Source organism: Canis lupus, chromosome 36 (genome assembly GCF_003254725.2).
Source record: "Canis lupus dingo isolate Sandy chromosome 36, ASM325472v2, whole genome shotgun sequence".
NCBI classification, from domain to species: Eukaryota; Metazoa; Chordata; class Mammalia; order Carnivora; family Canidae; genus Canis; species Canis lupus.
In genome coordinates this window covers 10449070-10570965 of record NC_064278.1, presented here as the reverse complement: position 1 = coordinate 10570965, position 121896 = coordinate 10449070, and the positions used below count along the sequence as shown (strand labels likewise).

The 121896-nt window shown below is 34.3% G+C and overlaps 1 protein-coding gene and 2 long non-coding RNA genes across 10 annotated transcripts; 1 reads left to right on the top strand and 2 right to left on the bottom strand.

The window, feature by feature from the left end:
- Positions 1-6677: 6677 nt before the first annotated feature.
- On the top strand, positions 6678-111808 carry SCN3A (sodium voltage-gated channel alpha subunit 3). 6 transcript variants are annotated; one of them, XM_025471012.3, is made up of 28 exons: positions 6678-6920; positions 24137-24313; positions 33993-34303; positions 39552-39670; positions 42630-42719; positions 47126-47254; positions 47958-48049; positions 48893-49165; positions 49373-49436; positions 54249-54390; positions 55497-55703; positions 62259-62549; positions 68174-68521; positions 69558-69690; positions 70843-71081; positions 78351-78524; positions 79755-80111; positions 81561-82031; positions 92974-93094; positions 94495-94649; positions 95416-95589; positions 100363-100485; positions 102753-103025; positions 103907-103960; positions 104779-104916; positions 106039-106143; positions 107722-107992; positions 108508-111808. In XM_025471012.3, the coding sequence occupies exons 3-28, from the start codon at positions 34043-34045 to the stop codon at positions 109701-109703; spliced, it is 6000 nt and encodes a 1999-aa protein (XP_025326797.1). In that variant the 5' UTR covers positions 6678-6920; positions 24137-24313; positions 33993-34042; the 3' UTR covers positions 109704-111808. The 6 variants fall into 6 exon arrangements, with proteins under 6 accessions (XP_025326797.1, XP_025326802.1, XP_025326800.1 ...); XM_025471017.3 differs by having other exon boundaries at positions 24137-24327; positions 68174-68374; XM_025471015.3 differs by having other exon boundaries at positions 24137-24327; positions 68174-68470.
- Positions 12458-16135, bottom strand: LOC112674656 (uncharacterized). 2 transcript variants are annotated; one of them, XR_007408635.1, is made up of 4 exons: positions 15958-16135; positions 15013-15066; positions 13522-13662; positions 12458-12631 (listed from the first exon to the last, which is right to left on the bottom strand). It is a non-coding gene; the product is annotated as an uncharacterized LOC112674656 (long non-coding RNA). The 2 variants fall into 2 exon arrangements; XR_003145453.3 differs by having other exon boundaries at positions 12458-13662.
- Positions 40360-79975, bottom strand: LOC125754435 (uncharacterized). 2 transcript variants are annotated; one of them, XR_007408636.1, is made up of 3 exons: positions 79847-79975; positions 45222-45318; positions 40360-43684 (listed from the first exon to the last, which is right to left on the bottom strand). It is a non-coding gene; the product is annotated as an uncharacterized LOC125754435 (long non-coding RNA). The 2 variants fall into 2 exon arrangements; XR_007408637.1 differs by lacking the exon at positions 79847-79975 and adding an exon at positions 51069-51192.
- Positions 111809-121896: the final 10088 nt, after the last annotated feature.

Here is a 121896-nt window from a genome sequence, read left to right as displayed (position 1 = left end):
ATATCAGTGAGGGAGACAGAACATGAGAGGCTCCTAATTCTGGGAAATGAACAAGGGATAAGGGGAAGGGAGGTGGGCAGGGGATGGGGGTGACTGGGCACTGAGGAGGGCACTTGACGGGAAGAGCACTGGGTGTTATGCTATATGTTGGCAATTGAACTCCAGTAAAAATATACAAAAAAAAAGAATATATCATAATTCTTTTATTTATTCTCCTGTTGGTGAATGTATGGATTCTTACTCCCTTGAACGTTCTTAATAATGCTGTACTCTTGTACTGTACATTCTTATATACACGCACGCATTATTGTCAAGTATATTCCTAAGAGTAAAAGAGTAAAAGTCATTGGCTCACAGGCTACATTTAGATTCAGCTTTAGCTGATAATACCAAACTGTTTTTCAAAGTGATTGTACTAATTCACATTCCTATGAGCAGTATATGAGTTTCTGTAGCTTCAGATCTTCACCAATACTTAGAAGAATTAGCCCTTTAAAATCTTATCCACTTTGGTAGTCAAATAATGGTACCCCACTGGTCCAACAGGATAATTCCTTTAAACATTGTTTTGGAATTCACAGTCTAGGAAACAGGAAAATGTGGTCTGCGAATTGTATCATAAAGTTTTTGATGTTATGAAAAAGCATTATTTGGCTATGAAAGCTTATGAAATTGACACAGAGCCACCAGAGTTAGAGCTCTATCCACAAAGTTTTTGAAGATCCTGAGGAACCATAGGATAAAGGAAGAAAGAGACCAATTTAAAAGTCCTAATCAAAGGTTATTAGCTCTATTCTATTGTGAATTTCTATGATTTATGCAGGATATGTTTAAAAAGTGTTGCCAAATACCACTAACGTTCCAGAGGCCAGATACTTGTAACCAGTAAGATCTGAAAATCATCTGACATTCCATCTGCAGAAGGAAAGCATAAAAACCACAATCAAGCTAGGATCATATTAAATCATATCATCCTTCTGGGCACTTCTTTTTCTCTTTTGTATTTAAAATGATGAATTCCACCCACATAAAATGAACTTCTTTAACAACAACAAAAAAAGAGTAAAGATCTCTTTACTGACATTTATTTTTCTTTTTATAAGGTATACTGACACAATATTTATCACTTTTCTTGTCTTGTTTAAACTAGTTATTAAAATGGGGCCTAGATCAGTTCAAAATTCAAAAATGAATTAATGCAGGGTGCCTGGGTGGTTAGGCATCTGACTCTTGGTTTGGCTCGGTCATGATCTCAGTACGGAGTAAGCTTGAGTTTCTCTCCCTCTCCCTCTTCCTGTCCTGCTCTCTCTCTCAAATAAATAAATTGTTAAAAAACAAAACAAAAAAAAAACTAAAAATGAATTAATGCAATCCATCACATCAATAGGCAACAAAAAGGAATTAATCATCCCATTTATGTTTGATACATGTATCAGATTTCCTTTGTGAATATCCTTTGTTTCCATCTTATAATGTGGACTGATTGTATTTTCAGCCTCCACAAAAATTCAATTCTGGGATAGGATGTTACTCCTCACTAGAAAGATTCACAAATGAATTTGAATGTCTTCTGGATGTCATGCCTTTGTCTTCCTCGATTTTCTTTCCTTCTTTCCTTCCTTCCATTTCCTTTCCTTTTTTTTCCAGAGGGAGGGGTGGAGAGTGGGATGGGATGGCTGGAGTATATGCTCAAATGACTTTTTTTTTTTTTTAGATTTTATTTATTTGACTTTTTTTTTTTTTAAGATTTTATTTATTTACTCATAAAGACACAGAGAGAGAATGAAAGGCCGAGACACAGGCAGAGGGAGAAGCAGGCTCCACTCAGAGCCTGACGTGGGACTCCATCCAGGATCTCCAGGATCATGCGCTGGGCTGCAGGCGGCACTAAACTGCTGCGCCACTGGGGCTGCCCTCAAATGACTTTTTTAAAGATTTTTTTTTAATTTTTATTTATTCATGATAGTCACACAGAGAGAGGGAGAGGCAGAGACATAGGCAGAGGGAGAAACAGGCTCCACGCACCGGGAGCCCGACATGGGATTCGATCCCGGGTCTCCAGGATCGCGCCCTGGGCCAAAGGCAAGCGCCAAACCGCTGCGCCACCCAGGGATCCCTCAAGTGACTTTTTTAAAAAAGGATATAGAGAAGGGACGCCTGGGTGGCTCAGTGGTTGAACATCTGCCTTTGGCTCGGGGCATGATCCCAAGGTCCAAGATTTGAGTCCACATCAGGGCTCCCCACAGGGAGCCTGCTTCTCCCTCTGCCTATGTCTCTGCCTCTCTGTCTCTGTCTCTCATGAATAAATAAATAAAAACTTTTTTAAAAAAAGGATATAGAGAAGCTAAAATTGTAGTGGTTAGATGATCCGAAATATCTTTATTTGGTTCTCATACAAGATTTGATTTTCCAGCTTGGCTGGGAACAAAACTATAATATTCTCTACACTTTTTGACATATTTCCTTCTTTGTTTCCTACTATCACTTATTGTTGCTAGTATCAGTTATTGTTGCTGATGGTGAGTTGATCCTTGTTTGTTTCTTATCTTTTATGTCCTGAATTTTTTTTTAAAGATTTATTTAATTGAGAGAGAGAGAGAGAGAGAGCACAAGCAGGGGGAGCTGCAGAAGTAAAGAGAGAAGCAGGATGCCTGCTGAGCAGAAAGCCTGATGTGGGGCTCAATACAGGGCTTGATCCCAGGACCCAGAGCCAAAGGCAGATGCTTAATATGCCGAGCCACCCAGGCATCCCACTGTTTGCAATTTTATAATGCATCTCAAGGTGTGTTTCTTTACAACAAGTGAATACTTGGTGAGTCTTTTCAGTTCTGAAAATTTTTCTTGTAATATTTCTACTTTCTTTTTTCTTTTCTTTTTTTCTTTTTTTTTTTTTTTACTTTGGAGACTGATACTCTTTTTTTCTTACTATATTTTCATATCCTTGTGTTTAGTCTAACTTTCTAAAAGATGTCTTTAATTTTTACTTTCTAACTACTGATTTTTCCTCTTCTTTACATATGGCATATATAACTTATGAGCATTTCTTATTTTATTTTATTATTCCCCCCAAGATTTCCCATCCCCACTTCACAGATACAATATACTTTTATTTCTTCGGGATATTAGTTATAGTATCTATTTATTTACTTTAGTCCCATACATTGTCTTGATTCTTTATGTTTACATTTCTACTGTTTTTGCATTTGGACTAGACCTAGGGGACTGCCATTCCAAATTTAAGGTAAGGATGGAAATGAGAGGGAGCTATCTAGAAAAACTTTAAAGGGAATTCCAAATTAGGTTTGGACATTGGAATAATAATTGTTACTCATTGGCAGATTTAGTGAAGCAATTAAAAATATTAACAATGAATATGTAAATGGAACTAATATTATCTGTGAATTCTATTAAACTAGACATTATTTGTATTTTTAATTTATATTAATGTTTATTAGAGTTATATGATTCTATTAGATTTACAATAATTCTATTAAATTTTTATAGTTCTATTTGTTATAGAACTCCACTGTTTTTCCTCAAAAACATTATCCTCCCTGTGATAATTCCATCTTATTGTCCTTAGAAAACACACACACACACACACATACATACACCCCTTCAAAAATCAGTTGCCCAGAAAACACTATCAGGAAAACCTTCTGAGTATATGGATATGTTCTTTTGAGTATATGCCCCAAATTGGGCATCAGAATTAATATACTTCTAAGTATTATTATTGGTAGAGAAATCAGTATGGGGTGCTAGAGATTGGCACAGTTAATGAACATTTAGTAAAGTAGTGGTGAGCAAGGATAATTTGGCTGTGACTAGAGAAAAAAGGTAAAAGTCCCCAGAAAATACAAATATTTCATGACAGAAAACTTATGTAATACAATAGTAAAATGCCATGAATTTTCATTAATTGTGTGAGTTAGCAGTGGTCTAAATTAATAAAAGCTCATTTCCTCTATGCTTCTCCAAGTCTTGGTGCATACTGGTGTCATCTGTGTGATGATATATGAAGTACTAATCAATGTGATTTTACTCCCTCTATATTTGTTTAATCTGTAAAATGTGTATAATTCTTCTTATTGGTGAGGGTTAAGTGAATATACTCAAAGTGCTTAGAAGAGCATCTGACACATAATACTGAATAAATGTTGGGTTTTGTTATTGTTGTTATTATTCAGGAGTTTCTTCACTATTACCTGAAGATCTTCCCCCCACCCACTCCTACCAAATTCTGGCCATATACCAAAGCTATTATTTCCTAAATGGAATTGTCATGGGAAACAGATAAAAGAATCATCAGATTCTTGCATTTTAAAAGGTTTCAGTCTTAAGTGTTATAAGTTGAATTGTGTCTACCCTCCTCCAAAAAAGGGGTATACTGGAGTCCTAATCCCCAGTGCCTCAGAAAATACCCTTACTTGGAAATAGGATTTTACAGAAATAATCAAGTTAACATAAAATCACTAGCGTGGACTCTAATTCAAAATGACTGGTGTCCTTATAAAAAGAGGAAATTTGGACACAGAGACAGAAGTGCACAGAGGAAAGGCATCCAAGTGATGCAGGGAAAACAGCATGGAAAGATGGAAACAGGGACAGTAGTTAGGCTGCCACAAGCCCAAGAATGTCTGAGCTACCAGAAGCTGGAAGAGATAAGGAAGTATCCTTCCTCTACAGGTTTCAGAAAGAGCATGGCTCTGCTGACACCTTGATTTAGGACTTCCAACCTCCAGAATTGTGAGACAATAAATTTCTGTAAGTGTGAGCCACTCTGTGTGGTATTTTGTTACAGTAGCCCTATAAAACTAATATAGTAGGTATAAGATAGAAAGATTTGGGAGGAAAACTTGTGGATCAAGTTTACTACTGGTACAGAAGGATGAGAGGTCCAAGCAAAACTTTTGGGAGCTGGAAAGGAAGTCTGGGAAGAAGCAGGGGGCCCAACCTAAGGGGGTCTTTGATAGGACCCCCATGTAGCTTGCTCGCCCAGGATTAGCTAGAAAGGTAGAGTAGACAGATGAGAAGTTGGAATGGTCCAATGTAGCAGAGATTGTGCCTCACTTGTCTGAAACCCACAGAGAAGCTATGGTCTATGAGACAGAAACAGCAGAACATAGATCTTGCTGTGAAGTGCCTTGGATGTGGGAATTTCATCAGCCAATTATAGCCCAGAGTGACCCTCGAAAGCTGCTAATTGTGTTTCTTCTTTCCTTCCCCAAGGACAGGAACAAAAGTTACCTGAGAGGAAGAGCTGACAAACCTGAGGTAACTGAGTTGAGAGGATGCTGCCATAAAAACTAGAGGATGGTGTTTCTGGGACCAAAGAGGAATGCGGACACATTGGTAGATGTCCGTGTGGAGGGATTTTGGTGTCTAAGGATCGTACAGGATTCTACTGCTCATTGGATGCTCACGTAGAAAGACAGGAGCCTGGGAACCAACCATACTCTGCTTTCTCCACATATGTAAGCATTCCTGGACTTAAATCAATCCCTGTATGAGAAGATGGAAGAGAAAAACTGTACATTGGCTTCATCTAAACTTGAAATCATTGGTAAAAGCCTCAAGTGACTCAGTCTACCCCTAACTGACTAGATTCATTTTCTGCCATTAGGCAAAATGGGGGCTAGAATTAAAAACTAAGTAAATAACACTCCTTGAGCACATAGCTTGAAAATATGGTACCTGATATATTTGTCTCTCCTCATTATATATAAACTCCTTGATGGGAGGTACTGTATGTTTTTCTCTTTGTCTTTTCAAAGCCAATATAGCACTTAGCAAATATTAAGGTGGTCCATCAATATGAATATATATTAGTTAATTAATGATAAACTAACAAAATTATAGTTGTGCTAGAGTAAATATAAAAAGTCTAATAAAATGAATAGCAATTTGATTAGCTGAGAAATCTCTTTTAATAAACTGGTAAAAGTCATTTTAATTTTGCTTATATATTGCCTGCTTCAATGTTCTTATAAACAATGTTTTCTCAAGTATTTTAAAGATATAGAGATAATAATACATAACCACTGGTTTGAATTATCTCATGTGAGATTAATTTAACTGTTCCTTTTGTCATATATATATATATATATATATATATATACACCAAAGTAATCCACAGATCTAAATTAGCTAAACCTCACTAAAGTTTAGACTAGTTTTCCATATTCAGATATTGTTTCTTGCAAATGTTTTACCAAAAGCAACACAAAAGACTATCAGGAAAGTGTATTACACTGTTCTTTAAGGAGTTAAATAACTCACTTGGAAAATAATCCATCCCATGAGAAGAAAAAAATTTCAGAAGACCAGCACAGACTACAAGAGACATTTTTGCAAAACTCTGCATGTAGGATATAAATAATCTAAAAACCGAATTTTCAAAATATTTGTAGGTTTTATGTTAATTGTGGTAGGTTATATGTTGATAAACTTTGTAAATTTATGAAATTTAGAAAAATAGGTGAGGTGCAAATAAGTGAGTAGGAAAGGGTCTCTTTTGTACATACTTATATGCAAGGAGATATTACATTGTACCTTAGGATAAAGAATAATGAGCATGTTTTTCCTTTCGTTCAATTTGCATGTCTGCCAGTAGATGGCGGTACCATGTTGAGTGCTGTCAGCCTTCCCCCCCACCCCCCCAAAGCTGTTTTCTGATATATGTTGGGTACCATAGAGTGAATCTCAGAACAGGAAGCGGAGGCATAAGCAGAGAGGATTCTGGAAAGGTCTCTTTGTTTTCTTGTCCACAGAGAAAGCAAAGGAAAACCTATTCTAATTAATTTGTAAATCTCTGTGGCCAAAAATCTGAACAACTGCAGAGGAAGCCACCTTATACTCTAACCATCTTGGATGCGGGGCTTTGTTACGCTGTGATCTGTAAAGCTCTGTTTTATCAGGTAAGCTGGCAAAACATTTAATTATCTGCACCATAGAATCTAGCCACTAGATCATTTTTCTTATTTTAAAATCATCTTCATGCTGCTATTTTTAACCTAATGCTGTTTTAATGTAGATTACAGGAACCAAAGTCATCATTTGATGTGTAAACTGCTTACTATTCTTTTATCTCTCAAAGGAAACAGAGCCTCTGTCTAGAAATGGTGACTTATGGTTGAGACTAGGCATTAGTGATCTCATGTTTTTGAGACATGTAGATGGTTATGATTCATTGTATTCAAAGAAAATATTTTTTATTGCACAAAGCTAACTTAATGGATTTTGTGGCTGTATATCATCTATTTAAATGTCCAGTGTGCCCAGAAATTTTTTTAACATAAATGTATGGTGAATTTGGAACTACCATTCTTGTGCTTTAGTCTTTTATTTAACAGCTTTAGAGGGGCCATGTGTATAGGGAATGATAACAATATAGAGGTGTAATAATCTATGTTCATGGAGGGAAGAAGATAACCAATACTAACCAATAAAAAGAGATTTAACCTTTTAACAATAAAATGATCCCTATATGTTCCATAATGTGTTATTTCTTTTATATTTTAATATGTTCATTTTTATATTAAAATATTTTTAAATTTATTGACTTAAAATATATTTTCTTGATGAATTATCTCATAAGCTTGATATATTTCTGTTTATTTTTTCTGTGTAGATTTAATAACTGTTATTATTACTAATTACCAGGGGGAGCCACTTGAGCCAAAAAACACTTATCTATAATATATATTTTCTGTAATTTTCTTTAAAATATTTGATAGCCACAAATGCTGTATTCAGTTAGCAATCATATACTTAGAATAAGAAATTATTGGCAGAAAATCTGTAAGTATTAATTGAAAGAAGGGTTTCAAATATCATAAAGTAGGATTTTTAAAAATACAACAGGTGGTGTATGAGGACAAAGATAAAGGCATCAGTGCTTGTAGGAATTTGCATGGAAAAATTTCAACACAACCACTCCAAGTAGTGTGTGCCCTATGTGAAATAAAGACCTCTGATTTTAACCTGGGTTTCCAGTCAGTACTGGTCAAAATGACCTAAAAATGGAACTTGAGTATTTAAAAGCAATTGTAATTTCTAATGATATGGCAAAGTATTGATTTCTCACTATTTTACACTGAGTAGCAATAACACTCCCCCTAAAAAAAAAATAAAATAGTGGTTGCCTCAGAGAAAAGCCTTGAGTCTCATGTATTTCAGAAGAACTCCTACCATAGGATATGAAGAAAACTGTTTCTTTGATAAGGGTTCTCAGAAATGGATGTTAATTGGCTTCAGTGTATTGCATACACTGTGCTTCTCTACAGGGGAGTGAATTTGAGTAACTTTGTTCTATGTAAACACAGAGCTGATCTTGAGTGAACTGTTTTACATTTATGAATGGATGCTTATATTTCAGCCCTCAATATCAACATTTTTTTTCAGTATAGTTGCAATAATCTGTTATTTGTTTATATATGTAGTCACGATGTGAAGAGCATATGTACATAGAGTTCTTCACAAAACTTGCTCTTTGAAAGTTTTTGGAAATCAAACCTACTTTGATTAAATGATATGTCAAATAAGTTTGAGTATCTTACTCTTAAGAAAAATCTAATAGTCACTTCATTTGTAAGGTCAAGAAAAACTGTAATTTTTTAAAAGATTTATTTGTTTATTTTAGAGAGAGAGAGAACACAAGTGGGAGGGGCAGAAGGAAAAGGAAAGAGAATCTCAAGCAGACTCTGCTCTGAGCACAAAGCCCAATATGGGGTTCAGTCTCAAGACCCTGAGATCATGACTTGATGCCTAACTGTCTGAGCCACCCAGGCGCCCCTAATAGTACTGTAATCTAATGGGGGTGGCTCAGTCGGTTATGGGTCTGCTTTTGGCAGGAGGCCCCAGGTTGGGCTCCCTGCTTAGCAGAGAGCCTGCTTCTCCCTCTTTCCCTGCTTGTGCTTGTTCTCTCTGTCAAATAAATAAATAAAATCTTTTTAAAAATATACTGTATTTTAATAGTGTAGTAGAGAGAGACTGAGCAGTGAGCTGGAAGTCTTAGTTTCTGATTCAAGTTCTGCTACTAATGATCCTGATCACCTCAGAAAAGACACTATGTATTTTTCCTGAAGTACATTTTCCTTGCCAGTATGGTTATTAGAATCAAAAACATATAAGGACACTTCATTTTTCAACTTTCATGATTCTAATTTATCTGGATTTTCACCAACTGATTTCTTAGCTTAACTGTAATATGATACATCTTTAACTCTCACTGAGTTGTATATTAACTACTAATGGTGTACTAAACCTGAAAGCAGAAAAAGATGTTTTAACGATCCTCGGCCAGTTCCTTCTGTGGTGGAAACAACAAGGAAGCAATATGGAGAAATGGAGAAGAGTAGGGTTGGCAGACTGAATCCTAGCTCTACTATTAAATGACAAAGTATTTAAACTTTTAAGACCCTATTACATCATGTATAAAATAGGAATGATAACACCTATGTTGCATAATTGTGTAAATAATGTTTCTTCAGTGTTTTTTATACATCCTGGGACATGACTGAATGCTCTCCCTCCCCTCTTCCTCTATCCCCCATAATTAGTGATAGTGATATAATATCTTCCACCACAACAGGAAGGACAGAATGAAACTGCCAAGAAGTTCTGTAGTTGGGAATGTTCATTCTTGTCTTGAAAGAGGGCACTTGCTGAAACAACAACGGTGCTCCCTATAACAATATTGATTAGTGCTAATATCCTTGGCATTTCCTGGGAGTTTAAAGAACTCTTATAATACCTTCCAAAAGACCATTCTTTTGCCCAAGGATGTATTATCATGGGCTCTACTTCAAAGGCTTTCTTCTTTTTAACAATTAGGGACAAAGGGCTTCATTTCACTTGTGCCTTAACAGATACTTAACAGACGAAAGACATCTGTGAAGATTCACAAAGAAAATATAGGTTTCACCAAGATCATTTAAATATCCCCAAATTTCTACTATGGCCATCAAAGTACAGAGCCTAAATCCCAGAAATGACCGCATGTGTTGGCTATATGATCAGCTCACAAACTCTCTACTGCTTAAATCCTATTAATGATCCTAAAAAGTGGAAAGGCAAATTGTGCTTGATGAAATTGTGGACAGACTGTAAAATCCCTCCTTCCCTCCAAAGGTTTTCTTTATATGCAGTTTTGTGCTCTTGACAGCTCTATGCTACTGGGATCTTTGGGAGCTACAGCTGGGATGGCCATTCAGCATCCCAGGCCTCCTAATCCTGCCCTTCAACCACCCTGGGCCTCTTTACACTGACTCAAGTGCCTGCACTGTCATTTTCATCTTCATGGCAGCCAAGATGACTTAATGGGCTCAGGACCAGACAGATGTGAGAAGGCTGAGAGTTTGGGAGGCTTAAAGATATGAGGGCAAGATCTCTCAATTACATCGTACACTGCCTGAAATTTGTTGGTTAGTCCATCTTCCTTGATTCTAGGTAACTCCGGCTTTTGTGATTCCTTATTTTTAGGGTTGAAATTAACTGAAAACACTCATAAATATAAGAATATGAAGACAAATGCCCTTTTTTCCCCCACTAAAGAATGAACATGTGACTAGATAGTGAATTTCCTTGCATGAGTGGCTGTACAGATTACTTTTTCTCGTTATCATTCATGTATAGGAACATTGTGAACTCACTGAAAGTTGGGAATTAGTGTTTTGTTTGTCATCTAAAAATATATTATTCGTTCTACCTTAATACTGATGATTGTTTTACAAATTTTCCAAAGCTATGAAGATTAATTACCTGCCTGCCCCTGAAATATAATTTATTAACAGTTCACTTCTTCACTTTTAGGATCTATTTTAAAATTTTGATTAATTTCAATTCAAAATTATCTTTGCTTCCACTTGAATTTTACCCCAGAAACAATTTTAATGGCAATTCAATATAGAATCTGGTATCTGAACTATTACTTTGTGAAGCAGATTGTTGTTTGACGTAGTTATAAAATTTGAGAAGGGCAAAAGCCAATTGTATTGTTACTTGTGTTATAAGGTCACACATTTATCTTTGATTAGGAAGCTACTTTTTAATTCAGTTTTACCTGTTGACATTTTTCAAGCTGGGGTAAAATCAATATATTCTTCAGATACATTTTAATGGGACATAGTAAGTGTGGATACCTATTTCAGAGCAGAATAGTGTTTATTTTCTTTTACTTGATAATATGGTAATAAAGAAAATCTAGTTCTCCTATTATGCAAAGATATGCTTTGTTATATGAACTGCCTGCCAAGTATCAACTCTTTGGGTACCTAAAATTTGAATCTACACCCAGACACATAATTAGCCACAGTAAAGAATTCTTTAAAATTTATATGAATGCCTACTGGATACCACAAGTTTTAATGTGCCTTATTTATTGATTGATTTTTTTTATACTCTACTTCTTTTCTTCAGAATTTGAAATGATAAAGGACCTTATAGAGAGAATTTTAGAGATGTTTCTTCCCAAGATATATGAGTAGATAACAGCTGCAAAGTAACTTATAAGCAGGTTTACAATATTAAATATATATATATATATATACATATTACTGACAAATACAGTGCATATAAACATATCTTAGGTGGTGGTCTGGATAAGGAAATTCTCAGGAGTTGTTTCAGTTCAGAGAAACCTTTTAAAAGTCTGGAGTTATTTCTGTAATAACTGAATTAGGTTTTCATCCTTTTGGAAACTGCATATAGGGAGCCCTTCATGTGATTAAACTCTGTGCTGGAGCAAAGTGAAAGAAATGATGGTCTTAAATTATTAAATGGTGGTTGAATATTGTTTTATTCAATGGGTGAATTCAAAGATGGGAAGTCACTCTTTAAATAACTTTGGCCATTTTCTGCCAAGAAGCTCACTTTGGGGAATTTTAATCTCCTAATATTCAGGATATTCTTACTTGGGCTGTACAGAACATCGTGTTCTTTTCCTTTCCCAAGAGCTTGGCCTGCAATAAGTCACTAAATCCCAGTTATTACTGCTAAGTGACATTGTACTTCTGATCTAGAACCCAAAATATTCTTGCATAGGGTTTAACAGGACACATTTTAACGGCTTAAGTCTCTAGTTGAGAATCAGTCATCTGTTTGTTAGTTTCTCTGTCTTCTCAGTGTTTTTGCTTGTAACATTTATTTTTCCCTTTGTAAATTATTTTTGTTGTACCTAAACAAAGTATTGAGCACTTTCTTTTCATGCAACTTATATCATGGTTGGAAATAACCCCACAAATAGATTCTTGAGGAAATAACCCCAAATTTCTACATGGCCAAAGTAGGTAAGAAAAGAATGAAGCTAGCCAGGTTGAGACTAAAGAACTGGACAGCCATAACCAACCATGCCCTTTCCAAGGAGGAGAAGCTCCATGTTAGGGCTGGGAGACTGATGAATCAAACGATTTCTCCAAAGAAGCTAAAAATCCAAATTTTTATTAGAAATCTCCATCTTGTTAAATGTTGTCATCCATTTCAATTCATTTACAATACTGGATAAATCCAACAAAACATACCTATAGGCAGGACGCAGTCAAGGGGGTTTGGCCAGGTTTTTTCTTTCTTTCTTTTTTTTTTTTCCTTTTGCCAATCCAACCAGTATTTTTACCAGTGAGGAAAAATAAACCTGATGGAGAGGAAATGGCTTGACTGCATTTCAAGGCACAGCCACAATAACATTCATATTTCTTATCTACTGCTCCAGGCCTCAGTCAACTGCCTGCGATTTTCCTATTACATTCATTTCAAAACTTTGAATATTCTATGCATTACCTCCCATATTTCTGTTTTTCCTGCTGATATTTAAATCATCAAATTTTAATTATCATCATAGATCCTTTTGTTGCTCTCAGTGTTTCTCTTGCTATTATTATCATGTTACTGATATGATAGTTGATATGGCATGTAATATTCCTACTCCTGCCCTGTTTGGAAACTACTGAAATTTGTCTTTAGATTAAAATTCAAAAATTGACCCTTCAGCTGTGAAATGGTAAAAATATTATTAATAGGATATTTGCATGTCCTTGAGTCCCATATAGCCTCAAAGTTCTAAAATTGTATTAAATTATCTTTAATTGTAGCCAATAATGATTACAGTTCAAGTAAATCCACTCTTAATGTTGGTTTTCAACGATGGTTTTGCGCTTCACTATCAATCTTATATATTTATACCGAAAATTAAAGTATATTATTATATCAGCGCTGGAAGGACAGACAAAAGTATAATTCACAATCATATTGCATTCTCTCTCATTAACATAAAAATCTAGTAGTATTAGATAAGAATACAAATCAGATACATGTGCCTGGAATGAGAACTTCTTGGCCAGTAAGTGGAAAATCAGAAGGAAAAAAAAAAGCAAAATGAGAAATGACAAAAATTAGATTTTTAAAACCTCACTAATGAAAATGATAGAAGAAAAGAATAGTTGAAGGGAAATAGATATGCAAACATTCTGAGAGAAAATAGAAAGACGTACAACATGATAAGCTTTGGCTGCACACTGGATTCACCTGAGAAGCTTAAAAAAGAGCAATGCTGGCTCCACTTTAGTCCAATTCAGTTCTATTCTCTGGGGCTGAGCCTGATATCTGTTTGTTCAAAAGCTCTGCAAGTATAGTTCAAATATGTGGCCAGGTTTGAAAACCAGCTGACTGAAGGAAGGCAGAGAAAAATAAGAGAAGTTAATGAAAGGTTGGTTAATGAAGTAAAAGCTGAGAAACGACTTCCAAAATAATTTCAAAATTCTAGTAAGTGGGCATGTGTTAAGTAAAGAGACTATGCCTATACTTATGAAGAAATACATTGGAGTCCATTTTTTCCTTGTTAGAAAGGCTGGTATTTATTCTATATGTTTAAGCAGTTTTATATTTCAAATTGCTAATTTCCTACCCTTACCTCTCTGTTGGAAAGTTGACCCAGCTGCTGACTACGGTATATTTTGCAAACTAACAATACGAACAATCGTGCATGCTCTCAGAAATCAGCACCCGTGAACTGCAATTTGTACAACCAGAGATTTGCTCTTTTTGTTCTGTACGTCATAAATTGCTCCTTTGAAAATTAAGTCTTAAATAATCAAATAAGAGTTTCTATTGAAAGGTACTCTTTGAATGTCCAGGTCATCCAACTGGAAACAAAGCATTGATTTCTGATTTCTGAAACTGCAACTGTGGCAGACTGAAAGGAAAGGCGGATCTGTAAACCAACAAATTTCTTAAGGCCAAAACGCACTTAAAAGTGGATTTTCAGAAAGTGATATTTATAAAAAGGAAATGAATTAACCTAATAGCTAAGTGGAATTAATAATGAATTGCATTTCTTAAAAGGAATTCCATTACCAAGGTGAGTCAGCTTTTTCAGCTCCTTATGAAGACATCTGCAGAGTTAACACCCCAGTTGCTTTTTTATGTTGGCTTCTTGCAGTCCTTTCCACAGCTGGGAGGAGACTGCGGTAGCCTTTAATAAAACAATCTTCTACGTCCTCCAGGGTTTTTATATCTTAAGGTCTTTTTTCTAGATAAACATCATTTAATATTACTACTTAACGCTGCTTTCTTCACAACCTCTACCATTCTGTCAACCTGGTCAGTAAAATTATCACCATAAAGAAAAGAGCTGTTAAATCTCAAAATGAGAATACCCATATTTTAAGGCAGGAGGCTAGTGCTTCAATGGTAAACAAAAGGAATACAATACCATGTTTGAGGCTGGATTTATGATGGATGTCTGTGAAACAGTGCCTGGGTTCTTAAACTGGGATTGGATCATTTTCTTAAAAATAATTGACGTCCTATGTTTATATACAAAGTACTTGGGTAGTAAACAATGAAAATATAAAAAACAAACCATTGAAATGTTAATGGAAATTAAATCCTGAGCCAGAGAAGAAATGTTTTTTGAAGAAGAGTCATTTAAATTATTCAGTGAGAATAGAAAGTAAAAAATCTATTGTTGATATAAACATTCCCTCCACCAACATGGTGACAACTGTGATAACTAACCTGATTCTTTGGGGGAAAGCATTTCAACTTGTCATTCAAAAGCATTTAGTAGAACTGAAAAGGGAAAGAGTAATGATTAGGAGTAAATAAAAAGTGGCAGAGCACATCCAAATCATGATGTTCAAATATGTGGCCAGGTTTATGCAAATTAACACAAAAGAGTTAAGCTACACCACCAAAGCCACAAAAGTGAGCTCTCTCTAATACCATTATTAGATATGTTGTTTACTAGGTGTCTTAAAATCTGAGTCACTGTGAGGCACATTTCTTTTAAACATCCATTAAATGCACACGATGATACATCTCAGACAACCCTCTGAGATCAATTTAATCATAAAGTAATACACATTTTTTTCAACAATCCATATTGTTGAATCCATATTCCCAAATTTAGGGAATTTTATGTGTGAGAAAATACTTTCTATTTATTCTCTTAAGTTCTTCCTGAATAAAATGTTTCAGAACTAAATACTTAAAGCATACAAAGGCACACTTAATGTGGGAACTCTTGGTAATTTCCCAGCCAGTTTTTTGGTAAACATAGAACTGCGCTAAAAAAAAAAAAAAAAAGTCTATTAATTTTTTTAAAAAGAGGGTCACTTTCACTTGAAGAGTTAGTGAATTCAATGCCCAATACTGCAGACACAATTTATCAGAATCTTGAATGCCCCATGTCCTTGCGAAGACAGTTCAGGGGGGCACACATGGAACACTGCAGGAACACCACATGTTCCAGTTCTGGCTTTCTAGCATCTTCTCCCTTTAGCTTTTACATTTCCCCTGACGATTGTTGCCCTCTCTAGCCAGGGTCTTACTTGCAGTTCTTCTTCCACCCTGGGTAGAACCAGGATAGACAGACTACCAGTCTTGGCTCTCCTTAGCAGTTCGGCTGCTGCAAATCCTTGCCTGGAATACAAGTTTGCATCGTATGTGATTTTCTCTTACCTGTGGCATTCTGGTTGTCTTCAGCCTCAAAAGAATTGAGCATTGAACAGCATCCTTTCTGCTTTTACATGCAGAGACCTTCCACTGTATGTTTCTGCTGCAGTAAGTGGCATCAGTGACACCTAAATCAGGGCAGTGCACTCAGGCCCTCGCTCTAATTTTGGTGCCAATGTGCTCAGTGGCTGCAGAAAAAAACATCAACATTTTGGGTCCTGAATTCAGATCCTAGAAAAATATTTTCAGCTTCTCTTTATTTCAAAAGCCCCTATTTTGATGGTGGTGGGGAATTTAACCAAGTGATTCATCACATTCACTGAAAACTAGACAAAATTTTGTGAATTTTTTTTAAAAACTGCTATTTGTATAGAATTTCTCCTCTAGGAATAAATTACATGTATAAGAATTACATGAAGAAAATACAAGAAGAAATAATGTATACAGAATTGAATATCTAGAATTAAAGGATATGAGAGAGAGTTCTTTTCAGCAATCAACCTTACAGCTCTGCTGTACTCAAGGCATTCATAGCATTTGTTCATCAAAAAACATGGTTAAATCTGAGCAAGCCCATAGTTCGTGAAAGTGTTCTGAAGCTAAAGATAGCCTCTAATAGGTATAGCACAGCCTAGCTCAGTTACATGATTAGCCCAGTATTCAATAATCCTTGTTCAGAGTATAGGACTATTGTTGTATGCCTCATTCTCTCCCAGAAGTAATGGATGCTGGAGTGTATCTGGTACAGAGTCTCAGAGTCTGAACACTGGAACTAGCGTTTTAGAGACAAAAGAGGCACTACAAACGAGGTAGTCAATTTTCCTCTTCTCCCTCCCTCTCTTTTGTAGGTGTGGACAATGAACACCTAAGATGTTGAGTGTTCAATGTGTCACAGCAAGTGAGGACACACACAAGTCTAGAAATCAGGTTATCTGAATTACAGCTTCCATCCCCCTCCTGTCTTTCTCTCTCTCTTCCTTATCTTTTCATTAAATCTTGTTTCTAAAAAGATGGAGTAGGACAGTCTTTTCCATTATGTTGTACTGTCTTCTGTGGCACCATCTCAGCATGATAGAAGGACATGGCATTGATAATCATCTATTTGTGGGGCATGCTTAATAGTCACTCAGATGGCTAGGTTCTGACTGGTAAAGAATCACGTGACAGTCAAACCTCAGCCCCACCTAAATCAACCTATGCTCCAGTGGAGTTTACCACTAGAAGTGTTCTGAAGACAGTGATTACAACCTCTCTGCTCCACGCTAGATAAATCTCAATCCTCTATATTTTAAACCTCAAAGGAATGCAGGTAACTTGTGGGAAAGCAAGCACCACCATCCTGAATTTACGCAAATCGTACCTCAAGATCCTAGTTCTAAAGTTCCCTCAGGTTGCCAAGTGAAAAAGGCAATCAACTCTTAACACTCGGTTGTGAAAACAGTGTGCTGTCATTTTGATTACAGTCAGTAAACAGTCTGGTTGCCTGGAAAGAAACTGCCTAAAGCACACGGCACCAGCAAGCAGTAGGCGAAACGTGACTGAGGGCAACTCAGAGGGCTCTGTGTTATGGCTGAAACAGCACTGATGTTACACTGATGTTATGGATCAAGGATTTATTATTGGTCTGAGAATGCTGTTTGCATTTTATTTGCCACAATGCCAATTTACTTCAAAATAGAAAGCTTTCTTTAATTCTCTTATATTCAGATTTAAATGTGGTTTCCTTTCCAGAAACACATGTGCTACAGGCACACACCCACACAAAATGTTTGTTTACCAACAAAGTAACTTTCTCTATAGTGTTTCTTGGTCCCAAATCCTATGACTTAAGGATAAAAACAACAATCTGACTAAGTAAAATAGAAAAATTATCCATACATAGAGAGCCCCTCCACACCCTTTCTGAGCATCAAAATACAGGATTGGTCTGCTTTTTAACTCATGTGTTTGTTTATAGGTTTGATCACTACAAGGTGACTGAGGGGTAGGAGAAAGGGATATATCAGACCAGTACTATTTAATAAAAATATAATGAGACCCATATATGTACTTGGAAGTTTTCTGGGTGCTGAAAAAAAGCAAAAACAAACAAGTGAAATTAAGGTTATTGATGCTATGTTTTATTTAAGCCAACATTCCCTAAATATCATTTCAAGATTTGGCACTAACCACATTTCAAGTACTCAACTCTTGTATCTGGCCAGTGGCTACCACATTTGGACAGGCCACATGTAAAATTTGTAACTTCCTGCTTACTGTAGTAACTAGTCCATAAAATCCTTATTCTCCAGGAATTTAACATTCAGTGTAGAAGCAGTAAGGCACATCCTTAAGAACAACAGAAGATAGAATATTATAATTATTATATGAATTTTAAAGACAATATGTGTGTGCTATGGGAGTTCAGAGGAATGCAAAAATCACTTCTGACTTCGGAGTGTAGGGAAGATTTTAACAGGCTATGACTGACGGTGAATGATATTTCAGGCAGAAGGAATGTTTTTCAAAGCCTGAGGCCAGAGACTGGGAACTTTCAGGGAATGGCAAATAGATCAGTTTGACTAGAGAAGAGCATATATGTAGGAAAGTATGTAAGATAAAACTGCAAAAACAGATGGTAAAATATTTTTAGAGACAGGGAGACTTTGATTATTTTTTTCTAAAGAAAAATAACACTAGATTTGGTAGCCATGTAATCTTAGCCAAGTTACTTACTCTCTCTGGACCTTATAGTTCTTTATCTCCAAAACAAGGACAATAATCACATTTATCTTATCAGGTTATTGTGAAGATTAAATGAGCTAATCAGTGCCTACTGCATAGCAAGTGCTTAGTGTCCTTATCATTATTATTACTTCTCAAAGATACTTTGAGAATGGGAAATTCTTTGAGTAAAGCATTCAGTCTTCATTTTGCTTTGTTCTAAGAGTTTAGTAAACTTAGCCTATTTATACAATTACCTTTGAGATAATCAAGATTTCAATGCATGCATTTTGATCTAAATTAAATAGGACTGCATAATTAGGAAATATAGTATCCATAGAGAATTTGGCTTCCATGGCTTTTTTTTCTGGTTTTATCACATTAATGACCATGTGATACAAAACTAAGTTACTTTATTTACTCAACCAATCCCGTTGGTGGATATTTGTTTTTTCTAGATTTTATTATTATAAAATGTGCTGCCATAAATAGAATACAAGCCTTTCTAAAGAGTACTTGTAAGTTGAATTTCTATATAGTAAGTAAGTTGAAATAAAAATTACTAAATTTGGGGGGGAAACCAAAATTAAAAATCCATTTATTCAAAAAATGTCTGCTGAGCACCTACAATGTGTCACACACTGTTCTAAGCACTTGGGATTCATTGATGAAAAAAATAGACCAAAAAAGGCAAATATTCTGGCCCCTGCAAGGCTTGTGTTCTACTCAGGGGAGACAGAAAATGAATAATAAGCATTACAAATAAGTAAGCTATGTAGTATATAATAAGGTCATAGCGCTTTAGAAATAGGATGCAGTTAAAAGCTGGAAGGGGAGGCACTGCAGGTCTCTTTTTGAGAAGGTAAACATTTGGCTAAGACCTGAAAGAGATGAGTGAGGGAGGGATTCAACTACCTAGAGAAGTACATTCCTGAGAGAGGCAACAGTATATATGTGCCTGGCAGGTGCAGAGGACAGACAGAAGCCAATCTGGCTGAAAAGCAGTGAGGGAAGCTGAGAGCAGAATGAGATGAGTTCAACTAGTAACTGCAAGGCCATATCATAAGGCCTTATAGGCAACTGTAAGGAGTTAGGCCTTTTCTCTGGGTAACTCCTGAAGGCTTCTGGTCAGAGGAATGACATGATTTGATTTCCATTTTTCCCAAATCTCTCTGACTGCTGGTGAAAATAGGCTGGGAGCAGGGAGACAGGAAGCTACTGCAGGCTTTTGTGAAATACTGCCATAAATCATTCCAGGGTTCTGGGTTCAGAGGAATTTTACCACAAGACATTAATGAATGAACAAATGAGCCTGAAGAAGCTATGACTGTCATCTTTGAGAGATCCTAAAAATGAGAGCAATGTTAATGGCACATATGTCTCTAACTTCAAAAAAAAAATTAATACAATTATGGTGTCTGTTAGCCACTCATTGCCAAAGTGGGCCAGAAGCACCAGCATCACCTGCGTACTTGTTAGAAATGCAGAAATTGGGGCCTCACCCATATCTATAGAATCAGCTACTCTGGGATGAGGCCTGGCAAGTTGTGTTTTAACAAAAAGCCTTCTAGATGACTCTGAAGCTAAATATGAAGAACCACTACTATAAACTTAAATGGTGAAAATAGATGGGCTGAGAGATCTTTTTCAATTTTAGGATACTGGGTTTCCAAGTTCAATTTTTAGCATTTATTTTCATAATAAAGGTATATGCCTTGAGAAAATCAATTTATTCATAAGAAGCATGGATTCATGCTTATGAACAAATAAATCTTTTAAATCATGTAGAAAAATTTGACATCATATCCCATCTCCTTATAAAAATATAACAGCAGTATATTATTTTTTAAATCCATGTGCAATAGAAAGTTGAAGATAAAGAAAATGGACAAAATGGAGGCGATAAACCTGTGAAGATTGTGGGTTAATGAAGTTACTCTTTTGGAATATACATTTAGCTCTGAGCCTCCTGGGCTCAACATTTTTAGAGTGAAGGCAGGAATAAATTTTATACAACTCAGAGAAACAAATCTCAGATTTTAGGTTAATGTGAATAACCATGAAGCCTTCTGATGGTCAGATCTGATCCAGGAGAAACTCTGGAGCACCCAGGGGAGTGGAGATATGGTTTACTTTCCAGACAAACTTTCTGTGTTTCATGTCATAATATCTTGGTGATCTGGCCATTTGGAAATGTCCCCTTGATGAGGGCCTCAAGTCTTAAAAACCAAATGAGCAGCTGGTAGGGTAGGATGATTACAGACATTGGAGAGCCAACCAGCTTTCCCACCCAGATGGAAGGCTGCCCCTTTCCTGTGGGGAAATGCTGCCAGAGACTGGCTGGCAAAGTCTGTGAGTTCCCCAGTAAGAGGTTTTGGATCTGCTTCAGCCTTTGCACAAAGAGCTAACTAAGTCCCCAGAGTTTTACAGCTAATGCATGACAGAGGTGGTATTGATCTGGAAAATTCTAAAGCAGGTACATCGTATTGTGAGTATATAGGAAGACAGGCTTTCCCAAAAGAAACAAAAATAGCATAAATGGCCAAAAGCAGTGATAAGATAAACTAACGTGGAGAAATTATGGCTAAAAGCAATCAACTCGGAATAAGACAAAGATTCTTTAAAAACACTGAGACTCAGTGTTAAAGAATAAATAGTCAGGATAAACTAAAGTACCATAGAAAGGAATACAAACAATTAAACTTAGCTCTATAAAATTAAATTGTTGGCATTAGTCTTACAATTAATAACACTAATATAAATGGATTAAGAAAATTAAAATTAAAGCAACTTTGTCTAAGGTTCCTCAGCTGGAGACACCCACCCTTTTCAGAGTAAAGCCTTATCATATTCTCTGAGCTACCACTTCCTCATTTGTGTCATGAAGACTTTCCCCTTAATTTCCAAAATGCTGAAATTATATGAAAGTCATTTCAAAATTTGTGTTTGTGTGTGTGTGGGTGGGGGGGGGGGGATCTCCAGTTCCAATACTTGTAGTAGATAATCTGAGAGTAAAGTTTCTTAAGCATCTTATTTCATCACCTTCTTAATGGAATTCACTGAGTTTAACTAATTTTAGCCATAAATAGAAGACTTACTTGATTTAATCTGGTATGGGTCTTTTGTGTAATTACATTCAGGACTTCCAGTAAGCACGTTACCTAGTGTCCTTTATGTTATGTCCTAAGCAAAATTTCTTTTCTTGCTTAGTTCTCAGAGAAAGTTGTCTTTTTATGCACAATTGTGTATTTGCTTTTTCCTAAATTGAGTGTGCTTCCACTTTTTCTTATCTATTGGGAACATTAGAGCCGAATTCCAGCCTTGAATGTGTGAAGCACCCATCTCAAATTTCTAGTAACCTCTATTCATTTCCTTCTCAAATTGTAATCCATGTGTTACCTGCACCAAATTCATTTAGGGAACTTGTTTAAAATGCAGATCTCTGGGCCATGTCCCAAACCAATTTTTTCTGCATTTCCAGAGATTGAACCCAGAAATCTGTATCTTTGGCAAGTAGTCCAAATGATTCCTATGCCACTGAAGTTCAGAACTACTTTAAAGAATCCTCATTCTCTAAATAACTCAATTAGGCCAATTTTATATTAGTTCATCTGTGAGCCATAGTCTGCTTTTTTTTTTTTTCATAGTCTGCTTTTAAAAATGACTGAGACAGAGATCTTAATAAGACACAATGCAACTTGAAGTATGAGGCCTAAATTGCAGCATGAGGCCATATACAGAAATCACTACCTTTTCCCATGTATATTTGGGGTTGGCAGATCCTTCCCATTTAGAGCCCAGGCCATAGGATATCATTTTCTCTGATCCATGAATCAGTGATTTTTCACAAGAGTAGGGAGAGGAGAGAGAACCAAAGCAAAGCAGAACTTTTGGGGATCTTTCTCAAACTACTTTCCTTCTCCTCCTTAACTTCTTAGTGTCCTTGGATATTCACCCTTCCTACCTTATCCCCCTCCTTGTTTCCAGAGTAAAGATGACAAGCATTTTGGAAATATATCTAAATTGACATTTTGGTTTTTTAACATCAGCCTCATTATATGTCAGGCTGGAAATGAAGATATTTAAACTCAGTTACTTGTGTTCTGGGGAAGGGAAATAGCTTGCGACTCTAAAGTAAAGGGAACATATATTGAAGGGTTATACATTTGTTTAACAAATTAATATCTCAAGCTCTGATGCATGGGTCTGTCTGGTTATTATTAATACCAATAAGACTATTACTACTATTATCGCTACTTCTAATACTACTAAAACCTCCAGCTTTTACAAAAACCTACTTTATGCCAGCTCTTATATGAGTGACTTACAGGGGTATATGTGTGTGTGTGTGTGTATGAAATATATATCTCATTTCATTCTAACAAGAGCCCTGTTTCTCTAGGGATTGTAATCCCCATTATGTAATGAGAAACTAAAAATTGGATTGGTTAGGAAACATGTTCAATGTGACGTAGCTAGTGAATGACAGAGATAGATCTGTGCTATTACCAAATGAAGGTAAGGGAGGAGAGGCAGGGGGAAGGTCATAAAGGTGCCTGCATATTTTGCTAATGTAACTATAAGTCATTGAAGGTCATTGACAATTTTTAATAAGGGCAGGATATGTGCTTTAGAAAGAATCACTTCAATGACAGTTAAGAGAATGTTGACGGCTTAAGAGTGAGTTTTCATCTGGAGAGAAAGGTTTTAAAATGTATAAAATAGAAAGGTGAGATTTAATGGTTTTGTCACAGTAAATTGAAAAGGGAGATTTAAAAAAAATAAAAAAAAAAGAAAAGGGAGATTTATTGGTGAGGATCAATTACCAGTTTGGCTTATGAGCACTGAATAAGTGAACTGATGTAAGCATTGTTTTAAATATTAATTGCTGATTTTAAAATTACATTTATTGCCCTTTAAAATAATTACTGGTTTATCTGGGCTAAGTTATTGCTAACAGTTATAGCTGAAAGGAATAGGACATCAGATTGTCATACTTAGGTTAATATTATGCCTTCATTTAGCATGCTAGTTTTTCATCTCCGCTTGTCTAAAATTTAGTCTTAGAAGCCACTGAATAAGGCTTATTGGTCTTATCTTAGCCAATCAGATGGGGTTTTAGGTGGAAAGGAAAAGGAGCTAAAAATGAACTAGAATAATGACCCACAAGAACAATGCAGACCACATGCTCCACTGATCTACTTCTTTGGTCTTTTGAAGAGACCAAAAGAGAAGAGAAGACACAAAGGGGGAGTAAAGTGCAGAGAAGGAGGAAAGGAAGTAGGAAGTGAAGAACAAGAAGATGCTCTGGAGCTCTGGCTGCCGAAGAAAGAAATGTCCCACCCCAGGATACTAGCAGTGTTTTTTTTGCCCCATCCTCCTTGGAGCATGTCAGGGCACCCAGACCCAGACCCAGAGCACCAATTTCAATCCAAATGCCAAAGATGCTGAACTAACTTCACCTGTTTCCCTCTCTACACAGATTATGGAGCAAGAAAGCTGACACCAAGCCACATCAGAGTTCATCAGGGATGAGATATCTGTCAAGGATTTGTGGCAGAGTGGCTTACGGGAATAAAAATACAGAATCTCTTCTAGGGATAGTATAAGAACAAATGAGATAATTCCCAGAAGTGGCCTGAAGCTTTTCCAGAAACAGGTGCTGTAACTAAGGTATCTGAACTACCAGGGGGTATAAATTTGTGTTTGTGGAAGGTAAACTAAATTCTCTATTAGCTAACAAGGGCAGCTGTTATCAGGTCAAAAAAGAAAAGAGGGGCAGCACAAGGGTGATTAACTCCCTCCTTGCTAGTTGGTCCCTCCAAAGAGGCAAACACTTGAGACATGGCAGAGATTACCTCAGGGAGTGAAATGATGCCAAAGGTATTGATGTAAGAAGGAGAAACTAACCCAGCTTTTCATTTATTTTTTTAAAAGACATTCATCCTGTGTGTTTAGTAAAACACCCAGAATTGTGTTTACTTGCATTTTATTGTATTTATTTGGTAATTGGCTGCATAGCTCACCTGTTTGCATGGGGTAAAGGACATCCAATTATGTGGCATTTGGTTGTAAGTTGGCTTCTGAACTGGCCAAGTTTTTGAACCGGCTGAGGAGTATTTACTTGTTTGGTGTATCAGCTGCAACTAACTAGAAATACTGTCTAAAACTGTCTTAGCCAAGAAAGATGTTTATTGACTATAACAAGCAGTGCAGAGGTTGTTTGGGTCCAAGAGCTGAGCGATCCATCAAGAGCCCAGGGGTAGATCTGTCCCTGTGATCTTCCACCCTCCGTGTATCAGCTTTGCCCTCAGAATGGCATCCTTGCTGGTTGTAAGTCGACTGAAGTAGTGCCATGTATCAGAACCCAAGGCAATAAGGTCCAAGGGACAGAGAAGTCTGTCTCCTCCTTGGTCTCTTTCTTCGGAGTGAGAAAACCTTTTATAGACACTCACTTGGCAGGCTTCCCCCCACCTTCTGTTGGCCAGAACTGGACTGCAAGCCTACTCCTGAACCAATGATCAGCACGGGGCTTGGAGAAGGTGTCTGGAATAGAATGGATGTTGGGAGGGACACCTGGTGGCTCAGCGGTTGAGCGTCTGCCTTCGGCTCAGGGCGTGATCGTGGGGTCCTGGGATTGAGTCTCACATCAGGCTCCTAGCAAGGAGCCGGTTACTCCCTCTTCCTATGTCTCTGCATCTCTCTCTCTCTGTGTCTCTCATTTCTAAATAAATAAAATCTTAAAAAAAAAAAAAAAAAGAATGGACGTTGGGAATTGACCACACAATTATCTTCAGTTTTCAAACATGCAGTAGAAAAATTCAGGAGCTAATAAAACCAACACTTTGTCTATTACAATGTTGGCTTAATTGTTATTAGTTAGCAGTTGTCTCTCTGAGCTTATAGCTGTCTGATAAGAACAAAATCACTGGGACTCCTAGAAACTAATTATTATCCATGAAAAAAATTGTTCTGATGACAGAAATAAGCTCATGCTTTCATACTCAGTTATTCTTTCTTCCAGAAGAATGCCACTGAGTCCAGGTAGAGAAAGGCAGAAATAGATTCTCTTATTATCCTCTTATTAAAGTTCGCAAATCAACATATAACATTTATGTGTGGACAATCATGAGTTTAGCTAGTGGGAAGGGAACAGTGATAAAGAAAGTCTAAGTTTCATTTGTATTTGGCCATATCATAGTGATATCCTTGCTATAGAGTTACTTTCTTGATAGGTTAATTCAGACCAATAGTATTCCATAATCCCTTAACACTACAATGAAAGCAAGAGATAATGATGTATAAGAAGCTAGCCTGGGCTTTTAATTTATCTTCAAATATCTCTAAAGTTCTTAAAATATATGTCAGTATATTTCCATCAGATGTGGGTTGTATATCTGTTATTAATTCATTCCTATTTACCTTCTACATTAAAAACAAAGGTGAGGACCATATTGTTCCATTTCTTAGACTGCACCACTCCATTCTTAACATGGGGCTAAATACATAGTAACCTCCCTGGGAGATTCCATTTCTGAACACATGACCTAAAAATCTCATTTCATAGGCTTGGAGCTATGAAATGAATAGCTATTCCTTAACTACATGGGTTTAAATCCTGTCTTCTTCACATACTACTTTTGTAACCTGTACCAGTTATCCAATCTACCTGTACCTAGGTTTTTTTAATCTCTAAAATGGAAATAATGAAGTTAAATAAGATTAAATGATTAAACCTCTTAAGATTAAGTGAGTTAATGTATATAAGTTACTTGACAGAGTATCTAAGACAAAGCAACAATTTAACAGAGGTTTATCTATTACTATTTAATTCTCAAAGCCATCTAGTTAGGTAAGCACACCAATCAGATGTTATTTCAAAAATCTTCTGAAATAATGAAAATAATGTTTAACCCTGCCTTAGAGAGTGTCCAGTAGTTATCACTATAATGTGCCAAATGCTCTGTATATGCCTTTAATAAATTATTATTCTCTTTGTCACATATGCTACCTGAAAATATAATAAATGCCAGATAATCATTAGCCCAAAATAAAAACCCCTTTAGAAAATGTTAGTAACTTTATTCAAAGGAAGGGTAGTTAGTCCATTTTGTCTTTTAGATTATGTACTTCCTATAATAGTCTTTCATTGATACCAAGAAAACACAGCATTGGACCCAGTCTTTCCCCAACAAATTGCTCTCTCATTATCAAGGACATGAAAATATATTGTGGGTTTTGTTTTTTCTGATCTCTCAAGTTGTATGACACAGAACAGCTTTCCACCCTTGAAGATGACAAATTTATAGCCTCTGACATAATTTTGTCGCCATGGGAACAGACTAGAATTCATTGATTTTGGTTGTAACATAATCATAAAGATTCTTACAAAGGGAGAGAGAAACTATTGATATTAACAGGTTGTAAAACAATGCGATTTTCCAAACTGTCTGCTATTTTCAAAATTAGGCAAGATGAGAACTCACAGGCCATATGAGTAATGGGGAAAAATACTTTGTCCTTGCCTCACTGATGCCTTGGCATATCCCAAATATTTACCATGCCCCTTTTTTTTTTCAGATTCTGGTTCATTAACAAATATTAGCTTTGTATTAATATCTGCTGGTTTCATATAGTTTTAAAAGCTTATGTTAATATCATAGCATAGAGATAATGTGAGCCTGGAAAACAGAATTGAACTATATATACCTATTTTTCTGTAGTTATTTATCTACAGCTTAGATCTTTAAAATCAAATCACACAATAGTAAGATTCAAGATAAAAATGTCAACTGTAATAGGAAAAGTCAGTCAAGAATAGAATGTGTGGAAAATGTTTTGCCTCAGAGCAACAATTTGTGTTGTCAGTAGACGTCTCAGTGAAGGTTACTTAGCTTCTCTGTGCCTGTTCTTCATTTATTTTAAATGCAGGGAGTTGACTAATTGTCAAATCCAATATATGCCTTTTAATTAGCATCTTCAAAATCCCTCTTTTGGCATCTATGTAACTGTTCTGACTTCATTGTCTAATTTTCCTCTCCTTAAAAACTGGTAGTCACAGGAGTCCTGTCTTTCTATCTTTTCATTTTTTCCTAGACAGTGTAATGCATATTCTTATCTTCAGTTTCAACCAGTGACTCTTTAATCAACATTTTCCCAGCCCAGACGGCTTTCCTGATTCTCAGACTCATATTTTAATTACATACCCAGCTGTCTCACAGGCATCTCAAACTAAATAAATCCCAAACAGAATTTATTATCATGCCCTACAAACCCTCCACTTCTCTGTTGGGTTAATAACAACCTGCGGTTTAAGCCAATCTGGGATTGAGCTTGACCTCATATCTCTTCATCAAGCCACATATCAGGATCGTAAAATCTCATTGATTTTCTCTCTCCTAATTTTGCATTGAATACAATCCTCTGTGTTTTTTTTTTTTCCTCTGAATTATTCACAGCCTACTATCTTCCAGGCACTATGCTCACCTTCTAGGAGGATGTTCTCATTTAATGTCACATTAACTCTGTGAAGTATGTGCTACCACTGCTGTCATTATCTTTATCGTGCAGATAGGGAAACTGAAGATTATGAAGGATTAAAAAAAATGCTCAAGGTCACACTACTAGAAAGTAGCAGAGCTAGGGCTTGAATATGGTTCTGATTGTCATGTCTAGGCTCTTAAATAGTACAGCTCTAGTCACATTCACTTGCCCTCTCCTTTAGACTCCTGCTGTCCATCTTGTTTCCTTCTAGGGCAGTTCTCAAAGGGTGGTTTGGTGGACAACTGGAGGTTCCTGAGTCCCTTCCGGGTGGGACGCAATGAGGTCTAACCTATTTTCCTCATACTAATACCAAGATGACCTTTGCCCTTTTTTACTGATAGTGCAAGTCATGGAGTGAAACTGCTAATGCCTTAGCAGGAAGCAAGGCAGCAACATCAAACTGTAGAAGGGATCCTTGTTTTCTTCACCATCTCACCCCTTCAGTAAGAGAAAAGTTCATATGAGAATATCTTTAATGAAGAAGTAAATATTAATTTTATTCAATCTTAACCTAAGGAATATGTGTTTTTAATATCATGTGCAATGAAATTGGAAAAATTTCATTGAAAAATTGAAAGCATTTGTGCTGCATCTTGCAGTTCCATGGCTATTCTCAAGGAAAAGCACTTGTGTGATTGTGTCAGTCAGGAGTTGAATAAGCCACCTTTTCTTTTTTCATGGAACACCATTTTCACTTGAAAAAAGAACTGACAAACTATGGTTATTCAGACTCAGATATTTAGCAGATATTTTCTAAAAAATGAACAAAGGAAAAGCCTGTCACTTCAGGAAAAGCAAATGACAGCATTCGTTGTCAATGTTAAAATTTGAGCTTTCAAGTGGAAATTGGAATTTTGGAAAACTTTTACCTGCTGCTGCGAACTAGACAGCCTCCCAATATATTGTGACTTTCTCATGAGAATAATGGTGATATTAACAAATGTGATTTTTGAATGTTAATGAAATTTGTCAAATTTGGGGAAATCTGCCTAACACTGTGCCAATATTTTCCAAATGATCCATGCATGAAGGTACAAAATCCATCCAAAAAGTAAAATCAGTAAAAAGGTCATGATACAGTTTCAGATTCCACATTGAAACTAATTCAAGAAACTCATTTGTAGAGAGTTTTGGTGTGTATCAAAGAAGAATATTCACAAGTGCCTGAAAAGAGAGGTAAAATACTTCTTCCTTTTCCAGCTACATATATATATATATATATATATATATATATATATATATATATATAGAGAGAGAGAGAGAGAGAGAGAGAGAGAGGATTTTCTTCATGTACTTCAATCAAAACAACATATCTCAACAGACTGAACTTGGAAGCAGATAGGAGACTCTGGCTGTATTCCACAAGCCAGACAGTAAAAAGATTTGCCCAAATTTAAAATAAATTCCTTTTTCTTACATCATTTTTTTAAATTTGTGATAATATAGTTATTTTTGTTAAAAACATGCTTTTGATGTAAACATACCAGGGTTTATTATTATTAACTATATAAAATTTATAAAATTTTTTAATTTTAATATGGTAGATATGAATAGATAATTCCCCTATAAACAAAAGCTCTTTGACACTGTCAATAACTTTAGGAGTATAAAAGTATTCTGAAACCAAAATATTTGAAAACCATTTGCTCTAGGATCACCCCACCTATCTACCCTTCATACTGCCACCATTTTTTCTAAACTCCAAATTGATCCCGCACTCCCCGTCCATGGCTTACTAATCGTGCTGTACAAGATCTTTGGTGATCTATATTCTATCAGTGTTTCAGTCCTTGCTTTTAACACTCCCTTTTGAGCAGTTTGGTCTCAACCCATAATGAACTTCTTAGCCCCTTCCAAGCTCTCCCTGCCCTTTCTTATTTTGGGCCCATGCATATACTGTCTTCCAGCCTAGCATGTCTCTACTGTTATGTCTTCCTACCAACTTTTTCCCAACTGCCACCAACTCACTGGTTGGTCAAATCCCAATTAGTCTATAAAACTTCCTCAGGGAAACTTCCCTCATCTTCCCTTCCCATCTTTACATGGGCAGAATAAATTGCTCCCATTTATCGAGCTCAGACAACAATCAGTTTTATATAATTATATTATAATTATTTGTATAAACATCTCACACCAGATTGTCAGCTCCTTAGTGGCAGGGACCATGGATGCCTAGTCCAAATAGTGCTGATACACAGTAGTCCCTCAATAAATATATCTTGAATAAACGTTCCTAATCCTTCCAGGTTTAAAATTATGTGGTCCATCCCTATTATAGGATTAATTGAACTATACTATTTTTATTGATTAACAGAGGGATGCACTTCCTTTACTCACACACATGCACACACACACTTTGGTTTTTAATCAAAGAGATCATCTCCTCAGATCTTTTTTTTTTAATCTTTTTTTTGTCCTTGTAAGGACAGCTCTGGAAAAAATTTGGCATATTAAATTTGATGTATTTTAATAAATTATAATGCATATAGATTCATTAATAATATATATCCCACACCAAGGCATCAGTAGGAATTAAATTTTAAAAGTCTGCTCTAATAGGAATAAAATTATGTAAGAGGTCTATATAACAGGCTCACAAAGAACAAGAAAGAAGAGGAAAACATTAAAATAGGACTGCCATGGAACTATGAGATGTTTCTAAACAGCAAAGCTGCAGGAGAAGCCATGAGACGCTCCCCTCACTGTGATTTTTAATGTCTTAGCCTATCCAAATATTGGGCAAATCTTAGTTCACCTTAGAGGAAAGGCCAAGTGAATGGAACTGGCCTATCTTCTCAGGATTTAGAGACAACCATATGCAGTTTCAAAAAGACTTCTTTACTTCTTTTTGACCAAGACTCAAATTCTTTGTTCTAGTCCTTGATAAGTGAACAGAAAGGTATAAAATTATTTGTTTAAATATATTTTTGTGATTCTGTGATGGTTCCTTGTTCCATGTCATCTTAGACAAATCAAAGTAATCTATACAGATTATTAAAATATCTCCACATTATTTTTAACCTAATTTCATTTTAAAACTTAGGAACCAGGGAACTCCAATTAAATGAGTATAATTGGTTATTTCTTTGTGGCAAAGTGTTGCTACATATATGGTAAGGTATTTCATTTCAATGACACTAAGGTTGAGGAAAGTTAAATGTCCAAACCGTTAGTGACAGTCTCAGTATGAACCCAAAACTCAGATTCTGATTGCTGCATGTTTTTCATACCATTTTAAATAAAGAAACAAAAATTAGTTAAATTAAATGCTCAAATATAAAAGTAACCTTTCTTGTCCCCTAAGAAACCAGCGGTGTTCCATAGAAATGTCTTAAGATAAAAAAAAAAAAAAGAAAAAGAAAGATATCTTCATCATGCTATTTAATTTTCATTTAGCATTTAGTAAGAACCTTACCCATTCAGTTCATGAAAGGTGATGAGAGACGGGTGGATTACACATCTCTCTGGGTATTTAAGGCTTGCAGTTAATGTGCAAACTCCTTCCACATTCAAGGGTATAATGTGATTATTCCATACAGCCTAGCACTGCACTATATGGACATCAAAATGGACATAAAATAGCTAAAAACTTTAATTCTACTTTGTGCCATTTGCCATGAATTTAAAAGGCACCAAATAGTTGAATTAGAAGGTTTGAGAATAGTTATTGTTTTTTTTAATTGTATTTATTTATTCATGAGAGACACAGGGAGAGAGACAGAGACACAGGCAGAGGGAGAAGCAGGCTCCCTGCAGGGATCCCAATGTGGGACTCGATCCTGGGACTCCAGGATCATACCCTGAACCAAAGGCAGATGCTTAACCGCTGAGCCACCCAGGTGTCCCTAGTTATTCTATTTTAATAAAAAAGTAATCAACTATTTATTTTGTGCCTTCTAAGTTCCCTTGATGGAGTACAAAAAAAAACACACAAAAAAACCCAAAAAGCCCCATCCCACGACAAATCAGTTCTTTTTCAGAACTAGTGCAAGAAATGGCACAGCTTTTTGACATCTGTTATTTTATCTTACTTAGAATATACCTTCATAGTAACAGAAAATATAACAATGTTATATTTTAAATACTAATTCAATGAAAAGACACAGCTGTTATAAACACTTTAGTCATCAGAACAGACCAGGGAACTAGTGATTCAGATATAAACTCAAAGCATGTATAATGATCTATAATCATTTTTGGTCTATTATCATTTTTATGTTGCCGTAAGATCTAAAGTCTCTTATTGTTTGCAAGCTTAGTATAACCAAGAAATAAACAGCAAAGAATTAGCAGGCCATTTAGAGATAAACTATTATGGAGACCAGAATAAGTGTGGGGGCAGAGATGGGAGTGGGTAGTTAGGATAGGGAAAATGTCACAGATGACTTTGATGATGTCATGGTTGTAGATTGTTCTATAAGATGACTGATGTATTCACTGTATTTTGTTGTTATTATTTCTATTTCCTACCTTGATTTTTTAAATGTGATTTTTGGCACAATGCAAAATAAAATCACTGTTAACTTGTTTTGAAATTTATGTAGCCAGCTTCTTGTATGTTTTTCACTTTTGTCATATTTCTAGCACAATTTTTTTTTTTTTTTTTACCTTTCCTGGAGAATTGAGCAGGGCCACTGCATGTGTCTGCCTTCTCTCCTTTCTAATCTCAGATAGTTGCTTGTCATGTGTGATTATGCCCCTGTACTAGCCCACTCCTGGATCTCCAAGGTCAGCTATGGTTCCACTAATTCAGGACCTTACTTAAAGGAAAGTGACTTGAATTGTGAGGATGCTTGAAACCACAATAGAGGAAACAGCTGAAGGAATGAAGGATAATTAGATTATGATAGCTGACACCAAGACAGTGCTTACCAATTCCAGAATTATTTTAGACACTTAGTGTAAATAAATTCATTTATTCCTTATGATAATCCAGGAGGTCAGTTCTCATAGGATCCACATTTTATAAGTGGAGATGAAAGCACTGAGGGGTTACATTTTGCAAAGTCATACAGCTCATAAATGACAGAGCCAGGGTTAAGAACAGAGAGAGCCTAGCTCCTAGTCCATGCTTCTAACCACTACACCAAATGGAAGATTCAGAAAGAATAAGAAAAGTGTCTTAGAATAGTTGAAGAACAGCATACTGGAAAAGGAAATATATTCCACATCGCATCAGAAGGATCCAAGGTGAAAAGCTGAAAAGAAGGGACGGACACCTGTATGGTTCAGTTGGTTAATCAGGCTTCTTGCTCAGCAAGGAGTCAACTTCTATCTCTCCCTCTGTCCCTCTGCCCCTCCTCACCACGTGTTCTCTCTTTCTCTCTCTCAAATAAATAAAATCTTAAAAAAAAAAAAATTAGGTTACTAAAAGAGTCCCCAAAGGAACATTGTAAAATATTTATACCGTACAGTGAGAAAGAAAAGTCCATGTATTGAAGAAAAGAATCTTTCACCACAAATAAAGTAATAGTCAGATCCCTGGGTGGCGCAGCAGTTTGGCGCCTGCCTTTGGCCCAGGGCGCGATTCTGGAGACCCAGGATCGAATCCCACATCGGGCTCCCAGTGCATGGAGCCTGCTTCTCCCTCTGCCTATGTCTCTGCCTCTCTCTCTCTCTCTCTGTGACTATCATAAATAAATAAAAATTAAAAAAAATTAAAGTAATAGTCATTTATTAATATACTAGCAAAGAAAATTGCTAGAAGAAATATTAAATAACATCTTGGTTGATTCTCTTAATACCTCTCACTCACTTGCTTTCCTAACTCTGATGCATTTTTTTCTCTTTGGTAGGCAATTCGTATGCAAGGAGCTAAACGTACTTAAATGTGCAGGATGAAAAGATGGCACAGGCACTGCTGCTACCCCCGGGCCCTGACAGCTTCCGCCTTTTTACTAGAGAATCTCTTGCTGCTATCGAAAAACGTGCTGCAGAAGAGAAAGCCAAAAAGCCCAAGAGAGAACAAGAGGATGACGAGAACACACCAAAGCCAAACAGTGACTTGGAAGCTGGAAAGAACCTTCCATTTATTTATGGAGACATCCCTCCAGAGATGGTGTCAGAGCCCCTGGAGGACCTGGACCCGTACTATATTAGTAAGAAAGTGAGTACTGATTCTATACTTTCAAAAGTTAAGTTATAATTCCAAATGTCAGTCTTTAATTAAACACTAACTTTAATAGACTTTCCTCTGGCTCATATGTATACTACATCATAGGCTTTCTACTGTTAAAGATTTTATACTTTTTATTTCCATTTGCTTTGTAAGTACAGTATGAGCAGCAACAACACTGATAAGAAGTGAAGTCAAGATTTGGCTACAGTGAAGAGATATGAGACATGAACAATTTCTACAATTCCACAGTACCTGAAATAGTCAAAATTAAAATTGACACCAACAAAGCAAAATATCTCTTATCACTGACATTTTTAAGCACGAGATAGACAACAGAAGAACAGCCATGCAAAAGAACAGTTATGGGCATGTGTACTTCTTATTGTTTAGTTCTTAATTGGCTTGAGGTTTCCTCACAATAGCTTTGTCTTCTAGAAGGTAATAATCTTACTAAGCAACCTCCAATAGGAAGACAATACATTGACAAGCGCAGTCACACCTACTTTTTGTTAAAACATCACTCTGCGGAGAAAAAAAAAAGATAAAAACCCCTCAATTTTCTCTATCTACATATGATCTGAATCTAGTTATGACTATTGTCTTCCTAATGCTATAATAACCACATAATTCTGTCAGAATTAACTAGTTTTTAAAGTTTAACCAACTGTGCAGAGTTTTATAGTAAACATTTTTTTAAATGGATGATACAATCTTCATCATCTAATTGATATTTTGGCATTTTACAACCACAATTTATATTTCACATTCATAAGCATAAAAACAAGTCTTTGTAGAAACTAAAGATAAATAAAATATCACCACGAATTGATGGTTTGTGGTTTAAAGAAGATACTGAATACCTTTATTAATCAGAACCAATCCTTTTAAAAGCAATTTAATCTTATAAGATCAGTGATAAGGTAAAAAAAAAAAAAAATCCTGATAGTTAACCATCCAGATGTGGAAATAACCCTGTTGCCCGAAAAGAGGGCTTCTCAAACTTGCATGTGTAAACACATCATCTGAGGATCTTGTTAAGATATAGATTCAGATTCCAGAGGTCTGGGTGAGGCCAGAGAATCCTGCATCTCTAACAAGTCCTTGAGTGAGATTCCTGCTGTTATAATTCACGGGCCACACTTGGAATAGCAAGCTTTAAAACGCTTTCTATGAATCACAAAACAAATTCAAATAGTTAAACAGGCCCTTTCTTTTTCCTTTGAAACTAGTTTCATGAAAAGTGGCATTTAATACAGATTCACATATTTTTAAAACTAATTTATTCCAGTACTTTACTATAGAAGTGATAAGGTAAAGTTTGAAATTTAGGTACGTTATTGCACATGATGATGACAGTGAGACATTCCCCTGAGAAACTAGAACAAAATTTTCCTTAGAATTACTGATTGAAGTACATATTTGCAAAGATATCTTTAAGACACAAGGGTATGCTCACTCTGACATGCTTAGAAGTATTAGCTACTTAAGGAAGGGAAGTGCCCTTAAGACAGGAAATCAGTAAGATTAAGGAGTGGGAGAGTAACAGAGATGAACACTGGCATTTTCCACGGGAGACAGATCTTTAGTAGTAGCCCTGAAAGCATCCCCCCGCCCCTGCCAAATCAAGACTATTTTCATTGTAGAGGGACTACACAGGGCTACCTAACAGAGGTGTCGTTAAACGTTCTGCGGCATTTGATTAAGTCGGCTTGTGTGGACTCCACCCTCAGCAAAGACCTTATAATTTGTCTTCCCACAGATCTGCTTGAAAGGAAAGAATATGCTGGTTGTGCCATTGCGATTATTTCAGTCCATGTGACAGTGAAACATCTTGTTTTAGTAAATAAATAGATTGGCATTCTGATTTTGTATGTCAGCCTTTCAAGCTTGGTTAATGTGAGTCTGCTGCTAAGAAACAGAATTGTCCTCTGTGTGCTAACAAAGTCAGTTTTTATTTCCTCCCTGAAAACCAGACTTGGACTTTGATTTATTCCTCATGGCCATGGTCCATCTTGGGAGGCAGCTATATTATTTACTTTTTACTGTTGGTACACCGCTTTTCTTTATGAAGTACCTATAAAAATGAAGACTGGGGTGCTATTGAAGAAAAAGGTAGTTTGTGATTGTGAGCTAACATAGGAAGCTAATGGAAAATTTCTGGAATTCAAAAACATAGTATGAAGTTTATGTTAATTATATGAATAATGGAAGTAAAAGGCATTTTAAAACTGTAAAGCATTATTTAACAGGTTGCTACCATTAAATCTGATATAGCCTATATACATAATTTAATCAGATAACCAGATGAAGCACATCACAACATATTTTAATGGTATTTAAGTTGACCAGGTAATAACTGAAGAATAGTGACAGTGATCATCATAATAGCTAACATTTGTCATGCTCCTACTTTGTCAGGCACTGTGTCAATGTGTTAAAAGGCGTAATTCATTTAATATTCAAATAACCTGTCAAGCAGATACAATGTTAGCCTCATCTCACACATGGGCAATGTCAAGTCCAGAGAGGAAGTAAGTTGCCCAAGTCACATTCGATAAGCAGTGAATTCAGAGACTGAACCTAAGCAGTCAGAGCTCTTCAGCATTAAGCAAAACTATATATGGCATTTATTAATAAAATGAAAGAAAACATTAAAAAAATTGGTTGCATACTGTTTTGGGTTCTCTGATCGATCTGGTCTTATTCAGAGATGTAAAACTTACTCTTACCTCAAGTAATAAAAATTTTAGTGCACCTGTAAGAAGTGTATTTATCTGGGGAAAAGCAAGCAGTATTCCAGAGAAAACAGCAACTAATTTGACATGCTTTTAGCTATAACATTCATCACCTTAGTACCAAGATGTAGTCATTTTTTTAAGTCACATCAGTATTTACCATTACTTGGCGATCAGATTTTGGAGTTGATACTATTTATCCCCCCTCCAATATCTGTTACTCTCTATAATACCTTTCAGTTTAGGTACACTCCAATAACCTCAGAATCCCAAAGTTCAAATGTCTTCCTTGTGATTCTTTCACTATATGGAGTATTAGTATTTTATTCCTCATTTCTCAGAATTCAAGGTTTTGTGTTAGGTGTAGTTCCCCAGAAATAAACTGAAATTGTCTTCTTAAGGCTTCCTCTGTTCCAGAACCTGTAAATTCAATGAAGATGCCCTTGGCATGTCATTTTTAATCCCATTAGTTCCACAAAGGCTAATCTTTTGGGAGAGCAGAGGATTTCATGTTTAAAGGGACAGTTCATTCCTGTCACTCTGTTTTTGGATATTTTTAAAAATTAATTCATCTCCTAATGTTACTAGTGGTAACTGCTCTTTTCAGAGAAATTGCTTCACAAAAGCATGAACAAATGCACTTTAGATTATGGTGAACTTTACATCATTGAATACCTTAAATGGATCTAGAGTGTTTGAAATATTAAATGATCTAATCCTGTGGATTCAAGAAAATCCTTTAATGTATTTGTGCTTTGGGGGTAGTTTTTCCAATATCCACTGTCCCTTATGGATGATTTCCATGCTAGTAAAGAAGTTTACTTGCCCTCTTTCTAGAATCGTTCAAATTTATAGATTGCAATACATGGAAAATGGTTGGTTCAGTATTGCTTGGCTCCATGGTCTTGAATACAAAAGGGCAATGTATGGAAAAATTATTTTCTCTGTCCCTTATACTCACAATATAAATATTTCTGTCTACTTATTCAAACACTACCATGTTGTCAGTGAACATGATTGTATGGCATACAGCCCTTAGTTTAAGAGTAAGAACATATTATTAAACAAATGGATATATTGAAGTCTTAAAGGTAAATGGCATCTTAGAAGTAAGCCTGCACTTAATTAAAACAAGTATTTATGTACAAACCACACTATTAAATACTGTGAAAAAAATGGAGAAAAAGTAGATTACAGGTTTTTTTTATGCTCAATAGTTTATAACAACTTCTAACCTAGTCTTCAGTGCAATGAACCCTACATGTAAATTGCTACTTGACTGTAATTACAAGCAACATGCCAATGTGTACAAATTAATATACTAAGACTTACTGGTAAAGGGAAACAATTAGGGAGTGATGAGAAGGCAATGATTTATCTGGAAAGACATGATGCAGGAGGTGATTTTAATAGCTGAAGACATTTTCTGAGAGTAGGGCTTTTCAACCCTGGCTGCATATTAGAATTACCTGAGGAAATTTTTAGAATAATATCCATGTCTGTGCCCATCCTCCAGAAATGGATTCAGTTGGTTATGAGTGGGACCCAAATACTGGCGATTTTAAAATCACCTCAAGAGATTCTAATTTGCAGATAAGACTAAGAACCTTTGATATAATAGTCAGTGGGACCTCATTGTCAGGCCTGCTATGTACCTGAAATGGGGGGAGTTTATATTAGATAACCTCTCAGGTACCTCCTTCCTCTAGGATTTTATGACACATTTTCAGAATCAAAGGGGAGAGCTGACAGGGTTGTGAGTGGAACTGACAAGTGGACTATAGTGGTTGGAGCAGAGATGTCTTAGAGATGTCTATAGTGGGAAAAACTAAAAGATGACCCTAGAGAGATGTGGTGGGTAATCACCACATAGCATAGCTTAAATGTTAAGTTGATGATTATAGGTTTCAGGTCATAGGATTTTAGCTACAGAATGCCCTTTGAAATGATGTATTTAAGCTTAATTCTCAATGCAGCTGCCCCTTTTCAGTATTACCAGCAGATCTACAGAATCAGCTAAACCAGGTTATTCAGTGTGTTTGAACATTTTAAAGTAGGACAACTACCATAGGAGAAATAGAGAGGCTTCACAAACTTTAGAGTTCAAAGACTTGAAATAATTGAAATAAAAAAGATTATTTTAGTAGCAATATGTACCGAATAATCTGAAAAAGTTACCAAAGCTGGAGACAGATGGTAAGCTTTAAATAAAATTGGAGTCTTTAAAGTTACAATTTGATAAATAATTTTCTGTAGGATCATCAGTTTGTATCAGAAAATTGAAACCTTAGAGACAAATTAGATAATGTAAATAATATGTTTATTCATAGCTATATGTTATTTTAGGGGAGAAATATCAAACATGTTGTATTTATGATATACCAACTTGTTTAAACAAGTTTGAACAAACAAATCAGGTAAAAAGTTCTTCATGTGTTTAAGCTCTTCAAGTAAGCCATTTGTGTAATCTAGTAACTTTTTTCTAATATTTTCTTTTTCAGACTTTTATAGTATTGAATAAAGGGAAGGCAATTTTCCGATTCAGTGCCACCTCTGCCTTGTATATTTTAACTCCGCTAAACCCTGTTAGGAAAATTGCTATTAAGATTCTGGTACACTCATATCCTTTTCATGTGACTGAGTACTGGTGCTTAATTTTATAGAAAACGTCATTCTTTTAATATATATTTTTAATATACATTTATATTTTACATATATTTTTTTATATATTATATATAATTTCTTTGAGATTGATGGTGACATTGTTATTCAATCTGTTTTTCTCATTGATTTTCTGCCATTCATAAAAAGATTACAGAATGACTATTATGATTTTAGAAGAAAAAATGAACTATTTTAGTGAATGTGTAAATGAATCATACTCTGTAGAAGGAACAACAGCAAATCTACTTGACACTTTTATTATCCTCAAGTAGATCATACATAATTATTGCTAAAGAAATGTAGCCTATTGTGGTTACTATTATTATCTATATTACCAAATATTCACACTTTTATGCCTTAATTGGGTCTGTATCTTCAGCATCTGGGTCTGTTCATCTTCCTTCCTTTACTAAATATTTATTAAACTACTATATGCCTATGTATTTAATAATATGTACTTAAAAATCACTGAACTTAAGATTACTTACAATGATAATCAAAAACCATACAAACAAGGATGGAATAGGTGTGATTTCAAGAAAATTCTCAAATAGGTAATGATAAAATAGAAAGGTATTCAGAAGCTGTGTTTAAGAATGAACATTTAAAAAATTTTTTTAAAGTTTTTATTGAAATTCCTGTTAGTTAACATACAGTATAATATTAGTATCTGGTGATTCAACAGTTCCATACAACATTGCTCATCACAAGTGCTCTCCTGAATCTCCATCCTCTATTTAAACCATCCCCACCCACCTCCCCTCTGGTAACCATCAGTTTGTTCTCTGTAGGTAAGAGTCCATTTCTTGGTTTGCATCTTTTCCTCTATGATCATTTGTTTTGTCTCTTAAATTCCACATATTCGTGAAACATATGGTATTTGTCTTTCTCTGACTTATTTCAGTTAGCACAATACACTCTAGCTCCATCCACATCATTGAAAATGGCATGGTTTCTTCCTTTTTTGATGGCTGAATAATATTTCAGTGTGTGTGTGTGTGTGTGTGTGTGTGTGTGTACACCACATCTTCCTTATCCATTCATCAGTTCATGAACAGGTGGGCTCTTTCCATAATTGGTTATTGTTGATAATGCTGCTATAAACATCAGGTTGCATGTGCCCCTTTGAATCAGTATTGTTGTATCCTTTGGGTAAATACCTAGTAGTGCAGTTACTGGTCATAAGGTAGTTCTATTTTTAACTTTTTGAGGAACCTCCATACTGTTTTCCAGAGTGGCTGCACCAGTTTGCATTTTCACCAAGAGTGCAAGAAGGTTCCCCTTCTCCCACATCCTCGCCATCAATTGTTGTTTCCTGTGTTCTTATTTTTAGGTATTCTGACAGGTTTGAGGTGATATTTCATTGTAGTTTTGATTTGTATTTCCTTGATGATGAATGATGTTGAGCATCTTTTCATATGCCTGTTGGCCATCTGTATGTTTTCTTTGGAAAAATGTCTATTCATATCTTTTGTCCATTTTTTAATTGGATTATTTGGTTTTGGGGTGTTGAGTTTTACAAGTTCTTTATATATTTTGGATACTAATCCTTTATCAGATATGTCATTTACAAATAATCTCCCATTCTGTAGGTTGCTTTTTAGTTTTGTTAATTGTTTCCTTTGCTGTGCAAAAGCTTTTTATTTTGATGAAGTCCCAGTAGTTTATTATTGCTTTTGTTTCCCTTGCCTCAGGTCATATATCTAGTAGGAAGTTGCCATGGCCGATGTCAAGGAAATTATTGCCTGTATTCTCGTCTAGGATTTTAATGGTTTCCTGTGTCACATTTAGATTTTTAATCAAAAATGTGAGTTTTATATAGATAGATTCAAAATAGCCTTATAAAAACTAAAAGAGAGACAAAAGATTGGTTAACCTAGAAATAGGGCAAATAAGACTTCACTTTTTGAGATTCATTTGAACTCTTTTCATTCTATGGTTTGATATCAGTAAGTATTTATATTTTTAAATAAAATATTTACCCCCAAAATAATCATAATTTTCCTTAGAGTGAAGTCTGATTGAGATCTTAAGAGAAATTAGTTACAGCTAATTCTCAGGAAGTTTTCAAAATAGCGTTTATCTGTATGGTGTGGTATCTAGATGGCCCATTAAGTTCCCCCACAGTCTAAAGTAAAAATAAAAAGTTAGAAAACAATAGTAACTTATCAGCAAAAACTTCTCTCTCCCTTTATTCTTATGCTATAAACACTAAAAGAATGAGTCTCATCACAATAAGACTATTAAAAATAGCTAATTACAGTAGAATTCTCAATCAGTGTAATCTTTGAAAATACTGGGGTAGACATTCTCAGAGTTTTTATATTGCATTCGTTAATCTTCTGTCAGTGGTGATTTTAAATTATATCTAAGTACAACCACATATAATTACATTCATATTTTTTACAATTTTACACTTATATTGTGAAGTTACTAAAGAATGGTCATTTCCAGGGCACCTGAGTGGCTCAGTGGTTGAGGGTCTGTCTTTGGCTCATGTCGTGATCCTGAATCAGGCTCCCCACACAGTGCCTACTTCTCCCTCTGCCTATGTCTCTGCTTCTCTCTCTCTCTGTGTCTCTCATGAATAAATAAATAAAATCTCTTTTTAAAAAAGGAATATTATTTCCCCTTGCAGTGCTATTTTACATAACTGATTAGAATACAAAATTCCCATTGCTTCAAATAGAGATCTCTTTCCATTAAATTCAGTTCCGTGAAATTTTACATTTCATGTAAAATGAAAATGAGTAGACCAAGAATGTATGACAGGCTTTGAAGTTTCTTATTACTTTTGCCATTGTTTTAAAACAAATAAGTAAGACAGATTTCACAGATAACTTCATTGATGATTTTTTTGTATGGATTGTAAATGGCCATGATAATATACTATTTATTCCTTAACTATAACCTACTTTATTCAGCATGCTTATCATGTGCACTATTTTGACCAACTGCGTATTTATGACTTTGAGTAACCCTCCAGACTGGACGAAGAATGTAGAGTAAGTAAGAATGACTTCTTCTAATGAGAAATGCACACTCAAATTCTCTAGCAATCGCCTTATGGTTATGGTCTAACTTAAGTTTTTCACTGTTTGGAGTCAGGCTAAAAACTTCTAAGAAAAAGTTATTTCCATAAAATGAAAGAAGATAAGGGAAGTTCTTAGGGGGAGTTTTTCTTCTATGGGGTAAGTATTCTTTCCAACAAATTCATGATAGTATACACCAGCTGGTAAACTAAATCAAACATTTAGCATAAAAGTTAAAATTCAATCATAGTTATGCATGTTAGATAAAACACAATGACCATCTGGGGCACCTGAGTGGCTCAATTGGTTAAGCATCTGGCTCTAGGTTTCGGCTCAGGTCATGATCTCACAATCTGGGGATCAAGCCCCGCATTATCAAACTCCACACTCAGCACGGAATCTGCTTAGATTCTCTCTCTCCCAAATAGATAAATAAATATTTTTTAAAAAATGACCATTTGAGTAATGTGATGAATAAAATATTTTTTCTAGTATACTGCTATTATTGTTATAGTCTCATAAAACAGATTTAAGTGTTTAGCACAATATTATTATATTAGGTATTTTGGTTATATATCATTACATTTAGAAAAATACATTTAGGTGTTTAAGTAACTTAGATATTTAGTTATATTTAGATATGTAGTTTATTTAGATACAGCATGTGTGCTAAAACACCCTAAATGTGTACCATAAAAGAAATAAAAGGTCTCTACAAAATCATAGCTAAAAAAATAACAGGACGTAAGGGGAAAACATGATTAAGAGAAGATCACTCAAAACTTATGAAACTTTGTAATCAGAACACTAATAAACACAGGAACAATCCCAAGAAAAAGATATTGGCTCAATTAAAGCTCTATACCTAAAATCGCAGCCAGTCTCAGACTCCAGGCCTTGTCCTTTCTCCCCTGAAGATGAAGACCCTGGGGATATTTCTATAATATCAATAAAATAAAACATTTGATTTATTATTTTAACATAAAGAGGAAGATCTAAGCACAATAGTTCTTTGGCACGTTAAACTAGCCTCTACTTGTACTAAAGAAGGCTCTTCAATGTCAACTTTCTGCATTAGTACTAAGATCTTCCTTTAATGCTAAGGATGTTCTTTTTTTTTTTTTTTAATGCTAAGGATGTTCTATTTAAGTGTGAGGAAAAGGATGCCACTAATTGATCCAAAACATCAATGTGCTGGGGGAAATTTTTGCATTAAGTAACATAATTTCACATTATAACATTTTCCCCCAAGTTATCAGTCATGTGTGAGGTTATTCATGACAAAGAAATACATAATTTAGTGAGATAGAAGGTATTTACATTATGTAGGCTATTTTTGTGTAATAGAATATAATGATAAGGTTTAGTGAAAAAAGTTTCTAGCATGTTCTTTTTATTGTCATATTTTTAAAAAGTAATATCCAATAGGAGATAAATTATTATGACAAATAGTGCCACTTCTATTTCTGTTTTTATAGCTTCGATGAGGATTTAATACACTATTCTAAGCCATCATTTGACAGTGATTTAACATATTAGAGATTTTTTTTATAGTAACTTAGAAATGCTTCTTAGAAATCATTTTAGTAGAGAATCCAGTTCTTATGCTGAAGCAAGCAATTTAACAGAATTCTTAGTTATCATTTATGATTTGTAGATTAACAAATGGTCATACTTATATAAAACTATTATGTATGCACTTTTCCTAGAAGAAATTACTGAAGCATTTAAACATGTACAAGTCTCATTTATTTGTATAACATTATTAAAATATAGGTAAAGAAGACATTTGAATATTATTCCTTGAATATTCAGGTCTCTCTCTTTTCATTTTTAGAGACAGAACAGGGAGGGAGGGAAGAGGGACAGGCGGAGGGGGAAGGAGAGAATCTTAAGCAGGCTCCACATCCATCCTCAACATAGAGCCCAACGTGGAGCTTAATCTCACTATCCTGAGATCATGATCTGAGCTGAAATCAGAAGTCAGACGCTTAACCTACTGAGTCATCCAAGTGCCTTAGCAGGGCTCTCTTTTTAAAGTCAGTTTTAGAGATTACTATATCCATTATGAAAGTAGTCTTATCCCTACAAAAGGTTTTGACTTCATCATTCAGTTTGAGAACTTTGCACAGGTTTCCTGATCATTTATCCCTAGTCACTTGACAGCAAAGTACCAGGAAAACAAGCAAAATTAGTGGTTACAGCCAACAATCTAAACCGAACAAACAAGGGTGCAAAGAAAAGAGAAGATAACTCAGTTCTGACATGAAAACAGGTCATTAATAGCATAAACAGTCCCTGTACAAAGAGGTGACACACAGAAAAGGCTGAGGACCATACGGTATAGTGAGGGTCATGAAAAGCAGGCAGATCGTAATTACAGGAAAAAAGCTGGTGACATGGACAGAATCAACAGTATGATTAGGAGCCTAGTGGGGCAGAGCTAAGAAAGAGCAAGGTCCCCTTGATTCTCACCTGTTCAATCTAGTTTGCTAATAGGCACTTCTGAACACCTGTTCTGGGCAAAGCTCTGTCTCAGATGTTAAGCTCCAGGACACTCCTCCTTGGATAGCTATCAACAAAAACAGGGATAGAAGTAGGAACTTTAATCTTACTCCTAGGAAATCTGTAGATAACCTAGAATTTCCAAAGCATAGACCATAGGGCATTAACCATTAATATGATATATAAAACGTACACTGAGCTGTTTCTTAAAGCTTTTTACAAGGCAGCCATCTCTAAACAGAAATGTCATGGTGATTATGTGTAATGTGCAAAGGTCCAAACTAAAACCCAAGTAAATATAAGCCTGGCATTGTAAATTTCTGAATGAGGTCAGCTACTTCATAAAGATAGTAATTATATTTATTCCTCAAAAAATGAACTGATTTATTTTTTAAAGGAGGAGGAATGTTCTTAGGAAAACTGGACGTGAAGTTCTCCGCATAGATTTTCCTCTTATTTCTTTGTCCCCTCATCTTAAAAAAATTACTGCAGGAAACAATGCAAAGATAAGTCTCCTAACTTTATTCACATATAAAATACTAGTAGGCTGGAAAATATAATTAATTTTAACAAGAGTAAATCAAAACTTTATGGCTTGGGTGAGGTAATTTGAAGGATAATATTAAATTGCAATTTTTAAAAGAACACAGTGTTGAAAAACAAGTACTCTTTCCTCAACTATTTTTGGAAGAAACAGAAATAACAATATTGTCAACACTCAAAGGAAAGAGGGCTAAAAATGCACTATATATCAAACAGTAAATGGAAATCCTTTCACCATTTTGGAGGCGGAAATTTGAATGTGAGCATGTTTGAACGATTTGGCTCAATTGTATAGAAATAGTAGCTAATGCAAGGTAAAAATCAGAAATTTGGTTTCTCTCTGAATTTTGGTATTTATGTAAATGGACACACATAAAATACTAATAAATTATAATTTTTCTTGTGTAAATATATGAGAGAAGCAATTTTAAAATATATACGAGAAAAAAAATATATATACGAGAAATAGTGCAGCCATAGTGGCGCAGCGGTTTAGCACTGCCTGCAGCCCAGGGTGTGATCCTGAAGACCCAGGATTGAGTCCGACGTCAGGCCCCTGCATGGAGCCTGCTTCTCCCTCTGCCTGTGTCTGTGCCTCTCTCTGTCTCTCATGAATAAATAAATAAAATCTTTTAAAAATAATAAAATAAAATAAAACAAAATATATACGAGAAATATATATGAGAGAAGCAGTTTTAAAACTATGACTGACTCTTAAATATAAAAAGGGGAAGCATATTTTCTAGATTAGACATGTAAAATATCCCTAAAAATCACTGTTATCATTAATAAATTTGAATGGAATATATTATTATAAATAAATCCAAGAAATTTTACCTCTAGAGCTGCATTGTCTAATGAGGGAGACACCAGCCACATGTGAAACTTGAAATTTGGCTAGTCTTAATTGTTGAAATAATAATATTTTAGTTACATTGGTTTAAATAAAATATAATATTAAAATTAAATTCATTTGTTTTTCCTTATTTTTTTATTTGGCTACTGAAAATGTAAAAACTACATATGTAGCTTATATTATATTTTAATCAAACAGCATTGCTCTAGAGGGTCAAGTTTGATCATTACTCATAAAACACATGAAACTATTATTCTAAAATCTAAATAGTTAAAATAAATCAGATTCTTTGGGGAAGATACTATCTCTTCAGCTTAACCCTTTACTTGGGCTTATAAGATTAATTAGACTAGTCAAGTCTCTGTAAATGGAAATAAAAAATAAGATTTTAGCAAATTAAAAAAAAAACACACAAAAGTATAAGATTTGCCGTATATGAACAGCATAAATGAAATTGTTTGGATGCTTTTCCTAGGTACACATTCACTGGAATCTACACCTTTGAGTCACTTATAAAAATCTTGGCAAGAGGGTTTTGCTTAGAAGATTTTACATTCCTTCGTGATCCATGGAACTGGCTGGATTTCAGTGTCATTGTGATGGCGTGAGTATTTTTGAAAAGTTGTTAAGCTCAAAGGAATGAAAATAGTTTTAGCACAAACCAGGTTGTTTTGACATATTTTAAATGTAGAGTTTGCTTATTAGCCAAATTAACTATATGCCTCATATATTTTAAGAATACACTTTAGATTTTTAAAAAAAGGAATACACTTTAGAAAACATATTAGCAAGGTAAATCTATCTGGTAAATGAGCAATAAACAGTTACTTTCATGTCATATAGTCTTCTACTTCATCAAAAGGAAGTTATTCATTGAGCATAATACCTCGAACTGCACTTTGATCAGTTTTACAAACAAACTTGTTCATATTAGTGAAAATTACATTGAAATAAGAACAAAATTTTATTCCTTAAAAGCAGCTTTCAGCATATGGCACCTTGAGGTCTGTAGCAATTCCATTTGTTAAACTCAAGGGTCTGGCTCCATATGTCAAACTCAACTTTCATTCTTTATGTAGGATAAACTTTGCCAAAACTATCAGTAACTCTGATTTAATTCTACAGGTATGTAACAGAATTTGTAAGCCTAGGCAATGTTTCAGCTCTTCGAACTTTCAGAGTCTTGAGAGCTCTGAAAACTATTTCTGTAATTCCAGGTAAGAAGAAACTGGTGTAAGATGATAGGCCCCTTATATCTCCAACTTTTCTTGTGTATTATTGTGTTGTGTGTAAACTCCCTATTACAGATACGTGACAGAGTTTGTGGATCTGGGCAATGTCTCAGCACTGAGAACATTCAGAGTTCTCCGAGCACTGAAAACAATTTCAGTCATTCCAGGTGAGAGCTAGGTTAAACACCGAGGCTGACTTTAAATACACTGTAATAATATTTAGGTTGAAATCACACTTAGATCATTAGGCTTGTTGCTTATTATTCTTGTTTGTCAACTTTAAGAATGCCAAGTGATGTCTCAATGCAGTTCAGTTACTAAAATTTTAGAAATTACATGCTTATTTATATAGTCAGCCTTTGAGTTTAACAGAATTGCATGAGTCGTCTATAAAAATACTAGTTTTGCGCATGTGTGTGCTCTCTCTCTTTCTCTCTCTCTGCATTTATGATGTAAAGCTTTCTCTTTTTATGTTCTGTAAAAAGCTTTGCCACCATACCTTTACTAACTTATTTCGGTTTTATCATTCACTGCAGATCTATTCTGAAAATAGGTCTCTTTTAATAAAGGAGAAAAGATTATTCTTGAACAGCATGTACGTGGCATAGGACTTTTGATACTCTAAAATTCTTTTCCCCTCTGAATTACTGCTACTTGGAGGCTGGTGTAAAGAATGGGTTGGAAGGAGATGCCTCGTGAAACACAAAATCTGAAATAAAAAATAACTGCAAGTTCTTTGATGTTCATGGCAACACGTAAAACCACACGCAAAAGAAAAAAGCTTCCTGCCTAAATATTTATTTACACTTTCATTTTAAGTCTCCAGAAGGCATACTGTTCATAAATAAAAATTGGCTCTTCATCTACTTCCCAAACCATCTGAATATCCACAAAGCTTTGGTGTCTAAATAGCCAAGCAACCGTTTATGGGAAAAGAGATGTGTGTGACTAAGAAGACACTGTGGCTTAGGAAACTCTTCCTTGGATGACCGACTGCTTTTTCTCTTCAGGTTTAAAGACCATTGTGGGGGCCCTGATCCAGTCTGTGAAGAAGCTCTCTGACGTCATGATCTTGACTGTGTTCTGTCTGAGTGTGTTTGCTCTAATTGGTCTGCAGCTGTTCATGGGCAACCTGCGGAATAAATGCTTGCAATGGCCCCCAAGCGATTCTGCTTTTGAAACCAACACCACATCCTACTTTAATGGCACAATGGATTCAAACGGGATATTTGTTAATATAACAATGAGTACATTTAACTGGAAGGATTACATTGAAGATGACAGTAAGAAATATTGCTACATTGTTAACCTTAGTGTTGCTGAATGCCTTTTCGACTATAAATAGTTTTGAGACTGTGGCTTGAAACCATCTTTGTGAAAAGACCTCATTGTGTCCACTTTGGAAATAACTGAGATAGTCCAACTCTCATTTATTCCTAATGTCAGTAGGATAGATATGAAATGAAATGGTTTGTTCTTTATATTAACAGGTCACTTTTATGTCTTGGATGGACAAAAGGACCCTCTACTCTGTGGAAATGGTTCAGATGCAGGGTAAGAAACACAATTTTTAAAAATGTAGAACACTTTAACAAAAAACAGGAAAAAAATACAAAGGTATTCTTACATGTATATAATAAAGAGTGATGCTACCTACCTAGGAAGTACCTTCTCTGTGTTAGAGGACTCGCTATCAGCTCTAAATTCATGGTCACTAAGATTACCCCTCTGGGTAAAGACCTTTTCTCCAGAATTCCATAGTTAAGATGTATGTACCTGACTATTACTCCAAAGTGTGAAGAAGACTCATAGTCTATCTTTTTTTGTAAGCCCATCAGAGCTGTTTAATAAATACAGGGAACATTTTGATTGATGTAGGTATACGTTAATGTGATGAGTTTTGCTGTGGCTGGAAAAGACCTAGACTATAACATGATCTTTACGCTGCAAGCTCAGATGGGAAACTGCTTTGAGAGAGTTAGGTATTTTTGAAATAGCATGAAAATCCCATGTGCAAAAAAAGCCAAGGGACAGATACATGTCAAAGCCATGTCTAGCTCTGAGTCTGCATACCCAACAGTTCTTTTTGGTCACATTCTACAATAAAAGACACTTTAATATCTTAGTCATCAGGTTGCTCTCTCATACTTATTTTCCCAAGAGTATTATAAATTGATTTTAGGTCAAGGTGTAATTTCTTTAGAAGCCAAGTATAGCAATAGTTAGTGACTCTTAAACCACAGAATTTACACAGAAGTATTTTGTGTCATCCTAGAAAATGGGAAACTCGTATTGCCATAAAGATCTAGGAGTATTATTGAAAATGCATATTAGTCTTAGAGATGGTGTTTTCAGGGCAGGGGGGAAGGGAGGGGGATTGTTTTCCTGATATTTTTCCTGACCTTTGTTAGGATAATATAGTGAATAAGACCATGAATTTTAGGGTTCATCTATATCTGGATTCAAACCTTAATTCCACCATTTACAAATTCTGACTTTGGAAAAGTATTCTAAGTTCTCTGTATCTGAGTTTATTTCTAAAATGCGGAGAGTAATATTGTCTCTTAGGGTTGTTATGGTGATTAGTTACTTAATACACATAAGGCACTTGGCTTAGCACCTGATCTATCACATGTGTTTATTGCATTTTAGGTATTATTTTTTATTATTATGATTAATGTAAAAGCCTAGATAAAATTTTGGATAAGTTTGGATGATGCATACTCTATAGTTATTAAACCATAATAATCACTGCTCTTTATTGAGTACTTAATATGGATTAGGTGATTTACTGGTAAAATTGATACCCCCTCTTGTTAAATGTCAAATAAAATTCCAAAGAAATTTCTAATTTCAAGATTTTCTGTAAGGCTATCAAGACAACGTTGTACTGGAAAAAGAATAGGTATATATTTCAATGAAAAACAACAGACACCTCCCTCCCAAAATATAGACCTACATAAATACAGTCAACTAATTTTTGACAGATGAAAATGCAATTCAAAGGAAACAGGAAAGTTTTTTCAACAAATAGTGCTGGAGCAACTGGAAGTCCATATGCAAAGAAATGAACCTAGATATAAATCTCACTTCTTACACAAGAACTAACTCAAAATCAACCACAGACCTAAATGTAAAATACATAGAAACCGTAAACTCCTTTAAGAAAGCATAGAATTAGGGCACCTAGGTGGCTCAGTGGCTGAGCATCTGCTTTTGGCTCTTGTCGTGGTCCTGGGATCCTGGGATTGAGTCCCACATCAGGCTCCCTGCAGCCTGCTTCTCCCTCTGCCTATGTCTCTGCCTCTCTCTGTGTGAATAAATAAATAAAATATTTAAAAAAGAAGCATAGAATAAAAGCTACATGACTTCATTATTTCGTGATAAGTTTTAAATGCCAATATACAACCCATGAAAGAAATAATTGATAAGTTGGACTTAATTAAAATTAAAAACTTATGCTCTGTAGAGACACTATAAAGGGAATGGGAAAAAAGCCATAATTGCAAGAAATTGTTTACAAAACATATATCTGAAAAAAGACATATGCAAAATACACAAAGCACTCTTAAAACTCAATGAAAAGAAAACAACTCAATTTAAAAATAGGCAAAAATCTGGACATTCTGAAGGAATATATACAGATGGTTAATAAGGATATATAAAGATACTAAGCATCATTTGTCATTAGGGTATTGAAAATTAAAACAACAGTAAGTTACTACTATATACCTATTTAGAATAGCTAAAATAAAAAAAAGTACTGGTAATAAATTGCTAGTGAGGATGTAGAACAACAGAAATTCGCATTCATTGCTGATGGGAATGCAAAATACTACAACCATTTTGGAGAACAATTTGGCAGTCTCTTACAAAATAAACACAGTCTAACCATATGATCCAGCAATTTCCCTACTAGATATTTAGCCAATTAACTTGAACATGCATGAGTATTTATAACAGTTGTATTCATAATCACAAGAAACTTGAAGCAATCAAGATGTCCTTCAACAGGTGAATGGATAACTGTGATGTATTCATCCAGTGAAATATTATTCAGTGATAAAAAGAAAATAAGCTATCAAGCCACAAAAAGACATTGATGAACGTTAAATACATATTAAGACATGAAAAAAGCCTATCTGAGAAAGCTATATTCATCTGATTCAAATCACATGACATTTTAAAAAAGATGAACAATAGAATGATAAAAAGATCAGTGTTTTTCAAGGGTCAGGGTAGGGAATTGACTGGGTGATACATGGGAGATTCTTTAGAGTGAAGAAACTTCTGTATGATTCTGTAATGGTGAGCATTAAGCATTTGTCAAAACTCATAGAACTTTACAGCACAAAGAGTTAAAAGTGTATGCAAATAAAATCATTTTTAAGGTTGGGGTATCCCAGGTTGAAATACAGAATGTAACGGAGATATAAATATATTTATAATGTGTAAAATAACCTCACTGAAGGACTAGGAGAATAAGAACTGTTCTAAACAACTTTGGGAATGAATGGAGTCTATAAGACAAAGGCAAAAAAAAAAAAAAAAAAAAAAACAACCCTATTCTAGTTGATAAAGTTGTTCCCACGCTAGTGTGGATTAACAATCCTAAAACAACTATGCATGTATACTACTGTTGTACAATTAAGCATATAGATAGTAGATGATAGAAGCCAGCCAGTTTTGGAGGGAGAAGTTACACATAAGCAAAGGTAGGAGTCTAGAAAGATATCCCGTGGTAATGAAGCAGGGTTGGAGACAGTATGACCTCCTATTTAGCTTAATCGAGGTACAGATGGTTATACATGCATACACATTTACATACACATGTTATTAGAAACCAGTTCTGAGTGCTATGTTTATTGCTAAGGCAATGTCATTACTCTTCTAGGCCCTCAGTTGACAAAGCAAGAGATATGTGTGTATACACACGCACACACATTTGTCCTCGTTTCTAATATTATTCTCCAATAAAAGAACAAGGATTTCTTGGAGAGATGGCTGATTCTAGAGCAGGAAATATAAAAGATGAGTCTAAAGCATCTTGTAGTGCCTCAAAGCAAGAAAATGTTAAAAAATAAACAAAAAAATAAAAATAAAATAATATAAACAAACAAAAAACACATAGAACCATGGGGTTATGTCAAATAGATACAGGAGTCAATGGAAAAGCTTCCAATGGTCAAAACTAGAACAATTTAGATAACAAAATAAATAAAACCATTAGATTAGAATTGAAAGTATAAAATGAATACCATGACTACTCATATAAAGAAATGATTGACTAAGTAAATAAATAAATGAGGAATAATAGACAAATCCCCCATGCAAAAGAATTCAAAATAATTTGTGTACATGCTCTACTTTAAGAAGGTGGATCTTAACTCCCTGTTTCTAATGTGTGGGCTGCACATAGTGACTTTATTCCAAAGAGCACACTATAGAAAAAAAGAAACATTAAATTTACAGTGGAAAAACCTAACAAACATTAGTATCAACAGTGATAAGTCACACTGATCATATGTACCCTTGATATGATGTGACAATAATGATATTTTACCTCTCCAAAAATCCATAACCCCAATCTAATCATAAGAAAAATGTCAGACAAATCCCAGATTAAAGACGTTCTCCAAAATACGTGATAGTATTCCTTGAAACTATCAAGGTAATCAAAAAACAAGGAAACTCTGATAAACTTTACCAGGAGGAGCCTAAAGTGACATGGTCACTAAATGTATTATAGCATCCTGAATGGGATCTTTAAACGCCAAAAGAATATTAGGGAAAACCTGAGGAAATCTGAATGAAGTATAGACTTTGGTCTATAATAATGTATCAGTATTGATTGAAATGTACCATACTAACATTGATACTAACAACAGAGGAAACTGGGCATGGAAATTGGGCATATATTCTGTGCCCTCTTTATAATTTTCTGCAAATGTCAAATTATTCTAAAATATAAGCTTTATTTGGTAAAGTTCTACAGAAGTGCCTGCTAAAGTAGCTCATTCCCTACCCTTTGTTTTCTGGCCTTTCATTTTTTAATAATTTATTTTTGCCACTTTGTAAAGAGCAGGACACTGATGATGTCAGAGGCAAAAGCATGTAGTTGCTATCTCTTTGCCATACTAAATGTCTGCAAATCTGACTCTTTGCATCCCAGTATTCTATTGGTTTTCCTAATAAATTTCATCTAATAACAGTATCACTGTAAGCAATTACCTAAAGTGCTCTGGAAATGAAGGCAAGAAAATCCATCATAGACAGCAACCCTGAGTTTTGACAATTCCTATAAATCAAATTGATAGAAATAGCTACAAATGCCAACCTGACCCCAGCACTATCTCTCCCTTATAGACAGTGTCCAGAAGGATACATCTGTGTGAAGGCTGGCCGAAACCCCAACTATGGATACACAAGCTTTGATACCTTTAGTTGGGCTTTCTTGTCTCTATTTCGACTCATGACTCAAGACTACTGGGAGAACCTTTACCAGTTGGTAAGTGTCTTAGTCCATTAGGGCATCTACAACAATATACCACAGACCGGATAGCTTTATCAGTAACAGAAATGTATTGCTTACAGTTCTGGAGACTGGGAAGTTTACCATCAAGATGCCAGCATGGCTCCATTCTGGCTAAAGCCCTTTTTTGGTTCATCAGCTGACATCTTCTTGTTATCACCTGCATATAAAGGGCAAGAGGCTCTCTCTGGAGGCTCTTTTTATAAGGCACTAATCTCATTCATGACAGCTCCACCTTCACAATCTAATCACTTCCCAAAGGTCCCACCTTCTAATACTATCACACTGGGCATTAAGATTTCAACTTAGGAATTTTGGGGAGAAGCATTCAGACCATAGCAGTAAGGTTCAAATTAATGTGTGGGAGATCTAATTTTATGAACAAATGTGACCTGACAAGTATCAATACTTGTTAATAACACTCTACAATACAGAGGAGGGTCCAGTACAAAGCAAGTGTGCCTAGAATGCCAATTGTTCATTCAGTCAGTACATGTTCAGTAATAACTTCTTATATGAAGGACGTTCTGCTAGAACTATGGAAGATGCAAAGAGTGTTCATGGCTTTGAGTTTATAATCTAGTTGTATATATAAAAGAACATGTGAAAATATTTAGAAATCAACTATATAAAAATTTCAAATTAAGCCTACAGTTAGTTAATCAGGGCTGGAAAAGGAAGGAAGAAAGATGTTATCTCTATATGGTGTAGAGAGTAGGCTTCCATGGAAGTAGGATTCCACTAAAAGGAATTAAAGATAGGGTTCTTATTTCTTAATAGTGCCCTCCATAATGGACTCTAAGAAAAGATTTTAGTGGGGTTTCATATATATTCCCAATATATGTTAATTTGAAATGTGTGTTTATATCAAATGACACTACAGTCAAGCCTTAGATAGATAATTGTGTGCGTGCATGCGTGCATTCACGTACACATGTGCTCAGTTTAATACCAAACAAATATTGGTCAAAATACATTGGATGCTAAAAAATATTCATCTCCTCACTATAATTATGGAAATCAAATCTTTATTCGGAGACATTATATACTATACTGGTGAAATTATCCTTTGCTTCCTCTAGACGCTACGTGCTGCTGGAAAAACATACATGATATTTTTTGTCCTGGTGATTTTCTTGGGATCTTTCTATTTGGTGAATTTGATCCTGGCTGTGGTGGCCATGGCCTACGAGGAACAGAATCAGGCCACCTTGGAGGAGGCAGAACAGAAAGAGGCTGAATTTCAGCAAATGCTGGAACAGCTTAAAAAGCAACAGGAAGAAGCTCAGGTATGGAGTGACAATAAGCAAAGTTTTATTATTATTATTGTTGTTATTATTATTATTGTGAGTATTAAGTAGGAATATTGTTAAGCATAGAGGTCAAATTGAAACCAGCTTTTGATTTGGTATACAGTCATTGCCATTAGAAAAGATAAAGTTATTCAAGTCTAAAATTGTTTCTAAAGTTGTAATCAAAGGAACTTTTTGATATTATATGTAAAGAAAGCACATTCAGGATAAGGTTTTGAAAACGTCTCATGAAACCTGAGGGGAGAATCTGACATTCAGTTTAATATGAGAAGATACATAACTGATATTTCCAATTATTCGTTTCACCACTAATTATAACATTTAAGGTTTTATTCCTTGATGATGTATATTCTTTGCAAATATTTTCTCCTAGCCTGTAACTTGTCTTTTCATTCTCCTAATAGTATTTTTGGATAAAAAATGTGTTCTATTTATTCATTTATTTATTTAAATTTATTAAATTTATTAATTAATAATTATAAATTTATTTATCGAATTTATTTAAATTCAATTAGCCAATTTATAGTACATCATTAGTTTCAGATGTAGTGTTCAATGATTTATCAGTTGTGTATAATACCTAGTGCTTATCGCATCATGTGCTCTCCTTAAGGCCCATCATTCAATTACCCCATCCCCCCAAACACTTCCTCTCCAGCATCAGTTTCCTATTGGTTAAAAATTAAATTTGGATGAAGTATACTTTATCAAGATTTTGTCTCTTTGGTAATGCTTTCAGTGTAGTTTCTAACATATTTTTGCCAAATCAGCATCATAAAGATTTCCTATTTTTATTCCTAGAAGCTTTATAGTTTCATGTTTTATATTTACATCAATGACCCATCTTAATGTTAATTTTTGTGTAAGGTCTGATTTATATGTTGAGATTTTTTTCTTTTGCATATGGTTATCTAATTACCATTTGTTGAACAAAATATCCTTTCTCCACTAAATTGCCTTTGAACCTTGCCAAAAATCAGTTGTCCAGATGTGAATGGGTCTATTTCTAGATTCTGTTCTGTTCAATTTACACCAATACACATTCTCTTTATTACTGTAGCTATTTAATGTCTTGAAATCAGAGAGTTGTAGCTCTCCAATTTTTTCTTTTCCAAAACTATTGTAACACTCTAAGTCCTTTGCAGCTTCATAGGAATTTTAGAATCACCTTGTCAATTTCAGTTCCATTCATTTCTTTTGCTATGTCTTCATGTTTATCATCTTTTCTTCTGTAGTGTCTGCTATACCATTAATCCTATCCATGGCATTTTTTATCTCAGTTTTTGTAGTTTTCATCCCTCAAACCTTGATATGCATCTCTTTTATATTTCCCATGTCTTTAACATTTTGAACATACACAATATCATTTTAGTAACTGTTTAAAGTCCTTAAACTAAGGGTGCCTGAGTGGTTCAGTCAGGTAAGGGTCTGCCTTTGGCTCAGATCATGATCCCAGGATCCTGGGACTGAGCCCCACATTGGGCTCTCTGCTCAGTGGAGAGTCTGCTTCTCCCTCTCCTTCAACCCCTCTCCTGTAGCTTGTACTCTCTCTCTCTGCCCAAAATAAATAAAATCTTTTTTTAAAAAAAATAAGTCCTTTTCTGCTAATTCTAATGCCTATGTCAGATCTTGATCAGTATTATTTTTTTCATTAATAGTCATATATTCCTGAATTTTTTTTCATTCTTAGCAATTTTCAATTTAATTCCAGACATTTAATTTTACCTTTTTTTTTTTTTTTGTTCTGGATATGTTTGTAGTCCTATAAAAATTCTTGAACCTTATTTGGGGACATTAGTTACATTAGTTATAAATAGCTTAATCCTTTTCCATCTTGAAACCTTTAAAGACTTTTTAAGTAGAACTAGTTGGAGCATCTAATTTAACTATTCTCTACCACTGAGTGAAGATCCTTTTGAACAGTCCACTCAATGCCCTATTAATGCAGTGTTACATGTATTTTGTCTGTTTTAGTGGTTTTTTTTCAGTACAGAGAGTAAATCACTATTAACTATATCTTAACCAGAAGCAGTAGTCCAAATAAGTTTTGTACATAATGACTTTTTTGATACATAGTGATTATTTTTAGATTGACGGTTCCAGATTTTTAAAGCATTATTTGAATGACAAGAGATGTACGGATTCAATGGGTAGGGTCAAATTTTAAGTTTTTAATAATTCTGAGTTACTTTGAGGATGTACAACATATAATTAAGCCCTTTTTTGAGGCATTTTTTGGTGAGACTGGGATTTGACAATGAATTGTTTAGCTGGTTACACAGCCCAACCATATTCTTAGCATTTGTTGATCATGATTGCTTTGCTATTTTCATCTTACCACTGGATACAGAGTAATATCATGGTTATATTTTAGTGATTTTATAAGGAAAGCTATAAATAAGTTTGGTGATACTTAAAAATCTTATAAAATATACTTCATGCTTGGTAGATCTGCTACATTTCAAGTACTTAAGAATTTATTTCGGATCACTACAAAAAGCACATTTGTAAAATAATGAAATACATTAGCTATTTACAGGGCAAATTATTTCAAAATTTTAAATATTATGGGAAATATTTATAGATTGTATATAAATGTATTTATTTTATTTTATTTATTTATTCACACAGAGAGAGACAGAGAGAGGCAGAGACACAGGCAGAGGGAGAAGCAGGCTCCATGCAGGGACTTGATCCCGGGTCTCCAGGATCATGCCCTCGGCTGAAGGCAGTGCTAAACTTCTGAGCCACCCAGGCTGCCCTATAAATGTATTTTAAAGCATCAGATTATTCTATTTATCATTTACAAAAACAGACAAAGCAATGTGCTTGAAAATACTACACAGATCCATAGTACAAAAGTAAGAACACATTCTGAAATTCAGCCACTTTAGGGTAAAATATAGCATCAATTAGAAGAGTACAATCTTTTAAATTTAGAAGTAAAAGTGCACAGTACCTATTAGAAGTTTAAAGAATCTAATTATCTACATCCTAATTAGGTCAACTAAAAAATGTGCATTCTTGTCACTTAAAACGTATTGGATTCCAGTGATCAAATCATGATTTGGCTCACCTTTAGCTTCATACGTACACAAGTTTAAACTGATCTTAGGATAACTGATCCCAGTGTTTTAACATGGACTGGGATGGCACAGTACCAATGCAATCTTATCCCCTTAATGAGAACACAGGTATCAATGCCCAGTAAACAGCCAATATTTAAAAAGAGGAAGGTGCTCGAGGCAGGCAGAGAGGGAGACATAGTCTACCCATGAGATCATCGGTGTTCCACTGTAACCTATGTCTTGCTAATCGCCTATCACTTTTCAGATGTACCATTTAGCCAATGATTTCATGAAGCCTAGCATCACTTCTATTTTCATTTAATCTGTTAAAGGACCTCCTAATGCTAGTCATTGTTTAGACATGAAAAAATAACTAAGCTCAGTGAACTCACAAATCAAGTGTAACTTTAAAGGATGATGAAAGACAAAACTCAACCAAAAAAAAAAAACAGTTTTATGTTGAATCATCATGACTGTTTCTTTAAAAGCCTAATGGTACCCAACACAACATATCCCATAGCAGTGTATATAGGTCAGATAGGAAAAATTTAATAGTAAGCTTTGGGACAATATTTAAAATATTGTCATTTAGGAGAGCCGATATAATTAGAGGTAAGATTGAAACATGTTTAGTTAAGGTCTTGTAATTTTGAGTGGGTTTTTTAAACTGGATTTTATGTTTAAAGTGAAATATAATTACAAGTAATCACATGGCTTTATTTCTAAAGGACACACAGATACAGTGAGTTATAGAGCTCATGGTGAATCACAGAGAAATGTTATAAGAACTAAATGTTACTCCTTGAGTAAATATTAAGCATATATATGTTATTTGTAAGAGGAGGAATTCATCAAGCCAGTGAAAGCAATACTCTAAGTAAGCAGGACATTGGCCTTGTCACAGAGATGGGTAGAAACAGGTACACAGACATGTGAGGTGACAGGAAACATCTGCCTTTGAGGGAATCAGCAAATCACTGGCAGTGGAACAAGTGACAGATTTGAGTTGATGAGTGACACAGAAAATGTGTTGTGTCGGAAGGTTACCATTGTTGCCTTAGAAATGCTTTAGTTTTGAGTTATTTGAACTGTTATCCAGAATAGGTAGGGAAATCATGTTTTATGCAAAACAAATTCCGGAAGTATTTAAATGAACATGAGTTTCAGGATTATTGCAAAGGAATGTTACCACAACTTCCTTTGTTTCTAACTACAGACAAATCAATAAATGATTAACGCTGTGTGTTGCACTGTGTTACCGTGTATACAAAGTGGAAAAGAAAATTAAAGGCTTTATTTGGATAAAAATAAATGTATGTATATTCATTCTTTCAATGAGTGCTGTATACTATGTATCTCCTGTATATCAAGTACTACATGACTAGATTTAACTTGCTACAAATAAGTGCCTCATTTTGTATATATTTACATTAGCCTCATTCATATTTACAAAAGGCCCTTAATATTTCTCATCTTCCATTACTGATGACACTAGAAGTGATACTAGCAATCAAAAATTCAGGAGCGTCTGGGTGTCTCAGTTGGTTAAGTGTCTGCCTTCGGCTCAGGTCATGATCTCAGGGTCCTGGCGTGGAGCCCTACATCAGGGCTCCCATGGGGAGGCTGCTTCTCCCCCTCCCCTGCTGGTGCCCTCTATCTGTCTGTCTCTCTCACTTACTCTGCCTCTTCAAATTAAAAAAAAAAATATGTAATAACATAAATACCCAAATTCTGAATAATTGTTCCATTTAATTGTAGGTAATGTCTTACACTGAGTCTTAAATCGAATATAGTATTCAATATAAATAAATATCTGTTTTACAATTAATGTATACTTTACATTGCTTAGCCCAACACACATATTTAATACTATATGTAGTGCTATGGTTCCAATCCCCGGGATCATGGGTTCCAATCCTAGATAATTTTATATTTATAGCACCTTTAGTTTTAAACTTTTTTTTTTCTTTGTAATTGTAGTTGAGATGAGATTCGGAAATGGAAGCTATTGTGGAGGGTTTGCTTCTCCTTAGGAAGAAAAAACCAAAAAGCACCTGTTGTCGAACTCATTATAGTTTTATCTTCTTTCCTTTTTTTTATTTTTTATTTTTTATTTATTTTTTATTTTATTTTTTTATCTTCTTTCCTAAAATGTTTGTTATACAGACTATTCTGAAACATTGTCTTTTATGAGATCTTGAAAATTCAAGTTTATATATCTTATTCTTTCTTCACTCCTACCCCAGTGACTCAGACAATTGACGGCATAATGCCTTTTTCATCTTTACTCACCAAACATTTACTAGACACTTATGTCAGGTGACATACTAAGCAATGTGTACAAATGCATTTGACAAAATTCTTTTCTACCATATATCTAGTGGAGAAAATAAAACAAAATGGGCAGGTACATTAGAGTTGTTTGTATTTAGTAATGACATATATAACAAGTTGAACCAGTATTCTCATAATTTAATCATTTCCACTTCCATGATTATACTTAAAAACAGGAATATACTTAATGAGAACTCAGCTTTGATAGGAACTATATCACTGTTTCATATCCTCTAGTCATGGTTAGATCATTTCCAGTCTAAAAATACTATTCATTACAAAACAATTTGCTGTGCTTCACCTTAGAGCTGGTTGTTTCTTTAGTATATACAGAAATTCAAAATGATTAAGTATACTTAGTGCTGAAACATAAATAGAAAATATTTTAAGAAGATCTCATAATCCCTTGAATGATTATTTCAGGTACTTATTGATTGACATGTTAATCATTTATTATTATTTATAATAATCATAGGTAATTTATAAATACTAAAAACTTTAAAACTAAAAGTGCTATGTAATAAATTAATCATGTTAATCTCTGAGATTAACATAACCTCCGGGATGTGAACTATAGTACTGAATGTAAATCAAATGAAGAGGTCAACTAGCCACTCTACTCCCACTACTTCTATCTAGTAGTAAAACAGTGGACACTTTAAATGCTTTGAGTTCACAAAAAAGAAAAAAGAAAAAATCTTAGACCTAGATTTAGAAGGAAAAAATACCACTCAGTTGTTCACATCACACATGGGAAGAACAAGCCTGTGGAAGGAACTGGAATAGTAATCAGACCAACGAACCACCACTAAGAGAACATTTGCTTTTAAAATGTAGGAGATATTTTTAAGAGAGCAATTTTCCTTGAAAATAAAGCAATCTCAAAAGAGTTGTGGGTTTTTTTTTTTTAGATTCTCCAAGAGATGTGCCAAAACAGACTTTTCTTGCCTTAATGCATAGGTTAAGCATATTGCTTTATACTGTTTTACTGTCATTATTAAATAAACTTCTAAGACACAATGAAATGACCAGAAGACACAATATTTACATATAGTTAATAGTTTTAATGGCAACATTTGTACAATCATTTCCAAATCTTGTACACAGTGCTTGGCTTTGTCTTCAACAGGCGGTTGCAGCTGCATCAGCTGCTTCAAGAGATTTCAGTGGAATAGGTGGGCTTGGAGAGCTCCTGGAAAGTTCTTCAGAAGCATCAAAGTTAAGTTCCAAAAGTGCTAAGGAGTGGAGGAATCGAAGAAAGAAAAGAAGACAGAGAGAGCATCTTGAAGGAAGCAACAAAGGAGAGGGAGACAGGTTTCCCAAATCTGAATCTGAGGACAGTGTCAAAAGAAGAAGCTTCCTTTTCTCCATGGATGGAAATCGACTTACTAGTGACAAGAAATTCTACTCCCCACATCAGGTATGGTCTTCTACGAAGTGCTCCATTTGTTTTGTCATTGCTATTGCTTTGTAATTATGTATTTGGCATTGGTATATTTTTATAATATCTGATATAAATGAGTGACAGATAGCTAACATTTAATATGATTATCACAAGCTGTCTTTAAAGGAGACTTTTATTAAACCATTAAAACTTTTAAGGCAATCAGCTTTAAACATACACTATTTTGAGACCATGTTCTTCATCTTCTATTTTGGGGGGGTCGGTAAAACTAACCTATCAGACTTCTCTCTTCAGTGAGAGTTTTGCAATATCTTGTTTACCTTTTTCATTTTGAGACCTCAAATGAACTTATCTTTCCATATAGGTGTCTGCCTTTATTATCTGAGGCTATCATTACAACATATGTATTAATTTTGAAAAAAAGTGTCTCTGGATTTTGCCTTGATCTTTTGATATGAGAATCATGCTGTCGTAAGTCTCGATTATGCTGACATGGTGTCATGCCATGAGACATTAGAATGAAATGAGGACCGAAATGCTCTTGGAAGAGACCTAAATTGAAGACAGTCTATTTTTGCTCTAACTTAATGTCAACTACACAGTTCTTCAGCATATTTTCAAGTCAAAGAGGGAAAGTAGTTTTAACTCTCTTTGTTAATACATTTTTATAGGTTGCATAATGTAAAGAGTAAACAATTATGAAATCTGTGATAAGTATAGCTATGACTTTGAACACCATTTGGTTCCACTAGGATTTTATGTGCCACAAATTAACTCTTCTAATAATATGGGTCTTCATATTAATCTGGGTCAGAATTATACCCTAAAAATAATGCTTTGAGGGACTCTATATAATTAGCATAAAGAAAAAACTAAACATCAACCAAGAGGTATGATATCCTTCCTATAAAGAACAAAAACTTTTTTAAAAACTTGGAATAATAAGCACAAATTCAGCATAGTGTTTGGCTTTTGGGAGGAAAGAATATATGTAAGTTATCAATGGGTATTTATTTTATCATTTGTACTGAATATTTAAATAAAATTAAAAAAATAAACTCCATGTTAATAACTTGAATTCTCACAGTTGTGAGAATTCTTGTGCACACACAAGAAGTTAAAAGATAAAAACCAATTTCCTCCAGATAATGCCAATATCAAGAGATCCAATTATTATCTTGCATAATACAAACATAAAGTATGGTTTAAATAAGTACAACATATTTGAGATTAACTGGAAGCTCCATTGGGCAAGTTACTTTCTCTGACCATATTTTTTTTGGTTAAACTGTCACCTTGATGCTTTAGCATTATCATGACCATTAGGAGTCATTAAGATAAGGAGCATTTGACATAGAATCTTGGTTCATATCTCAACTCCCAAGTGAGTTCTGTGACCCTAGTCAAGTCACTTGTATTTTTGTAAGATTTCTGTAAAATCAGTAATAATGTCTACCTTAAAGAGTTGGGAGAGATTAAGCAATATATAGAAACCTTATGTGACAAATAATAAAGCTCTTAAGTTAAAATTGGTGAATGATTCCAAATGAAGGAAAGTAAGAACTTTTAAGTAGTTGTATTATCACAAATGTGTATGCACAGTAGTAATATTTACATGAGCATATTTATATGTTTTTGAAAATAGTATTGTTTCCATCATTGTTTCATCACTGTGCTCAAATAGAAGCTGGATTAGTTCATTCAGGCAATTAACGAATATTTATTGGCCACCTACTATGTGAAAGAAATAGTTCTAGAAAATTAAAACATTTCAGTGAACCAAAGAAAAACACAATTCACTGACCTCATGGAAATTTATCCTAAAGAAGAAAATAGACACTAAATAAGATAAATAAGCAACAAACTATGTTAGAAGGTGACAAGTGTTATGAGGGGAAAAAAAAAGCAAATCACAAAAGGGTTTAGGAGCATTATAAATTTTTTTTTAAGATTTTATTTATTTTTTCATAGAGACACAGAGAGAGAGAGGCAGAGACACAGAGGGAGAAGCAGGCTCCATGCAGGGAGCCGGACGTGGGACTCCATCCCAGGTCTCCAGGATCACACCCCGCACTGCAGGTGGCACTAAACCACTGTACCACTGGGGCTGCCCAGATTAGGAGCATTAAATGGATGTAAAAAATTTAAATAAGGTGGTTTGGGAAGTCCTCACTGTAAAGGAGACATTTAAGCAAAGATTTTAAGGAGGCAAAGGAAGAAACTATCTCATTGAAGAGCATCCCAGACTCATGGAAGAGCCAAGTGTAAGGGCCTGGCACAGCAGTATGCCAGGAATGCTCAGTGAGCAGCTGGGAGGCCGGTGAACCACAGAGAGGCAAGAGCAGAGAGAAGTTAGGCGTCAGCCAGAGTTTTAATACTAAAAAAACAGAATCAGTACATACATATGTTATATGTAGTTCATTTTATAGTATTTGTAGATAGATAGTAGGTAGGTAGATAATAGGTAGATAGAAAAATGTATATACAGATGGTAGATATTTCAAAAGTAAAAGAAAGATCCTACTAATACTAATATTTACAAATCCCAGTAAAGACAGACAGGGAACATTAACACAACTCAAGCAAAAATTACCAGAAGCAGTTTACAATTTCTTGTATAAGCAAAACAAGGCTCTGTGATAGTAAAGAGAATCAGTGAAGGTAGTGGGAATAGGAAGCATAAGATGGACATGGCATGTGTTCAAAACATTATCTTCTAAAAATGTCAAGGCAGAGAAGCCACATATTATGGGTACTCTGTCCTCTACTAACACATATGTTTAAATGTTATTTTACATTTATTACATTATTTTATTTTCAAATAGATTAATCATGTTCATAGTACATGAAAAGCTACTTAAGGGTGTTCAATGGAAAGTGAATCCTCTCCAAGATTTTAGCTATGTTGTTTGGACACACCAAGACAATTTGTTTTAAACTAGAAAGTTTTTAGCTAGTACCAAGTAAAGTTGCTGATTTATTGAAAACACTGATAGGTACATACAGTTAACTTAAAATGCAGCACTCACTTTACATGTTTCTACTAGAACATCTTTAAATTCTCTGCATCATCTTCCTCTTGACTTTTCCCAACTGACTTGAAGTTCAATCCCTACATGCAGGATTGTGTTTTACAGAACTAAGTTCTTCTATTTTTCCCTTTTGCTAATGAATATTATAAGGGAAAAAGTTCATATTTACCCTTTTGGAACAAAAAAAATAGATACCTGGGATTCATGTTTTGCCATGCCTAAGGCAAAGAGAAATGGTCTTTTGGTCCTTAAAGCTTAAAAGCTTGTTTTCCTAAGAAGGAAGGGCTGCCACAGCTGTGGGTATTCCCTCTACTTTGCTACATCTTCTAGTGTGTTATTTTTGGTTTATTTTCTCTGAATACTATTTTTGTTATCTTCTTTTTCAGTCTCTGTTGCCTTGAAAGCTGTGCTCACACCCATTATTATACTTTCCAAAGAGTGAATACAAGTTTCAAATAAACTAAAAATTCTGGAACGCCTTTGAAAACACCCCAACATAAAAATATGCAAACTAAAGGCATGTACCAGATACATTACAAACATGCACTCATACAATATACTCTCAACCAGTATCGTACAGGCTAATTTTCAGTTTCCAAAGACAGTCTCTGAACATAGGTATATTAAGATGATTACAAGGAACTATCCTAGGTATTAATGTAAGACAAAATTAGTATTCTCCTAATACTTGCATTAGAATCACCTGGAATGTGTGCTGAATATCCAGATTCCAGAGTCCTATCCCCTACGTACTGAATCCCAAGTCAAAAAAAATTGGGACCTAAAAATACACACTAAACTTTTTTTTTCCACACTAAACTTTTGAAACACAAGTCTGATAATAATCAGTATTATATTGATAATTAAAATTGAGTCTAAGGATATTAAAACCCTAGCATTCTTTATTATTGGGGGGCTGAGTTTAAGTCTTCACGATACCTGATTTCTTGATCACTTATATTAACTAGAAAATCAGTCTAACTACTGACTGATTGTCATAAAGGCACAGTCTCAGGTTGGACAAGCTGGGTAACCAGAAATAGTTCCTGTGGGTATTCTAACTAAATCCAAAGCAAGAGTACATTTCTTAATGAATAATATCTTTCCAGAACATCACTATGACAGAGGGCAACAACGATTATTCTGGTGCTTTGCAGTCTGGGAAAAGACATAAAAATAAAGCTAAAAATGGGGCCTAAGAAAATCAGCATGACCTAATTAGGCAGAGGATCCAAAAATAAATTTGATGGAGTCTGCCTTTCCTACGTTTTTTCCCACTAAAATTATTTTTATTTGGCTTTATACTGAAGTTTGGAGGAAGAATGAGAAGGTCTTAGAATGTTTGCTGTGGCCATTTGGATATGTATGCATAAGTGTGTGCGTCTGTGCCTGTATGTGCACATATATACACATATGTAGGTATATATACCTATATACGTACACTTATACATATATATATATATACATATATATATATAAAACCCTGGCTATGAAGATAGGTAACAGAGGTCACGAAAGTCCAAGCAGGGGGAGCAATGGGGAATGTCACTGTTAATGATGAGGAGAGTAAACAAAGATTCTGCAGACTGAATAGAGATGTTTTTGAAAACTATCACCAAGGCTAGAATAAAGATATTTGGTGCTGCTAGTTTAAAATTTATTCAAAAGATGAAAGAATGGATTTCATGTTAAATCTTCATTTTCTACTACCAGAAACCATTTACTCAGTTTATTTGTAAACATCCTTAATTAAAATGTTTTGAATCATCTAATTCCTTTCAATAAAATGAAAGTGAGATCAGAAGGATATCTTCTACATTTGGTAAAGTCGTGTATATATGCCTTGCTTTTTTTTAAGCTAATGTTTAATTTAAGTAATAATAGAAATTTAGATGGCAGCTTAGGAATTCTGTTGTGTTTATTATGACATATATTCTCTTAAGGGGAATCACTAGTACCTATTTGGGAAACTAATAGCAAATTTGGAAGACAGCGTCATAGGTAAGTTTTGTGACTTTTATTCCCAGATCCAGAAACAGAGTAAACTCATTTCCTTTTAATATTTGAAAGAAGAGAACAGAGAGATAATAGTTCTGTTTTTAAATCATTATCTAAAAGTAACATATTTGGTCCAGATATTTTAAATTTGAGCCAACAATCGCTCTTGAGCCATAACTTACTTTCAAAATTGCATGCCCTTCAGATCATAGCATTTCAGAGTAAAAGTCATCTACAATTTGTTTAATCACCACTTCTTCCAAAATGAAGTATTTCTCCTTTCCAGCATCAGGTTCCATACCTATGACATTACCATAACAAAACCCACCTCATAGTATTAGAGTTAAGATCAAATGAAATGGTTGTGCACTTACCAAACTGCAAATTAGGATTCTTAATCAGAAAAAAACTCTTTATACTTAAATTTGCATTGTGGTCCTTAATAAAAATATCAAAATGTATGTGTTCTCCATAAACTCGATAGCCTGTGTTTAAGAGCAAGACTATTCTAATTCAAATGCAAATAGATTCTGCAATATTAAGACTTTTGTTAAGTAACTGTGTATCCCCACCCTTGCCCCATTCCTTTCTTCCTTGCTCTCTCCTCAGTCTCTGTTAAGTATCCGTGGCTCCCTGTTTTCCCCACGACGCAATAGCAAAACAAGCATTTTCAGCTTCAGAGGTCGAGCAAAGGATGTCGGTTCTGAAAATGACTTTGCTGATGATGAGCACAGTACATTTGAAGACAGCGAGAGCAGGAGAGACTCACTGTTTGTGCCGCACAGACATGGAGAGCGACGCAACAGTAACGTTAGTCAGGCCAGTATGTCATCCAGGATGGTGCCAGGGCTTCCAGCAAATGGGAAGATGCACAGCACTGTGGATTGCAATGGTGTGGTTTCCTTGGTGGGTGGACCGTCAGCTCTAACCTCACCTACTGGACAACTTCCGCCAGAGGTGATAATAGATAAGTTAGCTATTACTGACATTACACACCAACTGAAATAATCAAAGCCTGGGCGGTTTAGCCTATTATACCATTCTGCTTCCCCAAAATGAAATGCCTTGAAAATAATATGATTTATTGAATGAAAAACAATAAATCTTTAGAACCAATTGATTTGTATGGGACCATTAGATTTCAAATGCTTTAGAGTTCTTACAGTCTGAGTGAAACGATATCCACAAATTCAAGAGACCTACCAACACAAAATAATGGGCACTGTGACAACCAAATTGTTATTACAAATGTAATCTCACACAGAATTATGTAATTATTTATTCATATTCTGGAAATGAAATATTATCATGACCTATAGGCAAATGACCTGCCTAATGATAATAGGCAGTTTCCATACAAATATCAATATTATAGGGATGCTAAAGTGTTTTGATGCTAAAATGTTTTGATGTGTATTAAATGGCTCTAAAATGCTTTGATTTCTTATAGGATGACTTGTAGAAATAATCAAAGGAAATAAATAATCTCAGGAAAGCACACACATTTCATTGTACATCTGTGTTTGTGCATGGAAAAAAATTGGCCCATATATGTCAATACTATCAATATGGCTTCAGAGAAAACAATTCAGCCTTGCAACACTATGATCCTATTATTTTGGGGGGAGAAGACTGATCCAATTATTAATCATTGAGATAAGCTAGAAATAATCACATTTGAATGAAATGAAACAGTGTATGACTTTAGTATGCTTATGGAATTTCTCTGAAAATTCCAAAAGGTTAATTAAAACATTCCTGCAACAAAATTGCCCTATACAATTGCATCCAACTGGTACATTCTTGTTAAACTCTACCATCGTGATAATTTTTAAAAAGTGTTTAGAACTTAATAATAAACTCAATATTTTATTACTACTTGAAAATTATTACCTGGAAAAATTGCATGTAGCATGATTTTCCAAAGAAATGCTATGTAGTGCTGTATTATTCATTGAAAGGGTGGTTTGAACCATCAGTATTTGGTTTGCAGGGCACCACTACTGAAACGGAAGTCAGAAAGAGAAGGCTAAGTTCTTATCAGATTTCAATGGAGATGCTAGAGGATTCCTCTGGAAGGCAAAGAGCCATGAGCATAGCCAGCATCCTGACTAACACAATGGAAGGTGAGAAGCAAGCCATGAGATAGTCAGCTTGACATGATTATATGCTTTGTGCAACTATTTCTTCTCCTCATAGAATTACCAAAGTCAATTACCCAAAATCATAACTGCATAACAAACCTAAGTAGATGATATATAAAATACATTATTAACATGCTGGTTACAAAAGCTAATACTGTCCCTTTTTTGTAACTCCTGATCCTGTCAACTAAGTGATATTTCCCCACTCCATATTATGTCAGTGAGTTATCGTTATATTCTCCTTAAATAATTAGAATATACCTTCTTACATTACATTAGTCTTGCAATTTCATAAGTCTTTTATTTAAGAAGTATTTAACATGTGTTCTTTAGAAAATATGAGTTACATTTTATATCTTGTCCTATTGGTATATATGATATCTGAATGGTCACATAATAATTATGACAGGTTTACCCATTAAATTACTAGCAACTCTCTTAAATATATTAGGCTAAAATTCTAAAAGATATGAGTATATTTGCATAACATAAGTAGATATAGGTTTGAATCTATACTAAAAAGGACATACTACATCTCATTGTGTGCAAAATTAATGCTGATGTGGAAACAATCAGAAGAGAGACTTGGTTGCACACATTAATAAGGATCACAGCTTTAGACAGTGTTTTTTAAAAGACACTTTCAAACGAAATAGTGTTTGATACATTTAATATTTCTGTAAAGCTTATTTAAAAATTGTTTTGGGGTGCCTGGGTGGCTCAGTTGGTTAAGCTCAGCAGGGAGTCTGCTTCTCCCTCTCTGCTCATGCTCTCTCCCTCTCTCTGTCCTTCTCAAATAAATAAAATCTTTAAAAAAATAAAATTCCTTTGATAAAAATAATATAGCAATATAATCAATAATTACCTAGCTATTAGCTAATAAAGTTAATTTGAAGTATTAAATTGAAGGTGTTTTCTGTATTTAATTAAAGGCAAAAGACGTTTATATGAAATTTTTAATGAATATTTTGTGAGGATATTTAAAAGGATTGCCTTCTCAAGTTTGTTAAGCTAAGTAATATGAACTTCGATACCCAGGTAGAAGCACTGATTTTATAAATAATGTTTAATCTATTGTAACAATAATTCATTTTTATTGTTATTTACTACTCTTCCTCTTTATTGTTCCCCCAGAACTTGAAGAATCTAGACAGAAATGTCCACCATGCTGGTACAGATTTGCCAATGTATTTTTGATCTGGGACTGCTGCGATGCATGGTTAAAAGTAAAGCATCTTGTGAATTTAATTGTTATGGATCCATTTGTCGATCTTGCCATCACTATTTGCATTGTCTTAAATACTCTCTTTATGGCCATGGAACACTACCCAATGACCGGTCAATTCAGTAGTGTATTGACTGTAGGAAACTTGGTAAGTTCATTTAAAGTTTACTTATTTCCTTTGGCAGGGGTGGAGGATATAGGCCAAAGAAAAAAATCCATTCATGCTGTGTAGGGAATCTCAGCAGTAAGATCTAAAATTCAACTGGTATGAATGCTGATTGCTCAGACCAATGTCCATGCTAATTGACCACAGTGTCTGGTAAGCTGTAAGTTCATTAAAATTTTTACTGTCATTCTTGCTAAAATATAGGTCCAAAAAAAAAAAAACACAAAGTATCTAATTCTGGCTCCACAAAAATGCAGTTTTACTATACACAGCCTCTGAAGAAATCATGTCCATTGAAGGATATATATAGCAACTCTGTATGCAAAGATTGATTTCTGTACAAAAGAGGACATAGTTGTTTAAATTGAATTACCTAACAAAATGTTTCAGTAGTATTCACACAAAAGAAAAAACAGTGGGTGAAAATGCATTTGTAATTTAGCCATACTTAGCCATACTTTTGGTTCAAATCACTTGAACAGGCATCTGCATATGTGTATGCTGACATGTACATTTCCTCCTTTATATGAGAAAACTGAAATGGGTAAACAAGTAAGAAAAGGATTAATCGAGAGCTTCCTTTTTGGCACAAGACAGAAATAGACTCAAACTAGTGTAAGAGGAAAATTAAAAAAAAAAAAAAAAAAACGACTCCTAGAATGAAAAGAAAAAAATGAACTACCAAACCATATAAAGCCTAACTTTGTAGTTGGGCTTCAGGAAATGCTTTAACCAAGGGCTTGGATGTTGCTCAAATGTTCATTTCATCTTTTGTCTCTGGGTCAGGAAACCTCTCAGCCATACCTCTCTGGTTTTACATCTTGTAACCTCTGCACTGGAAAAAAAGCTGTATCCCTTTTTCAGTTCTAGTTCAAAGACTCTCACAATAGGACTCTTGTTTGGCAGAGCCTAGGTTAGATGCTCACCTCTGGTTTAATCGGAGGCCGAGGGTGGATCCATGTGAAAACATGACAGACTCGAGGAATCACAAAGATGGAGAAGCAATTCCCAACAGAAGTTGAAAAGGAAATACTGGGCAGACAATTACATAAATGTCTACCCAGTAAGTGACCTCAGCTTTATTCCATGGTTTGACTTTGTAGCACCCACCAGATTCTTGAGATTTTCTTCATCGTTGGCACCTGTGAATTGGTTTTTTTTTTTTTTTTTAAGCGATTGTTCTTGATCTTTCCAATCACCTCATGTCTGCTTCTTTTCTGGACTTATGTCTAGTAAGGCTGTTTTCCACTCAATGTTTTTATTATTCAACAACTGTTGGAATTATCTGCTCTTGTGGCGTAAGCTATGCCCTACTCCTATATTTCCAACTATTACATAATGTTGTGCAAGGATAACTTTGAACACAATATGTGACTGAAAGTGCTATCTCAGTCCAGTCTTATGTTACCTCTAGTAGTAGCCTCCCAGCTTCAAAGAGCCTTCCAATTCAAAGATAGAAATCTGATAGCCATTTTTACTTACTTTTCCTGCATTTGTTATATATAAGTTGATAAGACCCATTATTTCTTCTTTAAAGGTACCTCTTTTTAATCCTATAACTATGATTAAAATAATACTTTTAGGACTCTGCACTCAGTATGTTTGCTCTTTGCTAAAGTATCTATTATCTGTACTTAGGGTTCAACAGCTTTATCTGATTTTCAAGACTCCTCATCTGATCCCATCCTTTCTATACCTTCCTATAGTCCATTGTTTCCTAACCAGCCACTACTGGCCCATCAGAACAGCCAAGTCACACCAACATCACCCATGTTTATATATTTACATATGGGAAAATATTTCACTGTTCTCTACATTCACATCTAGAGTGTTCCGACCTCATTTCAATTCTTCATATTCTTCAAGGTTATGTCCCATTTTTCCTTTGTATCTCCTATAATGTTTACATGCTTGTAGCTCAATAAATAATGAACTGGTTGTTTTCTACCCAAACGGGCTGCTTAGAGTAGAATGTTTTCATGAAAGAATATAGGCTTTGGAGTTGGGTGGAACTGGGTTTGGCTTCACTGCCAATACTTACTAATGATGTAGCATCTGGACAAGTCTGATAAAAAATCTGAGTCCTTGTTTTCTATTTTGAAATGGATATAATGATACTCATCTCCCAGAGTTGTTGTGAAGGCCAAATGAGGTAAGATGAAAACAATACTGAGCCTGGCATCTAGCATGTGCTCAATAAACAATTTCCTTCCTCTAATATATGCTATTTACCTTTCTTTGAAATACTGATGGAAAACAGTTCTGCTCTAGCTCTTGTATTTTTCCCAAGATACTGAACAGTTAGGGAAGTTGAACAATCAGGAAGAAATTTTGGAAATTTGCCAGAGCAAAACAGGAAATTGAAGTTTTATAGAATTCCAAAGTTAAAGCACTAGAGTTTGGAAGCACAGGATAAGAGAGGTTGGATTATAAGGATGATCAAATGGAAAAGCACTAGAAAAAAAGCACCAAATCTGGGTTCAAGTCCAACAGTCCATGCTAAATAACTGTGGTGCTCTTGAAAAAGTAATTTAGATCTTTGGGTCTGTTTTCTAGTGAGTAGAATGTACTGAACTAGATGATTTTTCATGTTTTCTCCAGTTCCAAAATTCTGTAACCTAATGTGTAGCAACAGAGATAAGGAGGTACAGAAGTAGGGTGGAAGACTGATGACTGATAGATTGTGGTAAAACCATTAATAAGCTGAGGTTAGCATCAGGGAAACAAGGCTCAGCAAGATAAAGAGTGTATAAGATAGAAAACAGACCTGAGTTAACTATTTCTAACCGTAAGAGATGGAACAATAAACTGTTTCTATTAGCTGAAAGCTCCTGTTATTATTAATAATATCATACATGTAAGGCATTTCATAGTTTCTCAGATATTTTATACCCATAACAACCCTTATAATAAGTATTTCTGTATAAAAATTATATATGTTTAATTATACGTAAATAATATGTAAAAATCTATAGAGACAGACACAGAGAAAGAGAAAAAGAAAAAGAGGAAGAGGGAGGAAGGAGTGGAGAGGGAGAGAATATACTCCTTATACCATGGGTACTTAGCTGACTTTGGACTCTATTATACACTATGGATGGTTGCATTGCATATTTTATGGAATTTATAGTTTGCTTATTTAAATAACTTTAGTTTCTATGGAGTAGTTGTTACTACTCAAATTTTCACATAATACCTTACAAATAAGGATATCTAGGTTTTATTTGAATTGTTAACAAAGGAATGTCCTGTAAAAGATTTGTGGAACTTTCAGGTTTACTTAGATCAATGTGCCCCATTTGTACCCTGTTTCTGGAGCATATAAAAATTACATCACTTCTCTACTAATTGGATTGATTGATCAAATTTGAGCATCAGGAGACCTCAAACATCTGTTGGGTTTCTCTAAGATGCTCTATTTTGTTTTTGTCTTGACTATTATAAAACCCATGCACCCATCTTAGAGACTTTATAAGCAAGAAATCATCCATCAATCATAATAGGTTACACAACCTCTTTATCATACAAACATTCCCAACTAACCTATAAGTCTTTCTTCAGGGAATACAGATAGAGGTTTGTAGCTCCTACATTGACTACTTTTCTTACTATAACTCTCATTATAACCAGTGATTAAGAGTCCACGATATCCCTTTATCCTGCTAGACCCTGAAGGGAACTCAGAACATGATACCTGTACTAAGGATCATACATGTCATTTGCAAATAAAAACCTAAAGAAACATGATTAGTAAAGTTATTTCAATTAAATGGTGTGGTACAGGATATGAATTTAAAATCTCAGAAAAGGGACATGATAACTTTTTGAAGGAGAAAAAATAACTCATTTATTAAAAGATAAAACACTTGGGAGCTGAATCCTAAAATTCACCTGGAGGCATCTTGTATCAATTAAAGAGTGCTATCTGGCCATCTAACTCCTTTCCTAGTACAGTATAAAGCTATCTTGTCTCCAAACTAATAATTTATAATGAGGTTCTAGTGTAAAAATTGTGTATACAATTTCTGAATACAATTTGGTAAACAATACAATGCTGACAGAAATCCAAGAATTTTAGACGCAGACCTTATGAGTTACCTCATTGAATAGCCTCATATGACAGATAAGAGAAAAGAACACCATAAATGCTAAATAATTTCTCATCATTTTTCTTTAAGTATATTTTGATTTCACCTTCCCCACCCAATCAACAACAACAACAACATTTTAAAATGTTTGCATTTAAATACCCAAAAGCCATGGGAGTAATAAAACTAAAGCCATTTTTTAAAAAAAAGCTAATAATAATAATACAGCAAATATAAGCTCCAGTTACATCAAATTCACTACAAAAAGAAAACATGGAACATCAGTCTGGACAAATAGAGGTTTTGTAGAGCAAACTGACCAATAGCCTTTAGAATGAACATTTCTCCTTTTAATGTACAGCAACAGAACTTCCCTAAGTAAATACTCAATAGGAAAACCTTCCCTTTCCTGAAATGAGACCTTATTCCCCAACATTTTATCATCTTCAGTGTTGTGCACCCCAAACCATCTCAAAATGCTCCAAATTTCTTTACTCTTGGTCCAGACTTCCAGGGTGATTTCTCATCTCCATCCTTAGCACTTATGCATTTACTGTATTTATCATGTGTACAATAGATTAGGACCTTTTCACTGAACTTAACTCCTCACTAAAGAAGCTGGCTTAGAAAGCCTAAAATTCATTGTTCATAAGAAATTTATCAGCCTAAATGAACTAGGTTTATGCAGTCTGTCCACAGAAAATTTATCAGCCTAAATGAACTAGGTTTATGCAGTCTAGGTTTGTATATCTTAATTACTACTATATTTTCAAAGACCAGCAAAATGTCTTCCATTTAGGTGTGCAGCAGTAATTTTTTTCTGAATGAATGAGTGGCTACAAAAGCATTTACCCAAAGTTTCAAAAGATAAAAAGCTTCTACATAAAACAAGATACATTTTGGCCAAGTTCAAACAATAAACATTCAACGTTTTTTATTAATTGCCTTGAGTCCTAAAAATTCTTTGTGATATAGAAAATTCAAAGGCAACTGAATGTTTGTTTATAAACCATACATGGGCATTATTTACATAATCTGATACATATCCAGAGGTTGCCAATTCTTTCTGTTCTTAGAATTTTTTGATGGAATTTAAAAATTATGTAAACTTAGGCTAATATTAAATCAGTATGCTGGATTGATTTTTGTTAGAATGAGAAGAAATTTTTAAAAACTCTTAAATACTGACAATGCAGTTTATTTTTTTTTAAAGATCTTATTTATTTATTCATAGAGACACAGAGAGAGAGGCAGAGGGAGAAGCAGGCTCCATGCAGAGAGCCTGAGGTGGGACTCGATCCAGGGTCTCCAGGATCATGCCCTGGGCTGCAGGCGGTGCTAAACCGCTGTGCCACCAGGGCTGCCCTGTCAATGCAGTTTAGACTAAAATGTGCCAAGAAACAATACCAATGATTTTAGGATCTAAATGGAAAACACTTAAGGATATAAATAAATATAGTTTTAAATTGCAAATTATAATTAAAATGTTATTTCTAAAATGGAATTTTATGTTGGGATTACATTTTAGATGAAAGGATGTACATTTAAGGTATAGGTTTTTATAACGTAGGAGATCTAGTCATTTCAGAAGAGCTGAAAAGATCATCCTATGATATTTCTGTAGGAAGAAATATTTATAGATGGTTTACCTGGATAGTTTCTACCTCAGTTTAATGTATTTCTATGATCAGGCTGCTAATTCAAACAGCTGCTTCTGAGACTTTGTATAAGAAATAAGATTTCTTTAAATCAGAATTTATTTTAAATTCACCAGGGAAAAAAATCCTATGGTGTCATTCCATAAAATAAAAAAGAAATAATTTTCAGTGTGCATTCCACTATATATCCAGATTTTCATGCAATAAAATTATTTGGAAAACATTTTATTTCTACTTGAGTGAATGAAGAACTGAAGTTAAGCTGTTTTTTTCTGGAATAGGTTATTTCCCCTAAAGTCTTTCTATGTTTAGGAAAATAATATGTTAGCTGCATTTTTTTTAAGATTTATTTATTTGAGAGACAGAGAGAGAGAAAGAGAGAGAGAGAGAGCACACCCACAGGAGCAACCTGGAAGGGAAGGGGCTGAGGGAGAGAGATCCTCAAGCAGCTTCCCTGCTGAGTGTACAGCCCGAGGCAGACCACTGCCTCTCCCAGGACCCTAAGATCATGACCTGAGCTGAAATCAAGAATTGAGTGCTTAACCAACTGAACCACCCTGGTGTCCCTATGTTAGCTGCACTTTTTTTTAAGAGTGGATACTGATTTCTTTTAATTAACTGATGTTTAGGAAATTCAAATAATTTTGATGCCGATATTTTGAGAGTCCTTCAGGGTAAAGGCTGATTTACCTTGTAAATGGTAAGCTTGGCTTTATAGTTATAAAATGCAGCTTTTACCTATTCTTAAGGTTATTGTTTTTTAAGATTTTTTTACAAGAGTAATTTCATAGCTCTTCATTGGGTCCCTTGGCCTGTGGTTTTGAGTTAAAAAACAAATTTTGAGTTCATTTCAGTTGTTTCTATTGTCAACCAGACATTCATCCAACCACTCAAATAATTTATTAATTTTAATTATGCGTGCATGCATACTGACAAAGTTCACCTGCTGCTTTCAATTAAATCTGCAGTTCCCTGCTCTATTAATCCATTAACCTTAATTCTGAGCCATGCATCCAGAGAATATTATTATAAAACACTTGTGGGAAACTCACTCTTATTTCAGAAACATTTTTAAAATTACAGAAATAAGATGATGTCCCTTTAAAAACCCACAAAAATCAAGAATAAAATATGGTTTTTACCAAATTTAAAATAAATTTAGAGTAACTTCAATTAATATATAGATTTGTTCCTAAGGTAATAATACTAAAAACAAAATTCATTGTGATTATGCAAGAAGTCTGGTGTACCAAAAAGGGCAGTAATTCTGTAGTTACAATTCAGTATCAGAATCACAATGTGAATGAGGAAATGTTTTAAAATAAGCATTTTCTTGGGTATCACTTAAAATACTCCCTTGGAAAAAAATGCTAAATTTATATCAGTTTGTTACATTTCTCCATTTTAAATTTTAAATGTTTTTACTCAGGACTATTTAATATTCTTTACAGATTCTTACAGTGTCAAAAGTTTTTTCAGTGTCTGTGATCTCTATTTTACTTTAGGTCTTCACTGGGATCTTCACAGCAGAAATGGTTCTCAAGATCATTGCCATGGATCCATATTATTATTTCCAAGAAGGCTGGAACATATTTGATGGAATTATTGTCAGCCTTAGTTTGATGGAGCTTGGCCTGGCAAATGTGGAGGGATTGTCTGTACTGAGATCATTCAGACTGGTATCAATTTAGACTACATTTATATTGTATCACTGGCATAAAATTTATTTTAAAAATAAATCAATGTGATCTTACACTTATTTTTAATAATATTTTAAATCTACACCAACACATGATACTCTAAGGAATATATATAAACATTCTCTTTAAAACAAAGTGTGACTATTTTCTGAGAATGATAAAAATGGCTGAACCACTTCATAATGATTAGCTATATGGGCACATTTAAAAACGCAACTGTGCCTCAAATTATGTTTTAAATTCACTTAATTTTTTTTTTGCTTCAACTCCGTAAAGAAATGCAAATAACAATTTGAGGCCTCAGTTAATCTTAGTTTTTTATCAACCTTAAACTTATATTAGTAGGAACTACTTTAAAGGAACATGTATAAAAAAATAAAATAAAATAAAGGAACATGTATGAAAACATTTGATATCATTAGCATTTTAAACAATGGTATAACAAACTTTTTAAAAATCGGCAAAATTTATTTTAAAAATATAAAATTTTGGGATCCCTGGGTGGCGCAGCGGTTTAGCGCCTGCCTTTGGCCCAGGGCGCGATCCTGAAGACCCGGGATCGAATCCCATGTCGGGCTCCCGGTACATGGAGCCTGCTTCTCCCTCTGCCTATGTCTCTGCCTCCCTCCCTCTCTCTCTCTCTCTCTCTCTCTCTCTCTCTGTGACTATCATAAATAAAAAAAAAAATTTTTAATATATATAATTTTATTGGAAATTAAGTAAAATGTGCAGTTTTTCACATTGAAAGGAAGACTTTATGTAAGTTATTTTTTATCAATTTAGTTTTATTTTATAAATATCCATTAAAATATATAACTCATACTTTTAGTATTTCTTTTTACTCTATAGTCTGAGGGTGACATTAGTTTGCTAAAATCAATCCAATTTAAATGTCTCCAATCAAAATATTAATTTGTTTTCAAGGATATATCTGTTGATGAACCAGAAAGGGATATAACTGTTGATGAATTAGAAATTTTCTATTTATCCTGACATATTTTATATTTTTTATTTTTGCATTTAATGATTTGATTAATAATTCCAGTATTATAAGCTACTTTTTCTGGGTTTGAATTTTAGTATGGTTTGAGATTTTACATCCCTCAAAGGTAGGTCTACAATATAGTATAATAATAAAATACAATGTCTAACTAACTTCCAAAATTATATTGTGATTACTACTGAGAATATCTTTTCACTTAATTACAGCTTCGAGTTTTCAAGTTGGCAAAATCTTGGCCCACCCTGAATATGCTGATAAAGATCATTGGCAATTCTGTGGGGGCTTTAGGTAATCTCACCTTGGTGTTGGCCATCATCGTCTTCATTTTTGCCGTGGTCGGCATGCAGCTCTTTGGTAAGAGCTACAAAGAATGTGTCTGCAAGATCTCCAGTGACTGCCAACTCCCACGCTGGCACATGAATGACTTCTTCCACTCCTTCCTGATTGTGTTCCGCGTGCTGTGTGGAGAGTGGATAGAAACCATGTGGGACTGTATGGAGGTCGCTGGCCAAACCATGTGCCTTATTGTTTTCATGTTGGTCATGGTCATTGGAAACCTGGTGGTATGTATATATTATAAATGCTCATAATTAAGGACAAGATCAGAGAGTAGCTAGGAAGGTGGCCTGATGCAATAGATAGCTCTGGTTTTATCACCAACAACCTAGACTCAAATCCCAGGACTAGCACTCTGAGCTCGGGCAAGTTACTTAACTTCTCTGAGCCTCAAGTTCCCCAACTATGAAAGTTGAATAACAACGCTGAAATTTTATGGTTGGTGTAGGGATTAACTGAAGTGTATCTGTGAAAGTTTAGAAGCAAAAAATATTAGGGTTTTTTTGTTTGTTTTTAGAGAAAATTTTTCATGAAGACTTATTTTTTATCCTTTTATTACCATTATGGACTGAATTATTTTTTATCCTATTATTACTTTTATAAAGAAATGACCTCCAGTAAATCTAAAAATATGGCTGTCTACCCTATCTTCAAATTACCCTTTACAAATTCATAGCTCATACTGTCGGCCTACTCAGAGGCAGTAAGTTGCATTTTACCAAATTTTGAAGATACATTTCAATGAAATAGGGTATTAGATTGTAGCTATGTAATTTAACTATTCAACTTGGAAAGGGACTAAATGTATCCTTCCCTGAATTTGCTTTATTAAAAGAAAATAAATTGTTGCCATTTAAGTTATTCACACTTAAATCTGAGCAGAATTAAAAAACTTACTTTTAGTTCTTAGTGTAAAAGCGTAATTTGTATATTAACAATGTTTTAATGCTTACATTTCTCAATTATGTGTGTACATAATGTTCTTCATGCCATCATACTTAACCTTTGCTTTGAGAGGTACATTTTTAAGTGAGACTGCTTGAAAGAATATTTGTGGGGTAACTGTAGACATGAAATTTTTTTCAGAAGAGTAAATCAGGAAGCTCTAGATTCTGAACAAAATCTGATGCAGAAATAAGGAAACAAACTAGAGTTCTTGCTTTGATGGGAGATGTGTTAATCTTATATAATTTGCATTTGGAAATTTCTGCTTTTCTGAATTTGTGGCCACTGGACAAAGGAATTTATATTAAAAGTATACTGTTTTAACACATATCACCAAGCTCTCAAAAAGAAAATCCTTATTTGTATACATGAAGCTAAACATTCTCAGACAAACTGATAACATGAAGTAAAATGACTAAAATGATGTTTTTTTTTTCTCATTGGCCAAAACCATCAAAACGGGATTTTTGTCTCTTCACTGGCAACTCTGAGTAGACAATTTAAGTCTCAGAAGTCCTGGTTTCCTGTTGTCCTTCTTGGTACGAAGGAAAAGGCACTTGTTTTATCATATTGCCCCTACAGCAGATAGTAGCTGTCAGGTCCTTTAAATAGTGTAAGATTCAGTCACGTGTCTGAAATACAGTAAGCATTTGTTAAATTAACTTTAGCAAAGATCTATGCTAACATGCATACTTCGTATTAATGTAGCAAATTTTCTTTTATTCTTTTAGGTTCTGAACCTCTTTCTGGCCTTATTGTTGAGTTCATTTAGCTCAGACAATCTTGCTGCTACTGATGATGATAATGAAATGAACAATCTCCAGATTGCAGTAGGAAGGATGCAAAAGGGAATTGATTATGTGAAAAATAAGATACGGGAGTGTTTCAGAAAAACCTTTTTTAGAAAACCAAAAGTTATAGAGATCCATGAAGGCAACAAAATAGATAGCTGCATATCCAATAATACTGGAATAGAAATAAGCAAAGAACTTAATTATCTTAAAGATGGAAACGGAACCACCAGTGGTGTAGGTACTGGAAGCAGTGTTGAAAAATACGTAATCGATGAAAATGATTACATGTCATTCATAAACAACCCCAGCCTCACTGTAACAGTGCCAATTGCTGTTGGAGAGTCCGATTTTGAAAACCTAAATACTGAAGAGTTTAGCAGTGAGTCAGAACTAGAAGAAAGCAAAGAGGTAAGAATGCTTTCAAAGTTTTTGTTGCATTTCCTATAATAACCATGCATTATGGTTATTCAGTATTTTTCTGTGTTCATATGCATTACTAAAAAGTAAATTGAAAGGCAATATATACATATGGCAGTGTTGGAAAATTATGAGATATTTTTTATTGGGCAATTCATCCATAGAAATTCCAACTTTCCAAAGAAGATCATCATTCTGAATAATTTGCATATTCGTCTTCTTGATTGTTTGAATATCTGGCTAAAAATATGGCCTGCCAAAAAATAAGCCATATTTACTGCTTTCTATTCTATACACTATATTATGCTCTTTAGACTCTTTAGACATATCAATGAATAATATTTTATCAATCATTGTGAAAGTGTCATCTTACTTTCTAGATTAAGTTTTGCTATGATTTTTTTTAATGTGAAAATTTTATGTGGTTTTTGTTCACCTTCAAAAGCTTTACTGTGATATTTATTTATGAAAGTGTTACATATATTTGGAAAGTGCAAGTAGCATTGATTATTTTGCCCAGTCAAGGACAAGCAAGTCCAAGTGTTCCAGATTAACTTGAAAATGCTAAGACCTACTTAGAAAAGCTACACTTGAGGATTACAGTTACGAAGTAAAAGTTGAAAAGCTGCTCTTATATTACTAGTTGTTCAAAATAAAACAAAGAAGAAAGGGAACTGTTCTTACTGTATGATCAGAATTCACAGAATCCCATAAAAGCAGCTTAATGGTATTAATTCTGCAATTCTATATCACAGAGAAGAGAATTAAATTTTTTTACTATTACCTATTTTTGGACTTCTAATATACCAGTGGGAAGTAAGTCTAGCACAGAGTTATAAAAGACAGATTTTAGCTTGAGGGTAGGATATTAGCACCACAGGAAACAGATCATTGACATCTGATTTTTTGAGCATATTTGGAAAACTTCTCTTTTTAAGAAGAGTATCAACAGAATTCGTATAAGTAATATAATAAGTAGTTGACAATGTCATAACTCATAGCTCTCGATCCTTCCTTTTAGACATTTCAGCACTGCTGAGATATATTATAATAGTAAATTTGAAAATATTTTTTAAAGGTAAAACCATATACAAAATGGGGTATAATATTCTTGGAATTCCACTCAAAGTCTGCTTAGTGAGCTCAATTCTAATTTACATATTGTTTATTCTGATAAAATAATAACTCAATTCTAATTTTATTTTTCATCACCTAACAGATTTTTTTAAGAAAAAAATCAATTAATTAATGAGCAATTATTGAGCATTTTTTCAAACTCAGCACTTTGCTGGATACTGAGACTAAGGAAGAGTTAAAGAAGAGAGCTCTATAATACAACTGCCTTTGGGGAATCTCAACATCTTCAAGGAGGCCAACACTAATTCTCAAAATTATTAAAGATCTATTAAAAAGTTTCATCCTTCAGGACCGAATATAAAAATTATAGGTATTGAGAACAGCAAGAACATAGCAAGTTACTAAATGGAAGAGATAAAATTGAAATAGGCCTCTAAATTTGAGTATGATCAAAAAGCCAAAGCAAAATCCTACCAAAGGAAAGCCACAGTTGAGAATGAGCTTGGTATTAAGGTGCAGCAGTGAAACAATCAGCATGAATAACCTACTGGTTGAGAAGATAGTAGAAAATTTGGGTGAATAAGGTATTTCCAGATTGTAAAGTCTTAGAAGTAGAAAAATTTAGAATTGCTAGCATAATCAATACAGAGCTATTTGTTCTGAAGCAGGGGAAAGGCAAAAGGAAAGTGATGTTTTCGGAAAGTTTATTTGGTATCAATGAGTAAGATGGTTTCGAGTGAAGGATATGTGGTGACAATCATTTGATAGCAATCAGGTGATGAAATTCTGGGCTGAGGTAAAGTAATAAGTGTGGTCACTGAGACCTAGCAATTTGACAAACTAGTGAGACTAGGAAATTGGAAAAAAAAATAGTAATTGCACTCTCTGAAAGAGTCTTTTTAGGAAGGTTACCAGGTTTAAGTGGGAAGAGGGAAGACTTCAACTGGAATATACTAAATTAGAAGTAACAGTGTTAGGGTGAGGGCTGGGTGAAAAATCAGGGATTTAAAAAAGATTTGTTAATTATCAGATTCCTTAACAATAGAGGAGCTTATTACCAAGTAATAAGGGAAGATTAGAAACTAGACTAGCCTGGGGTCAAGAAGAGGTAGAAAAATCAAAGAGGTTAGAGAAACTTTTGTTACAGTAGTATCATAGGTTTTATCACATTGGACTGATGGAAATTTAATATCCTAATTATTTTCTACCAAAAAGTTGGCTTCTAGAATATTTCAAAAATTCTATAATGCCCACAGATATTTCAAATGACTGCTTAGAAAAATACCACCTCACTGTCATGTCTTTTTAATGGCTAGGAAATCATAAATCTGGTACATGGAGACACTATGTCTGGAAAATATTTTATCATCTAAACAAAAATTCATTTTTGGGTGACTCTTTATAACCATTCTATCCTCTTCCAATCTAAATTTTGGATACATGGAAATCAATTATAGAGTGTAATGAAATTGTTTAAAGATGTACAGACATATTAGTGTGAAATTTTATCAAACTAAATATAAAAGTAAGTTATAAAACAAGGATAGAATTTATAAAAGGATAATATTTATATCCTTTATAAAACAAGCATAAAATTTCAAATTATTTCACATGGTAGGAATAAATTCAACAATAAATTTTTTACGGGTAATTTTTTAAATTAGTACAAAAAAAAAAAACAAACCCCACCCCACCCTGAAAAGTAACAAGGCAATTCTCATACGTGTTTATACAAAGATTAGAAGTACAATGTTTTTAAAAATAAAAAGCAAAAAATCTGCATATTCTAACATTATACAGTTGTTTTAGATAAATTCCAGGAAAGTTCAGTTTTAACCTGGAATTTCTGAAAACTGCTGGCACTGAACACAGGTCACGTTTCAGATGCCTATTTACATAGGCTGGTTATTCTTTTTTAGGAACTATTGCACACACACATACACACACAAATGAAAAATAACATATCCATAAAGTGACATTTTGGCTCATGCTTCTTAGTTTGACTGTTAAGTAGAACACTGAGTTATGCTTTGAAAATACAGAATATCGTTTCTTTTTGCTGACACACTAAGAAATCATACAAACTAAACCAACAGTGATACATTACTCACTAAAAAAGTAATAAATTTTAAAACCTTGCAATACATTCTGCTTTAAGAGGCAGTAATTAATATTAACTTAGATGGTATTTGAAAACTCTAGTCATCTAACTCTCTGCATTCATTTTCAGGATACTGTATATCTAGCTATAGTGCAATTGGGGAAAAATGATCCCTAAAAGTTGTTAGAGATGAAGATATGAATTGCTGTTATTATATTTTTAATATATGTATTTATATATCCAAATATATGGATTGCTAACATAAACAGGCTGGTATGAAAACAAATACAAAGCTCTGCATGAAAAAATGTAAGAGAATTAAAGGTATGGATTGCAAAATAGTGTTCTTATTTATACTGGAAATACTTGGATTTATACAAATCTTGTGACAAAATATAAAGTAGAATTGTTTTTATATATTTAAAATTCATGTAATCATGATTTCTTAGCATATTTATAGAACTATGAATTTTTTAGTTTAGTTTTTAAAAAGGTTTTGTTGTCTTCCTGAGTGAGAATATAGAATAAATGTTCTTTAGAATCCTATCTGAAGTTGAATTCCAAAGCACAATCTAGCAATATCATACTGTGACCTTCACCGCTTACCGTTCTTACTTCTCACAGGGGTAAAATCAAGCTGGAGCCATCAAGAGTGCAGCTCTGGTGTTTTTTAACCAGCCAGAGGCTCGTGCCACCACTTTTACCCAGGTTACCCAAGCAAGTTATACATGTACAATCACTTTCTAAGTGAATTTTGACTGGCCTGCATGCTACTCAGCTGTTCCTTCCCCTGCCATGGCAAGGAAGAGCTAGATGTGCCCAGCCGCTCTCTGCTGAATTGTGTGACACATCATAGCATGGTCAGGCGAGATGGGCAGTCCCACATCATATATGATTCTGCTGATGAGTTTTCCAGTTTAGTCTTTAAAAATTTAAAAAAGCAATAATTGCATGCTCTATAGGATTTATAATTATTTTAAAATATGATAGGAATGTTTAAAGTTCAATATCGTCAAGAAGTTAAGAGAGCATGCATTTTTTTTTATTTCTCTGCTTTTATTTCATTAAAATAAGACCACAACTCGTTGTTGTTGCTGATTCAGCCCTTATAAGTAAACTGTATGACCAAAATGAGCCTCATGGGACTTTTTTGATAGTGCCATTTTCAGATCATTATATTCAGATTCATGAATATAATTTTCAACATTTGTAATTCATTTGCTCAAGATGGAAATGTATGCTTTCGTGGTTTTTTTTGAAAGGCTCTATAAAAGACAAAAACAGGTGATCATAAGTTTTTGGATATGAAGGGCCATAGTCTGTATGTATTTGGGCACCACATATCTTGGATTCCCAAGTAGTTTAAGAAAGTTTTTAAGTCATATGTCTGTAAAACTCTAAGTGTTCATTGCAAAGTAATCAAAAGAAGGAAAGCATCATGATATGGGATACTTCATTACATCTTGATCATTAAGTAACTGGTCCAGTGTACCCATTTTTTTAATTTCCCTAATCTACATTAATCTTCCCTAAATTTTCTACCTAAAACTGATCAGGTAAAAAAGAGACATAGAAAATGTCCTATTTTTTAGTATTACTATAGTTTTATGGGGAGTAAAGGGCATCTCCCAAGATCAGTGTTAAGTTTGTGGATTAACTAAGCCTTTAGTTTATTCTCTTGACTCAACCTTCTCTTGTTGATATCCATGCTTACTGGAATCTCAGCCAGAATGGGGGTTCTGGGAGGGAAATTATAAAACAAAAATGGAAAAAAGCTCTCAAATATTGGCAATTTCAATACTTTTGGTGAAGAATAATATCTAACCAGAGTTTGGGTTGTCTCTAGGTTTAATTCATACCTATTCACGTTTTCCTTAGGGATAACTTAAGAATTAGCTGGAGAATGCAACAAATTCAGAAATATTATTATTAATGAAACATAGAAAAAATATATGTCCCTGATTTATGCAATTTTTACTTAGCAATTACTTTTAACTTTGGGGTATAAACCAACATTGGCCAGTGGGGGGAAAAAAATCTGACTTATTCTTTCTTCCCAAGCAGAACAAAATTAAATGGTACTGGAAAATTATGTTTATAACAGTATTCCCTCCTTTTCAAGGCCTTCATGGAAACTGAAAATAGATACTTGATTAAGATCCCAAGCATGTGCCCTTTTGGAAAAGGCACTGTGTTCTGTTTTCAGAATCTGGAGAGCAATGGAAGTACCTCTGGGCTTTCTGTCTTGCTCTCAGTGTCTTCCAAACACTTTGTGTGAAATTGAATGTGAGGCAACTCTTCCAGAGGCACAGATGAGTATGTGAATACCATTTTAAACCCATCTTGACCTTCAGAGAACTGTTGTGGTGCTTTAGTGTACTTCTGTTGAAATAAAACCTAATTAAGGCTAGTTTAGATAGAAATTTTTATGTATCTTCTCAAGATAAACCAGCTATTTCTTTTGGCTTCCTGATGCCCTTTTACCTTACTCTTTAACTACCACATAATTCCTCTATCATGTTCTTATCAAGGTCATTTTAAAATTAAAGAAGCACCAGGGCTGTTGCACATTTAAAATATGTTGAGGCAAAACCACATATGAGTGGTTTGTATTTTTAAACATTCAATAAGTCGTCCAGAAAAGAGAGCTATTGGTTTTAATCTTGTAAAAACAAGACTGGACAAGCAGCCTAATGGCCTCCTGGTGTGTCTACCTACCTATTCTTTAACTGAAACATCATAAGTCAAGATATGGATATGCATATCCAAAAGATCAGACTAAGGCCCTGATAGTATGTGTGACCAAAAGATTTTCCTCTTCTACTTGTAAGACAAAACTCAGAAGTTGTGAGAGAAATGGCTAGATTTTAAAGGCAATCTGTAATGGCTGAATCTTTTATTTTTGCCTCTTGAATCATACAGCAGTTTGTGAGACTCAAACATTTGGTAGCTGATTGAAAATAAATGAAATGTAAGCGCATTTCAGTGGAAGTAGGCCAGTTGCTAACATTCTCTTCTATCTCTGAAAGTTAAATTTCATTATTTAATTGGATTAAAACCCAGAGCAATATTCATCATAAGGGGGATTTCTATATAAGTTCATGTTATTAGAGGGGAAAATGGTCTCATGGCCTTTTTGGGTACTGATTTTGTCATTTCTTACGAATGGTTATTTGCAGTTAATCTTCTTGAAAACTTCATATTCAGGGACCATGTCTTTGAGAACATGGTTCTTGGATCAGTGTGCGGCTTCCACAGTATTGCGCCAGGCTTCTGCTATAGCCAGGCATGTTTTCTGTGGCTGAATTAGGCCTGGAGAATGTTGCATCTTAAAACCTGCTTTCCAGTGTGCATTTGTAGAGCATAAGCCATCATCCCTCTGTAGACTCAGTACTTTCTACAAGGGATGGAAGAATCAAACCTTAAGTGCCATAAAATATCGGAGGGGTAAGGAGAAAATAGTACAAGAACACAAGTTTGAACTTGTACTATATGGTTTTATATGGAAGCTTTCTATAGTTATGCCTATATAACTAACTGTTTTTCTAACTACTTCTAAACAAGTATTAATTTAGTTATTTAGTATAGTATTGAGTTCCTTAATATGGAAAATTTCATTTCAGGTTTCTTTGCTTTTTTTTTTATACCATTGTAGTATCACAGCTATGGCAATATAAAGAAAGTAAGTTATCCTTTGTATTTATCATCAGTCACTTGCTTTTAAATCAGTTACATGCTTTTAATAAATTTGGAAGTCATTTCGGTGTGGCTATGATAAAATGTATAACAAAACTATACTCTACGAGAGTATGAGTGCCAAAGTACTGAAATAAATTAGAAAATGTTTAGATTATATAAATGGTATTATATCAACACAATAGAATTTTAAATGCTTAAGTAGTTTCTAGGGAAGAAATTAATTATTTAAAGATTCTTTATGTATACAGTGACTAAAGCATATCAAGCAGTATATCATAAATGGTAAATTGTTGTAGCTTAATAAGAACACACTCTAAGCTTTATTTTATAAAAATCTAAGTAAATTCGTGACTTTTGAAATTTTACATAGTTGACACAAGATTTCTCTAATATCATAGAATAAAATATATGTACTTTCCTGTGACAAAAAAAATGTGCCCTATGAAGTTTACAACAGGAATAAGCCTGATTCTCAAAGTTAATAAGAATTAACTTTGTCAACCTCCATAGGGAAAGGAGTCCCCCACAAAACACTTCTTACTGAAATGAATCCTAGCCTGCTATCTTTCAAGCTTTGGTGCATGAGGGTCTATAAGACTGAATATTCCTTAAGAAGTTTTCCAGAGTATAAGTTTTAAAGGGTTATCCTTATAATCAGAAAAATTCCTGAATAACAGTGAAGCAATTCTCCACATAAAATGGGTTCTGCTTGGGGCATCCGAGTGGCTCAGTGGTTGAGCGTCTGCCTTCAGCTCAGGTCATAATCTGAGGTCCTGGGATCAAGTCCCACATCGGGCTCCCCATAGGGAGCCTACTTCTCCCTCTGCCTGTGTCTCTGCCTCTCTCTGTGTGTCTTTCATGAATAAATAAATAAAAATTAATTAAATTTAATTAAAATTTTTTAATTAAATTAAATTAATTTTTAATTAAATTAATTAAATTAAATTAAAAAAATTTTAATAAAAAATATAAATAAATCAATTTGACAGTATACCTGGCCACATCATTTTTAAAAAAACAAAAAATGGGTTCTGCTCATTTGAAACAGCGGAATACACAGAGTTTTGGCAGAGGATGGGAAGTGTCTGTTTTACAACACATGATTTCTCTTTTTTTTTCTTTTTTTTTAATAATAAGTTTATTTTTTATTGGTGTTCAATTTACCAACATACAGAATAACACCCAGTGCTCATCCCGTCAAGTGCCCCCCTCAGTGCCCGTCACCCATTCACCCCCACCCCCGCCCTCCTCCCCTTCCACCACCCCTAGTTCGTTTCCCAGAATTAGGTGTCTTTATGTTCTGTCTCTCTTTCTGATATTTCCCACACATTTCTTCAACACATTATTTCTCATAATACCATGCAGAGGTAGAGGCATGGCAAACTCACTACTGAGAGGCAAACTAACTCACTACTGACCCTCTACTTTACAGTCTTTATCATATATACATGTGTAACCTCCATAGCTATTTAGAAAGTTGAAAGTATTTATATCCAAATATGTTAACCACATTTATAAAGACAGTACTAATAACAAAAATACATCCAGAGGTCAGTACTTGGCAAAGAGCAGACTCAGTTGTCATTGAGATTAGTGGCTACATATTATTTGTGCCATTTGGGTTTAAGTATTTGTATCTACACCTGTAGATTATATGGCAGACAATTATAATGCAAAAAAAATGAACAGTTCACATTATACTAATAGTGGTAAAATGAGAGTAATATGTTTTCTAGAGTTTTTGAATAGAAAAGTATACATATATTTGTGTGTATATACACATATACTGATTACTTTCTTCCCTCAGATTCCCTTATTGAATGTCTGCCAATATTTTAGAAAAACATTTTGGAAATATCATGTATTTTTATTGCTAAAGTATTATTAACTAAATAATTCCTATTCATTAAAAATGTATTATCTAATACAATTAAATAGACTTCTGTCAAGGCCATTATTGAGTTACATAACAAAGTAGAGAGATGAAATTATCTAACCACTATAATTCCTTCTATATGAGTAATACAAAAATGCAATCAATCATTCATTTATTGTCTCTCCATAAATTTGATACAACTATTTGGTGTTTATTCTATGCTTGGGTCTTTTGGTATATATATGTGTCTGTATATTTTTGGTATATATGTTCGTGTACATAAATATGTAATTTGTACCTATGTATAATTTTTGTACATATATAATTTATCTATAATCATAAGAATATTTGATCAAACAAAACAAGTATAACATTCAATAAAATTTAGCATGGAGAAATCATGCAAGAAAGAAAGGCTTCATGGAGGAGGTGGACCATGACTAGGCTCAGAAGAAATTATCCAACTTGGTTTGATGAACAGGAAGAAGAAACATGAAACTTTTATAGCTAACCTAAAAATAATTTGGTTCTCACTGGTTTTACTTATGCAGTGGATATTACTGCTCCCACTTGTCAAATGTCATGGCGTTCAAGGGAAGAGTTAGTTGCCAAGCTCAACCATCTTCTTCATTATATCAGGAGCTGTTTCAGTTCTATCCAGCAGTAGCTTTCCTGGGGTTTTCTTAAAATATGAAGATATTCTGGCTATAAAAGGCAGAAAAATCCTGGGGAAAGAAAATATGTCCTGGCCTTTCTCATCTCTCTAGAAAGTGGAGGAATTTAATGGTACAAATTCCTGTATTGTAATGATCCTAAAAACCAGTGGCCAAAAATGATGGCCTAGCTTCTCTCTTTAGCTCCAGACTAGGAGGTATTTTATTATAGAATTATATTTTGATATAAACTATTTTTTCATAATATATTTAATTTTCATAATATATTTAGTTGGATATGATTAACCTCACCTTCAAAGTAACATCACAGAAAATATCTGGATAGTACTTTTCAATAGTTCAAATCATAAAATATTAGACTACATTTGTATTATGATTTCAGTAAATCAGGAATCTTGAGCCAATTTTTCTCCAATATGACCAATGTTTAGGGAGTCATTTGGGGATTTTTCGTAATACACTAACTCGTTCAGAAGGCTAGGACAAAGTGACCCCTACCACTTAGCTACTAAAGTTAATGGGGGTTAAGAAACCATTATCATGTCCATGTGCTATTTTTTCATCCTAAAAGCTTTACATTGGCTAGGTTTTGTTGTGTGTCATGTCTTTGCATCCATTTCATAAAACACTGCAAATCCATAATGTCTTCCCAAGTGATCTCAAAGTACTTATTTATTTATTCTTGTAATATTAAAATGGCTCTTCCTAGCCATGTGGCATGTCACAGTGATTTATTGAAGGGAAAAATTCACAGCCTGATAACATGTTGAATTCAGAATGTGCTCCTAATAAAAGTCTATATAGATTCTGTCCAATGCCATTTATGAGGAAATTTCCATTTCATTTAGAATTCTTTGTCAAGTATTGAATTCATTTAAGCAGTTCAGAAAGAGAGAGAGAGAGAGATCCATCATTTTTCTGCTAGTAAAGAAGATTATGTAAGCCAGAGGAAAAATATAGCTCAAAGTTGAAATATAATGACTGTGACTAATGTTAATGTGCTGCTCTTCCTTTCTAAAATTACAGAAAACATGGACAGTAGTTAGAGGTGACTGGTAATGTTCTTTGCTCCCAAAATTCCATCATAAGAGGTGGACATTTTAATTTGATGCATTTTAATTAATATAATCAGTAATGAACGTCAGCCCACCAAACTTTCATCAAACTATTTTTGATTTGGCATGAGTATTAATGTATTAAACTATTTCATATGGCATCCGTATACAATTAGAGATAATAAAATAAATTAATCAGTATAACCCATTCTTTCCAAATCACTCACACTGAATGCTGTATACTTTTTTCTGTCTGAATCAGGTCAGTAGTTACACATTGTTTTAAATATTAGGACTTTAATTTTGTTAAATTATTAGTACATAATCTATCAACAATGTTAATAGAGTCAAATGTGATCACTATCATTTTTCACACTATGACAAAAATTTTCCAAATTAAATGAATAAAAGGGGAGAAAAATCACAATTTGCAATGGGGTTTTGTTTCTAGAAATTAAATGCAACCAGCTCATCTGAAGGAAGCACAGTTGATGTTGCTCCGCCCCGGGAAGGTGAACAGGCTGAAATTGAACCTGAGGAAGACCTTAAACCGGAAGCTTGTTTTACTGAAGGTAAACAAGCTCAATATGATTAAAATGCAGTCTCCCCGCTTTTCTTACAGCAACTGATAATACCTCACTTGAGGGCATATTTCAAAGAAATGGTAAAGGCATGTTTTTCTTTGTTTTTATCTTTTCTTCTGAAAAGCTAATTTATCTATATTTCCAGATTATATTATAGCAGTGACTGTGCCTGAACAATTAAAGATGATCTGATGTGGTTTTTTGTTGTTTTTATCCTCCAGAATGTGGAGAAGCTAACCCCATGAGATAAATGGCATTCTAGAATGTCATCTCATTGATACTGACTGCAGTCCCTTCAGACCTCATTGGCAATGTTGTGATTTGATTTATAGATGTTGCAGTAATTACACTCCATCCTTCACAGTTTCAAATGTGGTTAATTTGTGCTGTGATCATAGCTGTTTAGGGATGCAGATGTATTGTAAAACCTTGACAGGCAGTCAGTACAGGGCTGACTTGTGATCAGTAGTGTCTTGTACACAAATCAATAAAGATCTGCTGATTCGATGTGATTGGATTTAATCCAATGACTAGTAGCTCAGAGAGTTAGAGCAGAAGAATGGATGGAAATGAGAAATAATATGAAAACTAGGAGGGGGGAAGACAAAGGAACAGCAATACTGACTAACAAGATGAGTCATAGGTGTAACTAAGAAAAGCACTGAGGCTGAAAATAAATTACCTTGGGAAAACTGACAGTGGCTGATACCTAGGAAGATGGGGGCTTTTCTGTACATGAAAAGAAGGAAGTGAAATATTCAGGATCACGTCAAAAAATTAATAAACAATTTGAACATGCAGTTTTTCCCCAAACCTAGAGGTGTTCTTGGACCCTATTTCAATCAATGGCCTTGAGGCAAAGAGAGATCCTAGTATTAAAGAGGAAACTATACTCATGCAACTCTTGATAAAGTAATTTCTTGAATTTTAAGTGTTTGCCTGAATATATTTGTCTGAGAATGATTCATTGTATAGGAAGGATGCTGAAGATAACTAAGACATGAAGTAGCCAGTTACCCTATAAATGATGATCTGAGACTGGTATGGGGAGAAAACAACAAAGCTTATTTTTTCCTATCTAAGATTAAAATATATTTTCTAGAAAAGGTGGAGGTGGATGGGAAAGCAAAGAAGGTAGATAGAGGGATGGGCAAAATAGATAAAAGGGATTCACAGGTACAAACTTCTAGTTATAAAATAAGTAAGTCATGGAGATGAAAAGTCTATAGCAAAGAGAATACAGTCAGTAATACTGTAATGACCTTGTATGTGAGGGATGGTGCCTACACTCATTGTGGTGAGCACTCTGTGTGGATGAGACTACCGAATCCATATGTCGTACAGAATTTACCTTTGTCTAATTTCTTATATTTAATGTTATCTTTTAGGATGTATTAAAAAGTTTCCATTCTGTCAAGTAAGTATAGAAGAGGGCAAAGGCAAAATCTGGTGGAATCTTCGGAAAACCTGCTACAGCATCGTTGAACACAACTGGTTTGAGACTTTCATTGTCTTCATGATTCTTCTCAGCAGTGGTGCTTTGGTAAGTGAAATGCAAAGTGGTAAGAACCATGTTCTCATGAAACAGCTTATTTTCTGAAAATACCACAAACAGACATGGAGTTTAAGAAGCAAGAGAGGAAGGTATATCCATGGCTGGCAGAGCATGGCACCCAGGGTTTAACTGTGCAAAATTCAGTACAGAATAAATCAGAACTATGAATAAGCAGATGGAATTTCTCATCTGGTGTTTATCTAATAGATGTTTTCCTCACTGAGACAACCATTCACAGAGACATTCTGTAACTATGTTAACTTCCATGTCAAATACCATCCAGTTCGCCCTAATAATTATATTAACATTTATGGACTAAAAGTGTATTTGGTTTTCTTTATGTATAATCAATTTATTCTTCAAAATAAGCCAGATCATTCAGGGAATCGTTGAAAATAATGTTGGAATAGGCCAAGTCCATCTCTCATTAAAGAACTTCTAGTTATATCCTGAGTTCATATTACTTCTCTAAAAACATATCATTACAGCAGCAATTGAGATAGAGATGTTGAGGTGAGAGGCAAGAAAGAAAGAATATACTAAATCAGAGAAGATGTTGACATTTCCCATGCCAACATTTTCTGTTAGTTTTAGTCTTCAGATTTTGTTCGATGTTTGTCAGATATTAGCTAATATTTAGTAGTAATTTCAAATTACTACTTTGCATCCAATATTACACTAAGCAATTTTATCAAGTATTTGGGGGAGACAAGTCATTCAATTCAAGTAAAATAAAAGCATTCTTGATTCACAGGCTTTTGAAGATATATACATTGAACAGCGAAAGACTATCAAAACCATGCTAGAATATGCTGACAAGGTCTTCACTTACATATTTATTCTGGAAATGCTCCTCAAATGGGTAGCTTATGGATTTCAAACATATTTCACCAATGCCTGGTGCTGGCTAGATTTCTTGATTGTCGATGTAAGTATCCTGAGTGATTTTTATGAAATTATTTTTAAAAGAGATAAGTTTCACATTTCATATACTCCTATAATTAAAACCTTGACTTTTGAGAACCTGGTTTTACTAATGCTAACACAACTTTGCAGTGAAAAGAAAAAAAAAACTAAAATAAATGTAAAAATTAGGAAAGCTTCATAGGAAATGATAGAAGAGGTACTAAAAATGTAGACAGTGTAAAGAAAACACAGAGTGTTCTATGCCACAAGCAGACAGTTATTTTTCTAAAAGTTAAGGACCTCAAGGTAAGGAAAAGCTAAAAGTCTGTTGACAGATCTAAGCACTTAGCTTATAGTCACAGTTATATTTTAAAAAATAACTCCAGAAGGTAAAATCAAGGGATATAGGGTCAGGACTTGTGAGATTGTATTTTAATTCCTTACTAGAGTACCTGTTACTAAATAATGTTAAAAAAAACAAAACAAAAAAAAAATTACTGCATTCACTCAGCCACATACCCACAGGGACAATAAAATACATTTCCATCCTTCAATCAATAGTTAGATATCCCAGAACCTATTCAGAAATTTACCACTCAGAGAGTTAGGTGTAGGAGCCCTGCTCTGAATCTGATTACCCTGGGGTGAGTAGTCATAAAAACATTACCAATTATAGGATCTGTCTGACTTGTAGCCTATTTACTTATTCCAAGCAATGAAGAAGCAGTGGGGAAAATGACAGTCATCTGATTCTTTGTAGTCTGTGATATTCCACTGCACAAGGCTTCACAGCCTCCCAACAAAACAAGGTACTTTAAGCACTATCTCGAGCTGTTCCCTAGCAATAATAAAGCACTTTATTTTTAGCTCTAACACTTGCCAATATGAATCAATAATTGCTGTATGTTTACATTCATTATTTTTAACATTTTGATAAGTATGGGCCTATCTAAATTCTACTCCCCTTTTTCACACACATACATACTTATAGTGCTATAACCAAAATGTGTCTAACCCTTTGAGTTGATAAGAAATCTGCTACCAAGTCACTTTAATAGACCAGAAATGATTTCCAATTTCCATGGTTGGCTTTTAATGGATAACAGAGGTGAATTTTAATGTTATCCTGAAAAGCCATCCATAAAGGGAAGTTTAACATTCTTATAATCTGCAGCTGAAATGGGCTTCAAAGAATATCTAGGCCTTATTCTAGACATTAGGAAACTGAAGCCTCAGTTTAAATATTTTTTTTAAGATAAAAAAAACTAAGTAACAAAGCTGAGCTTAGTGTCCCAATCCTAATTCTCAATTCCCTTCTCCTTTACTCCAGGGGTTTACTATCTAACTGCTATAAATATAATACTGTATTTTCAGATTGGCTTTGGGATTTAGCATTTATAGTCTTTAGTTTCTCCCTGAAATGATGCAACACTAAATACATTTAAGAATCCTCTATGGTTCAGAAAGATTTTCTCATGCACGAAGATCATTTAGAAATGTGATAGAACTTCTCCAGCGAATTCTGAAATTTACTGAAATATTTACACTTACTAAAAATTTTACATTTACTGAAATACTACCTTGTACTTCAGGAATTTCCATATATTTGGCCCATATAGAAAATATGAGTAAGATGCAAAAAAGAGCAGGGGTTTTGTATCATGCTTGTATCCTTAGAGACACCTAATATAGATACTTAAGTATCTACTGAATAAAGTCTAAATGAATACATTTAATTTCAAAGAATGTGCCAAAAAAAAAATACTTCCCTTTTAAATAAGCCTCAACTGGTAGATTGAAACGGAGTAATTAAAGCCTTCTACTTTGGGACAAGTTATGTTGACTTAAATGGGCTTATTCCTGGATCCCTGGGTGGCTCAGTGGTTTAGCACCTGCCTTCAGCCCAGGGTGTGATCCTGGAGTCTTGAGATGGAGTCCCACATCTGGCTCCCTGCATGCCTGCTTCTCCCTCTGCCTGTTTCTCTGCCTCTCTCTCTCTATCTCTCATGAATAAATAAAATCTTTAAAAAAAAAATAAAAAACAAGTGAAACCATATATTAGCACTTAAAATAATTATAGTATTTCTTATATAGTTTTTTACCTTATTCCCTTGTTCTTCTAGATCAACAATAATATATCTGCAAATAATGAATTCTTCTACTTTTCAAATTCACCTAGCTCTTATTTCTGTTTCCAGAAAATGTTATAAAATAATAATAATAATAATAATAATAATAATAATAATAATAATGGTAGTGGGAGAATGCTTTGTCATCAAAAATTATGCAAGTGTTTGGGTTGAAATGTATCATTGGAATGCATGGAAGTGATTATAAGGTTTTTACTCATTCTGCTCTCAAAAAAATTATCATTAGCCATTTTAAAGAGAAACATTCATATTATGTGGTTCATTAAGCAATCACAGAACTCCTAGGGTCTTCTTCAGAACCAACAAATCCCTCCTGCATTATTTCTCTTTCTCAGTTTTGCTGCCATAGGGATGCAGAAAGGTGTGAATGGCAGCTAAACCAACCCCCTGAAACGTCGAACACAGTTTCATATATTTGCTGTATTGTGAAGCATCTGGGTTCATATAAATTTATATTAAAAATTCAGTTTTTGTCAAAGGACTTGTTATATTTTGTACACATTAGCAAGAATGCCTTTTATGTTTAGCACAAAAAAAATGAAGATAATATTGAAGATTGGGGACATGTTTGCTGAGGTGAAAAACACACTGGAGTTAAAAACAGAAGACATACTCCAGTTAGGGCCTTGCCCCTTGCTACCTTTTCTTGGACTAGTCATTTGACCACTCTCAAGCAGAGATAATAGTAAAAAAGAATCATTTTAAGTTGTAAAGCACACTACCTGTATAGGGCATTATCTTCAAATTTTAAGTATATTACAAGTCTTTAAAATTATTTATTTCAAAATTCCCTTTAAGGTATATGAAGCTTTTTGCATTAGTTAACTCAATAAATGTTTTTGTCCTACACAAAATGGAATGAGGTCTATTAAAAGCTCAGTTCACTAATGCCCCACATCTCTAGGAACTGAGTCACCCCACTGTGGAGTGGTTATATGCAAGTGGTGTCTCCCAGCTACCTGAATCCCAAATGTCCTGATTTTGGCTATTACTTTTCTTTTCGTTTCAAAGCAAAAGCATCCTTACTTCAGGTTGTGAGGAACCTGCAGCCACTTCCCTTTAAATACCCAGTTCTCAAATAAAGGACTTAAAGAGCATGAGGGAAGCCTTCTGAAAGGAGTTCCAGGAGCCTAAAGAAGCTGTTAATGCCTCCCAAAGCAAAGGAGCCCAGAACATAGAAGCCTGTACATTCTCTAATAACCTTTCCCATCTTTCTGGTCTTCTGTAGCAGTAAACACTAGACAGAAATGAATAGCTCAATAAATTATCCTGCCACTAGTCATTTATTTTTCTGTTAGATTCTGTGAGATGTATGCTAAATTAACAATGAGGGAGCAGTGGCTCCATGTGCCTTTAAAGCTTCAGTTTGGTTTCCTTGTCACCCTTTAAACCATGTGTTCTTGGGCATATCCGTTTCCATCCTACCTCACAAGACCATGGAAAGATTCATTTAGACCTATTTTTCAAAAGCTCTTTTTACAAGAAATGAAGCCCCAATGCCTTTAAACCATCCAGTGGATGGAGTACAGAATTAACTCCTCCATATGCATCAAGGAAAGTACTACTTTTGTACAGTTCTTACAAGAACTGATAAGATAGCCACTCAAACCATTTTGTTTTTTATGGTTCAGATGAGGACCAAATTTTTTTAAACTGTATGCAAAAGGTTAAGATATGGCTTTGGAGTCAGGTCACTTGGGTTCAAGACCTAACTCCATCTCTTATTCCCTTTTTTTGCAGTGGGGAGAGAGGAGTGAGGGGCTTAACTCCCTCACCAGTGAGAAGGCAATAGTAGTATTACCTACTTCTTAAGATTTATATGCATAAAGCACTTAGAACCTTGCACATAGTAAATGTTCAATAAATGTTATGTTGAAAGAAAATCTAGGCAAATAAAGTCTTTTCCTCTCAAAAAAGGGCATGTCTTCTTTAACCTTTCACAAATTTAAGTAAAATTTAGTATGTGTATAAATATCAGAAGATGTATTATCACTATGAATTATAAGTTGAGAACTCTGAATAAATATTTCTTCATTACTATGAAACTACTACAACATGGTCTGACAAAATTTTTTTCAGGTAAAATTATTCCATTATTTATTTATCCAACACATATTAACTAAAGCATATTTAACCAGACAGTATTAGGGACACAGAGAGAAGACTGTTTCATAAAAAGTTTATGTGACCTGAAAGGGAAAAAGAAGATATCTAACCAATTGATTCTATTAAATGGTAAATGCTTCCAATACACATAACTAAGATACTACATAAATTCAGGAGAGAAACATGATTTCCAATCAATGATATTAAACACAGATCCATGGAGGATCTGGCTTTTGAACCAAATCCTGAATCCTCAGTGATATGTGCACAGGTTGAAAGGGGTTCCACAGGGTGAAATAACTAACGGGAAGGGTTTACATGTTTATAAAAATTGGCCAAGACTCTGTTTCCATTGGTAAGAAAAGCAATAACATGAAATGAAGCTGGCAACATAAGATGAACCCCCTACATGGAAGATGAAAGCCGCCACGATATGTCTGAATTTTATTTGGTTGGTACTAAAGAAGAGACACTACATCTTATGCCTTTAGTCGACAGTTTATTTCTAGGTGAACTATTAATATCTTTCCTTTTTATAGGTTTCTTTGGTTAGCTTGGTAGCCAATGCTCTTGGCTACTCAGAACTTGGTGCCATTAAATCCCTGCGGACGTTAAGAGCTTTAAGACCTCTAAGAGCTTTATCCCGGTTTGAAGGCATGAGGGTAAGAATAAAAGCTCTCTGATGATTCATATCAGAATTAAATGTAGGTTAATTATTTAGCTACAGAAGGGTACCATACTCTTCTGACATTTATTTCACGGAATTACAGAATTTCAGAAAAGGAATCTGACCTATCACTAAGGTTAGCCTCCTGAAACTGAGGTGTATTTAAACAGGTCCTCAGAAATTGTGGCAGAACTAGGGCTAGAATCCAGGTGTTCTGAGGAGAGTTCAAGGATGTTTCCACAATATCCAAAAAACATACACTGCCATTTATTTCATTTCATTGCTTATACATATCTAAATGATTTTTCACTACTGACATTCATCCTAGTAGGGGTTTTTCTTCCTCCCAATAGGCAGTTTGATTCCTCAAAAATCACTGGTAATGAATGAAAGGTAAAAGGTTTTTGTGTGCTTTATTTCTTCACTTAATATCAGTAACAAAAATAATCATATAAGAAAACAACTCTAAAATGTAGCCTCTGATAAGCCTCTATACATCCTAAGCAACCAAAATAGGGGGTTAGAACAATTAGCTGGCATTTCAGGCAACCCCTGGGGTTTGCTTTAAAGATTGCCCTTTTAAGTGAGCATTCTGAATGAGGTTCACTTTTCACAGCATGTGCATTTTCCTCTCTAGCTCCATTCTTTAGTGTGTATTTTATGTATCTACACATAAAGTACACATTTATTTGGATACACAACCACTCGTAACACCCCTCAAAATACTACTTAGCAAAGGCCAGCTTTGTTTATTCCAGCATGCAAATGCACATGGATATTGACTTTCTCCCTGGCCATAATGCTTTTATGTTAGAAGTTTGGAGCAATAAAAACAAACACTTCAGCCTTGACTTCAAAATTCACTCAGGGAGTTTCAGGGAGAATGAAACCACTGTACAGACTTTCCAGAAGCATTGTAAGCAAAGACATATTTGGTTTTACATTCTAATTTCATTTCATTGCTATTTGATAAAAAAAGTCACAAGACAAGATAAAATTCATAAAAATTATAATACAATTTCAAGTTCTATTCAAGCCAATCTTTGCCATTACTGACAATACTTAAGCCGTCATCTACTTGCATGGTTTTGTATTAACAATTCCTTTTTGAAGGAAGATGAACAAAATAAGAAGCTTATAAATTTACTCTAATCTGAAAAAACATTGTTTGGCATTTTTAATTTAATTATATGGCTGAAATAATGTTCCACCTATAAAATAAGAAATATATCACGTGGTTATTTGATAAAGTTTGTGGACGTCATTTTACCAAATTTTAGGAGCAAAGAAACATGGCAAGTATAATATATATAACTTAATTTCTAAAAGAAATAAAATTTAAATAGCATATGAAATTTTGGATTTCAGGCCTTGATGTCAATTTAAAAATTCTTGAGGTTGATTTCTAACAACATTTATACTTTTTAAAAATAAAACAATAGTTTAACATAAATGCCTAGCTAAACAGTCCAATATGAATCAGATTAAAGTAGATAAGAAAAGATACTGTCAACCTCCATAGAGATTTCAAAATACCTATTAAGCTTTTGAATTTAATGAGAGAATAGGTAACTTAATTTCTCCTTCATGAAACAGGTCAGCTCAGGTAGATGAAGTAACCTATACCCCAAATGTTACCTTAAGTAACATGTACCCTACCCCAAAGTGAGTATTTGAGAGATCAGAATAACAATGAGGACATATTCGGTACTTTTATGTCCAGAGATAAATTCCATCTCATTTAATATACTTTTTAAAATTGGGATTTACCAATAGAGAAAAAAAGACACTATTATTCATAGTCATAAAATGTTGACTTGATCTGAGGAGGCTTATTTAAGGCATTATTAATACTTTATTTGAAGGGTTTGTTTAACCATGTTTTCAAATCATCAATCATTCATTAACACTTCGAAGTTAAAATGTATTGCTGAATGACAATTTTTCTTGTTGGTATTTAATACATCTTTTTTTTTCTTTTCTCCCCAGCATACAAACACTTTCTGACTCCATCTTACTATATCAGGTTTTTATTTCTTTTCACACTTTGGCATATTTTGCTTTCCTTAAATCCGTTAGCTCTTTAGTTGTGTCACTGTTTGTTTTCCCTTACCAAATATGTCCTAGAGCACATCATAAGAAATAACTTATCCACCTAGATTTTTATTTAACTCTTTTCACACCCATGTTAGTATTAAATAAATAAAAGGAACGGTTTTCATCTTAACGATCTGTAAGTGGCCTTCTCCTTTTCTCTTCCAGGTTGTTGTGAATGCTCTTGTTGGAGCAATTCCCTCTATTATGAATGTACTCTTGGTTTGTCTCATCTTCTGGTTGATCTTTAGCATCATGGGTGTGAATTTGTTTGCTGGCAAGTTCTACCACTGTGTTAACACGACAACGGGTAACATGTTTGAAGTTAGTGAAGTCAACAATCTGAGCGACTGTCAGGCTCTTGGCAAGCAAGCTCGATGGAAAAACGTCAAAGTAAACTTTGATAATGTTGGCGCTGGCTATCTTGCATTGCTTCAAGTGGTAAGTTGCCACTGTATGAGTTCTGGAAACATTTTCAAAATGTCTGACAAAAGATCATTTCTCTGATGTGCTTTGCTTGAATAATTAGTATTTAACGGAACAAAAGTAGTTGATGATAACACCTATACTATTAACTTAATTGACTTTAAGATGTTTTGCAGTATTTGATTACAAATTTTCCCAGTGTTCAACTTTTAGTATGTTTTAATATAGTCTTATATTCCTGCTTCCTGTTTGTTTTCTTACTATATTATCGAGTGCAATTGCACTTTTACTGTTTTTAGTTTTCTTTGACAATCATTGCCAAAGGAGCAATTTTATGTTAAAGTAACAATGTACATGTTTTAGTGATGAATTAAATGTATATATATTATTAGCCAGGAAATTTATTGCAACATCTAAGGAGTTTGGTTCTGCTATTTGTAGAAATGTAAATCTTATGGGGTAGATTTCAAAATGTATAATGTTTAATAATTTTTACTTAATTGACCACATATTAACTAATCAGTAATTCACTAATGAAAACAGTTGAGCTGTGTTTAAACACACCATAGGTTTGAATCACAGAGCTTATATTTTGGTATAAAAAGAATTTGAGACCAAGATGGATATTTTATGAATCAAGCCTCTAGTTCAATTTTTGTGTAGAAAGTAATTAATATCTTCTGAGAGAACAAAGGAAATGAATTCCAGACTCTAAATACAATCATATTTTACTTCAATTCAATTTCTTCATTCAATTCATTTTAATCTCTTTATAGAGAATTTTATGATATCATACAAAAACTTACTTGTAGTAACACTATCAGATTTTCATATGATAAAATGCCATATTCTTGGATTAGGTTTTTAAGTAGAATTCAAATATATATTGTTTACAGGCCACATTTAAAGGCTGGATGGATATTATGTATGCAGCTGTTGACTCACGAGATGTAAGTATCACTCAAATACTATTCATAGTTACTAGATTTTCCATAGTGAACATTTTTAACAATTTAAGTGAATGACCCAGATTTTTATAATAGCAATGAGAACATTTATAATTGCATATAGAAATGATCCTCTTAAGGTAATGCATTTCAATAAATATGGTATTTTGGTTAATATATGTCTGACATATATATCTAATATGAAAGGATATCTAACTGCATGGATCAGAAGACATGAAACTGGTCCATAAATGAGACTCAAGATTGGGAACATTGCTCATGAGAAAGTAACTTGCTTCTCCCTAACCCTGGAGGTTATGATAAACAGAGTCTGTGAAGCACCTTCAAAAAAAAAAAAAAAAAAACAGGAAAAAAGCAAGTTTCAGGGAAATTCAAATTTGAAAATAGGAATTGAAAAAGTTCCTCAGAATATATGTCTATGCTGCATTCCTTTAGAAGTTGATATTCTATTATTAAAGCCATATCTTCAAGAACCAACATCTCCAGACTCAAATTTAAAATGCTGCAAAAAAACTGTAAGACTATTAACAGGTTCAAAATGTTTGTTTATACCACTGTTATTTAAAGAAATATACAGGTAAGTCACAGTGGAAAAACAGATTCAAGAACCATCATAAAAATTATAAACTTTCATTCTCCTAGATCATACTAGTTTTAAAAAAGAACATTTTTTGCAGAACAGTATCTCACGACAAGGCAAAAATTGCTCTAGATTAAGTGACAACACTCACCAAATGTTAACTTAGTTTAAGTATTTATTATGTTTTAAAATATTATTTAATATTTTCAATACCATTTAGGTAAAACTTCAGCCTGTTTATGAAGAAAATCTATATATGTATTTATACTTCGTCATCTTTATCATCTTTGGGTCATTCTTCACTCTGAATCTATTCATTGGTGTAATCATAGATAACTTCAACCAACAGAAAAAGAAGATAAGTATTTCTCAGCTCTCAGATTTCCCCTGAAGTTCTGTCTGTTGTACATCCAAATAATCAGGATATTCAGATTCAAGACAGACTTAGATCATTTTTATATTCTTTTCAGTTCACTATTTGGTCAGTTCAGATCCAGAGTTTCCAGCCTCTAGCTGGTGGCTCCTCTCTAGATTCATCCTCTGCTGAGCTGCTATCCTGTCTTTGTGAAAAAAATGTGACCATGGCTTCAAAGCATCCAGTGGGCCTCCTCTAATGCTTCATCCTTGCTTACAGAGAATTTCAGAAATTATTTCCACTCAGGTTTCTAGCTGCATTTTCTTCCACATCACATTTCTATATCTACTTCCCTACTCTTCAGTCAATATCCACCATTACTACTACCACATTTTACACACATAGCTACATGGATTTTCTACCCTTTCTGAACAAGCCACACTCTTGTGGCTCCATGACTTTACATAGGGTATTTTCTTTTCCCGGAATGCTTTGCCTAGCACACCTCATCGGTTAAGACCTAGCTTAAGGGTATCCCCCTATATAAAGCCTGTTTCTAAGTTTTCAGGGTTTATTTTGATCTCTGCAATATATATATATATATATATATATATATATATATATATATATATCCTATACATTTTCCACCTGTTTTCATTTTCCTACTCCACGTGGCAACAAGACATTGTGTCTCATATATCTATGTAATTCTGATACCAGTTGCATTTTCTAGCACACCAGAAGTACTTAAAATTACTGAATAAAGAAGGAAAACTGTCAACAGTGAAATGGACTAAGAAAACATTTTTTCTTTCACAAAAATATATTTGAGACCCCTGAGCCTCCTTCTAAACATAATATAGTGAAATTAGGATCCTGTACTAATCAGACATTTATGTGATTATAGGTTTAAATAGTATTCAGAATTTCACATAAATGAGAAAATTAAAAACATGTATGTACGTGTGTATATATGTATATATGAAACAGGATATATAGCAAAAAACATATGAAACAGGATAATTTCCATTTAAAAATTGAGAAAAGACTAAAGACTCAAATATTTTTGTACAAATGCTGTTGTAACACATTCAGATTGTAACCAGTTTTATACTGTATCTTTACTTTGGAGGTCAGGACATCTTTATGACAGAAGAACAGAAAAAATATTACAATGCAATGAAGAAACTTGGATCCAAGAAACCTCAGAAGCCCATACCTCGACCAGCAGTAAGAATTACTCATCTTCTTTAACATTCTAAAGCCTTATTTCCATATGATGAAACTGGTAGTGTTCTGGATGAAAACATACTGAGTGATATCACCAATATATAGTATGCCCTAATTGTAAAGTTCATATTGTTTAACACAGTTCACAACTGCCACACTCGGTAAGAATTATTAAGTTATTAAAAAGGAGGTGATGCTCTCTACAGTTTGTCGATTGAAAACGTGCAATTTGGAGTGTCCAGTAACTGCTTCCATAGCAGACTCCATATTCCTGCTGCCACCTATTGCTGCCAGGAATGTACCCAATCATGTTATACAGCACCCTCTTGCCATTTAAATAGATGGGAATCTGGAAAACTCCCATCCCACCCCATTATTTCCCTCTACACTATTTGTTCTCTCCATTTGACGACTAGAAAATATTAACATTCTTAGAAAGGAAAAGGGTATCATCAAAATAGTTTGTTTCACCAACAACACAAAAAAGAAAGACTTATTCAGAAAGCATACTCCGTAGAGCTTCATAATATACGAAAAGACATAACGAAGGATTATGTTCACAGAGCGGCACTCTAACTAACCTATCTTCTTAGATGGGTAAGGAATAAGGAAACTGAAGCCCCCCCCCCCCAAAAAAAAGTAAAATATCCTACCTAAAGTCATAAAGCTTGTTAATTGCCAGAACTTGGATTTTCTCATAAATCCTATAAATGACTTCCACTTTACCATATTTTTAAGAGTTTTGGATTTGAGGTTAGGAGTGATTAAGGGGGGAGGTAGGGGAGGATACACAAAAGGACATAAACCTGTTTTACTGAAGATTATTTAAATATTATATTTTAAAGAAGAAAACTCTGTCAATTCATGAAACTGATTTTCAATAAGCTATGAAATTTTATGTTTTTATTTTAAATTATTAAGGATTTATTTCCCTAATAGAATTATATCTAATACCACATGAGTATAGTAATCTTTAAAAGTACGTGATTCCTGAGATGATTGCTAATAAGACAAAGAAAAAATGTCATTCATTTTTGTTGAAGCATGGATAAAGAACAGATGAAGAAAGAGATAAATAACACACAAACATAATTAAAAGAGACAGAATAAAATAGAAAATGACTTATTTTGAAGGAGAGAGAGATGGAAATAAGTTATAAACCAAAATTCCTGAAGTACTGATAAATGAATTAGGGTATTCATCCATTTAAAACTCTGTATCAATCTACTTTGTAAATCTTCATTATTAGTTGTCATAATTTTTTGGTAAAAATTATCAAGTTATTTTAAATCAAGCAAAGCCCATGCATATTGACAGCTAACTGCCACCAATTTATGCCTTACTGAGCTCTGTCTTCCCATGGAACTTAAATATACTGAATACGTTTTGTTCTTATCATATGACTTTTTTCATTTCCTTTTGTATTTTAATGTGAAGAGAAATGGAGCACAAAAAATTGTTTGTAGTAATGTGATAAGGGTGTATATCTCATGGCCATATATGGAAGGCCTTCATCTGAAATTTTAGTCATTATTTATGAAATGTGCGTATTAACCTTCTTTTACCTCTCTTTCTAGAACAAATTCCAAGGAATGGTCTTTGACTTTGTAACTAGACAAGTCTTTGATATCAGTATCATGATCCTCATCTGCCTCAACATGGTCACCATGATGGTGGAAACTGATGACCAGAGCAAATATATGACTCTGGTTTTGTCCCGGATCAACCTTGTATTCATTATCCTGTTCACTGGAGAATTTGTGCTAAAGCTCATCTCTCTCAGATACTACTACTTCACCATAGGCTGGAACATTTTTGATTTTGTGGTGGTGATTCTCTCCATTGTGGGTAAGAATGGTTTAATTACAGAGAGGTACCAATGTAGGTAAAGCTCCCCCAGGCCTGACAGCTGTGTAACACAGAAATTAGATCTGAGAATGTTAATGTGTATAATTCTTAAGTTTACCACTACTGTTCATTTTCCTCTAACAGAAGAATGTCAATATTTGAAAAGAGAATATATTTAGAGATTTCAGAAATAATCTTTGTCAGTAATCAGCACATTTTATGTGTGGGGATAACTCTTCATAGAAACTGAGTGTATATAATCTTAAATTGCCATGACACTCTGAGGTTATTTAATTTTTGGATTTTCTAAAAATCTATATTGGTTTATAACATTATAGAATCATTGAATAAAACTCTGTTATCTTTAATTGCTAGTATTAGGGAATAGACCCAAATATTTAATAAAAGTTTATAATCATAACAATCTTACTGTTTTCTTAAATCTTGCAAATATAAAGCATTCGTGTCGGCATAAGATATTCACTGTTTAGTTGATTTCTGTATTTTTTCCACAGGTATGTTTCTGGCTGAGCTGATAGAAAAATACTTTGTGTCCCCCACCCTGTTCCGAGTGATCCGGCTTGCCAGGATCGGTCGAATCTTGCGTCTGATCAAAGGGGCGAAGGGGATCCGCACACTGCTCTTTGCTCTGATGATGTCCCTCCCTGCCTTATTTAACATCGGCCTCCTGCTCTTCCTGGTCATGTTCATCTATGCCATCTTTGGAATGTCCAACTTTGCCTATGTTAAAAAGGAAGCTGGAATTGATGACATGTTCAACTTTGAGACCTTTGGCAACAGCATGATCTGCTTGTTCCAAATTACCACCTCGGCTGGCTGGGACGGATTGCTAGCACCTATTCTCAACAGTGCACCACCTGACTGTGATCCTGACACAATTCACCCTGGAAGCTCAGTTAAGGGAGACTGTGGGAACCCATCTGTTGGGATTTTCTTTTTTGTCAGTTACATCATCATCTCCTTTCTGGTTGTGGTGAACATGTACATCGCTGTCATCCTGGAGAACTTCAGTGTTGCCACTGAGGAGAGTGCAGAGCCCCTGAGCGAGGATGACTTTGAGATGTTCTATGAAGTCTGGGAGAAGTTTGATCCTGATGCCACCCAGTTTATAGAGTTCTCCAAGCTCTCTGATTTTGCAGCTGCCCTGGATCCTCCTCTTCTCATAGCGAAACCAAACAAAGTCCAGCTCATTGCCATGGACCTGCCCATGGTCAGTGGGGACCGGATCCACTGCCTCGACATTTTATTTGCCTTTACAAAGCGTGTTTTGGGTGAGAGTGGAGAGATGGATGCCCTTAGAATACAGATGGAAGACCGGTTCATGGCTTCGAACCCCTCCAAAGTCTCCTATGAACCCATCACTACCACTCTGAAACGCAAACAAGAGGAGGTATCTGCTGCTATCATTCAGCGTAATTTCAGATGTTATCTTTTAAGACAAAGGTTAAAAAAGGTATCAAGTGAATATAACAAAGAGGCAATTAAAGGAAGGATTGACTTACCTATCAAAGAAGACATGATTATTGACAAATTAAATGGAAACTCCACCCCAGAAAAAACAGATGGAAGTTCCTCTACCACATCTCCTCCTTCCTATGACAGTGTAACAAAGCCAGACAAAGAGAAGTTTGAGAAAGACAAACCAGAAAAAGAAAGCAAAGGGAAAGAGGTCAGGGAAAATCAAAAGTAAAAAAGAAACAAAGAATTATCTTTGTGATCAATTGTTTACAGCCTATGATGGTAAAGTCTATGTGTCAACTGGACTCCCAGAAGAGGTCTATGCCAAACTGACTGTTTTAACAAATACTCATGGTCAGTGCCTATAACAAGACAGTGACCTCTCCATCACTACAACTCTGTGAGTCAGGGTATCAACAAGATTGACAAGAGGTTGCTGTTTTCATTACCAGCTGACACTGCTGAAGAGAAACTAAATGGCTATCTAGACTGTAGGGATAATTGTGCAAAGTGATCATTGTAACTACACCAAACACCTTTAGTACAGTACTTGCATCCACTCTATTTTTAACTTCCATATCTGCCATATTTTTACAAAATTTGTTCTAGTGGATTTCCTTGCTCCCTAATTCATAGTTTATTCATAATACTATGTCACTATTTTTGTAAATGCCATTTAAGTTGAGAGAAAAGTATATGAGCCCTGTGTTCCTACTCCACAAGTCTCTCAAATGATCAGCAAAAGTGTTTTGAGAGATAAAATTCTTGCTCAAAACCAGAAAAAAATATTCTAATGTCAATAATTTCAGGTACTTCCATTTTCTAGACAGCTTTAATTTTGAAAGTGTTTTAGTCTGTTACATTTGTTTATATCTGAACAGTTATGTGCCTGTAAAGTCTCCTCTAATTTTTAAAGGATTATTTTTATGCAAATATTGTTTCAGCAAGTGCAAATTTTATTCTAAGTTCCAGAGCTCTATATTTAATTTGGTTAAATGCTTTCCAAAAACAAAATGAAAAAAAATCTAGAAAAAGTATATCTATAGTGTCACTTTAGAATAGTTGTCCCACTTTCAGCTGCAGTATTGCTTTGCCATCTTCTACTCTCAGCAAAGCTGACATTTTATGTCAATTCAACACCCCCTGTTATGTAAATAGTTATTTTATCCTGTGGTGCATGTTTGGGCAGGAATATATATATATATATATATATATATATACACACACACACACACACATATATACACACGTATATATATAATCATATATATATATATATATATATATATATATTCTGATAAACATCTATTAAATCAAATATGTACCACAGTGTATGTGTCTTTTGCGAGCTTCCAACAGGGATGTATCCTGTACCATTCATTAAACATAGTTTGAAGACTATCACTAATGCATGTTAATATTGCCTATGCTGCTCTTTTACTCAACCCATTCTTCACAAGCCTTGGTTAGAAGATGTCACATGTTGGTAGAGTTGGAAGACATACAGCTCTATCCAGTATGTCAAGCAGAATAGCTTGCAGTTATTTAAAAGTACCTTTACTTCTGAATTTTAATTCAACTTGAGTGTCATATGGTGTCTCTCTATATTTCAAAGAAACACACTGCATACTGCCTATTGTCAAAACCTATACTATCATATTTTGCTAAAAATATGTCCAAAACTTGTTTAAATATAAATAATGTAAAAATATGATCAATTTTATTTGTTGCACTTTGTACATAAGAAAATTATTTTCAGGTTGATGACATGGCAATTTATTTTACTTTATGCTTTTGCTTTTTATTTTTAATCACAACTCCAAACTTTTGAATCCATAAGACTTTTCAATGGATAATTTCCTAAAATAAAAGTTAGACAATGGGTTTTGTGGATTTCTTTGTTATAATATATTTTCTACCATTCCAATAGAGATACATTGGTCAAAAATTCAAACCTAGATCATTTTTTACTATGGTTGCCTCAATATTACCCATTATTCATGGAAATTTTTTTTTACTCAAACTTTTGTAGTATTTGCTTATGCAGACTAGTCTTATTTTTTTAATTCTTGCTATACTAGAGCTATTAGAGAAATAACATGGGCTCTCTCCTTTTTAGCCATGAACAAAGTGGCAAAGTTGTGCAATTACCTAACATGATATAAATTTTTGTTTTTTTTGCACAAACCAAAAGTTTAATGTTAACCTTTTACAAAACTATTTACTTGTAGTGTACTAAATGAACTGCATGCAGGGAATTGCTATTACTAAAAAGAATGGTGAGCTACGTCATTATTGAGCCAAAAGAATAAATATTTCAATTTTTATTATATTTAATTTCTTGGCCTCTGTTTTTTATTAATGTTTAAAATATTCATAATTAATGAAATCTGTAATTGATCTGATATTTGTATACATAAAAGTTCACAGGGATTTTACAGTAACGTAATACATGATCCACCACACAGTACTATGGAATAAAAGCTATCAAAAAGCAGTTGTGAACTTTTCTGTGTGCAAAGAATCACATCCACATGTTCCAATTTGCAGTTTCAGTAACAGTAATAGTAGCCATTGACAATGGTTGTCAATACCAATTACTTCCCTTGGCTGTAACCATTTTCATCTCAGCTCCTCTCCGTGTTATTGATAACCATCTCCAAATTTCTTGGTAGCTAACAAAGGCTACATACTTTGTTATTTAAATTCATTTTATGAATTCCTATTTACATATAAAGTATTAATGATGGTTGTGATTGAGAATTTACATTAACTTTTTTTTAGGGCCCTTGGATTTATGTCTTGTCAAAACCAAATGTTTATTCTCAATGGAAAATTCCAATTATAAGGCATATTTTTTTGAAGATGAAGTGAATCTAAATATGCAATTCATAATTTCCTCAATGTAAATGATATAAGCTGACTTCAGTGGAATTCACTGGCTTCTTTCTGCTAAAGTCAATTTTCAGATCTTGCCAACACCACAGAGAAGTGAAGTATTACTTTGCAAACCCTTACCCTTTCTATGCAACCCATCATATAATGTTAGCCAACTATTCTATTAATTGATATGCACTGCAGCTACATGATCATCTTCTAAAATAGTCATGAGAGCCTTCAGCTGAAAAAAAAAAAAAACTTTTAAAAATATACCTATCAAGCTAATGGATATTCTGAAAATACTGTTCAGAATATAGAGCTGTTAATATAACCTAATATATATTTTAAATGACTAATTCCATAAGAAAAATCCTTCTATTATTGAACTTCATCACAGAATTGTTTAAAATAACAAACTAGAAAAAATTTTAAAAATAAAATATGCTAGAAATAATCAACTTAGATACAGAAATAACAATACTATGAAATTAAGGAAACTTAAACTCACCAATAAGTGATACTAATGGCTGTCCTTTAGTAAGGGAAGAACATTTATATGGAGAAAAAAATGGGTATTCCAGTTTTTAAATATTATAGCCAAAAGATAATAGCTATATAAATTTAAGTGTTTACTAATTTTCAAATAACTAGAATACAATAAAATAACATAAAAATCATTCTTGTGCATTTCAAACCATTACATAGTAATCATAAAGAAAGTTCTTGCTGACCATTTTTGCATTAATGAGAAACACCAAAAAAGACTGGACCAAGAGTTCTAACACCTGTCTTTCAGTATCAGTTCTGGTATCAAATTAGCAATGTAATTCAGGCAAATCAAATTCTGGCCCCTCAGATTCCTCCTTTTTTGAATGACACTTTTGTCTCTTAAATTCTAAAATTCTATGTTCAAAGTCATATTGTCTATTCAAAGGGAGTAATCTTCTTTATATGGGTAACACTTAAGGAAAAATATATGACCTGTCAAGCCTTTTAAAACATTACTCAGGGTGGTTGGGTGGCTCAGTGGTTGAGCATCTGCCTTTGGCTTAGGGCGTGATCCTGGTCCAGGGATCGAGTCCCACATCGAGTTCCCTGCATGGAGCCTGCTTCTCCCTCTGCCTGTGTCTCTGCCTCACTCTTTCATGAATAAATAAAAAAAAAATCTTTAAAATATATAAAATAAAAAAAATAACATTACTGAGATAAGCTTAAATGGAAATACATATGGCTCCAACTTTAGCTCCATTAAGAAAAAAGTTTTCTTGGCCACCCTGGTGGCTCAGCGGTTTAGTGCCACCTTCGGCCCAGGGCGTGATCCTGGAGTCCTGGGATTAAGTCCTGCGTCAGGGAGCCCATGACGTGCTCCCTGCATGGAGCCTGCCTGCTTCTGCCTGTGTCTCTGCCTCTCTCTATATATATCTGTCTCTCACTTATAATTAAAATATTAAAAAAAAAAGAAAGAAAAAAGTTTTCTTGTCCTCTTGTCCTCAAAGGTTTTATAACACAAAGTGAAGGATGCTTTAAATAAGTGAAAGGATGGCTATTATTTCTTTATGGTGTTACAGATTTCTAAAAGACAACACCTGACATATAACAAAAAGTCACTAATAATTTTCAATTTTACCTGTAAAATTGTCTAGAAAAAGTGTACTTGCTTCTTTTTGTCATTAATTAATATTTGCCACAAACCTTCAAGTTGGGCTTATTAAAGTCTTATATTCCCTAGAGTACTGTTTTTATTACAAAAGATTAAAAGACACACATCATTTTATTATAACATCTAAAACATTTTTTCTCAAAAACTTGTGTTGTTACTGACTCCTACAGATTCTTTTGTCAGCAGTGTTTCTCCCCTCCTCTTCTTTCCAGAAACTCTGTTCAAAATTCTGCCAGTTTGCATACTGAAGTACGTATCTAAAACTTCCTAAACCTAACAGCACCCAATTGCTCAGAAAATCAATTTCCCCTTCTAATTATGAAGTAAAAACAAATCCCTACATAATCTGCCCGTACCTATTTTACTACTATCAGCCATTATTGGCCACCACTGATGGCCACCACTCCACAACTCATGCCTCTTATCCCTCATAATCACACACTCTCCCGTTACCTAATGTTTTGACATCTTTCCTGTCTTGAACATCTATCCACTTCTTTGCCAGAAATGTCCTGATGAATCATTCCTTATCTTTCAAGACCTGGCTCAAGTGTCATTATCATCTAGGAAGCTTCCACAGAGTTCCCCAAATAGAAGAAATCATTTCTCCTCACACTTCCTCATGTGATCCATGATGGTGTGGATCGTACTGTGCTGCATTACCTCCTTCACAGTTATTTCTTCTTAAAATATTGTAGCACATTCAATATACAGCACATATCTCATTAATTTTGTCACCCTTTTTTCCTCTAGGACTAGGATATGTGACTATCAATAAGTAAATCTATTGCTAGTAGAATTGATTCTTGCAGAAACACACAAATATATTTTAAGTGCCAAACAACAAATACTAATAAACTCTTTAAATCCTATGAAGGACAATTCTCAAATTTATTAGCATGTAAATTCAAAATATCCACCTTTATAATCAGTTGAAATATATACAAATATCTTGGAAATGCTGTATACCTATTAACTATGTTTATAAGTAATATTTTTTACCTAATATAAACTACTGAAACCAAAAACTTCATTTCATTAACTCTATCAGTGAAATAATCTTATTCAGTTGTCTTCATTAGAAATACATTGCATGGGCACCCCCAGTGGCATAGCGGTTTAGCGCCGCCTGCAGCCAGGGGTCTGATCCTGGAGACTCAGGATCGAGTCTCGAGTCAGGCTCCCTGCATGGAGCCCGCTTCTCCCTCTGCCTGTGTCTCTGCCTCTCAGTCTCTCTCTCTCTCTCTGAATAAATAAATTTTTAAAAAATGTTTTAAAAAAAAAGAAATACATTGCACAGATAAAAACAGAGTTAGGTTTTATCTATCTTGAAGTAGATATTCTTAACTTTGATAATTCATGAATACACTGGTAATACACTAATAACTTCAGAAATTTGCTGAATAAATATATATCTTACCACATAATGGGACAACTATCATGAAATCCGCCCCCTCCTAAAATATCTAAAAATGGAGGGTAAAGTATTGTTAAAAGACCACTTTTAATGTATAGTTGGACTTACAAGAAAGCAAGGGAAATTCCCTGAGACTGATGGAGAAAGGCAAGCACTGATACTCTAGGTTCTACTAATCCCAGTGACCTACAGCTTGGTTTAAATTGCCCAGACACAATGTAGAAATAGAACACAAAGATTTGGCTCCAGTATGGGTTAGAGATCCTGAATAAATTCAAGGCAAATAAAAGGCTACACACTTTATTTTCCAAAAATCTACACACTTAATAAAAGCATTTTCAAAAGTCAATACTGCAAAAGTGGACAGGAAGGCAACTTGGCAAGCAAATTTTTCTGTCTTAACTTTGAATTTATGGGGAAAAGTCTCTCTTGAGACTCATAGCTATCAGCCCAGAATATACCTGGATTTATAGCCCAAATTTATACTATCTGCCTAGTACAAAATACTACAAGGCAAAAATTTGATTTAAATAGACACAAGTCGCTAGCAGTTCCAGCCTTCTGTGTGAAACTAACTGAAATCCATTCTCAGTCCCGTCCTCAAAGACTTCCCACAAATAAAGTCCAAGAAACATGAGCTCACAACAAGCTGCCAGATGAGAGAGGGAGAACATATCCTAAATTCTTCAGATGTAAGATATAAGTATATTCAATAGCATTTTTTAAAAGGGGGATTAAAGTACGAATAATGGTGAGAAATAAAAATTACGTGACATACTTGAAAAATAATATTATGCCACTTCTAGAAATAAAGAAGAATTGAAATTAAAATAATCCACAAGACTTAAATATTCAGTTACATGGAACTGAAAAGAGAAATTATGAGTTAGAATCTGAAAAACTTAAAGCCAAACAGCAGAGGCAAAAGCTAAAATGTATGAAACCCTTAAGAGAATTTCAGTAAAGGTGAGAAGGTAAAATACTTGGAATTCCAAGAGAAGAATTAAGATATTAGGGGGAAGCCAATATTTGATTACCAAATGATTAAGATTATTATTATAATGAACATAAATCCTAACATGCAGGAATCACAAAAATCCTAATTAAAATAAAACTATAGCCAAGCATACCTTAATAAATTCTCAGAACAAAGTACAAGAGAAAATCTTAAAACTAAATAAGAAAAAAAAGACACAACAGAACAATTCAACTATAACAGCAATAAAAAAAAAATGTTGTAAGAAAATATCTGTTAAAACTAGTGTTTTAGGGCAGCCCTGGTGGCTTAGCGGTTTAGCGCTGCCTTTAGCCCAGGGCATGATCCTGGAGACCCGGGATCGAGTCCCATGGCAGGCTCCCTGCATGGAGCCTGCTTCTCCCTCTGCCTGTCTCTTTCTCTCTCTCTAATAAACAAATAAAATCTAAAAAAAAAAAAAAAAAAACTAGTATTTTATACTCAGAAAAGAAGTCTCTTTATAAATAAAAAAGAGATGAAAATATTTGTTATTGGGAGTTCAAGAATTCTAATTGTATTGTTCAGGAGGATGATAAACATAGTAACTTTTAATTTTGCTTAGAATACTTACTAAAATATCAAGGGTATACATGGAAAGAGAAATGGGACAAAATAATTATTGTACAGAAGAAAAATTAAATAGCTTGACATTTAATAAATTTAAAAGCACAAGAAGGAGGAGAAAAATAGGAAAATGAGACGAATGAAGAGTACACAATAACCTGGTAGAAATTAATAATAATTAGCCCATTCTGGGTGCTTACTATGTGCTAATCGTTTTTCAAATACTTTACATGATAATTCTCACATTATCTCTATTAAGATAAGAACTATGAAGAAACTCAGACATGGAATATTTTTAACTTGCCCAAGGGACGCATTGCTAGGAAGAAGAACAATATGGATGTTAATCCAGGAAATCTGGCTCCAGATACAATCTCTTAATTACTGTATTATAGTACCTGACATCTAGAATGACTATTACACAACTCTCATGAAGAATCACACTGTACTCTAAAAATTGTACACTCTGGAGAAAAACTCCAACATGGAATTCAATGTAACACCATGGCACTGGTAATAGCTATAAAAAACATAGCAATAATATGTTAATAATTACTTTTAAGTATATTGAACTGTTCAGCTAAAAGACAAATCAGGTTGATTTTTACAATGCAACTATTTAAAATAAATCTAAAATGTAAAAGTAAAAAAGTAACAGCATTGTAAAACATCAGACAAATGCTAACAAAATAAATACTTATGAAAGAAACTGAGGAAGACAAAAAGAAATGGAAAAACGTTCCATGCTCATGGATTGCAAGAACAAATATTTTCAAAATGTCTTGCTACCTAGAGCAATCTATACATTCAGTATAATCCCTATCAAAATACTGTCAACTTTTTTCATAGAGCTGGAACAAATAACCCTAAAATGTGTATGGAACCAGAAAATACTTCAAATAGCCAAAGGAATGTTGAAAAAGAAAATCAAAACTGGTAGCATGACAATCCTGGACTTCAACCTCTATTACAAAGCTGTAATCATCGAGACAGTATGGTATTGGCACAAAAACAGACACATAGATTAATGGAACAGAACAGAGAATCCAGAAATGAACCCTCAACTCTATGGTCATCTAATGTCCAACAAAGCAGGAAAGAATATCCCATGGAAAAAAAAAGACAGTCTCTTCAATAAATGGTGTTGGGAAAATTGGACAGGCCATGCAGAAGAATGAAACTAGACCATTTTCTTACACCATACACAAAAATAGACTCAAAATGGATGAAAGACCTAAATAGAAAACAGGAATCCAACAAAATCCTAGAGAAGAACACAGGCAGCAACCTCTGACCTCAGCTGCAACAACTTCTTGCTAGACACATCTCCAAATGCAAGGGAAACAAAAACAAAAATGAACTATTGGGACTTCACCAAGATAAAAAGCTTTTATACAACAAAGGGAATAGTTAACAAAACCAAAAGACAATCAACAGAATGGGAGAAGATAGTTATAAATGTCTTATCAGGTAAAGCGCTAGTATCCAAAAATCTATAAAGAACTTCTCAAACTCAACACCCAAAGAACAAATAATCCAATCAAGAAACGGAAAGAAGACATGAACAGACACTTCTTCAAAGAAGACATACAAATGGCCAACAGACACATGAAAAAATGATCCACATCCCTCGGCATCAGGGAACTACATATCAAAAGCACAATGAGATACCACCTCACACCAGTCAGAATGGCTAAAATTAACAAGTCAGGAAACAAGAGATGTTGGCAAGGATGCAGAGAAAGGAGACCCCTCTTAGACTGCTGATGGCAATGAAGCTGGTACAGCCATTCTAGAAAACAGTATGGAGGTTCCTCAAAAAGTTGAAAATAGAGCTACCCAGCAATTGCACTACAAAGGATTTACCCCCAAAATACAAATGTACTGATCCAAAGGGGTTCCTGCATCCCAAAGTTTAGAGCAGCAATGTTCACAATAGCCAAACTATGGAAAGAGCCCAGATATCCATTGAGAGATGAATGGATAAAGAAGACATGGTATATATATATACAATGGAATATTACTCAGTAATCAAAAAAAATTGAAATCTTGCCATTTGCAACGTGGATGGAACTAGAGGATATTATACGAAGCAAAATAAGTCAATCAGAGAAAGGTAATTATCATATGATCTCACTCATATGTGGAGTTTAGGAAATAAAACAGAGGAGCATGGGGAAGGGAGAAAAAAATAAAACAAGGTGAAATCAGAGAGGGAGATAAACTACAAGAGTCTTAATAATAGGAAACAAACTGAGGGTTGTTGGAGGGAGGGGTTGGGGGAGGGGGTAACTAGGTGGCGGGCAATAAGGAGGGTACTCAATGTACCCTGGGTACATTGAATGCTATATATAACAGATGAATCACTGAACTCTACCTCTGAAACTAATAATATGCTATATGTTAATTAATTGAATTTTAATTTTAAAAAATAAGGGAAAAATAAATAAGTAAATACATACATATTTTTATTATTAGAGTCACAATAGGTTTAAAATTCTAAGAACTATTTCAAACTGAATACACCTCTTAAACTTATCTTTAAAATACACAAAACAAAAAACCTATTCAATCACAAGGAGAAATGGACAAATCTGTCACACAATGAAGATTTTAATATACTTCCTTGAATAACTGATAGCTCAAGTGGATAGAAAAACCTAAAAGAATATGTAAATTATGATTACAATTAACAGCTTCACCTATTTTGACACACAATGAACATTTGAAAAAGTCTCAGGATTTTTTGTAAATGTACATGTCACATTTATTAAGATTCATTACATGAAAGACCAAAATGCAAGTACCAAAACATTTCAAAGAATTAGTATCAAACAGAGAACACTATGTTCTCTAATAGGAATAAAATCCGGGGCACCTGGGTGGCTCAGTCAGACAACCAATTCTGGGTTTCAGGGCAGGTCACAATCTCAGGTTGTGAGATTGAGGCCTGATCAATCTTAAAATTGCTTAAGATTCTCCCCCCACCCCCCCGCTCCAACTGTCTCCAAAAAAAGGGGGGGCAATTAAATTGGGAACCTAGCTTTCTGGAATATTTGGGGACTTAAAAATGTACTTCTAGTTTCCTGTGCTAGAAATGATGAGGGAGCTAATATCAGACCAATGTTCTGATAGATACTATAAATCGTGAATAAAATACACTTAATCTTTAGGTACTAGAGAATTATCCAAAATCCAGAAAACTGGAAAAGAAATGGCACTAGTTGAGCCTCCTGTTTATGATGGCTTTTGTCTGAGTTCAGGACCAATCAATACAGAGCTGAAATTCAGATAAAAATCTGCAATCTTACTTACTGAGAAATTAGAGGACAGAGTTTAAAACAGTCACAGCAAATTGAAGAGTTACAGAATGACAGATGAGAAGCCCCAAATTCAGCATATTAACTGAATTCTCTGGCTGATTCTTAGACTTTGCATGTGTGGGCTAGATTTAAAGCAATCATTGCAAAAGCTTAAAGATTCAGAGTTTTCAGTTGTTGTCTACTTCTAGAACATAGAGTCTGGAGTTAAGTTCAGCCAATACTCTTCAGAGAAACAGATGAGAACCAGAGAATCTGTAAGATTTCTTTCACAATACTCATAAGAAAAGGCACACAATGGAGGAACAAATTTTAGATTTAACAGGCAAGGAGTCTAAAGTGATTAAATTATACTCAAAGATTATAAAAGAATATGTGCTCAAAATGAATGATTGTGACACCTCTAGTTTTGTTCTCCTTTTTCAAGATTGCTTAGTAATTCCACTACTGGGTATTTACCCAAACATAAATTCAAACAGATACATGTGTCCCTATGTTTAAAGCAGCATTACTTACAATAGTCAAGATATGGAAGCAACCCAAGTGAGCACTGATACATGAATCGATAAAAAAGATGTGGTATATACATACAATAGAATATTACTCAGCTATAAGAATGAGATCTTGCAGGATGCCTGGGTGGCTCAGTGGTTGAGTGTCTGCTTTCCACTCAGGGCGTGATCCCGGGGTCCTGGGATCAAATCCCACATCAGAGAGAGCCCACTTCTCCCTCTGCCCATGTGTCTGCCTCTCTCTCTGTCTCTCTGTGCCTCCCAGGAATAAATAAATAAAAATTCAAAAAAGAAAGAGATCTTGCCATTTGTAACAATATGGATGAATCTAGAGGGTATAATCCTAAGTGAAATAACTCAAAGAAAGATGAATACCATATGATTTCACTTGTATGTGGAATTTAAGAAACAAAACAAAGAGAAAAAGAGACAAACAAAATACTGTTAAATATATAAAACAAACTGGTGGTTGCCAAAAGAGAAACAGGTAAGGATATAGGTGAAACAGGTGAGGGGATTAAGAGCAAACTTATCTTGATGAGCACTGAGTAATGTATAGAATTGTTGAATCACATATTGTACACACCTGAAACTAATATAACACCATATGTTAATTATACTGAAATTTTTTTAAAATGCATCTTATTTACTAAAATTTACACAGCATTGCTAAAAACAATTAAAGAAGATCTAAGTAAAAACATTTTTTAGTAAAAATATTTTAAATTTTTAAAAATGAAAACTAGAAAATAGAGTTTGATAATATAAAATTAGTACACTATAGAAATTGTGAAATGAAGCTAAAGTGGTACTTGGAGGTAAATTTATAAATAGAAATCTTTTTGTTAGAAAATAAAGACAGCTAAAACTTAGTGAGCTGAGGAATAATTTAAAAACAAGAGAATAAGGCAGCTCAGCGGTGGCTGAGCGGTTTAACACGGCCTTCAGCCCAGGTGTGATCTTGGAGACCCGGGCTTGAGTCCCACGTTGGGCTCTCTCCATGGAGCCTGCTTCTCCCTAGGCTTGTGGCTCTCTCTCTCATGAATAAATAAATAAA

What these genes read in the sequence shown, in the direction of transcription:
- SCN3A (XM_025471014.3), top strand. Translation starts at nt 34,043, where the DNA reads ATGGCACAGGCACTGCTGCTACCCCCGGGCCCTGACAGCTTCCGCCTT. An exon ending in CTGGACAACTTCCGCCAGAG is followed by an intron (nt 68,522 to 69,557) that starts GTGATAATAGAT and finishes TTTGGTTTGCAG; the next exon opens with GGCACCACTACTGAAACGGA. An exon ending in TATTGACTGTAGGAAACTTG is followed by an intron (nt 71,082 to 78,350) that starts GTAAGTTCATTT and finishes ATTTTACTTTAG; the next exon opens with GTCTTCACTGGGATCTTCAC.